Source organism: Eretmochelys imbricata, chromosome 5 (genome assembly GCF_965152235.1).
Source record: "Eretmochelys imbricata isolate rEreImb1 chromosome 5, rEreImb1.hap1, whole genome shotgun sequence".
Classification (NCBI taxonomy): Eukaryota; Metazoa; Chordata; order Testudines; family Cheloniidae; genus Eretmochelys; species Eretmochelys imbricata.
Window position 1 is genome coordinate 120,696,112 of NC_135576.1, and position 129,417 is coordinate 120,825,528.

Here is a 129,417-nt window from a genome sequence, read left to right on the forward strand (position 1 = left end):
GAGATAGACTATTTCAACTGTTTCAAATTTCAAAGATACAGGCCAATATTTTCAAAAGCGATGAGTTATTTTGGATGTCCCAACCGGAGACAACTTAAAAAGGAGCCTGATTTGCATAGATCAGATGCTTGGGCCTTTCTGCAAATCAGGCCCCCTTAAAGTGTCAGGTTGGACACCCAAAAACGGAGGCACCCAAAATCACACGTCACTTTCTAAAATCATAGACATTAGACATATGGCTAAGCAAATCCTAATCTTCCTGGATATAGAGCCTTCAACTGATATAGAAAGGTGTACTTTGGATCCGATTAAATACATTTCCCAAGAGAAACTAGAAGCAGTTATTCAATAGCAAGCCTAGTTATATGGCTAAGACGTTGGGAGTAAGTGAAAGAATCTTTATGCAGAATCTGTAGTAGCAAAAACTGGCCTGGGTGGAAAGGTTTTCACTACCGTGCTAATTTAGTATCGACTGGGACTCATTTCTAGATCTGTGCTGTGGTGTGCTGGCTTTTAGGGGATTAAGATTAAAATTGCATTACTCCTAGAGTTAGAATGGGATTGTCACTTGTTGAGGGAATCTACCAAATATTATTTTTGTGTGAAGTGGTTGTGTGTATACAGAATATTGCCTATTTTCAAACTATGGAATAGACTTTTTAAATCAATAAAATCTCATGCAAATGGAACATTTCAGCTACAGTGTGAATTTAGGACTTGTCTACACAGGGACACCCAGGAAAATTAATCCAAATTAACTAAAAGGTGTGAATATCAAGTGGATTAGTTAAACTGCATTAAACTCCTGTTGCAGTAATGCTTCCAGTACAAGAATGCCTCATTATTACATTAGATATTTGTCATGCTTCACCACTGATGTTTTGGTTTTCCATTGCAAAATACCCAAAGCCTGTAACTAATAAGCAAAAGTGTGTTTAAATATTTCAGACTGTTTGACTCATTCATATTGCAACAATTATTGGCAAAGATGCGGTATGAAGAAATCCTTCATTCCTGCACAGTATTCCCAAAAGACCCAGCAGAAAGCACAATAGATCTGATCTGACGTGGGGGTTGCAAATCAAATGCAACATGAGATACCCCGTTTGGTCTTTTAGTAACACTGCTGGGTTTACTATGGAGTGCGTCTTTAAGGGGAGGTGGGAGCAGAAACTGCATCTTCTGGCGGCAACCAGATGCATCACAGATACCCATTAGAAAACAGTGTTCCTTTGATTACTAAACTACAACATGGCAGAGTGGACTGATCACACAACTGGAGGACAGGAATCCTCTCAAATTCTAATTGTGGCTCTTCATTTTGCTGTGTGTTCTTGGGCAAGTCACCTAGGCTGGGATTCAAAGGAGCCCAAGGAAATACGGTGCCTTTATTTTCCACATCTGCAAAGTGCAGCTGATATTACTAATCTACCTCACACTGGTTTTGTGAAAGCTAATTAACGTTTGCACAGACCTTCATATTTTCAAAGAACTACACAAGCATTAAGGGCCAAATTCTACTCTTATGTATCCCTCTAATTCTCATATACTTCACTATTATAATTAGATACCACGGTGAAATAGGAACATCTGGAACATCACAGGTAAAAAGAAACCTTCAACCTTCAGAAATCTGAACTTGGGGAACTACTATTACAGAGCGGTTCTCACTGAATTCTCAAACCTATTTCAGTAGCCAGCAAACCTATTTCAGTAGCCAGCAGCAGCTTCCTAAACAAGACACAGAACAACCTCTGCTAACAAAGGCTCCCCCTTGCCTGAAAGGTTACGTCTCCTAATGTCCATCAATGACATGAGAACTCCCTCCAATATTGCTTAACGTTATCAGAACTGATTTTAGGTCCATCCAAAACTACAACATATAGGTAAATAATGGCAGAATTAATGAATTCCGTGCATAAGTATTGGGAAATATTCATAACATTAACTTTTTTAGTGCTGTTGTGTTTAATGTCTCAGTACAAGTGCATGATGTGTCCTGTCTCTCTCAGGGTATTTGTCTTAAGTAAAAATATAATGGTTGATTTTCATCTGGTGTAAGTTAGCAACATTCTGTTGACTTAAATGGAATAATACTGATTTTACACTGAGAATCTGGCCCAGAATTGTAAGAAAAACTTTTCTAAAGACACAAAGATACGGAGCAGAGGCTTATATTATACAGCACTGAAATCCTGCATTTACAGCAAAGTTACTTGAAATCCTGGGACAAGTTTGCCTACATTTAGTACCAATTTTGTTACAATTAAAAAAAACTCTTGCAAAGTAAATAGCATGTAACCAGGATGGTAGTAAAATATTGATGTGGTGTTAAATGCAATCTGATCATATCCAGACCTTCTAAATGCAGTTTATGTTCTCTGTTGTTTTAATCACATAAAAGGATTGTCTCTGTGGCATCTGGTGTACTGGGAAAGTATTGAAATATTGCTGAAGCATAATTTTGCCGTCCATTGGCAGATTTTCTTAACTGCCATTCATTTGCATCACAGACAGGGTTGGTTCAGGTTTTATTTATGTTTGTGTGTGTGTTTCAGGCAATTGAAAAGGAATTGTAAATTTCACATCTGGCATTAAAATGCCTACGATGACTTAGTATTGGTGGCACATTAGAACCACACTGCAGAATGGAATTTCATAATGTTTGTTGATTGGCTATAAACTTGTTTAAAAGGCAAATCAGAGAATTTGATAAACTATAGCCTGACCTTTGGATTTTGGGAAAGGTTTATAAGATTGATTGATGCTGATTTATGCCCCCATGTCTGGTCCCCCAGGCCACTCTTCTCATTCAGGTTTCTCCTTGGGGCTCATCTCCTCCATAGTGCCCACAACAGGAAAATCATCTCTGATATAAACCATCATAAAAATCAAAACATCCTGGAGTAAGTTACAAGGAGATGTTCAAAGGCATGAAGTGAAATCCAGTGAAGTCAGGTGTCCAAAGCCCATTTGTGCCTTTGAAAATCTCCCCCGGAATCACCACGTGCTCGCCCCCCAACCCAAATGACCATGATCTTGTTGCTTTACCCTTCCTTACCCAATCCCATCTGCACTTGTCATTTCCATGTCTAACATTAGATGGTCCCTGCCCCAAGGGGTTTACAGCCTCTCTGTGCTGTGTGTTGCCTAGCACACCTTTGGGCACCTGTACAATAATAAGATGGGGATAACAGCACAATGTATTTCAGATTTGTGTTTTTCCCCCAAAGTTAAATCACCAGGGGATATAAAGTATGAACAACTGCAGCTGAAATGTTTAGACTATGCTGCCTTGGACTTAGAAAGTCCCAGTAAAAAGTCCCCTTTGCTTGCTCAGTTTAGAACCTGCATGAAACATTTACTGAAAACAAGTAACATGAATTTGGAAAGTAGGTCTGGCCCAGAGAGTGACTGTTTGTTCATGATGGTGCAAGGTGTCAAATTTCATAACCCTAAAAAGGGAACCCCTTGGCCTATCTCCAGATGGGTACTGTATGAGAGGTGTTAGCACAAGCTTCCTCCTCACACTCCACCAACCCGGTTCTGGAAGGACCATCAGAGCAAAGTGGCTATTTCCATTTCCGTGTTGTTCCGAGCATCACAGCTCACGTTGCCAAGAAGGGTGTCAATGGTGTAGGTGGTTTTTGTGATGCAGACACCTGCTCCTGTCCAGTAGGAAGAACAGTGAAGTCACCAACTAATTTCATGGAGTCTATTTAGATGCCTTCCAAAGATGACGTTGCCTTTGAAAACTGTCTGAGCATCATACCACATTTAGGTTAATCATAAATGGTATGGCACAGAGATTTTATAATTTCCCAGCAATGCCGTGACCAGGAATACAGTAGAACCTCAGAGTTACGAACACCTTGGGAATGGAGGTTTGTAATTCTGAACAAAATGTTACAGTTGTTCTTTCAAAAGTTCACAGCTTTGAAACTTTACTATGCAGAAGAAAAATGCTGCCTTTAGCCATCTTCATTTAAATGAAACAAGCACAGAAACAGTTTCCTTACTTTGTCAAATCTTTTTTTAAAATTTCTCCTTATTTTTTAGTAGTTAATGTTTAACACAGCACTATACTGTATTTACTTTTTGTTTGTTTGTTTCTGGTGCTGCCTGATTGCGTACTTCCAGTTCCAAATGAGGCTTGTGGTTGACCAGTCAGTTCGTAACTCTGGTGTTCTTAACTCTGACATTCTACTGTAGAAAGATTTTTAGCTAGGGCAGAGTTCATAATCCCAGAATTATCTGTACCTCTGTGCCTGACCTGCTTCCCCGCCAGCCACAAAAGGCTCTCTTCTAATCTGGAAATCTATTACAGTGACATAGGAAAGACCACAATCCCTGATTGCTAAATGTCATTGTGACCATTGTGCGCTTGGAGGGGTCACACTGAGATTGCTCTATCAGGGAAACCTGCAAAGAATGGTGCAGATGATCACCCAAACTGGTGGTTATTCTAGTAATTAGATTCACCAAGCCCAGCCACCAAACAGTTTCTATAATATCTCACTGGTTATCCAGAAGCCAACAACACAGTTCCCTTAAAGCAACCCAGCCTTGAGCTCCCATCCAGACAGCCAAGTCAAATAAGGTGAGGATTACTGAAAGTCTTGTTCATCATGTGTAAAGTTCTACCAATCCCAAGGGATCGGACACATTGCCCACCAGGTCAAGGAATATTTCAGATCTTACCCACATACATGCTTTGCAGCCAATTCTTATTAACTAAACTAAGTTTTATTAAAAAGAAAAGAGAGAGCACTGTGATTAAAAAATCATTAGACATAGTAATATAAATAAAGTTTGTAGGTCAGTTTCATAGTAGAGACAGTGAGCTGCCAAGTTGCAAAAAGTTCTTTCCAAAATCAGTTCTTCAGGTTATAGTCCAAATAGGCAGTCCATATAAATTATTCCATGAGAAACAGCAGGGTAATCCAGACTGGCACTGGCGACCTCAGTCATGTGACTCAAGCATCCCCCGTCCACACTTAAGCAGATCTGAGATGTAGGATTGGGGCCCTAGAGTTCTTTTACAGATCTCTGGCAGGCTACTACAGCATCTTGACAGTACTCAACACAGCAGACATTTCTTGAATGAAGAAGAGGTAAATCACATCGTTGCTTTGGAGTAAAAATCCCTGTTTTCTGTGTATACACAGGTAAACTAAACTATCCGTTCAAACTATCAAGGTATTTCAATAGGGCACAGATAATTTAAGCTGAAGGTAATGTAAGTAATATTATTTTCTGCAAGATCTTACATCTTTGACCTTAAGGTTGACTGACCCATCCACAAGCATACTATAAGGTAATTAAGACATGAAAGTGAATGAGCATCCACAAGCTAATGTGGTTGCATGGTTAACATCTAATGAGATTCAAGTAAGCACATATGAATGCAATTAGTTCTAATTCTCTAACACAGGTTTGCATTTCAAAGCTTTAAGTCTGTCTAGCATGGCGTTGTTAGCTATTTATAAGGAATGGCCCTAATGACCATTTATCTACTTTTCTAATATGGCTTTAAAAGTTGAATTTGGGTCATTTAGCCTGCTAGTTGTTTGCCCCTTTCTGCTCAGTGTCACAGGCAGCAAATTACACTGAAACTTATGGAAACTGTACCCTGGCATCTGTTATGGTGGGGTGTTGGGTGTTACTGCAGTAGTCTAGATTTGGGGGATATTGATGTAACTCATAAGACTTTATACCATTTTTTACTATCTCCACTAATTCTAGTCGCCAAGATAATGCCTCACTTGAATTTAGAGACAGGGCTGAATTAATCCTCCAGTGCACAAATTTGAGGGGAGTTTGAACTCTGAAATTGGATTTGAATTTTGGTGGCTGTCTCTGGAACAAAGTAATGCTAAACCTCTGCAGCTGCTTGTGGGATACCTGCGGGTGAAATCTGCCAGGCATGCTGTCACACACCAGGGCTTCTCAAACTTCCTTGGTTTTTAATAAAAAAAAAAAAAAACAGGTGACCCACTGTATCACACTGTTCTTTGCTGTTGCACGGCATTATGGGATTTTGATCATGGCAAGAAACAAGGGGTGTGTTTTGGGTGCTGGGGCTTGTGGATGCCAGTGGAGGATGGTGAGGGGAGTAAGCCTAGCCTGAGGTGTTGGAGAGAGCATGCTGGCTGCTTACATGACATGTGGATGAGGAATTAATGGTTGTGGGATAGAGGGGCTGTCTGGCTGCTGGAATTGGGGAGAGTTGTTGGTTGCTATGTGGAGGGCTACTGGCATAGGGGTCAGGAACTTTTGCTGGAGCTCAGCTAAAGTCCACTCTATACATTATGGCCCAAGGTGAGAATGGAAGCCAGGAAATCTCAAGATCTGGTACAGAGACAAACAATGTCTCTTGGATAATGCTTCCAGCTCTCCACTTGTGTAAAGCAGAGGTTAGCTGAAAACCCATGCTTCCCAAGACATCATAGAACGTACTTACTTCCACAACTTTCCACCGATGTCAACCTCCTTTTCCTCAGAGTGCAGTATCTTTAACCGGCAAAGCTGTATTTAGTAGTAGCACCCCAAGTATAGCTGAGACCTTCCAGACTTTTCTATGTCTCTGAATTGTTGGCTCTGTGACACCTATAATAAAGAAACCCAACTCACAGGCATGCCAGTGAGCTATGGCAGAAAGTATTAAACTTGAATCACTGAGTTATGATCTGACATTTAGTCACAATAGCTCACATCAATGCTAAAGTTTTACAACAGCCCACACGAGATGCCTCTCACATAGAGAGGATAGAAATAAGGTAACAGGGTAACTACAAACCATTTGTTATTTGCAGCTTATGACGAAGAGGCAATACCTTATTTAAAATACTCTTGCAGTGATGCAAGCATATGCACTGCAGCTATACCAAGCATCTTCTTAAAACACGGTAATGGAGTTTTAGAAAGGAGTGTTGTAATCAGGGTGATCTCAATGGGCTTTAATCTAATTGGGATCCAAGATTATAGCACATGGCCTTAATGAATAGGAGAGTGGAGCTCATATCCTGAGTATCAGATCAAGAGATTAATTTAAAAAGATGTGGCAAAAAAAACCATTAAGCATTAATCATTGGCAAAAGATAGTGAAGAACCGATGGGCACCACGGCACTGTGGCATATGGAATTATTTCAGGGCTATTTTTGGGGCTATCATTTCCTTTTTTAAAAATACCAAATATTCAGCTAAAACTACTTAATTGGAAGGTTAAAGATCAAATTTCTGATTAAATATTTGTCAGTGTAAGAGCACAAACCCACTTAATGGAAGCCTAATTGAGCTAACCTTCAGCTATCATTAGCACCTTACCCAGATCAGACTTGCTTCACTCAGCGTGGCTATTTTTACAACACACAGAAGAGTAAATATGTTGACTCCAGATTCACATGACTGTATCTGGCAGACAATGGTCCTTCTCAGTGGACCTTTTTCAAACTTATTTTTAGTATGTATCTCATCATTTATTTTATATTTTGGCTAAGCAGAATTAAATATAATTTTTCAGGTTTAAAAGGTTAAGAAAACTTCAGAGCAATTTAAAAATGTTCATGAAAGAAAGGCTCCAAAATCAGAAGGGATTTATGAATGTATGGAAAACTGTCCGACAAGGACAAGGGCTAAATTTTGATCTTATTTATCTGCCCCCCTCCCCCGCCCCTCCAAGTTTAGGTGAAGTTTCAGTAGAACAGAAGTGAGAAGCATTTACAGGAATGAAGAACCGTTGCTCTATCCACCAAAGGAGCTTTATAAAATTCTTGCCAGCTCCAAGTAATTTCTTTTTGGCATACAAGTAAAACAACATTTGTTTTCTCATTATCTAGCCTCATGGTAAAAGACAGATGAGCAGATTTTGTACTTGGTCTAGGAAATGGTCATGCCAGTTATGCAAAGCTGAATTAAAGAGCACATTGCTTCCATCTGATAGATGTTTTAACCTTTGCTATAGTGACTGAAAATTATTTTAGTGTGTCTGGTTGATTTTACCCCTCATACTCATACTTCTACAAAAGGGTAATGTGTGGCTATTCCCTTTGAGATTCGCCACCAGATGCATGGACAGGTGCCAGTCAATAAACCTGTCTCCCCTTGGGAAGCCCCAATGCCACCCAAGGGCAGGGTAGCGGAACCCACTAGGTGAAGGAAATGTCCCCAGAGTAGTGGATGAGCCACACTACTGGGACCACATCCATCTTGAAAAGGCGCAATTGTGCACATGATAAGGTGGGTGCTTCCTTCAACTTGAAGTGGGGTTCTGGCTAGAAGCTGCAGCAGGCCTGTTCGAATGGTCTTGACGTTTGTCTTGCAGTTGGAGTTCTGTAGTCCCTGCTGAGAGAAAACGTGGAGGGCCTATGGCAACCCCTTCCTTCTTTGTTTTGCCTCAGCGTACATGTGGAAGGTCTGTGCTGGATGATCACTCGTCCTGGTGGGGAAGGACCCAGGTGTTCGGTAGCAGCTCAGATGTCCAAGCAGCCCTATTTAGGGATGGCCTGTTTACCCCAATTCCGGGAAGGCTGTAGAAAAGGTGGCTAAAAAGCTCCCTTCCAACTTCTTCATCTTACCTCACGTGTCTGGAACAAGCAGCTGCTAACCCTGAACACAAAGGTGTCTGTTTATGAGGCTTGTCTCCTAAGTACCCTCCTTTCCTGCTGTGAAACTCCAAGCAGGAGTGGAGACTGAACAGCTTCCACCTTTGCTATCTCAGAAAAATCCTTGAAGTCACTTGGGACCAATGGATCACTAACAACAAGATCCTTGAGAGAACTGGCCTGCAGACTATGCAGGCTACGCTGGATACTCCCAGGCTTCGCTGGCAGGGACACATGGAGCATATGCCTCAAGATCCTCCGCCGAAGGCTGTGCTTTATGGCCAACCCAAGGACTGCCGGCAATGCAGACGAAGGACAAAACTCCGATACAAGGTCAAGCAAGGTCTCAGGAAATTCAGCATTCCCACTGACAACTGGGAGAGCTCTGCCCACAACTCGTCAGTCTGGAGAAGCTGGGTGAAGGCTGGTGCAGTTATCACGGAGAGTCGTCAGAGAGCCCAGGCTGAGGCCCGCAGACGAGCCAGGAAGTAGTGTGTGCTCCAATCTCCATCTGGCAAGTGGACCTGTAGCCACTGTGGGAAGGTCTGCCACTCGCGCATTAGGCTCTTCTCTCACACTACTGTCAAGCACCATTGATTGACTGACTTTGTCGTATTTCCTTTCATCTGTCACAATGTTGGATGGCTATACATACAAAAGGGCAAAAACCATGAGATTTTTCCTTCTTTCAACAGATATTCTATGGATGGAACATGCTTCCAGCCTTGTTGCACTCTGGTTATTCGCAGGAGTAACAGGCCCCAATCCTGTGAATTGCTATGTTCCCACTTCTCCAGTAGAAGTCATGATGATTTCAGGCTGTGCGGCACCTTACATGACCAAGCCTATAGAAACTGGTTTATTCCTTGATTATAAATATTTATCATTTGCATGACAGTAGTGCCTCATCAACAGATCAGGGCCCCATTGTGCTATGTACTGTTCAAACACAACGTGAGAGACAGTCCCTGCCTTGAACTGTTTAAACTTTAAATAGACAGAGAGAGGTGACATGACTTGTCCAAAGTCACATGGGAGGCTAGTGGCAGGTCTCCTGATTCCCAGTCCAGTGCCCTATCCACTGGACCATACCGCCTCTATGTTCCTGATTCTGCACCAATGAAGTCAATGTTAATTTATCTGTTGACTTCAACAGAAGGATGCACGGTTTCTTTCACAGTGCACTCTGGGTCTTTTGGGAGCCTAATATGTGACAGGCTGTTCCGTGAACTCCCACTGACTTCACTATGAGTTATGGATGCTCCAGCACCTCCCACAGGATTGGGACCATGGTGAAACAAAGCAGAATTTATACACATACTTTATGTAGTATATATTTTCATTCATTTTGTTCTTAATTATCTTCAGTAATGGAAAAGATCTCTAGGGTTTGAGTTAAATTTAAACAAAATGCAAAATGAAGTAACAATAATGCAACAAGAATAATTAAGCTCTTCTGTTCTTAATTAGTGAAGGAACAAATTACCAGCTCCTAATCTGTGGCACAGTAAAGGAGTTCTTATTGAGCTGCTGATGGTTGGAGACTTGTTACTATAAGGGCAGATTTTGAAATGTTTAGAGATCTTCAGTTAAAAAGGTGCTACCAAAGTATTGCTATTGCAGGTGTGAACTGATCTGAAAATGTTTACTGCTGGGGGAATTCTGCACCACTGCGCATGCACGGAATTTATGTCACCCGCAGATTTCTTTGCTTCCCCACAGAAAAATGACTTTCTGACGGGGAAGCAAAGGGAAGCCACAAGAGCCGTCATGCGACCCTCCCCAGCAATATGTTTTGGGGGCCCAGGGCAGCCAGCAGAGAAGTAAATCACTGTGGGACAGGGGGTGGGACTGGGGAAGACCTGGCTGGTGGCTCCTACCCTGCCCTGGGCTCAGTTGTTAGTCGTGGCTGGGCTGGGGAGGACTGGACTTCCTCTTCCCCTGCACAGCATCCGGGGCCAGGTCAGACCCACCCCCAGATTTCTCCCCCAGCTGCAGGATACTCTGCAAACTCCCTCTCCCTACACCCATCACTCCTTAGCTGCAAGGGGAGGGATCCCTGTACAGGGAACTACTCCCCCATCCGTCCAGCCCCCGTGCATCTAGACCCCCTCATGCCCAGATCCTCCCACAGAGCCTCATCCCACATGCACTTAGAACCCACTCCCATGAGCCCCATTTCCTCTGCGCCTGGACCCCCCACTGAACCCCCCATACCCAGACCCCTGCCAAGCTTTATCCCCCCATACCCAGACATTCCCCCCGCTGAGCCCCAACCACTTTCACATTGATCCCCCTGCAGAGTCCCATTACCATTGCACCCAGAACCCCCCCAACAAGCCTCTGCACATCCAGATCTCCCCCACACCCGGATCCTCCACTGAGCTGCCCGCACCCAGCTTGCCCCACACAGAACCCTCTCAACCCACACCTGAATCCCCCCACACTAAACCCCTCCACACTAGGATCCTGTCTTGCTGAGCCTGCCTGCTCACACCTGGTGCATGTGGCATGGAGGGGCAGGGCCCTGGGGTGTTTCTGGGGCAGGCCTGATCTTTGTGCTGTATCAGGATTGGGTGCTGAGTCCATGTCCTGGGGTCGGGAGCTGCATAGTGATCTCCCATCTTTGTGCAGCCATTGGCCTGTGCTCCCAAATGCCATGCTGGAGCCTCCACATTTATTTGACAAATAAAATTTGCAGAATTTTAAAATATTTTGCCCAGAATTTTTAATTTTTTGGCGCAGAATGCCCGCAGGAGTAGAAAATGCACCACTATCCACAAGCTGAGAATAAAAAGGTTCCCATGTCATTTTCAATTGCAGTTTGCCTCAGCCAGTAGCAACAGACTCCTGAAGTCTGTAATACTTTACATTTTAAAATAACCTCTTTTAGTGCTAAAAAACAGCACAACCGAAATTGGAGATAGTGTGACTAAACATAAAACAACCTGCAAAGAATGGCCAGAAACATATGAAAACAAACAAAAAGATTAATGTACACCCTGATACAGAGTACAGAAGCAAACATCAACCAAAACCAGTCATAACTTGGAAAAACAAGACAACACAGGGCTAAAAACCAAGATCTTTTTATTTCACTAGTTAGCATGATTTTGCTATCATTCTGGAGTGACTACTGAACAGGAACTGAAGTAAAATCAAAAGTCCTTGAAACTTTCTTATACAGGAAAAATTCACTAATCCTGAACGCATCACAGCAAATTGGCTAATTTTATCCATATCAGGTTACATTAACCAGATGTTACATTAAACAACATGTGATCTTCATGATTCTCCACAGCTGTAAATTATGACAGAAGTATAGACATGAAATAAATTATAGCTGAAGCTCCTTATTTAAAAAAAACCCACAAACCATTAATGTTGCCCAGTTGATTAGCACACTGCACTTATGTCAATGTTTTATAGGGGCATGTAGTATTCTGTAGGTTATTTGCAGTCATCCATAATACCTCCTGAACACATCTGTTTGGTAACACACATTTAAGTGCAGTTATTCAACTCTAGAACACTTTAAAACTTTTTACTGAAGCTAAACTTACTTTTAATTGATTGAGCTTTCTATTTGGTCATGCAACAGCTGCTTTTTGGTTTTATCTTGTGGGGGATGGGGCTAGTGTTCTCTCACATTCTAAAACAGATTATGGACCTAATTCATTTTCAAATACCAATTTGCTCCTTGAGTAATCCCATTGAAATCAATGGGACCATTCATGGAGTAAAGTTTACTCATTGGAAGGGTATCAGAACACTGTCTGGCCTTAAAAGAATTTTGTTCTTTCATTTGAACTATATATTACTAACTTCAACAACATGCTCCAAGACAGCTGTTATACCAGGTACCCACATTTCTAGGAGGGTTAAAAGCCTTTGGCCTGTACCTAGAGGCTTGGAAATGTCCTTGTGTGTTTTTTCTGACATACACACCTTGGTGAAAGTCCTAAACTGCGCTAAAAGTAATGAAAAAAATCAAGGAATGTCTGAGCGTCTCACTTTCCAACTGTTCATGTAGTCGTTGGTGTAGGGTGTGCAGATACAGTAAATGGCAGTGCAGTATTGATGTAACAAACAGATTCTAGATTCTCTCTCCTTCTGTCTTCCAGGCAAATGGGGGATGAACGCATTACAGAAGAGAGACACTTTCAATCTCTAGGAAAGATGATGCAATCCCCACTCCTGCAGCATCCATGGTAGTCTCATAGGATACTCCTTTGGCCAGTGCAGCTGGAGGTACATGAACTGTGCTGTGGAGATAAGAACTGGTGAGGGAGAAAGGAAAAAAAAATCTAGGTAAACAAATATACAAATAAGAATTCAAGCACAGAACTTACAGGAGAACTAGTTTCTATTTAGAAGATAAACAGGCAAGAAGGTTTCTATACAGCTCTGAAGATGGGAGGCACTATACAAATGCTAAACTTTCCTACTATTGTATAGTATTAGAAGGAGCGTACTCTAAGCGTGGAAATGTCCTGTAAAGAGCACGGCCCTAGTTTAGCCTTGGCACCGACAGAGCTCAGGTACAAACCCAGCTTACAGGAGTGCTGCAGTCTTGCCACTGAACGTCTATGTCCTTATGAGAAGCCCAATGTCAGGAGTGAGTAACAGATGGAGGTGAGGGAAGTACAGGAAATTCTATTAAGCAAATTTGGGCGAATGCATATTTTAAAGTTATTTTTGAAAAAATAAGGTATATATTCTCTATGGCTGTAAAACACCTCAGCGTTCAAGCTCTCTTCCTGAGCCAGATTTGGAAAGCATTTACTGCCAGGGGTGAGAAGTTATTCAGATGAACAGCCCCAGTGAAGTCAATAAGCAGCTTTCAATATGAATTCAAAACCTGGTCCGCTGTCATTCGGTCATTCAGACACCCAAGCCACTCAGCACTTACATGATTATGCTGGCCTACATTAAAAGGGAGCTTTCTCTGGTGTTAGAAGCCACAGAAATAATAACCCAACTGGTGGGATTCCCTCTGACACCATTTCCAGAACCCCTTGTCCAGTTCTGGGAGAACACTTCAGTTCCACTCTGGATTTAGTCACTCAGGTTCCTTTACTTGGCATACAGCAAAGCTATGCTGAGTTGATCAGACTCAAGCATAGGAGATAGGTATACGGGGTACCACACATCCAAATTTACACAAACTCTTCCTTTATGTATATTTACACATCAAATTGCATTTGCAATTCTTTACACCACACACATTTTTGGCTTGGCTTGGTTACTTGCAGCCTGTACAGCATGCTCTGTCCATGTGCTGTTCACATGTTATATTCTGTGTTTATCTTGCCAACAGTCCCTAACATCCAGGTGTTGCTGCTTATTTTAGCTAGCACAGACATCCTCACTCCAACATATTGTTTGTCAAGCCCCTGTTTACAACTTAACCTTCCTACAAATAACCTTCTCAATTACACCCACTAAGAAATGACGCAAGTTACTTATGTCAAGCCAGGCCTACACCAACATCAAATGAAGGCTAGCGACAGAAAAAAAAAATCACACAAAACGCTCATTTGCTATATGAAATTAGCCAGCCCTGGTATGCTTTCACTGCTTCTATTGCTGCACGGACAGCAAAATACAAGGGTTACAGCTGTGGCAGACTCTCTCTGCCTCAAGCTGACCTGCTCCGTCTTAGCAGAGAGGAAGGACCAAGCATTCGACGGCAATTGTTGAAAAAACGATTACCTGCCTTTCGTAACTGTTGTTCTTCGAGATGTGTTGCTCGTGTCCATTCCATTCTAGGTGTCTGCGCGGCCGTCGGAGATTTTTCCCTTAGTGGTCCCCGTAGGGCCAGCTGTGGTGCCCTCTAGCCTGCTGCATTCACACCGCGGTTTATCAGGCACCGCCGACCCACGCCCTCTCAGTTCCTTCTTGCCGACAACCCCAAGAGAGGGGCAGGAGGGTGGGTAATGGAATGGAGATGAGCCACACATCGTGAAGAACAGTTACGAAAGGTAGGTAACCATTTTTCCTTCTTCGAGTGCTTGCTCATGTCGATTCCATTCGAGGTGGTTCGCCAGCCACATCAACGGAGGCGGCCTCGGAGTTCACCGTCACACAGCTTGCAGCACAGCTCTGCCGAAGCCAGCGTCGTCTCCCGCCCACTGGGTCAGCGCGTAGGGCGACGCGAACGTATGGACCGAGGACTAGGTGGCGGCCTCTGGTGCAATGAGCCATCATGATCACTGGCGGGGGCACTGTTGCCAGCTCGTAGCAATGGCAGATGCACGCCGGGAGTCAAGATGAAATTCTCTGGGCAGACACCGCGCAGACCTTCATCCTGTCCACGACAGCAACGAACGATTGCGTTGACTTACGGAACGGCCATATTCTATCGACGCAGAAGGCCAGCGCCCGTCTGACGTCCAGCATATGCAGCCCGCACTCCTCATCTGATGCGTGAGGCTTCGGACAGAGGACCAGTAAGTAAATGTCCTGGTCCGTGTGGAACTGGGAAACAACCTTGGGCAGAAAAGCCGGATGTGGGTGCATCTGGACCTTGTCCTTGTAGAAGACCATATAAGGTGGCTCTGACGTGAGTGCCCTGATCTCGGACACCTGCCGGGCCGACGTTATAGCGACTGAGGAGGACACCTTCCAGGAAAGGAGCAGGAGGGAGCAGGAAGCTAGGGGTTCAAAAGGAGGGCCCATGAGCTTTGACAGCACCAGATTCAGGCCCTACAGGGGAACTGGGTCTCGGGTCGAGGCACTCTAGCCTGTTCAGGAACCACACTGTCCTGGGATGGGCAAAGACTGACTTGCCATGAAACGGAGGGTGGAACACAGAAATGGCAGCCAGGTGTACCTTGACTGAAGACAGCGACAAGCCCTGGAGCTTCAGATGCAGCAAATAGTCCAGGATGTCCTGCAGCGAGGCCTCCTCAGGAAGAACGCTTTTGTCCAAGGTCCAACATGCGAAGCGTTTCCACTTTGCCACCTAGGTGGCCCTGGTGGAAAACTTCCTGCAGCCCAGCAGGACCTGTTGGACTGCCGCGGAGCACTCCCGCTCCGTCCGTGCTTAGCCACGGAGCACCCACGCCGTCAGGTGCAGCAGATTGCTGTGGTTCTGGGATAGCAGATCCAGTGAGAGAGGTAACTGCAGTGGGTTGGCCACTGAAAGACTCAGCAGCATGCCGAACCAGAGCTGGCAAGGCCGCACCGGGGCTATGAAAATGACCAATGCTTTGTCTTGCTTCACCATTAGCAGGACTCTGTGGATAAGCGGCACCGGCGGGAAGGCGAACAGCAGCGTTCCTGACCACAGGATCAGGAAGTCGTCTGACAGGGAACCCTTGTCCCTGCTGTATGGGGAACAGAACATGCCTTGATGCAAACAGGTCCACCTGGGAGGTCCCCCACCGTTGGAAGATCAGGCTGCCCACCTCTGGATGGAGGGACCACTCGTGGTGAGAGGAGAAGGCCCTACTGAGGCGATCTGCCAGGACGTTTCTGGCTCCAGGTAGGTGAGCGGCCACCAGGTGGATGGCGTTCTGCACACAAAGGTCCCAGAGGCTGAGTGCCTCTTGACACAGGGCTGAGGACCTGGTGCCGCCCTGCCTGTTGATATAATACATCGTGGCTGTGTTGTCTGTGAGGATCTGCTCCACCTTGCCTTTCAGGTGGGGGCAAAAACGCCTGGCAGGCCAGGCGCATCACCTTGAGCTCTCTGACATTGATCTGAAAAGTTATGTCTTGCTGCATTCAGTGACCTGGGGGGCTAAGCTCGCCCAGGTGGGCTCCCCAGCCCAGATCGGACATGTCCGAGACCAGGGTGAGCAACAGTGATGGGGACACAAAGGGAACTCCCCGCAGCACTGACTTGGGCTCTAGCCACCAGTTCAAGGATGAGAGGACGCGGTCCGGCACCGTGACCGTTCGGTCCAGGGGGTGCCTGCTGGGAAGGTAGACCGTTGCCAGCAACGTTTGCAGGGGTCATAGATGAAGCCAGGCATGCCTGACCATGTATGTGCATGCTGCCATGTGGCCCATCAGGCGCAGGCAAGTGTGGGCTGTGGTGATCGGATGTCTCTTCATGTGAGCTCACATGGAATCAAGAACCACACCGATAAACTCTATGCACTAGACCGGCGTTAACGTGGACTTTTCTGTGTCTATTAACAGGCCCAGATCATGCAGGTGCAGCGTACCAGATTGAGACCTCTCTGCACCTGTCCCAGAGACCTGCCCTTGATGAGCCAGTCGTCGAGATATGGAAAGATCTGGACCCCCGCGACATCTGAGATAAGCAGCTACCAGTGCCACACATTCCGTGAACATCCTGGGGGCCGAGGACAGGCCAAAAGGTAGCGCCGTGAACTGGAAGTGGTGCCCTGCCACGATGAAACACAGGAACCGTCTGTGTCCTGGGAATATGTATACATGGAAGTAAGCATCCTTTAAGTCGAGAACCGCGTACCAGTCCCCCGGATCCAGAGAGGGGATAATGGAGGCCGGGGAGGTCATTCAGAACTTCAACTTCTTGAGAGACCTGTTGAGGCCATGCAGGTCCAGGATGGATCTGAGACCCCCCTTGGCCTTGGGGATTAGGAAGTATTGGGAGTAGAATCCTCTGCCTTTCATGTCCCGAGGAACTGCCTCTACAGCCCCCAACTGCAGGAGTTTGTCGACCTCCTGGACCAGGAGTTGCTCGTGAGAAGGGTCCCTGAAAAGGGACGGGGAAGCAGGGGGGCGGGAATGAGGGGTACCCAAAAACTGCAGTGTTTCGCCCCAAGCTACTATGTCCAGGACCCAGCGGTCCGAGGTAAGCCGCGACCAGACTGAGCGGTACAGAGGAAAGGCGGTTCAGGAAAGGATGGGCAGGATCTGTCCGGATGACTGGGGCGTCGCTCTCGAACGCACCCTCAAAACGATCGCTTTTAGCCCCCAAGGTTCTTAGCAGGTCCGGGCTGGGCTGGCGAGTGAGAGGAGGTAGGGCGGCGATGGCTAAACCCAGCCGTGTCCCTTCTCCTTGCAGATCCCCGCTGGGCTTGCCAAGGCCGCGATGGGGGCGGAGGCCAGAATGGTTTTCTGGCAGACTGCAGGGTGTGCATACCCAACCAGTGAAGGGTAGCCTGAATGTGCATCTCCTGGGAGAGGCCTGCTGCTTGGAGCCAAGAGCTGCGTCACATAACCACTGCCGATGCGACCACCCTTGCTGCCGAGTCTGCCACATCCCATGCCATTTGCAGGGAGCATCTGGCTACAGCTGTACCTTCCTCTACCAGAGTGCCAAACCCCTGAGCCTGACCCTGAGGAAGGGAGTCCTGGACCTTCTGGAGGCTCTCCCAGAGGTTAAAATTATAGCAGCCCAGCAGGGACTGATGGTTCGCCACCCGGAATTGTAAACTGGCTGTTGAATACATTTTTCTGCCAAATATATCAAGTTTTTTGGCTTCTTTGTTCTTGGGGCAGAGGCGGTGGGGACCCGCTTGTCCTAATCGTTGGCTGCCAACACCACCAGCAAGCCTGGGGGAGAGTGGGTATACAGGTACTCAAAACCTCTGGCCGGCACAAAGTACTTTTTCTCAGCCCATTTCAGGGTGGGCGGGATGGTGGATGGGATCTGCCACAGATCCTTAGCAATCTTAAGGACCCCGTCATGTACAGGTAGGGCAATCTGGGCAGGTGTGGAAGCAGAGACGACATTGAAAAGGATGACCTCCTGCTTCGCCATCTCCTGTACTTCCAGGCCCAAGTTCTCAGCCACCCGCCTGAGAAGGGCTTGATGTTCCTTAAAGTTACCCAGGGGGCTGGCCCTGGAAGGTCCTGCAACCGACTCGTCCAGGGAAGAGGCCGTGGCTGCTGGTGGAGGTGCTGAGGGCTTGGCAGCCGTTGGAGAGGGAGGTTTGGGTGTGGGCACTGGATCCTCCACCCTGACCTCAGAGCGAGCTTCCAGTACTGGGTCCGTGGGGCCGTCAATCTCTGCTCCAAAGTGGCTACTGAAGCGTGCTGCAAAGGGGGCATTGCCATCACCAGAATGCCCCATGCTCCCCAATACAGCCTCTGTGTTGGCCACTGGCCTTGCTGCCACTGCGGTACTGTGGACGGCAGAGAAGTTTCTGGTGCCCAATCCCGTTGTGGAGACTGAGGCGATGGGCTGAACTGGGCCTCCATGCCAGAGGAACCACCCTCCAGCAACCAGGCAGGAGCCGTCAATGCCTGGGTTTGCTTGCTGGTCATGGCTACTGGCGAGCGCCAGGACGTAAGTGGCCAGGAGTACGTGACCAGTGGCTATACTGAGGAGAATGGTCCCAGTGCTGGGGAGATCGGTGTCGGGGGGAATGATGCCACGGAGACCGGTAACACAAGGGGGAGGAGTCCCACAGCGCCGGCAACCCAGACCGACACCTAGAAGCAGATCGGGAAGAGGGAGAACGATGTCAGTCATAATATGGGAAGCGTCAACCCCGCACTGGGGAATAACATCTCAGTGGCCGGGGAGAGAGTTTGGGCAACTGATGACATGGTTGTGACCTGCCACAGGATTGCTTATCCAGCGACTGATGGCTCTCCCCGCCCCTGCAGGGATCTTAACGGCTGGCTTGCCCTCTCGGGGAGCCTTAGCCTGGTCCTGTGCACCGGAGACATCACTGGAGCAGGTGGAGACCTGTGCTCTCTCTGCGTCTGGGCTTGGGATGACGACAGTGTAGGCAGGATCGTGGGTCCCATACCACCCACCAGAGCCAGTGACAGACCTTTAAGAGGGCTAATAGCCCCAGTCGCAGAGGCACGCTCGCGCTGCTCCAGAGAAAGCTGACAGGCAGGCCCGGGTCCTCTACCAGATGACCCCTGGGCCTTCTTGCTCAGTGCCAGCGAGCGCTTCTTCACCTCCGGAGACAGGCTGCGCACGGAGGCCGAAGTACTTGGTGTGGCCTGCGTAGAGGGCTCGGAAGCCGGGCACAGAGTGGACTACAACAGGAGGACCCTGAGGCGAACGTCCGTCTCCTTCTGGGCGCGAGGCCGAAAGTTCTTACAGATCCGGCAATGCGCCTTGATGTGTGACTCGCTCAAGCACTTAAGGCAGCTGTCGTGGGGGTCACTCACAGGCATAGGCCTGCCACAGACAGAGCAGGGCTTAAACCTGGGAGCTCGGGGCATGCCTCATTTGTGGCAAAGTCCTTGCTGGGACCTTAGCTATCGGTCAACTAGCATTTAACAACTACTTAACACTAACAACAATCAAACAGAGGCCCGAAGGCCCGAAGTCCAATGGAAGAAACCGCTAGCTCTTGCCAAGCAAGAGAGGCACTCTGATGATCACCACGGGGGTAAGAAGGAACTGAGAGGGCATGTGCCGGCGGCATCTGATATACCCTGGCATGAGCACGGCAGGCTGGAGGGCACCACAACTGGCCCTACGGGTACCTCTAAGGCAAAAATCTCTGACAGCGCGCCCACCTAGAATGGAATCAACATGAGCAAGCACTCAAAGTAGAAACCTCGTTACTGTGCCCAATCCTAGTGTTTGATTTTCTCCCAGGAGATAGACAATGTAGTAGACAGATACTTACAAAAAGTAGGGATATTTGGTACCCATGAACATGGGGACTGTTATACCCAGAGGTGGGGAGGGTATCCAGGACAGAAGGGATATGGGGTTTCCACTCTCTGTCCCTCTCAGACATTCCTTTGGGAAAGGGCCAGCCTCAACCTCTGCCAGGGGCCTCACGAAAACAGGCTGCTCAGGGAACGTCAGGGGATTCTCCAGCTCCCTTGACCTACTCTGGTCCACTGCCCCGGTGGAGAGACACCTGCTGACTCCTCGTTCTGCCACAACACCGCTTGGGTTGACTCTCTGCTGCAAGTGGCCCTGCTGTCAGAAGGCAGCACAGATCCTGGAAATGATTCTAGCCCAGTTTACCTGGAAGATTGGTTTAGGCCCAACACCCTTTTCCAAAAACATTAAAAAACCTGCAGTGAAGTTCATCATAATGCTTTGCTGCCAAGGGAACGTAGCTATCGCTTTCCTCCTGAAATACTGCCAAGAGCACAGCCAGGCTTTGGAACCTTTGCTGTGGAATTTAGATCACAAGAATCTAATTAAAACGTAGCCAACCCCAAATAATCCCTCTCCCTTCTGCTCCCCATCTCTTTATGAAATGAAACTCTCTCTCATGCCATTCTATTTCTGAATGCCAAATAAGCAGCTTAATTGATCAGAGCGCTGTATCTCACCACACAGAAATCGCCAGCAACTGGCCTCTCATGTGATACATAAGTGAGAAGAATGGCAAATTCCAGAGAGAAAAAGGGTTGGGCAAAGATATATTTAGAGCTACAATTAAATTTTTATTAAGGAGCATTTTATCCATAAACCTCCCCCTGCCCCACAGGATTACAGAACAAAATAATGTGTTTTGCCTTGGAAGAAGGGCAGTTTTAACGCTACTGTATTTGCATGAAAGCCCATCTCCAGCCCATGTTCCAAGCAACCACTTTAACAATCTCCCAAGATTTTACCATAATTTTTGTTCAACCTTTCATTAAAGGCCCACCTCTAATAAGCAACTGAGTTTTACTATTCCTTTGGATGGTTCCTTACAACAAAATCAGGATGTTTTTAATGGTGACGGCTGTAGGTGTACCAATAGGCCATAGGTATGGAAGGGGCAGCAGTGTTTCCATGAAGCATGGCTACTTCATTCTCAGAACAGCACCATTTATCTATCCGCCATTCAGCTGACACCGCTCTGATCTTAATCTTTGATGAGAACTGCTTTCCCATTCCCTCTTCTAGTTAGATGAACCCCCATTTTTGCTGATGCTCCCCGCAAAACTTTGAGGATAAACGGGCTTGGGCTTGTACTTTATCAGCTAGTCCGTTCAATGAAAGGATCTCTCACAGCACAGGGAAGGTGGGGAACTCCTCATGTAGCTTCTTACCCCCTGATAAGCCCTAAACAAAGGAGGCTGGTTGAGAAAGACTGGTTGATAAACAAAATATGTAACCCCTCCCCGCCAAAAGAGCTACAAATTTAAGTTAATAGTTAATGTAACATACCGTGCTGCCAAGAAGGACAAGAACAGTATAAGGCAGATAGCAGTGACTGACCCTAATCCAGTAAGAGTCATATGTTGCAGAGTGGGTGATAAATCTGAAAAGAAAACATCAAACAGTTCAAGACAACAAATACCAAAAATGTCACCATGGTTCAGCAGTGTCTTGTGATTCACTACCTAAATCAAAGTTAAACTCTTACTCTGGATTTATTGCTCCATCAAGCAGTAATTGAGCTGAACATCCAATGGCCAGCAGCCAGCTGAAGAAATTAGATTAATGGTATATTTCTCAAAAGAGATTACATTTTCCTGTCTATTACTTTCCTGCTCTCCACCTCCCCTTTTTTTTAAAGCTTTTGATAGTCAAAGTAAATCAAGATCCTTTTCCTCTAACATCATCATCTGTTTCAGTCAAAGTCATAAGACTAGGGTGGCTCCGGTGCTAATAACCAATCCGTCATCAAATGGCTCAACTCCTCTCTTCCAAATTCTTGCAATCTGGGTACTATTTCCTTTTTTAGGATGGTAACTACAGCAATATGAACACCTCGGAATCACACCTGGGGAGAACAGACTGCTGCAGCATATGAAGAAATCCCTCAAATATTTGTGTTCCTGAGAACTGGGAGAGGAGGGTAAACTAAAAATGGCATGTGTCTGAGGAGAAGAGGAATGAATAATCTGCATATAAATACATAAATGACTGGCCTGTAAAGTTTTCAGTCAGGATAAGAGTAAGCCATTTCCCCATCATGGTATTTCAGAAGAAAGAAGTGTGAAGGAGCGGTCATTTGTTACCAAACTTTTCAGGAGTCAGCTCTGTCCAAATGATGCAAATAACTCTTTGCTCTGACTGCATGAGCCACTTCTTATTTTCTAGACATGCACAAGAAACAACAATATGCACCTCATGAATTATGGCCCTGGTGCTGAAAATACTTAGGTGTAGGAGTAATTTTATGCACATGCGCAGTTCCATTTACTCACATGTGTGACTGCAAGGTCAGGGTCTGCAGTCATAGTGTTTACTTGTAGTCATGGAAAATAACTACCAGTGATAATTTCAGAATCAGGGTTTTAAGATCTTATGTGCAGTATTTGATCAGCCTCCATACATGTTCAATTTTGGTCAGAACTTAAGAAAATACATAAACCTTTACTTCATCACAAACCAGTTTTCATATATAAAAATCAAAAATCCATGGAACAGACTAACACGACAAAAAAAAAATCTTTTCACCCCTGTGTATTATTATATTTTAGTTAAAATCACTACATTCTGATTTGATTCAGACCACTTTTAATTATAAGGCTGGAAGCCTATTTCCATCATTGCTCTAGCACTCTTTATTACAGCAATTTATCGGATGATAATCAAAGCCTCACTAGAAGGCCTCTGCCAGAGAGAAATCTGGTCTAAATAGCCGTGGTTTTATTGAATGTCTAGATCTTCCTCTGTTTTGCAAATGGAATGAAGAAGCACTCCTTAAAGAACTCAGCTTCTCAAAAATTCTCACAGCCTTTCAAGTTGTACAAGATCCAGGAAGGCCATGGAAGACTGACCTATCTAGGGGGAAGTGGAGTCAGAGTGGAAGTACAAGCTCCATTCCCACACCCATCTTCCAATTCTTCTTTGCCCCCTCCCAAAGAGAAAAATCCAGCTGCACGCCAGAGGGTTGTAGCAGTATTCTAGGAGTGGACAGAAGACAGAGATATGAGAAAGGGGTAGTTTTCTGTGGTTGCATAGGTATTTTTAGTATTTAGCAGGAACCAGATTTCCATGTCATGGGAAATTCCACAATTTCAAAAAACTGTCCCCATTGTGAAATAGTAGAAAAAGAAGCCATTCTGAAATTTCCCATGAAACAAAATTTAAAAAAAAAAAAAAAAAGTTTTGGTAGCAGCATTTTGTTTTGATCTTAATCTTTTAAAAATTAATATTTTAATGTAAAAATCTATTAATTTAATTTCAAAAAGTTTGTTTAGAAACAAACAAATAGAAACATTCCAGTCAAAAACGGGACGTTTCAATGTTGCTGAAACACTTCATTTTAGGTTTTTTCCCCTAAACAAAATGTTATCAAAACCAGACAGGTTTTTCTACACATTTTGATTAACACAGAATTTTTCATCAAAAAACCTTTCTGGTGCAAAAGCTTCTGCTACCTCTAGTTATTTTGCAGCTCTTACCAACAGGAAAAATACTCTTTCGAAAAACAGGCAGCCGCCACAGCTGCCATATCCCTGAAGCTGGCTGAGTTTCTGAGAGCCAGAGCTGCAGAGGCTATTGCTGGCCTGCAGAGGATCTTAAGTGTGGCAAGAAAGAATTCCTTCAAGAAGAGAAGGGAGAAAAGGTAAAAGTGTCCAAGACAAAAACAAACAAACAAACATATGATGCCCCTGAAAATACAGTATTTTTAGAAATAGAATAATTGTGAAGGGGCCTGACTAAAAGGAAGAAAATGGAAATTTTATCCTGTCTAAAAATTGGGTTTTAGCAGTGTCACTCCAGCAATGAGAGAAGAGCTCTGTGTAAGCTCAAAAGCTTGTCTCTCTCACCAGCAGAAGTCCAATAAAAGATATTACCTCACCCACTTTGTCTCTCTAATATCCGGGGACCAACATGGCTACAACTCTGCATTCTCCAGCAATAATTCTGTCTTACTAGGTACTGACAGACCAAAACCACCAGTCAGAATTTTTGGGATATTTCTGCCTCTTAGATTCTACTCTACACCAGGCATAAAAGCTTTCATACTTCACAAAATATAGCTTTCCCTGGACAAAGTACACCAGAGAAGAATGAGAATTCCAGAGCTTTAGCGACTCATTTAGTTAAATAATTTGTCTGCATTAAAATTCCCTGATTAATCTTCTACCAAGAAGGCAAGTGAGGAACTCAAATCCTCCTCCCTCAATTTCAGAGCGAGAGAAGGAAGAAACAAGTTTGCTTTGCTTTTCTGAATTCCTTTTACCCAAAGAGATTTCTCGTTTGGAGAATCCAGAGACAAGTAAGTATTCTTTTATTTTCTTTGCTTTTCTCCTTATCAGCACTGGCTGCTTGAGACGCAACAGACAAGAAACAGCCATATCATCAAGTAGCTGGAGGAGGAGGCCTGAATCTCCTCAGGGGAGAGACTGCTTTTACAGGCACTCAAATAACAGGTGATGCCAGTCACCATCTCTCCGTAGCACTTGCTACTAGCCTGCCCTTTCATTCCTGGGAGATAGGACTATGAGGATAATTTCCTTGTTTCATCCTTTAACATAAACTGGAGAAACAGGCCAGTTCGCCAGTAACTGTACTGGAGAAACAGTAATTGAAGGGTTCAGACATTTTGAAGAGCAGAAAATACACTATTTTATGTTTCTTGTTTGGTGTTTTCATTTTCACCCGTTTGTTCAATGCACTAATGTTGTCCAACATAGCCCACCCGTATAGCTGCTGAGAATTCCAGCAATGTTCTCCCCATCTATTGGCCTGAGTAGGAGGTCAGCAGATTGGAGGAGTACAGCAGCTGGAGCAGGCCCATTTGTAAAATGTTTATGGCCTGTCGCGACCCAGTAAATAGTCTGAGGGTGAAGGTCCTGGGGTGGTTTTGGTTGGGCCCTGCCCCCCTCCCCCCAAGCTGGCTGGGCTTAGCTCTCTGCTTCAGGCGATGGAGCCTCCGGGTTGCAGTGCCACGCAGATTTGGCCCCGCCCCCCTGACTGGACCAAATTTGTGTGAGTGGAGTTGTGACCTGGCTCATGGGGTTGCATTGCCACTCACTCAAATTTGGCCTACCTGGACTCCCATCATCATCATGATGGCTGGGCCAAACCTGAGTGGCGCTAGGACCCCAGAGTTTGCAGTGCCTGGAGAAGGGAGGTGAGCCCAGCCAGCCCTGTGGGACAGCAGCTACCACACGACCCTTTGAAACATTCTGGCGACCCAATTTTGGGTCCTAACCCAGAAGTTGAGAAACCCTGATCTAACCTTTGTAATGCTCCACTGGACTTCATTGCTAGCAGGGAATTAAACAAAAGCCACAGAAATTGTTAGTTTTATGCCAAGATATAGCCAGGCAATGCAACGACAACTTCTGTTTTCTCATTAGATGAAAAACTGCCTTACCTTCAATTTGTGCCCAAACTGCACAAGATTGTGTCCTCACCTGGAAGGGAAAACATAACCAGTGTCACTATTTTCCCAGGAGATGTATTTTATCAACAAGCCTACACCATCAGCAAAGGCATTCAGACAAGAAACATTTAAATGTATTACAGTGGGAATGGATTCCTATGGTTTTGCTAGATCACCAAGCTTTCCTGAGAAGGCTCCAGGCTATAAAGATAAGATTAAAGAGAAAGGTTTGAGGAAAGTCTAGCTCTCATCTTTTGGACAGAAAAGAATGGATACCTAAAAACCCTACAGGGCGAGGGCTATAAAGTTGCATGGTTAAGCTTTCAAAAAGTTGGGAAATACCAAAGTTAGCGTTGCATTTGCAGCCTTAACTCTGCCCCCTATTTGCATATACAGATTCCTATACAGTGTTTAATTACATGGTCACTCACTGTGTCTCGAATAATATAGTACACAGTGTTTTCTCCACCCTTGAATACACATTTAGCACCTTAAAATTTTTAAAGAAACTTTAATACAGTACTTACACTAGTTTAATTTTCACAATGATCCAAACTATCATTATGGACAGACTTTTTATAAATTCTTGTTTAATCAGTTTTCCTCTTTTTTGATGTGTTCTCGTTTCTGTTTTCTTTTTCTGCATCTCACACCCTCAAACATACATATACATTTTAAGTATAGTACTGCTCTATGGTGTATACTTAATATGAAGTATGTTATATTGGCATGGTTTAACATGTACTTTACATATAAATGACTTACATGGACTCTGGTATTTACACATATTTTATTGAAGGTTTTAGACAAAAAAGTATACTATTGCAGTGGATAAATGGTATGTTATCATGTAATTAAAGACTAAGTCATGATGCATCTGCACAAAGGGACAATCTTCGTTTGGGGCTTTATTTTGAGCTTCTATACAACCTCAATGATACTTAATATAGTCTTTGCTATGGGATTTTCTAGCTGTTTAAAAGGATAAAAGATAGGGTAAAGAATGAACAAAAACAGACCTACAGGACTTCACTCTGTATGAGGCAACCTCCCCTAATATCATGCACCTAACAAGGTCCCCTGGGATTGAGCCAAGAGATCCCAATGGAGTCCTTGCTTCAGCCTACATACTGCCCTTTTCACTCTGTAGATAAGTTAGTCATGCACACATAGACAGTATAGCCTTCCACAGCTGTGCACTTTCCATGTTTAGGAGAGAAAACACGAGCAATGTACTGCGCATGTGTGCACACCATGAGTTTTTCAAGACCAGTTGTCAGAACAGTTAAAGGCATTTTCCCCTCAATTAGGGTTCCTTATATTCCAAATTTCAACGTTCTACCCCTAGCCATTTTGATGCCTGTGCTACATACTACAAAACACTCTAACTGGAATACCAAATTTACCTCCCTCCCTCGCAGACTTACTGTGGCTTTATTACATATCCACTCCACAAATGCTGAATGATGAAACTGGGGTTGTAGAAGGCTTTATTTATGCTAAAGAAATGAATCCCACATCATTTTAAGCTCCAAGCACTATTATTTTCGAAGTATCTTTCATTTTGGGCCTTGGCAGGTTGAGAGGTATGGAATCCATAAAGCAATCAGTGGAGACTGAAACAGGCACCAGATGGGTTGGAGCTAATTAAATAACACCACTCTCTCACTGAGGAGACATCCAGGGATGGACAATTTGTTCTGCTTAATGGAGGTTTTCATGATAGTGCCAGGCAATCTGTAGCTATTTCCCAAGCCCCCTCTCTCTCCAGAATTCCCACTTCTCACCTGCCAAATTTATCATTAGGAAAAATGGTACTCATCCATTATCTCAGCTTTCCTAGTTCCTTCCCTGATGCTCTCCCAGCATTCCCTGTTGCGGATCAGGCGGCATGACATTTGGCTAGTGTAAGTGGATGTCCCTCACAGTTCCCTCAGTCTTTCGCATTTCACTCAGCTTGTACAGGTGCATACGTTGCAATTTTATTAAAAGCCATTTTCATTTTTTGGTTCTCATTTGTACAATGCTATGGGGCTTGGGTTTCCAAAACTGTAGGAGAATATTTAAAGGTGACCTGCAAAAGGAAAAGAATGGGATTGTACCCTTTTTGGTTACTTTATGATGTATAAAGAAGACGTGAAAGTTCTGTTTTGTGAAACTTCAGGTCATGTATTACCCGGAATACTCTATGGCCTGGTCTACATTAAAAAAATTACCCATTGCTGACATCCGTTGTCAGGAACAAGTAATTTGTCTAGTGTAGACCAGGTGTATGATGCTGAAATGATGACTCCACAAGAACAATAATGTGGAAGTTGAGCAATTTAGGAATTTAGTCACATTATTTAAAATTCTTTGGTCTGGTGTTTGCTTATAACTATTTAATATAAAGTGAGCGCTGTACTCTTTGTACTCTGTGTTGTAATTGAAATCAATATATTTGAAAATGTAGAAAAACATCGACAAATATTCATAATAAATGTCAATTCGTATTTTATTAACAACACTGCGATTAAAACTGCGATTAATCACAAATAATTTTTTTAATCTTGTGATTAATTTTTTAAATCGCTTGACAGCCCTATTTAACTACAATGACTAATAAATAAAGGCTTCCTTCTCCTCAAATGTTGAAAATTCAACAATCCTGCCCCTTCAATAAAGGTATGAGTGTCAATATACACCCTCTCAATAAGTCTTCCCGCAAAACCAGGGGTGCCCAGAGTTGACATCCCCTGTTATTTATAAGGCTAAAATGCAAATAAAACAAAAAACTCCATTAAAGAAGGTCTGGTTATCTTGTAGTGTCACTTGGAAGAACAGAATACCTTAGAGTAAAAGCACTTGACTCAAAAGAAAGAATCATATGTTGATGTTGAGTGACTTTCAGATACTAACACTCCCTATGGCTAAACTATGGCCTCTGTAAATTATAGGCACCTGTAATTACCTACGAATCAGTGGGGTTTGTGCACCCATCCCTTAAGGCAGAAGTTGGCACTAAATCCCTAATCCTTTCCTTTGTTTATATTTCAGCATCCAGAATCGCTTCTGCATTACAATTACTGCAAGCAATTAAAATGTCTACTTCAGGACCTTTCAATTTAAGTTTTATATCATCAACTTCTTGTCTCTGACAATATCATCAGAACAGAACAAAAAGCTAAAAATGTTCCCTGGTTTTCCAATCAAAACTTCTTTCATTCAACAAAGACTCAGAGAAAAGGTTTTTTTTTTTAAAAAATACCCATTACCTTATTCCATTGGCTTATAATTCTCAGTACCACACAGTAATCTTTCCCCTGCTTTAAGGGAGCATTATAGAATGCCCCATAGTAATGTCGGTCTCCAAGAGAGATCAGCATGTTGTCAGCAACATCCTTGGCCAGGAATTCAGCTGCCACATAACCCTCAGTGGCATTGCTAAAGAAAGTCACAGCAGCCAGGGAATCACAAGTAAATGTGCTTTGCAAGGCCAAGGGAAGCACAATCACTTGATAAAAACTAGAATGAAACAGAAAAGCAACCATCAGCATTCATTTGCATGCACTAAACACCAGAGATAAATCATATTTGCATTTAGTTCTTTATATATTTTGGCCCTTTGTTTAATAGTTTTCAAATCACTAACATCCCAGGTGAACTCTTTCCATGTGTGGGTGAAATAGTTCCCTTTATATATGTGCTATTTATTGCCTTTGTATAAAACAGACTATACATGCCTATTATAAGGCTGATTTTCCAAATTGCACACACACAGATTTAACATGATTGCGCATGCTAATTTAGTATTTTCATATGAGAATTGCCAACTATGAATCTCTACAAACTGCCTGTTTGCTCAATTCATCCAACGCACAACTTTCTCCTTGAAGCCAAAGTGGAGCTGAAAGATATTATCAACCTATGAAAAACTATTTGTTCCTGATTTCCCAGAAAGATGCTGTTTCCAGTATCAAGAAAGTGATGAGAGCTCCCATCTATTGGACTTTAATTGGAAACTTGTCCCTTGAGTTCACTAAAAGTTCAGAGTGTGATGTCCTCCCATAAAAAAGAGCAACTCTCAGAGTACATGTACTGTACTGTTGCTACACTATCCTTTGGCTCCTGCACTAGGTTTTCGCTTCCAAATATTTCCTGCTTTACTGTAACGTGAGTTCCAGTAACTCGTCTCTCTCATTTCCCAGGCACTTACCACCAGACGTCAGCAGAGTTAAAACTCACTACTCCAAAGAGTATTTATCATTTTTGGTACCCATAAATTAATATGGTGTTGCTGTTTATCAGGATTGGAGAAAAGACCTTTTTCAACTTCCTCTTGGTTTTCTCTAGTAACCAACTCTAGTAACTGGTTTTCTCTAGTAACTAGAGAATTTCCTGCTAGCTGCATAATGTGGTCTGCACATAAAAATTATAAACTGCTCTTAGTTACACCAGTGAATATCTGGGGTAGCTCCACTGAGCCAATGAAGTTACACCAGCATAAATTCAGAGTAACTGAGGACAGAATTGTGGTCCAAAGAGGAGAGATTAAACTGAAGCAAAACTCCAGATCTGAACAATCACAAACTACAGTGAAGATGGGACCTGGATTCAAACATTCTGGTTTGGTCCCAACTCTAATAAAATTATCTAATTGAATACAGTCTAAAATAAACAAACATCTAAATGATCAGTACTTTAAAAATATATTTTGAGAGAATCAGGAGCATGTAAGGAAGGAAAGAAAAAAAAAACCACAGACCTGATAGGTCCATTTCTATCTTCTGCTTTCCGTAGGCTGAGCGCTGGCATAGGACCGTGTACTGTTACAAACTCTATTTCTGGGAATGGAGGATCTAAAAAGCAAACAGTATCAGTACTTTAGAAAAGTTTGAGGAATAATCCAAGTCTGAGGGTAGTAAGCGTTTTCTCACACAGCACAGTAACTAAAATGCTAACCCTAAAAGCTAGAGCTGTGCTTTAGATTCAAATCTGAACACAAGATACCTTAAAATGTACAGACGACGTTTTTGGTTAACAAATATTGGAGATGGTTTTTATTTCGATCGAACTGCATATCAGCAGGCTCAACCTGAGAAAGCCAATATGTGCGATCTGAACCTTACTTTTTGTAGACCTTGAATGCCTCCGTCAAATATTTTAAAGCTGTCATCGGAGACTTTCAGCAAGTGCTTCCCTGAACTTTCAAGAGCCCCCTCAACTCCTGGAGAACTCAGAGGGAAGAAAATAAATGCTGTTGCAGTGGCTTTCTTTGATTCCTATTTTGTACCCTCACCTTCCTCTGACATTCAGCACAGTCAAGAGAAGCTTTAATTCAGTTTTCTGCCTGGAGAAAATATTAAGGATTTTTATATTTTTTTAATCCTAGTCAGAATGCACAAGGCCTAAAATGTCTAACCAATCTGAGCTTTGTATTAAATTTCAGATGGGCAGTGTAAAGGGAAAAACAGCTTTAGGGCACTTACCAGTACCTGCCAGGCCTAGCATGTGGTTTGACGAGTTGCAAAGCTGCAAGCCACAAGTGCCTTTAAAGTTGGGGTCTTTGCCACATTCGGCAACTGGTCAGACTGCCCTAATAAGATGTAAAGCCGCAACAATCCAAAATTTAAAATTAGTTTCATTCTCACCCCAGGAAACAGGAGGACTTTATGTTGAAGTTCTTCCATATGCAGTATTTGGCAGCCAGGACATTAAGAAAAATGCACGTTGCCAGAACGTTAATGCGTGCCAAAAATAAGTCAACTACCATGCCTGCAGATCATCAAAATTTAACAATCCCTGTGGGAAAAATAAAGCCTTCAGACCACCTTCATAAAGTCGGCAACAATAGCAGCACCTAATGCAGGGCAGCCATTGTGTGTGGGAAAATTCCTGATCAAGAGTGAAAAGCTGCCACCCCAAATTCAGCGGTTTGCCATTAACATCTATCCCTCTTGGTCTTCAGGTAAATTACTATAAAAACAAACATTCTCCCAGGATTACAGGCCACCAGTTTGAAGCAGTATCCTTCAAACTTCACAGTAACACAAACCTAAAAGTTCCAGTATCTACCCCTGTCTTCAACTAAACCCCGCTCCAAATACCCCTCGCAGAATCAGTGCTGGGTAGGCCAGGAATTTGGCACTTTACCATGGGTTTCATTTTTATGGCAAGAATATTTGAGCTGGGTCACAGTGTTAGCTGAAAGCCAAAATATAGCAGACAGAACATGTAATAGCATTGCAAGTGAAATAGGAAAACAGCACAGATCTTGAGGCTATACCTCCTGGAAATGACAAGATGGGACACTTGTCCACATCACGTTCAATGGTTTTGGAAGACTCCGCATTCGCACTGTGGCAAATCCTTGATTCCCCATTTGTGCATCAGGTGCACACATCTTCCGTGTAATGTCCTAATATGGTTGATGGTCATCCACTGTCTTCGGCAGAGCAAGAAACCAGGTCGTTCAACGGTGCGATCATCTACAAGGTGCTTGTTGTTTATGTCAGAGCCTGCCCATTGTATCCGCCAGGGGTTTTCTGAGTTGAAGCTGGGTGACAGAAAAGCTTCTCCAAGCACCCAGAATGGCCAGCAGGATTTAAGGCAAGCGCAAGATTGGTGAACAAAGCTATCATGGAGTGGGAGTTTTGGATTAGCAAGAACTGTCTTGTACTAGTGCAACACAGCCATCTCTCACCAGATAGTTGGAGAAAGTATGTTTGCGAGGACTGGAATCCAAGGCAGCGGTGTGGCCTTCAGGGTGCCACTTACAAGTCTCAGAGCCACATTTAGTTGGATGTCGTTGAGGTCTGTGTGCGAGCTTCTTCCCCAAACCGGTGCATAGCACTCGGCCATGGAATAAACTAAAGCCAGTGTTGCTGTCCATACCATTTGAGCACCACAGCCCCAGCTCAAACTTGCTAGCTTTTGGATGATATTGATGCGACTCACCTGTTTGTTCTCAAGTAGATATTTCACACAGGAATGGCCTGATTTTTTAAAAAACATTAAGATTCCTAATTTACTTGTCCCTCGTTTAAATCTCAGAGACCTCTGACTTTTTACAGACACAGTTTACAACTGAAGCCTTAGGACTGCACAGACTAATCACTACACGTGTGATGAACAGTGTCACTTTCAGTAGGAATCCTTAAGGTCTTTCTGATTAGTTGATCTTTTGCACTCCATCAATACTATATGACTAGGACAGCAGTGTAATTTACTTTACTATACATACTACAGTCATAATGACTCCATTTAAAAAGATATTATTTTCTTTGTGTCTCTTTTTAAATATGCCTCTATTTAAAATGAACATATGCGTATGGCCAGTCAATCATTTAGCTTACCACCCTTTTAGAAATCCTTCATTTGGTGCACTAGAGCAGCCCTGTTTGAGTTTCTCTGCTTTTCTAGAAGCCATTCTCTGCTGATGATAATGCTTTAAAAATAGTGATGCCCCTGAGCAACAAGGTTTGCATCCAGATGGTATCTTTCCTCAAGTTCAGGGAAGTCAAATCAAGGGTTCTAGTTCAGACAATTCTCTGCTGAAATAATGCCATTTTCCTAACTGACATTTCTTGAAAACACATTGTTTGCAAATGTTTATCACAGAATCATAGAATATTAGGGTTGGAAGAGACCTCAGAATGTTAACTAGTCCAACCCCCTGCTCAAAGCAAGACCAACACCAACTAAATTATCCCAGCCAGGGCTTTGTCAAGCAGGCCTTAAAAACCTCTAAGGATAGAGATTCCACCACCTCCCTAGGTAACCCATTCCAGTGTTTCACCACCCTCCTAGGGAAATAGTGTTTCCTAATATCCAACGTAGACCTCCCTCATTGCAACTTGAGACCATTGCTTCTCGAGACCATTGCCACCACTGAGAACAGCAGAGCTCCATCCTCTTTGGAAGCCCCCTTCAGGAGTTGAAGGCTGCTATCAAATCCCCCCTCACTCTTCTCTTCTGCAGACTAAACAAGCCAAGTTCCCTCAGCCTTTCCTCATAAGTCACATGCCCCAGCCCCCTAATCGTTTTTGCTGCCCTCCTCTGGACTCTCTCCAGTTTGTCCACAGCCGTTCTGTACTTGGGGGACCAAAACTGCACACAATAGTCCAGGTGTGGCCTCACCAGTGCTGAAGAGAGGGGAATAATCACTTCCCTCGATCTGCTGGCAACATTCCTACTAATAGAGCCCAATATGCCATTGGCCTTCTTGGCAACAAGGTCACACTGCTGACTCATATCCAGCTTCTTGTTCACTGTAATCCCCAGGTCCATTTCTGCAGAACTGCTGCTTAGCCAGTCAGTCCCCAGCCTGTAGCGGTGCATGGGATTCTTCCTTCCTAAGTGCAGGACTCTGCACTTGTCCTTGTTGAACCTCATCAGATTTCTTTTGGCCCAATCTTCCTATTTGTTTAGTCACTCTGGACCCTATCCCTACACTCCAGCGTATCTACCTCTCCCCGCATCTTAGTGTCATCCGCAAACTTGCTGAGGGTGCAATCCATCCCGTCATCCAGATCATTAATAAAGATGTTGTACAAAACCAGCCCCAGGACTGATCCCTGGGGTACTCCGCTTGATACCAGCTGCCAACTAGACATCGAGATGTTGAGCCCTACCTGTTGAGCCCGACAATCTAGCCAGCTTTCTATCCACCTTATAGTCCATTCAACCAATCCATACTTCTTTAACTTGCTAGCAAGGATACCGTGGGAGACTTTATCAACAGCTTTGCTAAAGTCAAGAAATATCACAACCACCGCTTTTCCCATATCCACAGAGCCAATTATCTCATCACAGAAGACAATCAGGTTGGTCAGACGTGACTTGTCCTTGGTGAATCCATGTTGACTGTTCCTGATCACCTTCCTCTCCTCCAAGTGTTTCAAAATGGAGAGCTTCTCCCACAAGTGAGGGGAAAAATCACAGAGGTTTGTTGCAAATTTTTTTTAAAATTGAAAATCAAGACCGGAAAATCATTTGCATAACAAATGCAGGGGTCCCATGTGTGAAACGCTGGGTAAGGCGGGGTTAGGCTGTGGAGGCCTTAAAAGTGAAGACAAGTAGTTTGTGTCTGATGCAGACAAGAAGATGAAGCCGGTGGAAAGGTGCAAAGAGGGAAGAGATGTAATCAAAGTCACAAGTCAGGAAAATGCTCCAGGCAGCAGAATTTGTCAAGGCCAGAGAGGAGACCATTGAAGCAGTTGAGACATGAAAGTTTTTGATTCCAATGACATCTCTGGTGACCAGATGAGAGTTTTAGTTGTGCGGACAGAGAGGAAAGGTCATATCTTAAGAGATGTTATGCAGGAAGAAATGCAAAGATTTAGGTGTGGCCTGGAAGTGGAGATCTAGAGAGAGCCAAGTCAAAGAAAATGCCCAGGCTATGGGCCCAGGCAAAAGGGAGGATGGTGATGGTGTCCTGGAGGACTGGAGAGAATGATTAAGAGTTCTGCTTTGGCCAGGTTGTGTTTAAGATGAAGGTTGGACATCCATGGGGAGATGTCAGAAAAATAAACTGAGATTTTGGTTCGGCCAGGGGGAGACAGGTCAGGCATGCAGAAGTAAATCTTCAAGTTATCAGCATAATGGTGGCAGCTGGAGTTGTATTTGTGAATGTGACTGCCCAGAGACAGGATATAAAAGGAGAAATGGAAGGGGCCAAAACAGAGACCTGTAGAAACCCCAAAATTCACTGGAAGGAGATTAAGTTTATATATAGAGGAAGGATTTCACATACAACCTCTCATAGACAATTGCATTGGGCGAGTTTATGGCACCGATCCTGTCAACAGTTACCCTTGTGCCTAAATTTTATTCATGCAAGCAGTCCCATTATCTTCAATAGGGCTACTCACATATATAAAGTTAAATACATCACACATAAATATTTGCAAGATTGGAGACTAAATTCCTGTCACATAAAAACATACATTTATATTACTGGTTGTCATCAATCCCCCTGCCTGCTTCACTGAAACAGAAAATCATTTCTCTGTAATTCTTGTTGTAACTCATCACCCCCTGGAGGTCTGTCAGGATAGCAGAAATATCAGGGAATATCCACAGTAAATCCACATGTCTCCTACAGTCCCTTCCTCCCTCAGTGGAAGGCGGAAATTTTTAACATTTGAAAAAAGAAAAAGAAATGAAAGATCCCCCAACCCCGAGGGGAGTTAGGTGAGTTAGCCTAACTTTATTCCTACTTGCACATGAACGGAACAATGGTAAGCTGTTTTATTTTCACCTAAGGTTATGGAATTCCATTTGGGATGCAATGTGTGACAAAAACCCAGAATGAGAGGGGCACCACAAAACTATTCACGGAGGAAACATAATGCTGTGGAATTCATTCCCTTAGGGCAAATAACTCTTTCTAGACCTTCAGTTCCATGATTATTCATTTCTGATGTAAATAATTTTTAATAAGAAGAGTGAGGGGTCACTACCTTTGTGCGCCTCGGTCTTCACAGACAAGGTCAGCTCCCAGACTGCTGCGCTGGGCAGCACAATATGGGGGGAGGCGAGAAGCCCTCAGTGGTGAAAGAACAGGTTAAGGACTATTTAGAAAAGCTGGACATGCGCAAGTCCATGGGGCCAGATGCAATGCATCCTAGGGTGCTAAGGGAGTTGGCTGATGTGATTGCAGAGCCATTGGGCTTATTTAGTCTGCAGAAGAGAAGAGTGAGGGGGGGATTTGATAGCAGCCTTCAATTATCTTAAGGGGGGTTCCAAAGAGGATGGAACTCGGCTGTTCTCAGTGGTGGCAGATGACAGAACAAGGAGCAGTGGTCTCAAGTTGCAATGGGGGAGATCTCGGTTGGATATTAGGAAAAACTATTTCCCTAGGAGGGTGGTGAAGCACTGGAATGGGTTACCTAGGGAGCTGGTGGAATCTCCATCATTAGAGGTTTTTAAGGCCCGTTTTGACAAAGCCTGGGATGATTTAGTTGGAGTTAGTTCTGCTTTGAGCCGGGGGTTGGACTAGATGACCTCCTGAGGTCTCTTCCAACCCTAATCTTCTATGATGCATATCCTTGCTGTGGCTTATTCATTTAAGACCAGTATTTCTTAAATTCTTCCTAGCCATTTCTCAAATGCCAGTGAGTGTTTATTAAAAAAAAAAGAAAAGACATTTCTTCAATTCAGAAATAGTCAGCGACAATGTTTTACCTAGGATATCTTCTTCACGAATGATCTATAAAAGAGAAGAACACATTTGGGACTACACACAATCAGTAACTCTGACAGAGAAATAAGAGACAGTACAACCTTTATAGCCCTTTTTGGGGAGGGGTAATGGAGGGGAGCAGGAGAAACAGTCACAAACTGTCCTTCTTGCCAAAACACAGAAAGCTCACATCACCAATCTTTTAATATTGATTGGGCAATGACTGCTCAACCATTTCTCATGACTCAAGCTCCTATCTTATGTGAGCACATGGTAAGAACTCTTATGCAAGCCGGGAAGGCAGAAAAGGCAGCCTAAGGAGGACACTGCTGGGAATATGAAAGGAACAGAATTTCAATGCTCTATGAACCACTCAATAGAACATCTTTACTGGCCAGGAGACAAGAACAATCACATGCTCATCACAGAATTATTTAAAAAGGAATCTGCTTGCCAGGCTGACTGTGGTAAGGAAAGTAGCAAGCTGCTGAATTCCAATTTTTGTGTAAACACACATCCCATTATGGGCATAATGAATCATCTCATTCAGGATATCTGAAGCCAGGGTAGGTTTCCTGACAGACATTCATCAACGCTGTAGATTCTCTCTCTTTTTTCTGTCTGAGCACAAAGCAACCTTTCATTAATAGGGAACTATACGGCACAGGTTCACACTAAATACGCTCTCTACCCTTATTAATTTCCTCCATAGAGGAACATGGTCACCATGGAATGATGTGCCTCTGTAAGAGGGCATCTAGCATTACAGAATCTATGGGCCGGGTCCTCAACTGCAGTAAACTGGAGTAGCTCTATTGAAGTTAATGAGGTATGGGAATTTATACCAGCTGAAGTTGTGATCCTATGTTCTGAAATGTAAATCCATGACTCACCAGGAACATTTGTTAACTGTGGGTAAATTGAGGGCCATAGCTTCTTAGCCCTGGTCTACACTAGGACTTTAGGTCGAATTTAGCAGCGTTAAATCTATGTAAACCTGCACCCGTCCACACGATGAAGCCCTTTATTTCGATTTAAAGGACTCTTAAAATCGATTTCCTTACTCCACCCCTGACAAGTGGATTAGCGCTTAAATCGGCCTTGCCAGGTTGAATCTGGGGTACTGTGGACACAATTTGACGGTATTGGCCTCCGGGAGCTATCCCAGAGTGCTCCATTGTGACCGCTCTGGACAGCACTCTCAACTCAGATGCACTGGCCAGGTAGACAGGAAAAGAACTGCGAACTTTTGAATCTCATTTCCTGTTTGGCCAGCGTGGCTAGTTGCAGGTGACCATGCAGAGCTCATCAGCAGAGGTGACCATGATGGAGTCCCAGAATCGCAAAAGAGCTCCAGCATGGACTGAACGGGAGGTACGGGATCTGATCGCTGTATGGGGAGAGGAATCCGTGCTATCAGAACTCCGTTCCAGTTTTCGAAATGCCAAAACCTTTGTCAAAATCTCTCAGGGCATGAAGGACAGAGGCCATAACAGGGACCCGAACCAGTGCCGCGTGAAACTTAAGGAGCTGAGGCAAGCCTACCAGAAAACCAGAGAGGCGAATGGCCGCTCCGGGTCAGAGCCCCAAACATGCCGCTTCTCTGATGAGCTGCATGCCATTTTAGGGGGTTCAGCCACCACTACCCCAGCCGTGTTGTTTGACGCCTTCAATGGAGATGGAGGCAACACAGAAGCAGGTTTTGGGGACAAAGAAGATGATGATGATGGTTGTAGATAGCTCACAGCAAGCAAGCAGAGAAACCGCTTTTCCCGACCTCCGGTGAGTGTACCTTTTAAAATACTATACATGGTTTAAAGCAAGCATGTGAAAGGATTACTTTGCCCTGGCATTCGCGGCTCTCCTGGATGTACTCCCAAAGCCTTTGCAAAAGGTTTCTGGGGAGGGCAGCCTTATTGTGTCCTTCGTGGTAGGACACTTTACCACTCCAGGCCAGTAATACATACTCGGGAATCATTGTACAACAAAGCATTGCAGTGTATGTTTGCTGGCGTTCAAACAACATCCATTCTTTATCTCTCTGTGTTATCCTCAGGAGAGTGAGATATCATTCATGGTCACCTGATTGAAATAGGGTGCTTTTCTTCAGGGGAGACTCAGAGGAGCCTGTTCCTGGTGGGCTGTTTGCCTGTGGCTGAACAGAAATGTTCCCCGCTGTTAGCCACAGGGAGGGGGTAGGGTTGAGGGGGTAGCCATGCGGTGGGGGGAGGCAAAATGCGACATTGTAATGAAAGCACATGTGCTATGTATGGAATGTTAACAGCAAGGTTTACCCTGAAAGAGTGTAGCCACTGTTTTATAAAATGTGTCTTTTTAAATACCACTGTCCCTTTTTTTTTCTCCACCAGCTGCATGTGTTTCAATGATCACAGGATCTTCTCCTTCCCAGAGGCTAGTGAAGATTAGAAAGAAAATAAAAAACGCACTCGTGATGAAATGTTCTCTGAGCTCATGCTGTCCTCCCACACTGACAGAGCACAGACGAATGCGTGCAGGCAAATAATGTCAGAGTGCAGGAAAGCACAAAACGACCGGGAGGAGAGGTGGCGGGCTGAAGAGAGTAAGTGGCGGGCTGAAGACAGGGCTGAAGCTCAAATGTGGCGGCAGCGTGATGAGAGGAGGCAGGATTCAATGCTGAGGCTGCTGGCGGACCAAACCAGTATGCTCCAGTGTATGGTTGAGCTGCAGCAAAGGCAGCTGGAGCACAGACTGCCACTACAGCCCCTGTGTAACCAACCGCCCTCCTCCCCAAGTTCCATAGCCTCCACACCCAGACGCCCAAGAACGCAGTGGGGGGGCCACCGGCCAACCAGCCATTCCGCCACAGAGGATTGCCCAAAAAAAAGAAGGCTGGCATTCAATAAATTTTAAAGTTGTAAACTTTTAAAGTGCTGTGTGGCATTTTCCTTCCCTCCTCCACCACCCCTCCTGGGCTACCTTGGTAGTCATCCCCCTATTTGTGTGATGAATGAATAAAGAATGCATGAATGTGAAGCAACAATGACTTTATTGCCTCTGCAAGCGGTGATCGAAGGGAGGAGGGGAGGGTGGTTAGCTTACAGGGAAGTAGAGTGAACCAAGGGGCAGGGGGTTTCATCAAGGAGAAACAAACAGAACTTTCACACCGTAGCCTGGCCAGTCATGAAACTGGTTTTCAAAGCTTCTCTGATGCGTACCGCGCCCTCCTGTGATCTTCTAACCGCCCTGGTGTCTGGCTGCGCGTAACCAGCAGCCAGGCGATTTGCCTCAACCTCCCACCCCGCCATAAACGTCTCCCTCTTACTCTCACAGATATTGTGGAGCACACAGCAAGCAGTAATAACAGTGGGAATATTGGTTTCGCTGAGGTCTAAGCGAGTCAGTAAGCTGCGTCAGCGCGCCTTTAAACGTCCAAATGCACATTCTACCACCATTCTGCACTTGCTCAGCCTGTAGTTGAACAGCTCCTGACTACTGTCCAGGCTGCCTATGTACGGCTTCATGAGCCATGGCATTAAGGGGTAGGCTGGGTCCCCAAGGATACATATAGGCATTTCAACGTCCCCAACAGTTATTTTCTGGTCTGGGAATAAAGTCCCTTCCTGCAGCTTTTGAAACAGACCAGAGTTCCTGAAGATGCGAACATCATGTACCTTTCCTGGCCATCCCACGTTGATGTTGGTGAAATGTCCCTTGTGATCCACCAGAGCTTGCAGCACTATTGAAAAGTACCCCTTGCGGTTTATGTACTCGCCGGCTTGGTGCTCCGGTGCCAAGATAGGGATATGGATTCCGTCTATGGCCCCACCACAGTTAGGGAATCCCATTGCAGCAAAGCCATCCACTATGACCTGCACGTTTCCCAGGGTCACTACCCTTGATATCAGCAGATCTTTGATTGCGTGGGCTACTTGCATCGCAGCAGCCCCCACAGTAGATTTGCCCACTCCAAATTGATTCCCAACTGACCGATAGCTGTCTGGCGTTGCAAGCTTCCACAGGGCTATCGCTACTCGCTTCTCAACTGTGAGGGCTGCTCTCATTTTGGTATTCATGCGCTTCAGGGCAGGGGAAAGCAAGTCACAAAGTTCCATGAAAGTGCCCTTACGCATGTGAAAGTTTCGCAGCCACTGGGAATCGTCCCAGACCTGCAACACTATGCGGTCCCACCAGCCTGTGCTTGTTTCCCGAGCCCAGAATCGGCATTCCACAGCATGAACCTGCCCCATTAGCACCATGATGCAAGCATTGGCAGGGCCCATGCTTTGAGAGAAATCTGTGTCCATGTCCTGATCACTCACGTGACCGCGCTGACGTCGCCTCCTCGCCCGGTATTGCTCTGCCAGGTTCTGGTGCTGCATATACTGCTGGATAATGCGTGTGGTGTTTAATGTGCTCCTAATTGCCAAAGTGAGCTGAGCGGCCTCCATGCTTGCCTTGGTATGGCGTCCGCACAGAAAAAAGGCGCGGAACGATTGTCTGCTGTTGCTCTGACAGAGGGAGGGGCGACTGACGACACGGCTTACAGGTTTGGCTTCAGGGAGCTAAAATCAACAAAGGGGGTGGCTTTACATCAAGGAGTATTTCAGGCAGGACTTCACGAAGGGTTCCAATAAGAAATGGTGCACCTAAGTTATTGTTCTTATTGGAACAAGGAGGTTAGTCTAGCCTCTGATTGATACATGGCTAGATTTACCTCGCTGCACCTTCTCTGTGAGTGACTGCAGTGTGACCTAGAGGAATGAGTCCCCTAGACCGGGGAGGGAGGGGAAGCAAATGAGTACAAAACAAATCTGGTCTATTTCTTGTTTTGATCCACTCCATCTATCTTCTACATCTTTGGCTGGCAGCAGACGGTGCAGAAGGACTGCATGCCATCCACACCTCATGGCTGCCCGGCAGAAGATGATGCAATAGGACTGCTAGCAATCCATATCGCCTGCCTGCTCACCATAAGACAGTTCAATAGGACTGACTGCAGGACTAAAGAGAATGACCTGGTCAAGTCATTCCAAATTTAGTCCCTGCGCCCATGTCTGCCCAGTTGCTCCTGGCCGATGTGGCCAGGAGCACCTCGGACATGATGATGACGGCTACCAGTCGTACTGTACCGTCTGCTGCCACAAGGCAAGTGATTGATGCTGCTGTGTAGCAATGCAGTACCATGTCTGCCAGCACCCAGGAGACATAGGGTGACGGTTACCTGAGCGGGCTCCATGCTTGCCGTGGTATGGCGTCTGCACAGGTAACTCAGGAAAAAAGGCGCGAAACGATTGTCTGCCCTTGCTTTCACGGAGGGGGGGAGGGAACGGGAGCCTGATGATATGTACCCAGAACCACCCGCGACACTGTTTTAGCCCCATCAGGCATTGGGATCTCAACCCAGAATTCCAATGGGCAGCGGAGACTGCGGGAACTGTGGGATAGCTACCCACAGTGCAACGCTCCGGAAGTCGACTCTTGCCTCGGTACTGTGGAAGCACTCCGCCGAGTTAATGCACTTAATGCACTTAGAGCATTTTCTGTGGGGACACACACACTCGAATATATAAAACCGATTTCTAAAAAACCGACTTCTATAAATTCGACCTAATTCCGTAGTGTAGACATACTCTTACACTTCCCCCAAAGAGATCAGCACGCAACCTCAAGCAGCTATATCACCCGATAACAAAGGTTAGGCCAGTTACAGTACATCCGCAGTAAAACATTTGTTTCAGTCTTTCAGCTTCCTTAGAGCATTTGATCTTCTGAAGTATCTTACATTTATATAGGACTTTTGATCCCAAAGGGCCACAAAGCACTTTAACAAGCTTAAAGTGGCATACAAATTAGGATAACTCCACCACCACCAAAGTATAGCCATCTGAGGGCTTGTCTACACTACTGGCCAGATTGATGGGCAGCAATCAATCCAGTAGGGGTCAATTTATCATGTCTAGTACAGTTTTATTAATCCTAAATTGTGTAATTTTATAAAATTTAAATGTGGGAGGTAAATCGAAAGTGACTCAAACCCCATTACTCTTATAAAAAAGTGAAATGGGCCTTTTAATGAGATCTTGCTTGATAAGCAGACATGACCAAATTTTTATGCCTCTCCACCAAATACCTACAGCCCTGTGTGGATACAAATTTATATCTGTAACCACGGATATCCATTTGTATCCACACAGGGCTCTACAGATACCTCACCCAGGACTATGCTGGCGCATTTATTCAGTACTAACTCAGCTCAAAGAGAAGCATGCCAGGTACCAAATCATCAACACCACCTCATGCAGCACCTGCTAGAAAGTATTCCGTACAGGTCTTCTGAACAAGTAATGAACTGCTCCACTCTTGCATAGCTTGTGAACTCTTACAGGGTGACAATGTAAAGTGGAATGCCTACAGGTTATAACTGTGGGTATTCAAAAGCATCTCAAGCAATCAAATTCCAGGATATGCTTTGTTTTAACAAGACACATGAACAGATACAACAATTCACTACTTCTGAATGACAGCTAGGCAATTTCCAAGCAAAAAATCGTCCAATAATTGCTGTACTTCGCTAAAGTGATCCAGAACACTGTGTGCCTTACACAAGAACTTTCGCACTCAAGGAATAGATTTTTTCCCCCCTTCTATGACATCTTAAAAGCTAAGATTTACTATTAATAAAGTACTGAAGTATTCATGATTTGGAAAATACCACATAAACAACTCCCTAGTTCTTCATTGGGCATCCAGCAGATAAACAGCTGCACCTAGTGGCTGAACATAGTTACAAAATTCAAAGAGCTTGCTAGGTTTCATCTGTCTCATCTGTCTGCTGCCAACACCAAAGCTAGTGTTTCACCGTGTTGTTGGTTTTTTTAAATCTAACCCAGAAGCTTTTCAGCATAGGAACAGTACAAAAATGTCCTAATTTAAACCAGTTTAACTGGAATCAAAATGAGCTCAAAGGCTGAAGATTTTTATTAGTGCAGTTTTCTTTATGGAACAAAAATTCTGGAAGCAAATGACAATTAAAATAAAAGCATAACATGCTCTTTCTCCTCCTCCACCAACCATGCCATTTTTCTGGAATACCTTTTAATGTCACCATTGGTAGCACTAACTGTCTGTGGTACTCATAGGGCACCTGTTACCATAGTATGAGTACCTCACAATCTTTCAACCCCTGTGAGGCAGGGCAGTGCCATTATCCCCATTGTACAGATAGGGAAGTGAGGCACACAGAGACTAAGTGACTTGCCCAAGGTCATACAGGAAGTCTATGGCAGAGCAGGGGATTTAACTAGGTCTCCAGAGTTCCAGGCTAGAGTCCCAATCACTGGCCCATCCTTCCTCTCCGGTTACCCTGTGATGCTGAAGTGACATTTAAAAACACATGACAGCCATTGTCCCGATGCTTTGGGATTTGCTGACTCAACAAGAAACAGCATGAAATCTGTAACAATTAGATTACAGTTTCTGAGCACAAGGCAGGAGTTTTTCAACAATCTACACTGAGACACTAAGTTCAAATCAGTTGTCAATATTGCCATTTAGGCAAAGCACTCACACTCAAGTGGTCATCTTGTTAAAAAAAAACAAAACAGCAGGACGTACCAATAATTGGAGTTGTCATGGAAACTAACACAGAAAGATCCAAAGCTGCCGTGGAAATATTCACAGTGTAATTGGTGCCTGGGTGCAAATCAAGACACACCTCTGGAGTCTGTCCGTAAATGGTGAGGTTAAAGGCCCTTTCATGAAAGAATTCCTTCTGATACCAACGTCGACCTTGTATGTGAAACTGTAATGAAACAATCACAGTGCTGAAAATGGAAGGCTTTGACACTTCGTATGGGTTCAATTTGTGAGATACTCTAACTAAACCATTTATCATAAACTTTATGAAGTAGTAATTGACCATATCCTTGTTGAAAATCTACATGTGCATACAAACATACTGTATTAAATTTGTTGAGCATTACTATAATCAAAACATTTCCAGGTTTTATGAAGACACATCATGCTTGTGGCTAAACTTTAACAACGCTATAACAAAGCTAGTTCTTGCACTTCGTTTCTCTCCCCCCTCGTCCTCTTTTTTTTTTTTTTTTTTTTTGGTAAAGGAAGCCCAGCCCCAAACCGGTTGTTTGCCAGCTAACAGAAACCAGCAGCCTGCTCATGTATCTTCATTGCAGAAACAGTACATTTACAAAAGCGAACCCACGTGCATGCTGTGCAGTTATCACTTGATCCTGAAAGGTGTTCATTTCTATCAAATCCTACTGAAGTCAACATAAGAACAGCCGTACTGGGTCAGACCAATGGTCCATCTAGCCCACTACCCTGTCTTCTGACAGTGGCCACTGCCAGGTGCTTCAGAGGGAATGAACAGAACAGGGCAATCATTGCATGATCCATCCCATCATCCCCTCCCAGCTTCTGACAGTCAGAGGCTAGGGACACTCAGATCATGTGGTTGCACCGCTGACCACCTTGGCTAATAGCCAATGATTGACCTACCCTTGAAGAACTAATCTAATTTTCTTTTGAACTCTGTGCCTTCACAACATCCCCTGGCAACAAGTTCCACAGGGTGACTGTGCATTGCGAGAAGAAGTATTTCCTTTTGTTTGTTTTAAACCTGTTGCCTGTTAGTTTCATTGGACGACCCCTGATTCTTGTGTTATGAGAAGGAGTAAATAACACTTCCTTATTCACTTTCTCCATACCAGTCAAGATTTTATAGATCGCTATGATATCCTAAGTGGAAAAGTCCCCCAGTCTTTTTAATCCCTCCTCATACGGAAGCTGTTCCATACCCTTAATCATTTTTCAGAGTAGCAGCCGTGTTAGTCTGTATTCGCAAAAAGAAAAGGAGTCCTTGTGGCACCTTAGAGACTAACCAATTTATCTGAGCATAAGCTTTCGTGAGCTACAGCTCACTTTATCGAATGCATAAAGTGGAATGTGTGTATATATAAAATCCGCTCACTGTACTTTCCACTTTATGCATCCGATGAAGTGAGCTGTAGCTCACGAAAGCTTATGCTTAAATAAATTGGTTAGTCTCTAAGGTGCCACAAGTACTCCTTTTCTTTTCTAATCATTTTTGTTGCTCTTCTCTGTGCTTTTTGCAGTTCTAATATATCCTTTTTTAGATGGGGTGATCAGAACTGCATGCAGTATTCAAGGTATGGGCGTACCTGGATTTAAATAGAAGCATTATGACATTTTCTGTTTTATTATCTATCCCTTTCCTAATGGTTCCTAAAATGGTTAGCTTTTTTGACTGCTGGTGCACATTGAGAGGATTTTTTCAAAGAACTATCCACGATTGCAAGATCTCTTTCCTGAGTGGTAATAGCCAATTTGAACCCTCTTTTTTTGGATGCGTAGTTGGGATTATGTTTTCTAATTGGCACAACTTGGCATTTATCAACATTGAATTTCATCTGCATTTTTATTGCCCAGTCACCCAGTTTTGCGAGATCCCTTTGTAATTCTTCGCAGTCTGCTTTGGACTGAACTATATTGAGTAATTTTGTATCGTCTGCAAATTTTGCCACTTCTCTCTCCTTCCAGATCATTTATGAATATGTTGAACAGCACTGGTCCCAGTACAGAACCCTGGGGGGACATCACTATTTACCTCTCTCTCCCCTGAAAATTGGCCATTTATTCCTACCCTTTGTTTTAACCAGTTACTGATCCATGAGAGGATCTTCCCCTTTTCCTTTGCGTGCTTAGTTTGCTTAAGAGCCATTGGTGAGGGACCTTGCCAAAGGCTCTCTGAAAGTCCAAGTATGCTACATCCACATGAAATGAGAATGCCCAGTCCCTCACAGAACCAAGTTATAGACAGCTGGGCTTGTACGTATGCTTGTAGTCATGCGTATTTTCCACTGCTCTGGTCTCAAATAGTCGTAATGTTAATAACGCCAAAGAAACAATTTCACACCTATCAATTCTCAGTTATTTGAGTAACAAAAAAACAGACTGCATGCTCTGTTTAATTCTCACAGGCCGTCCCTCAGCTAGAGGGATGCAATAAACTCTGGATAATCTCTAACTGCGGGAAACTTTAGATAAAAGCAGCCAGTCCCGGGCCCACCACAGACAGCTTCAGTGGAGGTTCCACAGTGGAGGATACACAAAATATGTATCACTTACTGAATAGATTTCTTTCCTATCAGCACTCCTTATGCTTCGCCTCCATGTCAAGCAGGTGTCGTTAAGTATCCGCATATTACTGAAGGCTTCCTTTACTGCAGAGAGAGTGAGACAGGGGGAAGCCTCATAATTAAGAACATTTTAAAAAATCTTCCTGTAACATTATTGATCATGACTGGCTTTAAATTATAAGGTCTGAGTCTGTTTTTACTTTAGAGGATCCAGTGTTATTAGGAGGGAGTGGAACCTCATTCCTTTTAGAGTGCCCAAATATTGTAAATCAGGTATAAAATTTTTAAATGAAATTACAGTTATAAAAAAACCAAACATAGTACTAAAGGGAATTTTAAAGCCTCCCCACAAATTAAGGTAAACTTCAGATGCCTAAGGTCCAGGGGAGGATGCACTTTTAGAAGGGCAACTTGGCTCTCTCCTTTTACAATCAAAATAATAGCGGTAAGCAACAGCTTTGGGGAAACAGCGTTTTCCACTCATCAAATATTTCTGTTTTAAAACCTGCTCCCTGCTACGTACAGGCCAAAAAGACACAGACAATAGGAGCAGTTCTCATCAAACCAATAGGAGGGAAGGATGGGCACCTGGCTTCTTGTCAAATTACACCAGGGCTTTTGTGGCACTTCCAAAAGGAATCGCTATTGACAGTGGTAAATTCTATGTGTGTTACTGCAGAGCTGAAAGTGCCAATTGGCTGTTGCTGTGGTACAAGTGCATTGGTTGCTGGAGATACCTTCCCAGAGGAGCAATGCGGTAGGTACTGGAGTGCAATGGGTATTTTGCTTTCAGCTCATCTCAACTCTTTGCACCACTAATGCAGATGACAAACATTATGAGCCAGATTTTCAAGACTGCTCATCACTCACAAGTGGGGTCATATTTTCAAAAGTGCTCAGTACCCAACTATGCCTAGTATTCCCACATCTTAAAAACCTGGCCACTTGTGCAAGTGCCTAAGTGAGAGCTGATGGGTGATAAGCAATTTTGAAAATCTGGCTTTACATTTTCATAAAATGTGGAGTTGGGGGGCAGAGATTCCTCAAACTACTTATATTCCAAAAAAGCCTCTTCCTTTCCGTGAATAAACAAAATATTAAACATCAAATGTTTCAGGCTTTGATGAGCCAAAAACAACATACACAAGCTTTGTTTAGGAACTAAGACCTACCTTTCCACTGAAAGAACAGTACTATTCATATAGGTTACATTCCTCAAAAACAGTATCTCAAAAACACTTAGCACATGGAGTATCAGCTTATCAGGAAGGTATTTTAAAATATTCATTACTTCACAGTCACACTCAAAAACACTTAGATTTCTGAGGGTACCATTTGGACAAACAAGGGCAAAGAAATTCCGATACAGTATCCTTAGTATATACAGTTATGCTTAGCCATTGCAGCACATCCACAATGAAAAAAAATGGTGCACCATTGCAATTCTTAAGCATAAAGATGTGCGTGAAGGGAACAACGCCAGTCGCAGTAGAACCTCAGAGTTACGAACACCTCAGGAATGGAGGTGGTTTGTAACTCTGAACAAAACGTTATGGGGGTTCCTTCAAAAGTTTACAACTGAACATTGACTTAATACAGCTTTGAAATTTTACTATTGTGACAGGGTCGGGCCGGATGGCTACAGGAGAGTGATAGAAGGCTGATATATTAGCCCCAGGTTAAGTAGGTCCCTGTTCCCTGGGTAAGGTAACAGGGAAGGTGGTTTTTTTTTTTTTTTGAAACAGAAAAGAATTTTATTTGTAACACTTACAAAGAATTACCAAAGAAACAAAACAAACTATGCAACAAAACAACGCGAACGGAAGGTATAACACAGCAGCTTTCAGGAGGGAGAAGTGTTCAGGCTAGCCTGGGCCCAGAGCGGGGGGGCTTCCTCGACACTCGTGGTCTTCCACCCCCTCGAGTTACCTAGTGCCGCGCCCATTGTCACCAATTATCCCTCTTCTGAGAGTGCCCGGCAAGATGGGCACAGCTGCGGGGTGGGCGGTTTACGGGTGGGGGGGGTAGACACCCATGTATTATAGGACCCCTCCTAGATGACAGTAATGATGGTCTCCACAGCGGCAACGGCTGGGGCTGGCGTCTCTCGCTTTTCCCCTCAATCAAAGGGTCAGACAGAGGGAACCGGACGGGGTCACCGAGCAGAGAACCCCGGACAGCGCCCACCGCTCCTCGAAGGCATCAAGGGAGTCGGTGGACGCCGCCCAGAGGAACTCCGCCCGGATACGTGAATGTACAAAGGATCGGAAAAAGGCCCTACAATCGCAGGACGCTTCATGGGCCAACCTCCCCTCTCTGGTTTTATAGATGGCTATTTTAGCCAAGGCTAGGGGGAGGTTAACCAGGAGGTCTCGTGATTTTGTGGGGCCACGGATGGGGAGTGTATAGATAAAAAGGTGAGGGGAGAAATGAAGCCAAAAGCGCAATAGAATATTTGTGAGGAGCCGGAAAAGGGGCTGCAATCTGGCACACTCTAGATATATGTGCGCCAGGGTTTCCCTCACATTACAAAAAGGGCAAGTATCCAGGATGGGGGTAAACCGTGTCAGAAACACGCCCGTGCTCACAGCTGCGTGAAGGAGCCGCCAACTGATGTCCCCGATGGGCCTCGGGACCAAGGTGGAATACAGGCTGGCCCACCGAGGTTGCTCACCCTCCAAGGGTGGCAGGAGGTCCCACCACTTTGTATCAGGGCGGGACACCAGGGTGTGGGCGTGAAGGGTGTGAAGCGTGAGTGTGTATAAATAATTCCGTGGTGCGATTTGAAAACTGACCATCTGCCGTTCATGCAGCCGGCTTGCAGTGAAAGGGTGAGGGGTTTGTTGGGATCGGCAGGGTAGGGGCCCAATGGAAAGGTCCAGCGGGCCTGGGGTAGAGGATGGGAGCGGTGCGCCCTCGCGCAAGGCTCGGTTGACATAAGCCCGAGCAGCGGGAGTCAAGGCGGCCTTCACCTCCTGAAGTACGCGCCGGGGGGTACGAGGGCTGGAGAGCCCCATGCGCCGAGCGAGCATCAGGGGATCCAGCCAGTCTCTCCGATCGTAGTCCAGGAGGTCTCCGACCCTCGTGACTTCCGCCAGGACCAAACTCTGGCGCACCGAGCGGGACTCCGCCACCTGCGCACGGAGTTGGGGATTGTGTAGCAGGGGCTCCGTGAGGAGATCGGCTCCCACGGTGGCCACCACGGACCTGGTCGTTAGAAACAGTTTCCAGGTCCGGAGGAGGTCCTGGTAGAAGACCGGCAGCCCGGAGAGGTCTCGCGGAAAACCTCTCAGACAAAGATAAAAGAGCTGTCGGTCGTATCGGAGCCCTTGGAAGCGGTGCAGGAAGGACCTGCACTATAAAGGAGCCTCTGAGGGCCTGGAGGCGGAAAACGCGGACTTGAGTGTACAGACACTTCAGGCCCTGCCCTCCTTCCTTCAGGGGTAGATGAAGAACCCCAACAGGGGCCCAGTGCATTCCTGACCAGAAGAACTCTAGAATCAATCTCCAGAGGTGGGTCAGGAAACCTGGGGCCGGGGCCAGGGTGTTGAGCCGGTACCAGAGCATGGACAGGACTAGTTGGTTAAGCACCAGTGCCTTCCCTCGGAGGGAGAGACATCGGAGTAGCCTCGTCCATTTCCGGATCCGCTCTATCACCCCGCCCTCTAAATTTTGCCAGTTCTCCGGCGGGGAAGGGTGCGTGGCGGAAAGGTAAATGCCGAGATAGAGCAGTGGACCCGCACTCCACCGGATGGTCTGAAGCGCGGGTGGGAGGGAGCTTACCTGCCGCCAGTCCCCCACCGCCAAGCCAGAGCTCTTGACCCAGTTGACTCGGGTGGAGGAGGCTGCCAAATAGATGGCCTTGCATGCCTCCACTCGCACCAAGTCGCCCAGGTCCTGGACCACGAGGAGTACGTCATCGGCGTACGCCAACAGGACCAGCCACAGCTCCGGCTCCCGCAGCACCAACCCTGTCAACCTCCTGCAGAGGAGACAGAGGAAAGGCTCGATCGCCAGAGCGTACAGCTGGCCCAAGAGGGGGCACCCCTGCCGCACTTCTCGCCCGAAGCTGACCGGTTCGGTCAGGGTCCAGTTGAGCCTAACCAAACACTCCGCGGAGGCGTACAGCACCCGGAGAAAACTCACAAACTGAGGTCCGAATCCAAACGCCTGCAGAGTGCTCAGGAGGTACCCATGGTCTACTCTATCGAACACCTTCTCCTGATCAAGAGACAGGAGGGCAAACGACAGACTATCTCTCCGCCCGAGTTCCAAAAGGTCTCGGACTAGAAATAGGTTGTCAAAAATGCTGCGACCCGGGACAGTATAGGTCTGGTCTGGGTGGATCACGTCCGCCATCACAGACCCTAGCCGCAGCGAGATTGCTTTCGCTATGATTTTGTAATCCGTGCTAAGGAGTGAGACGGGACGCCAGTTTTGTAAATCGCGGAGGTCCCCCTTCTTTGGCAACAAGGCGAGCACTGCTCGCCTGCATGACAGAGGGAGGACCCCGCTCTGCAAGGACCCAGCCCAGACAGTGACTAGGTCTGGGCCGAGGATGTCCCAGAACGCGCGGTAAAACTCCACGGTCAGCCCGTCCATGCCCGGAGATTTATTGGTGGGCATGCGACGGAGGGCTTCCGAGAACTCGGCCAGGGTGAGAGGGAGCTCTAGCCGGTCTCGGTCGTCCACGCTGACTGTGGGGAGTTCCTCCCAGAGCACCCCACAAGCTCCAGGATCGGTCGGATCCGGGGAGAAAAGGCTTGTGTGTAGAAGTCACGGGCCTGCCACACATCTCCTCTGGATCCGTGAGGGGGGTGCCGTCTTCCGCAAGAAGGCAGGTGACATGTTTCTTGGCCCCCCCTCGTGTTCTCCAGGGCATAGAAGAAGCGGGAGCCGCGGTCCATCTCCCGAAGGAGGCGGATGCAGGACCGAACAAAGGCACCTCGGGCCCAGTGGTCCTCGAGGGCCCAGAGCTCCTCCCGCTTCTCCCGGCATGCTCCGCAGAGGGATGGGTCCTCGGGGTTGGCGGCCAGGCGCCTCTCCATCTCTAAGACCTCCCGTTCCAACTGCTCTATCGCTGCATTTCTCCATCGGCTGGTGCCCCGAGTGTAGTCACGGCAGAAGAGCTTGGCGCGCACCTTCCCTAGATCCCACCATCGCTGCACCGAGGGAAAGGCATGCCACTGCTCTCGCCAGGCCAGCCAAAACTCCCGGAAGGACGTCACGAAGCTCTCGTCCTCCAACAGGCTGTTGTTAAAGTGCCAATAGGCCGGCCCCGGTCTCTCTGCATGGAGGGAGACCGTTATGGTGGCTAAATGATGGTCGGAGAATGGGGCCGGCCGAACGGTGGAGGAGTGGGCCTGTGAAAGATGGAAACGGGATAAATAAATACGGTCCAACCGAGAGTGGTGTGACCGATGGGCCTCCACCCGGACAAAGGTGAACGTGGAAGTGTCATCTGGGTGATGGTCACGTCAGACGTCCACTAGGGAGTGATGTTTGACTATTCCTCGGAGAACGTTCGCGGTGGCTGGACTTGGCTCGGCCCCTGAGCGGTCCCGTTCCTCGAGGGTGGTGTTAAAGTCTCCTCCCAGGACCAGGCACTCGTGCGAATCTAGGGTGCTGAGGAAGTCGGACACCCGCTGATAGAATTGTGGCCGCTTTGGGCTCGTTTGCGGGGCATAAATGTTAACAAGGTTGACCACGAGCCCCTCCATACGGACTCGAAGGTGCAGCAGGTGGCCCGGCACAGCCTCAGTGACCCCTAGCACCTCGGGCCATAGGGTGGGGGAGAACAGGGTCACCATTCCAGCTTGCCAAGTCGTGAAGTGGCTAAAGTATACTCCGTCCCCCACTCCAGCCGCCACCTGTCCTCGACAGTCGGGTCCGTATGGGTCTCCTGCAGGAAAGCTACAGAGTACCCCCCTTCCCGAAGGTAAGAGAGCACCTAGGACCTGCGGAGAGCCATTCTACAGCCCCTGGTGTTCAAGGTTGCAATAATAAGAGGCGTCATGCGGAGGGCTGGGGGTTTCTTACTGGTGGGGGTGTTCGTGGCCCCCGGCGGGTTGCGCAGCAACCCGTGACCCATCCTGTGGATGAGTAGATCTTTTTGGAAGCTGCGGGCCCGCTCGTAGGCCGCAGCACCACGCTTTCCTTGCCCCCTGCCCTCCTTTATAAGGGCCCTCGTGGCCTGAAGAATTTGATCAAAGTCCCCCCATAGCTGAAGAGTCAGCTGTACCATATTGCGGGCGCCATGGGTGTGTTCTAGGAACTTCCGTAGTGCATGCCGCAGTTCATGGGGGGGTGGAGTTATGATTTCCGGGGTGTTCCCTGGTGGGGCTCTTAATGCAGCCTCATGGTCCGCTAAGGTGGGTAGGCAGGGTGCGGACCACCGACGGGGCGTCTGACAGGCTGGGGTTATTAAATCCATTTCACGCCTTGGAGTGGAAGGGGATGGCGGGGGAAAATTTGCAACTCCTAATGGGTCGCGACTAGAAAGTGCAAAGACTGCTCCCTGGGGGGAATCTGCAAAAGGCGGGAAAGAAATAACCCCAGGGGTGGCAATAGCATTGCAGGAGGAGGTGGATTGGGCAGGGACGGGGGTGGGGGCGGGGGCAGAGGCAAGGCTCTGGGCTGCAGGAGGCGAGCAGCTAAAAGAAGGTGCTTCCTGAGCAGAGTCGAGGGTTAAGGGGTAAGGGAGGGGGGCTCCCAGTGACGCTAGGCGCTGGCTCCGTGGTGGTCTTGGCGGCCATGGCATCAGGTGGTGGACCACCTTCTGCGGGGCGCTCGCCCGGGAAGGCAATTAGGGGGAGGGAGCATAGGGAAAGGGGGGCTGGGGTGAGGTTGTCCAGATCGAGGCCAGCCGGCAGTAGATCATCCTCTCCCTGGGTGACCGGGGTCAAATCTAGGGCCTCAATCTCCGCATACACGGAGGAGAGGCCAACTCATGCTACCCCGGGGGCCTCTCCTCTAGGGCCCGCCTCAACTGTCGCCTCGGGGTTTGCGGGGGGTTCGGGTGGTATCCGGGCAGAAGGAGCTTCCTCAGGGGTCTCGGAGGGGAGGGGCTCTCGTGGAGGGGGGATTCTGCCCTCCAATGCCAGTCTGTCTTCCCCTCCCGACACCAGCGGATGGATCTCACTCGTGGCCGTAGCGGAAGGCTCAATATCAGTGCTTCCCTTCCTGGTCTTCCGGGGGGCTTCCGCGTCGGGTGGATGCAGCGGAGCTCGAGCCTTCCGCTTGCCTCGCTTCCCCTGGACGAGGGTCCAGCCCTCCATAGCGTCGTCTGGGGGTTGGTTAGCAGGGGTCGTGTCGGGGGGCGGAGGCGATGGTTCAGGGGTTCGGGGGGGGGGACGGTGAGGCAGCATGAGGGGCGGGGGGTTCTCCTTGGGGGGGCCCTCTCCTATACCCGGTAATATCTTTGCCACACCCTCCTCCATAGGCTCTGCCGAGTTGGTAATAGCAAGGGTGGGACTCCCTTGCTTGCCTGGGAGTTGTAGGAAAGGTGTGTCTTGGGCCCAGATGGGAGCAGCGGCGGGTCGAGTAGGAGGAGGGTTGGTTTCAGGTGCCGGGAGGCTAGGGGCGTCGGCAACGACGGGGCCGATGTCCTGCCGGGTCTCAGGTGCCCCTCCCCCCCGGGCCAAAGGGCAGTCTCTGTGGACATGCCCCGCTGAGCGGCAGAGGTAGCACCGGGCCTCTCCCGTGGAGTAAAAGACCCGATAGCGGGCTCCCTGGTAGGGGACTAGGAAGGACCCCTCGAGCGCCTCTCCGTCACGCGCCGCCGCCGGCGGTGGTAGAAGCTGCACTTGCCGGCGGAACGAAAGGACGTGACGGAGGGTGGGGTCCTTGCAGCCCAACGGGAGAGGGCTGATGACAGAGACAAGTTTCCCCAGGGTGGAGAGAGCGGGTAACAGGGCAGCATTGGGTAAAAAGGGAGGGACGGAGGTGAGGACGAGGCGAACGCCCAGGTCTTCTAGCGGCTCTAGGGGGACAAACACCCCCGCCACCGCCAGGCCCTTCTCCACCGCCTCCTGGGCGGCATCCTCCAAGGCTAAGAAAAAAACGACCTTCCCATACATTTAGGAGGCCGCCACAATAGCCGTGGGTCCTACCACCCTCGCCAACGCCTGCACGTACATCTCCACGTGGGGCGAGGCGGGCACCAGGAGGCAACGGACACCGTGCCTCCTGGTCAAGGTGGGGAAAGGGGCCCTGGTGGTGATAGCGGAGGCAGTGGGTGGGCGAGATGATGAGGCGGCAGGCGGGGGGAGCCTGCCACCGCCTGGGCATACGTCCTGGGGGCCGGGGGTGGGACGTTCGCAGAGCTGGTGAGGGAAACGCAGGGAGGGGCGCCATGGTCGATGATGAGGCCACAGCGGTGGGGGCAGCCCCTGCCATGGAGGGCCTAGTGGTTTTAGCGGGGCCCTTTCCTTTCTTCCCGCCCTGGCCTTTCTGGCCAACTGGAGGGGGGTTCCTAGAGTCTGGGGGGGGGCGGTGGACGTAGCAGTGGCAGTAATCACCCCGGTGCCTCCTGCTGCCGGTGCCCCAGCGGGGGCGGTGGCAGGTGTTTTGACAGTGGGGGGGGGAGGGCTTGGGGGTTGGGCAGGGGGGTAGGTGGGGGAGTGACAACTGATGTTGTTGGAGGGGCCTCGCCCCTCTCATTCCCCGCCCTTGTGAGCGGGGAGAGATGGGGAGATACCAGAAGGAGGAGGGGGGAGGGGGAAATAGATTAACCGCTCCTCCCTGCCGGGCTGCAAGCCGGGAGGGGGGGGTACCAAATGGATTGGACTGGAAGGGAGGAAAAAACAAAAATCGGGGTCCGGTAATAGGGGCAAGCTGTGGAATAAACAATCCGAGGTGGGGGGTTGTGGACCCACGCACGTTTGTCCAAAGAGTCTCGTTTGGTCGGCTGTTATGTCCGGTCCGAAAGGCAAAGTTCAAAGCAAACAGCTGGATTCGAAGGCAGATGGCAGGTTGCCAGCAGGGACGGATGGCGGGGGGCCGTGACAGTTGTAATAATGTTGGGGGGGGCACCGATGGATCGGGGGGCATCTCCGTGCCACACCCCCTGTGCCACCACAAACGCAATTAAACCACAGTCAAACTCCCCCCCACTAGAGTATAATTCAAAAAAATTACTCAGTCTTACGGCCCCCTCCACGATGATTTGTAGCTTCCCTGGGTGATTTCTCTGCTCTCCAGCTTGTTGGCTGTGTACCAAGGCTTCCGGCAGGCCGAGAATGTTGCAGAGATAAGAAGAAGAAATTCCGGGCTGACAGCAAAACGGCTGGGTCCAGGGGCTCCACTCCCCGCTCCAGGTAGCAGGTCGGCAATCTTCCCTCCTTCCTCTGGGGATTTCAGCTAAGGCAAATAACTGCGCCCGAGAGCAGGTGTGTGGGGGGGCGGGTGCTGGCGAAGGACGTAGATGGGAAAAAAAAACAAAGAATCAAGAAAAAACAAAAAAAAGCGTCTGGCCCGGTCGGGGGGGGGACTAAGGCAGGTGCAAAAAGTAAGAAAAATCCGGGCCAGGGGGCTTTAGGAAAGAATAGAAAGCAGATAGCTGAGGAGCAAGCAAAAGACGTTCCGTTTCCCAACAGGGAAGGTTCCAGAACAATCAGGAACTTTCTGGAAACAATTAAGACAGACAGGCTGATTAGAACACCTGCAGCCAATCAAGAAGCCGCTAGAATCAATTAAGGCAGGCTAATCAGGGCACCGGGGTTTAAAAAGGAGCTCACTTCAGTTTGAGGTGCGCGTGTGAGGAACTGGGAGCAAGAGGCTCTAGGAGCCGAGAGTGAGAACGTGGACTGTTGGAGGACTGAGGTGTACAAGCATTATCAGACACCAGGAGGAAGGTCCTATGGTGAGGATAAAGAAGGTGTTGGGAGGAGGCCATGGGGAAGTAGCCCAGGGAGTCGTAGCTGTCACACAGCTGTTCCAAGAGGCACTCTAGACAGCTGCATTCCACAGGGCCCTGGGCTGGATCCCGGAGTAGAGGGCGGGCCCGGGTTCCCTCCAAATCCTCCCAACTCCTGGTCAGACGCAGGAGGAGTCGACCTGGACTGTGAATTCAGAAAAACGGCCAAGCTGACAGCTGCCGTGAATCTCCAAGGCAAGCAAACCCGCCAATAAGTGCAAGACCCACCAAGGTAGAGGAGGAACTTTGTCACACTCTGCAGAAGAAAATAGCTGCTTTTAACCATTTTAATATAAATGAAACAAGCACAGAACCAGTTTTCTTACCTTGTCAAAAAAATTTTAAAACATTCCCTTTATATTTTTGGCAGTCTACGCTTAACACAGTACTGTACTGTATTTGCTTTTTTTCCCCCTTCTGCTGCTGCCTGATTGCAAACTTGCAGTTCCAAATGAGATGTGTGGTTGACTGGTCAGTTCATAACTCTGGTGTTCATAACTCTGAGGTCCTACTGTACTCCCTTTTGATTACTTATGCCAGGCAGCTTAAAAATATGGCAACAATGTGTGGGTGTACACAAATTTATTGATGTTCAAGTACCACACAAGGTATTTTTGGCCATTTCTGCTACACCCTCAGAAGCTTCTGTTACATCTTTCAGCACACAGGTTAGCTGAATGGGACAAAGAACAATCTAATTCCACAGTGTCCCCAACTGCTGATAGAGAGAAGCCATTGCATAACCACCTGTCCCAGACCTGAGAAAATGTGCAGGAGGGAAAACGCATGAGGCTCTTCTCTCCACCCGGCTGCTAAAGATGGCTGAGTGTAACCTCCCTAGAAATAGAGCAGCAGACAAGCTAAATGTTTAATGAGGCCAAAGCATCACAAATTGGTTATCTGGCTTTAGAACACCACTCCCGCTCCACCCCATGACTGATGAACGGCTGCCAGAGAACAGCTCATCCCTCATTAAATATAAGGATATTATCAGCAATGCTCATCTCACTACAGGACTGCATATGGTTGAGCAGCAAAGAGCACTTCCACAAGCAGGCAGATAATCAGTGCAGGGCATGGAAACCAACGAGCTCTCAGCCACAAATTGAAATTATGCCAGTTGGTCTCCCTATACCAGTCCTGCCTAAATCAGAGCCCAAACCTGAGGGGAAGCAGGTTTGCTGAGTCTTTCAGAAAGGCACTGGTACTTGCCACAGCTGTCAGTACACTCCCGAGTCCACCAAGGGCAGGTGAGAGCACAAGAGAACGTGCTCTCAGGAAAAAAGGGTGTCTTTTCTGAGTTCAGTATTACTCGTGGGATGCTATATCTCAGGGGTGGCCAACCTGTGGCTCCGGAGCCACATGTGGCTCTTCAGAAGTTTATATGCGGCTCCTTGTATAGGCACCGACTATACCCTTCCCCTTTCCCGCCCCCCAGAGCCTCCTGCACGCCACAAAACAGCTGATTGGGAGGTGCGGGGAGGGTGGGGGAGGCGCTGATTGGCGGAGCTGCAGGTGGCTGGGAGGCGGTGGGGGTGGGGAGCTGATGGGGGGCTGCTGACGTATTACTGTGGCTCTTTGGCAATGTACATTGGTAAATTCTGGCTCCTTCTCAGGCTCAGGTTGGCCACCCCTGCTGTATCTGATAATTTCAAGGGGAAAGGGTCCTATTCTGACTAATTATTCCAAATAATTAACTCTTCTAGTTCTCTTGGAAATGCTAACAGATTTAACAAAACCAGAAGACAAGTATACATATGTGGGCTTTCTAGGTGATTTCAGGTCTTACAAAAGTTGTAGGAGTTACTTGCAGGCCACATACCTCAAAACCATGGTGCTAAAAAGCTAAAATCCAGTAGGAATTAGTCACTGTTCATTTTGTCAGCTCTCTCCTTTTCCAAACCAACCTCCCTACTAGAAACCATCACCCTAAAAGCCCCAGGGGGAAGGTCAGGTTATACAGTACCTCTCAGACTCAAACAGATAATCAGGAGAGAAAGGACAAAGGACTGAGTAGACATTGATTCTCTATTCCCAGCTTTGCCATTGACTTGAGTCATTTATTTGCTCAGTGCCTCAGTTTCCCCCTCTGAAATTGGAAATAATGCTGCTCACCTTGCAGGCATTGTATTAGTTGGTTAATGTCTGCAAAGCACTTTGAGCTCCTCAGATGGAAGGCGCTATAAAACTATTATCTAACGGATCCTGAATGGTATGAGATGGTTCTGCCGCTCACCTAAAAGTGACAGCAAAGCAGTTTTCTGCCTGCTCCCACTGTATCCCAAGGGATCTGAGATGCTTGGCTTCTCCTTTGAGCCTGTATGGTATTAGGATATGGCCATACTCAAGTTTCACATGTAGCATTTGAAACTTTCAGATTTGTGGGCAGGGTAATGGCTTATGATTAGGCTTTCTGCTGGGGGATGCGTCCCCATAGCTGAGTTCATGCGTCCACACCACCACATTTAGACTGGGGCAGCCTTGACTTTTGGGAACTCATTTTTGTCTCTGTACAACAGGACTTTCACCTTGGCATTTCAGGGCTAACTCTTCCCAGATGCCCAGTTGTACATGGACGATTCTGGAGGCCTAGATTTCAGCACATATTTCATCAGTGTCTGGAACACTCAAGGGATGGCTTATGCTCTGGATTGCACAGGGCTTCATTCAATGTATTATTTTTCTGGAATATTTTTCCCATTCCAGTGTCCATTTAATTATTTTGCCCCTTGAGACTGGAGTGGAGGAAATACCCAGGAGACTAAAAGGACGGTCTTTTAGAGGGCTAGACTCTCATCCATACCATCAACCATGGAACAGCTCCCCCTACAGCATGATAAAGGTTTCATGGTCAAAAAGCCAATTAAGGGCATGTACACCCAGCACTCAGGAATGAACATCACCCTCTGCTTTTCACGCACTAGCCAATATCATGGCTACCTTTTACAAGGTAACAGGGTAATAAACTCTGCCACCAAGGACCTTCTTGGCTGCATGGATTCCTTTGCATCCTGCAGAGTTAGATAACTGTCTGCTGGGCCAACTTCCCACTTGCTTGTTGCCCTTGAAAGACCTCAACCCCTGCCTAATGGTTTCCATTTGCACCTCTGTTTTTCAAAAACATGTCAGTGCATTCTGGGATCCCCTGGCATAAGGTGTCCAGTAACACATCCTGTCCAATTACTACTTTCAAAGATTACCACCCACAGTTCCCCTCAAATGAAGGGTCTCTTGCCTCTCCATGTGGACACAACTCGAGTCACTCAATACCAGCACCTGGCTTTACTGTGCACTTCAGGATTAAATATTTCCATATTGGTGAGCTAAGTCTTCTACTCTTACTAGACTCCTGGATAGCAATCTTCAGGCCTTGAGAAGATGGCAGCTTGCTTACTTTCAGATCCATGTTAAGCTTGAAAGGAAATCCGTGCTCCAATGCCCAATGCAAGCTTGTGTCCCCTCCTTACTGAGTTTTGTTTTAAATGCTCTTGTGTCTGCCTTCATCTCTCTTGTTCTTCCCCAACAATATGGTTCACAGGTATTTCAGTGTCATCTGCACCCTTATATCTGGCTATATGGTTCCGGCACCATAATACTGTGGATACAAATATGCAGTTGGAAAAACCCATGGTTTTCAATTCCAACTACTATGGAACAAGACATGGCTCAACTGATCTAGGCATGAAAGATGATCATCTTATGTTCCTTGCTCACAGGCATTACGGTGCATTTTGATGTAAACATTGTGCACATTGCAATCTGATCAGACACTGCAGCTGGACTGATCTGGTGAAAGGCAACTGGTCTGAATTCAGGCGTTTATTCCTGTCATCAGGCTCATCTGGCCAACAGTGAGGATAAAGTTCAGGGCCATCACACATGGGTTGCTTGGCTTGTTGCATCCCAAAGGTTTGCACCTCTTGGACCTATTGACTGGGCTGGGATCTACTGGGTAGGAAGACCAGTTAAGCACAAAGTTAGTAGTATCTGTAGTGGTTGATCCCGACTGCAGGATGAAGTACTTCCTTCCCATGCCGCTAAAAAGGTTTTTAATCAGTTGGAGAAGCAAGGCTGGGATCTTGTGGGTGTGACCCCATCTCATAGACTTGGCACCAATCCACCGTCCCCATGTTGATAGGGGTCAGCCTATGGGAATCCCCATTTCCTCAGCTACTTTCCTTTGCTTAGCAGCCTGTTGGGAGTGAAGGCCTGATCAGGAGATCCTATATGTGACTGGAAACATTCATTATTGTGAGCACAGAAATTCAGGGGAGGCCAGTAACTGCATTAAAGTATCTCTCCAAAAACAAGACGGGGTGGGGGGAGGCCTGATAACAGTCTTCCAATATGTTAAGGGCTGTTATAAAAAGAACTGTGATCAATTGTTCTCCATGACCACAGAATGTAGGGGAAGAAGTAATGGGCTTATTCTTCAGCAAGGGAGACTTAAAAAGTTTTTCCTAATGTCTAACCTAACTATAAGGGTAGTTAAGCACTGGATAGGTTACTGAGGGAGGCTGTGGAATCCCCATCATTGGAGGTTTTTAGGAACAAGTTGGACAAACATCCATTAGGGGATGGTCTAGGTTTACTTGGTCCTGCCTCAGTGCAGTGGGCTGGATTTGATCACCTCATGGTCTCTTCCAGCCCTACATTTCCAGATTCCATGATTCCCCCACTTTCTTTTCAAGACAGATGCCTTGTACACCTTCCCTTTGGGGATTATTTTATTTCATTAATGAAATTAAGGCCTTTTTCACCAATTTAAACACTAACACTCAAGTCTGTCCTCACGGACATCGGTCTCCAGCAGCAAGACAAAACATGATGTTCAAACAGCTATTTTTTAAAAGGCTTCAGCTCTCTCCAGAGCAGCTTCAAAAGGACTGCTGATGAGGAAAGAGTAAGATGTGAAATTCAGCTTAAAATAACAAAAAATGTTCAACATTTTACCCTGACTTCTTTTTTTGCACTCTGATTGGTATAGTCATATGATGGAAGCCGACATGGCAAACAAGTTTCAAGCTCTGAGCTACAAGCCAGAAAATTTTGGTACATCTGCACAAGGATAAAAGACCCGTGGCACGGCTGCAGCTGGCCCAGGTCAGCTGACTCAGGCTCATGAGCTCAGGCAGTGGGTCTAAAAATTGCTGTGTGGATATTCGGGCTTGGGATGGACCCTAAGCTTTGGGACCCTCCATCCTCACAACCCTAAGTCAGCTGACCCAGGCCAGCCATGGGGTTTTTATTGCATGGCCTTTTGCTGTGTAGGCATGGCCAGTTGGCAGGTTTCAATCTTTCCACCTTATTTTCTCTTTTCTAAAGATCAAGTGGGGGCACAAGGTATGTTTCTTTATGGGCTTGTCTATGTTGTGCATTAGACCACACCAGAGAGGTATAAATTCTTGTATGCACTAGCATATTCTGCACTAACTGGCCTGTGTATTTGTGCACACTAAAAAGTTCCTGAGTGTGCACTGATCTAGTCTGTAGGGAACTCTTAGTGCACACCAGCAGGGTCCACATGGGCCAGTTAGTGTGCAGCACATTGTGTGTGCTAAAATGTACTCTCCTCTGGTGTGGGTTATTGCATCATATAGACAAGCCCCACATCTGCAGAAAGTCTTGGAAGCTTACAAATACTAAAGCCTTCTGAGTTTGCACTGTCCCTCCCCCCACCACACAAATATTTCTCCAAGAGTTAGGTGTGTTAATGCAACAGGCTAAACTTTCCTGTTTCAGTCTCTTGGTGAAAAGGAATGATCCTGTGATTAAAACACAGAGCAAGGAGTAAGGAGATCTCTTCATTATTTTCCAAGTGTTTTGATGCCCCTGATTACACAGTGTTTTATAAGTGCCATGTATGTTCAATAGTAATTATTTACATCAGAAGCACAAGGTTGTAAAGAGTGTGATTTTTGTTCATGGATTTAATCTCATTTAATTTTAAGCTTCCTGGACCATTCACATTTCATTTTAATTTCAGTCTTTGTCCAACATTTGCACCTCACATTTGGGCCTCAAGAGTTTGAGAGGTACAACGTATGAGAAAGCAAGAGAAAATGTTTTCTGATCCACCTAGGGTCCAAAAAATGAAATGAGACTCGCACACTGACTTACTTCTATGAGTTATAAAGGTTCCAAAGCATCATACCTACCTTCTGTCTTAATTGCTATAGTAATAAGGGCTGAGGTCCCCTTAGAGGATGCTGTAGTAATGTTCACCATGTAGTTAGCACCGGAGTTCAGCTCTAAACACACCTCTGGAGTCTCTTCACCTGTTGTGAAGTTAAATATCATTTCACGAGAGAATTCCTTCTGGTACCATCTTCGTCCCAATATACGAAACTGTTGTGGGATTTTTTTTAAAAAATGAGATGATTAAATTAGCAGTGGAATTCCAAAATTTAGAATGCTGGTTCACTAAAGTCATGGCAGCCTACTTATCTCTGCTTTAATGGGACAGAAGTATGTGCTGAAGAGCTTTGCTGAGCAGAGATGGTTGACTCAGAGCCTTAATTTGTTCCCACCTACTGAAACGATTATTAAAATAATTAGCACTTGTCCTAGGCACTACCACAATACAAATCAGAATAAGCCACTCTCCACCAATGCTAACGCTATTATATCTGCTGTTAGTTTTCCTGTACTTTTGCATATTTTTCTCTGCGGTCCACAAAAGCATCAACAGTTGGTGAACAACAGTGAACTGGAAGCTTCCATCTCATCTGACCTGCCTGGTGCAGTGAAATGAATGGCCAGGGTTTAGATTTGAGATTAGGGCATGGATGAGGGTGATCTGATGGAGACTCAACATAGACAAGACTGCAGACCCTGTTACGCTTAACTATGCCTTTGTCACCTCCAGACTAAACTACTAAGAAGTGCTCTAAATGAAGCTGTTTGGAAGCTGAATTTAGTGCAAAATGGAACTGCTCAGTTACGTGCAGGAAGCACATTATCCCAGTGGTCTTTAGTTTGCACTCACTGCCTATTACCTGTTCAGTACAGGTTCAAGGAATTGGTTTGGACCTGTAAAACCCTGATTTCAGGCAAGACTACTTTGTACACTGCCTCTTCCCCACCTCAGTTGTGAGCAACAAATGCACTCAAGCTAATGGTTCTTGTGGTGTACAAGAGAGGAGGATAGTGGCAGGTCATTTTCCAGGAATGGTCCCCAACTTTGGGATTTATTCCCAGTCTGGTCTGCTAGAGCTGGGAATTTTTAACCATCTGAACATGCTGTAAAAGTCAACTTTTTCTCTGGGCTTTTCACTGGGATATCACCATTGCCTGAATGTGGGAATTATCAGCATCGAATTATTAGTTTAAATTATCCAGGCTGGGCAATTCATTTCTATGCCTTTATATTTCACATTTTATTCTTATTTTTGCATATTTAAATATTTACAGAAGTACCTAGAGCTAAAGACAGGCCCTTTCAAAAAGTCACATAAATAAAATGAATCACACTAAAACAAGTTCTTTAGAATTAATCTATTGAACTGGATGAGAGTTTTCAGTATATTCCTTCATTGCTCAAAACAAAAGTTCCCAACATCCGTGTGGGGCAGGAAATATGATCTGGTGCTCAGAGCCATGGACTGGGAATTAGAAGACATGGGTTCTGTTCCTGGCTCTGCCACAAATTTGTTGTGTGACCTTAGACAAGCCACTTTGCCTCTCAGTGACTTCAATGAGACTTAAGCATGTGTCTAAGTGCTCTGCTGAATATGGATAATTTCCTGAACCAGAGCCTTAATTTCTTCCCACTTACTAAAATGATTAAAATTATTGTCATATGTTTGTACAGCTCCTAGCACAATGGGGCCCTGGTCCATGACTGGGTCCCCTAGGCACTTCTGCAACACAAAATATACAACAAACGACTCTCTCCCAACACTGTAGTATCTAACAGTACTATACCTGCTGTTAATTTCCCTGTAGCTTTTCATATTTCAACAGAGGTGTGCTCAAGCATTAGGGCCTCAGTCAAAGTTTGGTGAACCCTTTACCCAACCTGATGACGGGGATGTATTTTTTCCCCTCAGTCATTTACCCAGCCTCACTGAAAGTGCTATATGGTTCTTACTAGAATGAAAGAGCAATTTACCCTTTATTCAACACTATAGCAGACCCAGCTAAACAAATCTTCAAAACTGTTCAGCTGCCCAGATTAGTTCCAAAATTCCCCCTCACATGCACACACAGAAATTGTGTCTCACTTACTGTGTATGTTTCCTTTGTCCCAGCTCTTGCAACTTTTCTCTGCCACTTCACGCAGGTTTCATTAAATATGGACACATTGCTGAGCAATTCCTCTTCTGCATGCAGAAAAAGAAACACTGAAGGGAAATTTCTGCTGTTATCTTTACAATAAGCTCTAAGTACCATTCATCTCACCCTCTCTAATGTGCTCTGTGATGTGCCTCTTACAAGGGATAAAATAGGGCATGCAAAAATAGAAGGGATGTTTTAATTCCACTCTGTAGACTCCTGAAGTTATGAATATGAGATCAAAGTGAAGGAGCAAGTACAGCTCTAGAGATTATTTTGCTGAGTACCAATCTGGCACAGAATGCCATGAATAATGAAAACAAAAACAAAGCTAGTTAGGTTTTGATTTTTAGTGTATGACAGTTTCACTTCCACTGGCTGGAAAGTCCTGAAAAAGGACATGAAAGTCTATTCGTATCACAAGAAGAAGAAGACACTACTTCTATCTAGGCATTTACACCATGCTCATCTAAATGGCATCTTGTTTTAGGATTCTCCATTCACACTTGATCCTTCTTATATTGGTGGCCAACCCAGTATGAACAGGCTTTGGGAAGAAGTCTAGTTCTGCCTTGAGCACTCCGGCTAGTGCAGTATGTATGCCATTTGCATACTATGCTGGAATGAGCAAGTGTTTTTATATTCAGGGTAACGCACTTCACTGATGTGTGGGTGTACATGTAACAACACTGTCCTCTAGAAGCTGGAAAGCAAGAACAAATGTGTCTGATCTATAACTACTGACACCCACCAGAGAGATGCTCTCTGAGCTCAAACTGCAGAGTAACTATTTTTGGATCTCACAAGACTGACTGGTTTATAGATCTTTAAATTGGTGTATGAAGCAGCTCTACAATATGAGGACTGCATCAGTTAACACAAATTATATGGCAATAAAAAGGGAAACTGGATTAGGAAATGGTGCATTCCCAACGAACATTTGCAAAAAGGGAAAAAAGAGGCCTATGAAACTTTAAAGAAAACAACTTTTAAGAAATCACTTTAGGAAGGTTCACAGGATGATGTCTAGACTTGAAACAGTGCTTGCGGTCTGGGTTCATTCATTCTTTCATTCTTGATTGTTTTTTAAAGCATCCTTTTTATCTTTCTTCCCACAAGGCTATATACTTAGTGACGCGTTGTTATTAACAGTCACACTTCTACAGCATTGTAAATTCACAGGATATTTTGCATATCATGTAAAAAGATGTTTTATACCCCAAAGAAAATGCAAATCAAAAAGAACAAATCTTCCAGTACTTTGTCAAGCAAATCTCTCACGACTGTCAATGGGCATTTTGCCAGAATACAGACCGTACGGTATTTATCCCTGATTTAGACAAGACAATTAGATATCCTCTTAATGCCCCTGCACATCTTCCAGTAACTCTGATGGGTTTTGAGAAGGAGCAATAAGAGAGGAACTTACTCCCTTAATGTGAATATTTAAGACTGATTGCCTCGTAGACTTGCTCCTCTACATGTCTTCTTCAAGCCTCAAATGTCTCTCATTGGAACAGTCAGAATTCAAGCCAAGTAAGCCTGTTATTATACACAGTCACTGCTCTAGAAACTTAACCTACTACGCTTATTATTATAATTTATTTGTATGATTACGGCACCTAGGAGCCCCAGGACCAGGACTCCATTGTGATCGGTGCTGCACAAACACAGAACAAAAGTCAGTCTCTGCCCCCGAAGAGTTTACAATTCAAGTAAAAGACAAGAAACACCTGATGCATACCCGACAGACGGAAGAGTACAAGGAAACAGTGAGACAACGTTCGGGAGAACAGCACTTACCAGTTGCTGGGAGCATTATGGGGGTTTGTAACACAAGCGTGGTAGATGCCTCAGTGACAGTCAGAGTGTAGTTTACACCCAGGTGCAGAGACAGGCACACCTCTGGGTTCTCTTCCTCTGTGGTGAAGTTAATCATCATTTCATGGGAGGACTTCAAGAAGTGTCCCCGTTGTTCCTGTATGTGAAACTGTCACAGAAATAAACCAAGCAAACTTTCAATAAGATCTTCAGAAAACCTCAGAGCTTCACACAGCTGTTTAAAAATCAGGTCAAATTACTAACTTTTTTCACAGCAATTTTTTTTTTTTTTTAGGATGATTAAAACTTCCACTAAAATCTTTCAGCCCAAACCTTATTTTTCTTTCCAGCTATTAATAAAAATTACATGTCTCACTCACAAGGTAGGTTTCCTTCACCCCAATTCTTCCAGAACGTCTCCTCCATTTCAAACAGGTATCATTAAATACTGAAACATTGCCGAATCCTTCCTCTTCTACAGAACAGAAGAAAAGAAAAAGTCAGAGGCTCTCAAAAAACATTGCCCCTACACTGAGGTACAATTCCTCCTTATTGCATTTAAAAGCTAAACTGATGTTCTTGTTGTTTATAATTGATTATTTGCAGTAGCAGTTAGAAGCTCCTCTGTGCTATGCATGGTACTAACGAACACACTATACAAGGGCGCTCCTGCACTGAAGAGATGACAATCCAAACAGACAAGACAGATGAAGGGCCGGAGGGGAAAGTGAGGCTCTAAGCAGCAAAGTAACAAGGTCACACAGCAGGTCAATGGCAGGGCTGGGTCCCAGACCTGTGCTCTCTCCAGTGGGTCACCTTGCCTCTATAGTCTGTAAATGTTCCCCTCAGACCTGTATGGTGGATTTCAACTCTGATATTCTGCTCTGGTTTTATGCACTTATGTCTCACTATTAAGAACAGGAGAGCCAAGCACACACAGAGAGAACAATGCTGCACCCAAACTACACCTTGCTATTCTAAGTTATTTTTTTTCCCTTAAATGAATTGCATTTTATCTTGTTTTTTAAAATCTTTTTAAAAATATATGTTTATACCAGAAAATATTTTCCAGTAGTATCATCTTCTGCATTCGTATTTGCATTCAATGTGCAGTTACCAATACAAAAACACGGCAAGTTTCATTTAAGCAATAAAACACACCACAGACAATGTATTTCTGTACACCTCGGATGATGCCCAACAGTGGAAAACTGAAGTTCTGACCTTATACCTCTTGGTCCCTCCCACACAGCTTCCCTCCAGCAACTAACTGGCCTGACCATATCTCATGGTCCTTCCTTTCAAGGCCTACTTGGCCTGACCATACTTTATGGTCCTTCTCTCCAGCAACCATGTCATCTAGATTCCTCTAGAGCTTTGAATCCAGTAAATGCGTTACTCCCCACATTGGCAATCCCTCACCCACTTGACTACAGCCAGAATGAATCAGCCACATGAGCATATTTACTTTGAGCTGCCTTCCCTTAACGCTAACAGCTAGGTATATCAAGCAACATGCCACTAACCAACTGTCTTGATTGTTACAGTGACTGGTCTTGAGGGCTCAGGAGACACTACAGTGATGTTCACGGTGTAGTTCATGCCTGCCTGTAGGTCTAGACACAGCTCTGGAGTCTCTTCCTCTGCTGTGAAGTTAAACACTGCTTCATGAAAAAATGCCTCCTGATGCCATCTTCGCCCTTGTATGTGAAACTTTTGAAGGAAAAGAAAGCCAAAATTTCAGTTCTATAGCACTTGCTGTGTATTTTATGAATGAGAGTATTGCAATCAGCATGTGTGTTTTCTGTAACGCCATGCAACCACCAGCATATTCTCTCATTTTATCATCTCTCGCCATCCTATCACCTTACCCTACGCAATGCAAATCTCTACTCCACCAACAAGCCCCTACTCTACTCATGGGTTCGATTCTGTATTTGCAACTATATTCGTCTTGGCGTATTGATTGCTTTTTTACTATGTTAATCCATTTGTTCCTTATATTCTGTTGCATTAACCATTGTGCAACCCTGTTAACAGATTCTCTGCTATTTTCATTAAGTTTCAGAGTAACAGCCGTGTTAGTCTGTATTCGCAAAAAGAAAAGGAGTACTTGTGGCACCTTAGAGACTAACCAATTTATCTGAGCATGAGCTTTCGTGAGCTGTAGCTCACGAAAGCTCATGCGCAAATAAATTGGTTAGTCTCTAAGGTGCCACAAGTACTCCTTTTCTTTTTTCATTAAGTTGTTGCTCTATTCTCTATCATTTTCACACTGACATGAACCTGCTGGCCTGTTACCAGACACTGCGTGGACACGCAAGGCAACATTCAGCCAGCAGGACTCTGGAGAAAGGGAGCCGGAGTCCATCTGGGAGCAAGAGCTAGAGGCAACAGCCTGGAGCTGACCGTGGAGAGAAGGCCAAGCAGTTTAGGGACTGGCGGGTTGACAGCTGATCTCAGAAGCAGCCTATCACTGGTAAGGGGGCCACCAGTGGTAGCAGTGGATGGTGGATAACCAGGAGTGGGCTGTGGGGATGGACCTGAGCAAGATTACAGGAGCTGGATAAAAGGACTGAACTCTGGCTGGGGGGGATATGCAGGCTAGTGCATGATTATCTCTGGCAGAGGGGCGACCTGGGGGGAGATTTCCTGAACTAGGCTTGAGGAGCACCAACTTGATGCTCCTGTACTGCACTGCCCTTAGGGGCTTGACTGGGACCTGTTGTGTGTTACAAATAAAAAATGACAAATGTATCTTAAAGCCAGGAGTAACTGCACTGTTATCTATGGCAAAAAATAATAATAATAATAATAATAAAAAGCACATATAAGGCAAAAAATAAAGTCTGCAAGTGTTTACTGAAACCCACCAAAGGCTAATACCTGAAGCACTTGGCGCACCTATGGCTCTTGCACTGAGTATGTGGTATACTCAGAACACTACCAAACACCTCAGGGACTGGGTGTCGCAGCACTCAAAATGACTCCCTATGTTGGGGTCCATTACACTATGTTTGTTGCCATATTAATTCATTGGCTTCTGCTTCACAGGAGTCCTCCTGCTGCAAACGTTTCAGTGACTTCACCAAATAATTACTGCCAGAACTCCCATCAAATAATTACGGACTTTGAAGGCCACACTTTCAAGGGGCCCTCTAACATTGGAGCCACTTGTTCTCTGCCTGTGGAGTTTCCGCCCATCTGATCTCCTTTCATCACTGCACTCAAATGAGCACAAAAAGGACACTTTTTGGAAGGAGGAAATAGCGCAAACTGGGGACTACGTGGGAGGAAGTCAACAGAATGCAGTGTGGAAAATACCATTTTCAGCCAAACTGCCAATGTACCAAGGGATAGTCCTGTAATGGAGAAACCCCGATCATCCTGTCTTGCTTACCAAATACACCATCTTCAAGTTGGTTTCTCTAGTGCTCCTTCTCCACTTCACACAGGTTTGATTAAATATAGACACATTCCCAATGGCTGCCTTCACTGTAGGGGGAAGAGGGAAAATGAAAGTCATGCTAGATAAACTGAAAAGATACAGAAATAACAAATAACCAAAGTTAATATACACTACATCTGGAACCTCACCACATTAATTACCAGTGGTGTGTACTGAGGACATGGGAAACTAGCTCAGAAATACAAGCATTTGGGTAAAGAAAATCTCATCATCACAGGGAAAAAAGGCAGGTTAGAAAAAGATAAGTGAAATCAGTCTATAATAATCTACATAGAGAACCAAGGTATAAAAAGCACCATTAATGCAATTTACATTAAGCAAGACATGTATTTAGGGGTAATATGTTCTCTCATCCCTAGTGATGCATAGCCCTGAAACTGAGAGTTTAGGATGGGACCTTTTTCCTCCCTTAAATTCAGATTAGATCTTTGCATGGGGATGCTGTGAAGGCCAAAACTAGAACTAGGTTTAAAAAAAAAAAAAAGTTCATGGAGGCTAGGTCCATCAATGGCTATTAGTCAAGATAGTCAGGAAAACAACCCCATGCACTGAATGTCCCTAAGCCTCTGACTGCCAGATGCTGGGACTGGATTACGGGGACTGGATCACTCAAATTGCCCTGTTTTGTTCATTCCCTCTGAAACATCTGGAATCAGCCACTGTCGGAAGACAGGTTTCAGAGTAGCAGCCGTGTTAGTCTGTATCCACAAAAAGAAAAGGAGGACTTGTGGCACCTTAGAGACTAACAAATAAATCTGTTAGTCTCTAAGGTGCCACAAGTCCTCCTTTTCTTTTTGTCGGAAGATAGGATACTGAGCTAGACAGACCACTGGTCTGACCCAGTATGGTCATTCTTATGTTATGTTATCATTGAGCCACACTTCGCTTAGATCATCCAGCATTGAGTTCCACAGGTTAGTTATTCCTTTTAATTGTTTGCTGCCATTTCACAAAGAATAATTAATTATTCTATTTAAAAAAATGAAATTCCCTGTATTTTAAAGATGCTGGGATGACAGCCCAGGAAATAGTAGTCCTCTCTTTAAGCCACAGACTGGCCTGAGCATAGGACAGCATGAGCAGCAGTAATGCAAGTTTCCCCACCAGTATACTCTTCCCCCCAATAACTCTATAACTAAGGGTATGTCTACACTACAAAATTAGTTCAATTTTATAGAAGTCGATTTTTAGAATTTGATTTTATACAGTTGATTGCGTATGTCCACACTAAGAGCATTAAGTCAGTGGCATGCATTCTCACTACTGTGGCTAGCATCGACTTACGGAGCGGTGCACTGTGGGTAGCTATCCCACAGTTCCCGCAGTCTCCGCTGCCCATTGGAATTCTGAGTTAAGCTCCCAATGCCTGATGGGGAAAAAACCTTGTCACGGGTGGTTTTGGGTACATGTCATCAGTCACCCCTCCCTCCATGAAAGCAACGGCAAACAATCATTTCGTGCCTTTTTTCCTGGGTTACCCATGCAGACGCCATACCATGGCAAGCATGGAGCCCGCTCAGCTCACCGTCACCACTGCTGTTGCAGCAGACAGTGCAATAGGACTGGTAGCCATCCTCGTCGGACATGTAGCTTGGCCATCTTCTCTGCCCAGCTCCTAGCAACTTCCAGGGCATGGTATACGGCTCCACTGCTTCTGCTGCAACTCTGCTCTCCTGTGAGCTGGAGGCTTCTGCCTCAGGCTGCTCTCCCAGCCAGCAGCACCGCGCGATCGCGCCTACCCCTTGCTCCCATGGCTCATGAAGCCTGGACTTTAGTAAGGAGCAGTACAACTATAAGCTGAGCAAGTGCAGAATGGTGGTAGAATGTGCATTTGGACATTTAAAAGCGCGCTGGCGCTGTTAGTCAGACCTCAGTGCAACCAACATTCCCATTGTTATTGCTGCTTGCTGTGTGCTCCATAATATCTGTGAGAGTAAGGGGAAGAACGTTTATGGTGGGAGGTTGAGGCAAATTGCCTGGCATCCGATTTTGAGCAGCCAGACACCAGGGCAATTAGAAGAGCACAGCAAGGCGCGCTGCGCATCAGAGAGACTTTGAAAACCAGTTTCATGACTGGCCAGGCTTCGGTGTGACAGTTGTTTGTATTTCTCCTTGATGCAAACCCGCCCCCTTTGTTGATTTTAATTCCCTGTAAGTCAACCACCCTCCCCCCTTCGAAATAAAGTAACTATTGTTTTGAACCCATGCATTCTTTCTTTATTAATTAAAAAAAATGAGATAACTGACAAGGTAGCCCCGGTGGGGTGGGGGAGGAGGGAAGGACAAGGCCACATTGCTTATTGTAGCCATACTAAAAATCAAACTGTTCGAGTGACAGCCTTCTGCTGCTTGGGGCCATCCTCTGGAGTGGAGTGGCTGGGTGCCCGGAGCCTCCCCCCCGCCGCGTTCTTGGGCGTCTGGGTGAGGAGGCTATGGAACATGGGGAGGAGGGTTGGCAGTTATACAGGGGTCTGTGCTCTTGTTGGCTTTCCTGCAGCTCCAACAGACCCTTCATCATGTCCATTTGCTCCCCCAACAGACACTTCATCATGTCCGTTTGCTACCCATTAGCCTCAGCATCACGTCCTGCCTCTGCTCTTCGTGCTCACTTAATTATTTCCTGGCCTCTGCCACTGAATGCCTCCATGCATTAAGCTGTGCCATATCAGTGCGAGAGGACTGCATGAGCTCAGAAAACATGTCATCGCGAGTGCGTTTTTTTCGCCTTCTAATCTGCGATAACCTCAGGGACGGAGATGATAGGGGGAGCGCAGAAACATTCTACGCGCTACGATTCTGGGGGGACTGCATGGTCCACCTGTGCTGCTGAGTTTGCCACGCTGACCAAACAGGAAATTAAATACGAAAGTTCCCGGGGCTTTTCCTGTGTACCTGGCTAGTGCATCGGAGTTCAAAGTGCTGTCCAGAGCAGTCACAATGGAGCACTCTGGGATAGCTTCCGCAGGCCAATACCGTCGATTTGCATCCACACTACCCCAGATTCGACCCAGCAAGGTCAATTTTAGTGCTATTCCGCTCGTTGGGCAGGAGTACAGAAGTCAATTTTAAGAGCCCTTTAAGTCGACAGAATGGGGTTGGTTCAGTGGACGCAGTCATTTTTAAATCTACCTAACGTGGCTAAATTTGACCTAACCCTGTAGTGTAGACCAGGGCTAAGATGGAACAGCAATTTAGTCTCCATGCCTATTCAAGCTTTGGCCTCTTTGCTAAATTGGAGACAAATTTGTCATTCCATGCATTGCAAGGAGGATATCAATCCAAGCAGCAAATCTTGGTCACTACCAACCTCAGCCAGGCTCAAACCAGTGATTTAGAGCTGAAAGGTTCTGCATCTCATTACTACAGATGGTCCAGAATTGGACCCACTTATCTGAACGTCCGTTGCCCAACTCCTAGCCCCAGATTTAGAGGTTCAGATAGACGGGTACTGAGATCCTAAGTCCATACCTGGTTTTTGTTTTGACGAAGTAGTTCCCTGAGCCGTGCAGTCCCCTCAATACATTCTTTTATAATTTTGTACATCCCCTTGTTTCTCTCTTATGCAAGAGCTTAAACACAAGTGTCTGAATAGCTTTTATTATACCAATTTGTTATTTTTATATTCCTCTACTAAATCTCCTCATCCATTTCTTCTTTTCAGATTAAATAATCCCTTCTTTTAAAATCTCTCCTTGTATAGAAGTTACTGCTTTTGTCTGCTCTGAAAACACCCAACCCATTAGCCACGGTCATTTCCCTTTATTGAGCGTTTTCTATTTGTGATGTCTTTTTTAGATAAGGTGACTGAAATTCTCTGAAAAACTAACCAAACATTAGGCAGGAAACCTTTTTATGCAGCTGTATTCAAGTATAATTTTATCCAAAAGATCATAACAAGCCATAGAAAATCCAACCCCTATTCTAATTCAGCAATAAATAACCAAATTGTATAGGCTTTCAAAAGACAGTATTTTTCATCTCTTTCTCTTGTATACTGCAGGTGCTCTCTTAATGGCCATCTTGTTTCTGTGCAACTATACAAGAACTGATGTTTAATCAGTGTAAGAAATATACTATCCAGTACCATGCGATACGAAGGCATCTACTCTCTTGTCTAATGTACACTAGGTATGTACTGTGATTAATAAACATAGCAGGCTGTAGCATGTAAGTAAGGACTGAACATGCTTAATATCCACTTCAACTCAAGACTCCCATATGAAATAGGAGAAGTTGAAAGGAATTATTTCCTTTAGTTTAAGAAAAGGAACTTGAACTTGTCCTTAATGTAGAAGGCCACTGGATGACACTGTTGTTCCATAAAATTCAAGTTCAAAAGCAAAGCTGGTACTGTAAACCTCTTAATATCTACTGCATCCAGCCCAACATCCACCTCAAGTGGAAGATTTCGGAAAACAGGAGGTAAAGGGATGGGGACCAGGGCAAGGGCATGGAGGGAAGTGCTGGAGGAGTCAGCGGTCATGAGAGAATGCAGGAAGAGGGAAAAGAGGGGAAGTGTCACAAAGGCTGGTAAAAGTCAGGGAAGGGAGCTGGTGGGAAGAGATAAGAGGGAGAAAAACAAAAGGAAAGAGAAAAATGACCTGAAGATGAAATTGGGAGCTGGAAGAAAAGAAATGGGGTGAGAACAAGAGAAACAAAGAAGGAAATGACTCTAAGGCTAGGATCTTATCTATTCATTTTCCAGCACTTATTAAATTCTCTGGCAGAAAGCAGAGAGCTCACTTTAAACCAGCGCACAGGGAGGAACTTTCATACCGAATATGGTCAACCCAGGCATAGGTGCTGGAACTAGGAGTGCTGCCACACCCATGGGCGGTGGGTGGAGCTTCCAGCTCCGCCCCTTTCACCCATGCCCTCCTCATGGCTGGAGCCATGAGACCGCCTGCCTCCCCTCCCACGGCCAGACCCCAAGCCTCCTGCCCCCGCCGCCCAGAGGAGCCCCAGGCTGGACCAGCCGAAGCCCGAGCCGCCCCTGCCCGGAGAAGCCCGGGGCTGGCTGCAGCCGTGCCATGCCTCCCCTCCCTGGACCCAACCCACCCACTGCCCAGGGGAAAAGCATCTGTAGAAGACGTTTTGATATGCCCCAGGCAGGTTCTGGGGTGGCTGAGGAGGCGGCATGTGCTACTCAGCCATCCCGGAACTTGCATGGGGCATAATAAAGCAAAAACTTCGCCGCCAAACCCCACAACTGGACCCAAACCCCGCTGAGCCTCCTCTGGCCTATTATACCTGCCACCCATGGCCGCATCCTCTGGCTTGAAGTGGTTTCCATCATACACAGGGTTTACAGTTTGGTTCAATGGCTCTCAGCACCCCCACTATACGAACTGTTCCAGCACCCCTGAACGCAGTGGAAAGGCTGAGTCTTCAGACAGATAAACGTCCACCCTGGGCACATCAGCATTCTCTCCACTCGCCTACTTTCAACTCAAACACTGCCCGCACCTACAGGGCAAGTATAGTGCCAGTGTAACCACCTCAGCTGCCATGCTCCAAGACAGGGGTTCTCAAACGGTGCGTCGGGACCCCAAAGTGGGTTGCAACCCCACCAGGGCTGGTGTTAGCTCTGGGCCCCAGCAAGTCTGAAGCCCATGCCCAAACCGTACCACCCATGGCTCTGGCCCCACAGCCTGGGGTGGCAGGGCTCAGGGGGGCTCAGTCTTCAGTCCCCCCTCCTGGAGTTGTGTAGTAATTTTTGTTGTCAGAAGGGGGTCATGGTGCAATGAAGTTTGAGAACCACTGCTCTAAGGGGACCACTTTTATAGCTGAGGGTAGTTCAGTTTCCCTGATCAATGCAATCCTTGAGTTCTCTGCCTGCTAAGACCATCAATGACACTGCCAACTGGTGCCATTCGTAGTGACTGATGGTTTTGTGATGCAGAGAATAGTCTACCAGGAACATACCTAAGACCACCAGCTCCTTTCATGTGTGTCACCAACCAGCCCTCAGATGGTAGCGACTTAGGGCCATGACTGACCTGAGCCAGATCAGAATCTGTGGCTTAGCGGTAAAAGATTCTGTAGCCCATTGCAGTCAGAAACACCTGCACAAAACAAACTCCACTTCCATTACATTCCCTTCTAAAAAATAGCTAAAAGAACATCCATACACTCAATTCACACATAAAGACAGCTTTCCCTCAGCCACTTCCACACATTCACAGGATTTAGGACAGAGAGGAAAAACAAATACTTTCTTCTCCTTTTCTTCTCTTTTGCTTTTTTCATTGCAGCAACATATGCAAATGATACACAACAGATGCTATCTGCTACTACCTTGTAGAACACACGTTCAGGGAAGATAATCAGAATTATAGAAAACAGTGTTTCAGTGATAGCATCTATCCAAGATTTTCTAATGCACCTATTACCATAGAACCTAGACACTTTCTTCTCCTTAGTTCTCTCCTCTTTTATGGAGCGGGCGGTGTTTATGGACAGTATTTATTTGACAAGGATACAGCCTATATATTCTCCATAACTTTTTATAGTATATTATGGGAAGTGTTTATGAGCATTTTCATGTTTAATTAATTATTGCTTATAAAGTTTCAACAGAACCCTAACTATGAAGCTGCAAGGGGACTTCCACAATTCAGCTTAACTTCTCCCTCCACAAACTAAATGTGCAGATAGCTCACAGACAAATTGCAAAGTTATAGGCAGTCATGTAGGAAGGAACAGAGGGAGAGCTAATGATTTACTACTTCCTTCAGTCTAAAAACGTTACCAGGATACAACAGGGGCAAAGTAATTCATAGGTTGGAGCAAAGTGACCAAAAACAGGAGTAGGAGATGCAATTGTGATCATGTTCACAATGGAAAGATATATTAATTATACAAAAAGTAATGGCGTCAGAATGGACTGGATTAGGTGGGCTGGAACTGCATGGCCTACCATGCCTGGCCTCCCTCCACCTGAAAGAGATTTCTGAATTAAGAATTGATATCTGCAATCAGAAATTCTGTAATTATTAACTTGGTTTCAAACATAAAAAGCTAAAGTAGCCTGCTGAACAAAAAGATAAGACTGTTTTGTTTTTTGTTATAGCTGGATCCTACCTCTTTGATCTAAGAAACAATGGCTCCTATAAACGCAGATTCCACCTGTGATTTTCCAGGCAACTAAAGGAGTTATCAGATTATCAACTGTCTGGATTTAATGTTTCACATTAGCCCTTTATGAGAACTTGGACCAATCAGATCCTTTTAATCTCTCACCATTATTATTCTAAGTGTTTGACGGGGGTCGGACTCCCAGAAAGCTGGGGGTGTCGAATCAGTGCCCTCAGGTCTGAGCGACACCTTTTCTAATTAGATTCCGTACTGATGAGGATGAATTATTTATACACAGCTGGGACTAAAAATTCGGTGTGCAGCAAGAGGCTCACAGAAGCATCTGAATAGGAATATGGAAAACTAACCCCTTCGTTGTGGGTTAGAAACCGCTGACAACAGCCTTGCGAAATTGTCATGAAAATAGACCACATTTACACACCAGCCCTTTGCTATAATGATAGAGGCAAACATACAATTAGTGATATTTTACTCAGTCTTTAAAATGTAATTCACCCTGTGACCAGGAATAGACATAGCAGATATTTAAGGGTTCCAGCAGTCAGGCAAACCCGCAGGTGAGAATGGTGAGAGTAGCTGGGCTGTTAGGGTGCAGCGGGGAGGCCGGGGGAGAGAACACCTACCTGCAGTTTAAGAGGGTGTAGGCTTACAGCTAGGAACAAAGACTTTGCCTGGCTACCAGGGAGCATGTGAGGCCATCAAAAGTGGGTACACAGGAGGAAACTGTGAGGGAAGGAAAGCCTGGTTCAGGGATCAAAGAAGATTCTGATGGTGTCCTATTGCGGGAAGTGACACAGTTAGTGAAGCTGTCTCTGTTGGAAGGGAAAATCCAAGGTAAAATGCTGATTATGTTTGACAGATTCCAAAATGGAGGACTCAAAGGTGATACACAGGCATGGCCACACCAACAGGACAACGCGCTTTTGTCAAATCATAGCAGCCCCTTGCTCTGGCAGGGACAAATGTTTTTATTTAAGAAACAACCCGTACAAATGAAATGCTTTGTCTCTCTGTTTGAATTCTCACTATTGATAACGCCGGTTAAAGTTTTCCCATTAAAAAAGAGGGTTTAGTAAAAATGTTCACAGGGAAACGTGATTTTTGTCAACATGTTTCAACTTCACATTGTGAAATTTCATAACAAAACAAAAATTTCTGTTCACTTTGAAATTTTTGTTTTAGTTTTCAAAAACTAAAACATTTTTGAAATTTCAAACATTTGTTTTTCCCTTTCTCCCCCTTTTTTGCCACTGAATAGACTAGAAGGAATTATGTCTAGGATTGATTTTTATATGAATCTTTTCCTTTTATATCCTTTTCCCTTTTCTTACTTCGTAACTTTTCTAAACTTCCTCAAATCTGATCATGCTTTCTGCCCTCTACGTGGATACGAGCGTTTTTTCCCCGTGGCAATGTGTCCGTTCCCTTCCAGCACAGTGTTTTATCCTACGTACAATACAGATAGCATGAAGTATTTTTCCCTGAAAGGATCCATCAGACAACTACATTCTCTCCTGCAAATCCTTCAAAACAAATTTTTGTTTCAATGCCTACAAGAAATGGCATTATGATGTGGCATTTGGTTGCAGCTCATATTTATTTATGTAATAAAACATTTTAAAAAAGAAAAAATATATTTGTTCATAATAATCCCTATATTCTGAGAAATATGCCCTTCTACTCCTCCCTTTGTATGTTGGCTTAGATTGCAAGTTCTCTGTGGCAAGGCCCAATTTCATCTCTGTGTTTGTGCAGTGCCTTGCACAACAGACCTGAGGCAGGAGTCTATGGTTGATATACCAATATATATTTATCTCTCGTGTATCTGTTTTACTCCCATTCCTGTAATATCTGAGCTTCTCATAAGCTTTAGTGTATTCATCATCACTGCTTCCCCGTAAGGTAAGGAAGTGCTATGATCCCATTTTATAGATTGGAAACTGAGGCACAGAGAGGCTAAGTAATATGTCCAAGATCACAAAGGGAGTCTCTGGCCAAGCAAGGAACTGACCTCAGGTCTCTAAAGTTCCAGGCTAACACCCTAACCACTGGGCCATCCTTTCTTTCAACATTCCAGACACAAAGGGCCTGTGCCCCGCTTACTGTCCCACGAGACTATGCCACTATTTTGAAAAGTTTTGTCACAAAGTTGCAGTGAAACAATCTGAGGTGCACCTTAAAAGAGACCATTAAAAGGACAGTCAGCTCAAAACTCACATCACTATTATTACCATCAACATCCTAGAGCTCTAAAAATCACAAGAGCAAAGAACAAACTGTATTTCCTCTAGTTTTTCAGTTCACTGTCTGCGCTCCGCAGCGCTTTGCATATGGCGATTTTCTCCTCTGTGTTACTAGTCAGATTTACTTCCTAGTAGCAGGACCTCAGCTTTTTTATGCACTGCTCTGGGAGCCCACATGCACACTTTCCCCTGTACAGGAACAATGAATGTAACAGTGCAGCCAAGGATTCATAGATTTTCATAGATTCTGTCTCAGAGGTTGCTTGCTTTACTGCCAACCAATTACTTCTCATTTTATATACAACTGTTTAATTTATGAATTTCTAAGTAATATAATATTAATCATTGTCAAATGAAATGTCTAGCGTTTTGAGACCTACTGATGAACAGCACCTATGTAAGGGCTAACTATCAATCATCGTTATTATTAAAATTCTGATAAGATCTTATTTTTAGTGGACACTTCACTTAGATTTTGTTTTCTCTGGATAAAGACAAGTAAATTGATTAAGATGGGAGGAATCCATAATTTTTGGATTTATACAAATATCAAATAGTAATGATCAGTACCAGTCTAAGTCCCCCCTAAGCTGCACCGCCGCAAAGCACAGTATCAAGGGCCACACAGGCAGGGAGAGGCGTCCCTCCCACGGCCCAGCCCAGCCCAAACTGCCACAGCCAGGCAGAGGCACCCCTCCCTCGGCCCGGCACAGCCCACCCTGCCGCAGCTGTGGAGAGGCGGCCCTCCCCCAAGCTGCTGCGGCGAGAGAGAGCTGGAGGGAATCCACTCTCCCCACAGCAATGCTGGGGCAGCCTGCACCCCAAACCCCTCATCCCCAACCCCACCCCAGAGCCCCCACCCCCAGCTGGACCACTCACCCCCACACACTTTAACCCTCTTCCCAAACCCTGATCCCCCTCCCACACCCCAAACCCGTCATCACCGGTCCCACCCCAGAGCCTTCACCCCCAGCCAGAACCATCACCCCCCCCGCACCCCAACCCTCTGTCCCAGCCCTGAGCCCCCTCCTACACTCCAATCCCCTCACCTCCATATTGGTGCACATAAACAAAATACACATGCATGTAAAAAATTAGAGGGAACACTGGTACCAGCAGATGCCAAATATGGTCTCTGGATACTCATAACAGCTATCTAGGAGAGAGATGCAGGAGTTCTCTGGGACCAGGGTGAAGGGAGACGGCCAGACCAGAAGGCGTTATGGGGGCGTGTCTTGGTATTGTGACCAGGGTTGCAGAAAGGATATGGTAGCATACCAGGTCTCTGGTGAGCAAGTGACAGGAAGCAATGTAATGGAAAGTCTCTGGGGCTGGGACCGGGGTAGCAGGAGGGAACGAAGGAGTGGTATGAAACAGAATGGCAGGAGGGGGGATTCTGAGAACAAGATCATGAGTAGGGCCCTACCAAATTCACGGCCATGAAAAATGTATCAGGGACTGTGAAATCTGGTCTTTTTTGTGCTTTTTACCCTATATTATACAGATTTCATGGGGCACACCAGCATTTCTCAGACTGGAGGTCCTGACCCAAAAGGGAGTTGCAGGAGGGTCACAATGTTATTTTGGGGCGGGGGGGTCACAGTATTGCCACCCTTACTTCTGTGCTGCCTTCAGAGCTGGGCTGACGGAGTGCAGCAGCTGTTGGCCGGGCGCCCAGCTCTGAAGGCAGCACCCCGCCAGCAGCAGTGCAGAAGTGAGGGTGTCAACACTATACCATGTCACCCTTACTTCTGCGCTGCTGCTGGTGACAGCTCTGCCTTCAGAGCTGGGATCCCGGCAGCAGCCGCCGCTCTCCAGTTGCCCAGCTCTGAAGGCAGCAGCACTGAAGTAAGAGTAGCAGTACCTCAACCCCCCACCCCTACAATAACCTCCTTTTTGGGTCAGGAGCCCCACAATTACAACACCGTGAAATTTTAGATTTAAATAGCTGAAATCATGAAATTTATGATTTTTAAAATCTTATGACCGTGAAATTGACCAAAATAGACTGTGAACTTGGCAGGGCCCTAATCATGAGTGAACTCAGCAGCTGATGGTAAGTCACTGGGTGCATGGGCAGGGGGGCAGGACTCCCCTCCCTCCAACCACTCCCTCCCAATTCTTCCCCAAGTCCGGAAAAGAACAATAGGAACAGAAGGGACACCTCTTCACAACACACGCACACACACCCTCTCCTCTCCACAAAATGCGTGTGCACGCACACCCCTCCACAAACCCTTTTACAGAGATTGGAAACAAATACTAATTTTAAAAAGGAGTAACGGAGCAGTTCCATTCTCACTTCGCTTGCAAACTGGGATGACGTTTAACTTCGGCTGCTTGTAACAAATTCAGCGGGTTAAAAATATCCCATTTTTGATTGTCCAAAAAAGCAAAAGGTGAAAGCAGCACTGTGAAGCCCAGCTGAAAGTCGGAGCCATGCAAAGAAGAGGGTGACTGTGCATCCGGAGAGGATGTCCAGGGAGACTGGAAACAAAATATGCTGGGTGACTTAAACATGGTGGTACATTTCTAACACACATACACACTGTGAATGAAAATGCTTTCTACTCTGTTCCTTCTTGCCCTTTTACTTTTTAAATATTGGTCATCAATCAATGAAAGAGAAAAACAAAGCATTTTAAGTTTTAGTTTAAAATATCCAATGGGTCCTTTCCCCACCCTTCACAAAAGATACATTTTTAGGGCCCTTTGTTTTCAGTTTTTATTTGATGTAATTTTTCCCGGGAATGTATCAGTGTTTATTACCACAATAACAAAAACAGTGCAAAACACTATTAATAATTTTTCTGGCTAAATATTGGGGTTTATTTTGGTGGACAGAAAGATAGGAGAAAAAAGCATCCAGTAAATTAATGCTCTGAATTCCGTTCATCAATGTGGTTTGCTGCGGAACTAAAACCAAACTCAAAACACAACGCCACCTCTGAGTTTAAGAAAACAATAGATCTTTAATCTCCAAATAATACTTTTCATTTGAACAAACAGTTTACTGTTGGAGACTTAGAACTATTAGCCTATAAATATTTACATTTAATAATTGGGCCACACCATTTGCAGCGCATACCCTCAACTTCATCCTTTTCTCCTGTTTATGTTTTTTTAAAACTTTCGAATACTTCCTCGTGTTCTGAAACGTATTCTGACGCAGATTTTCATTTTCTTTCTATTTGAGTGTGTCAAATCTTTAAATCATTATCTGCTAACAGTTTGAAATGTGTATGTGGTGGGGGTGAGATTCATCAGTACGTTCAGATGCACGCGCACTTCAGTGCTTGTGTGCGGACCTGTTTGTTTATTGTGTCTGTCTTCTAGACTAATACACAGCCTTACTTCAAAGGCAGCTTTGCGTATACACAGACTAATGTATTACTGTCATACATGTATCTCATGTAACATATTGTATTTTCCTAATAAAACAAGTTATATTTTTATATATTTGAATGATACCAAAATAGAGTGAAAATCAGAAAAAACAATAATATTTTTTGTAAAACCCGGGAATTTTTTGGTAAAAACTGTTTAAACTGAAAACAAAGGGGCTTATACATTTCATAGTGTCAATAACACTACTTGACATGCATTATTATACTGTACCATTTTCTTGTATGGTTTAAAGTAATGCATCTGAGATATGCAAGTATGGATCAATACACTTTCTGTCCTACCTTATAGCAGCTAGAGTGCAACAAAAGAATCTGTGGAACCCTCTCAACAAGAAGGAAACAGATTGGTGAGGGTGTTATTTCACTCTTTTCCACCTTATTAAAAATAAACCTTTCTAAGTCTTTCCAAACTACTGTGTGTCATATTCTGGGCCCACAAACAATAATTTAGATCTGATGAAGGGTGGAAGAGAGATTTTCACAGAATAAAGCTCAGGTTTGATACTTTCTTCTCCTTATTCTGCTACTAAATAAAAATAAAGTTTTGGTTCTTAGAGTAGCTCACACTCTACCTGTGCACGTTAAAGTGCTTTTTACCCAAACACCTTCTTCTGTGCAAACTGAAATATTGTTTCCACCAGCATATTCAAATCCCTTCTGACATGAATACTGCACCACACTCCCAGGACTCGAACTGGGATTCGACATTAGCTCAGCATGTTGTATTGGTGGAGGAATGCCACAGTCTACTTCTGCAATGAAAAACAACAGGAAGTTAACATATTCATATTCCTTGGGAAAGAACACATTTTCAAATAAGTCACTCTACACTAACTTGTGACAAATTTACATTTAATTAAGGGTGATGCTCTCTTCAAAAAGGAGACATAAGGTCCAAGCGCAACTGTATGCCTATATTTGCATATGTAGCGTGACATAATGCACATGCAAATGGCTGATTTGTCATCTGCTCTCTGTCAGTGGATTTGTGCATGTAGATAGAAGGACCAGAATGGGATGACTACACCCAGTGAAAAAGGAGACGGGCCAAAGGATCACACCTTTAGAGTCAATGTAAAGCCAGCTATCGGCAGAAGCTTATCGCTCTGGCCTAATCCTGAGAGATGCTCAGCACCAATGGCTCCCAATAATGTCAATTATAATTATTTTAACAGAGTTTTTGTATTTAATTACCTCTCTCATTCAATTTAAAAAAATTTGGTAACAGGGATTTCAACAGACTGACAATGCAAATAAAGGGAGCGTCACTGCAATTGCAACAAGAAAAATGGGGGAAAGTGGTTATTTATTAAAGAGCACAGTCTCAAAGGGTATTTCTTAACCTCCCTCTCAGTTCTAATTAGGTTATTCATTCCATGAAGTCCACTTCTCCTTAAGGCAGTTGAAAATGGAAAGAAATAATAGAAATTTTGTAGCTGTGCATGGATTTTTCCTCATTTTAATGGGAATTATTAATTACATGGAACCTTAAGATCATATTCATCTGAAAGGCATCATTACTGAAACAGACATTTCATTTCCTCTGAAAGTCATCAGTAACCTCAAATGAGTGTTAAAACGCGTTAGTGAAATATCTTTAAGCTTTGCATTGTTTCTTTTTTTCTAGCTCAGCCAATGCTATCAGAGCTGTTTCTTTAAAAATTCCCCATTATTCTAATTATCCTTGTGCATTCCAGAGAAAGGCTTTTTTATTTTAAATTCTCTGGAACAACTACTAGGGTTAAATTCTGCCCTTTTGCCTCCCATTGAAAACTCCCACTGGCCAGCTTGCCTGAGGGTGGACTACAGATTCAGGTCCCTTCGCTGTGGATGATCACAGGTAAGATCTTGATCCTGCAAAGATGTATACACCTCATTAACTTTACACACCGTGAGTAGTCGTACTGACGTCAGTGCAACTATCCAAAGCGTGTGAAATTAAGCAAGTATGTACCTCTCTGCAGGATGGAGGCCTGTGAAGCTGTAGCAGTTCCAGTCTTTAGGGAAACCATGCTGACATTATAAGGTAGAAGAACATTGTCATCTGCAACAGACAGCAAATAATGGTGCACAATCTTAGAGATGCTTTGTGACACCTCTTTCCCAATGGCACAAAAGAGTGCGATGTTCAATACAAAAGCTGAAGTCTAAAACGTCTGTTAATCTTGCTTTATATTACTACAAAGGTAGTCTTTCAATCTAGATGATGATGCTGATTATAAGCATCTCTTTTTGAGGCAATTCTTTGATAGAGAAAATCCCTCCAGGCTGGCACAAAGGGTCTAGAAGTCTGTTGTGGCTTTTAGTTACAAGTGTACAACACAGGTTGTGATTCTACTGTCCTTATTCTTCTGGGAGTAAAGGTGGCAGGATCAGGCCCATTCAAAAGGTTTCTTTCTGATCTTCTATATGCTAAAAAAAATTCCTTGGTTTTTAAAATTAAATTTTGCAGGTCATAAATTCATTGGGCAGACTCGGTGGTTTTGCCAATTTCTTTTTAAAATGAAAAATGAAACTAACACGAAGGTAAAAGAAGAATGTGGCCAAGACACCTTGCTGCAAGTTAGCCTGGTGCTTTACATTTTTTAGAACTGCCGTGTGTGCATCATGTAAGCCTGACATTCCAACCTGTGGTGGATTAACACCTACAAAGTAAACTAAAACAGGCTTTTTTTGGCCTTCTACCTATCCTAGTTTCAGGACACAAGTTTTACTCCTGAGGGCATTCTGCACCAAAAAAAAATTAAAATTCAGTGCACAATATTTTTAAATTCTGCAGCAAATTTTATTGGTCAAATAAATGTGGAGGCTCCAGCATGGCATTGGGGAGCACAGGCCACTGGCTACACAGAGGAGGGAGATCACTATGCAGCTCCCGTCCCCCCGCACCACAAGGCACGGATTCAGTGGTGAGGCTGAACCCAACCCTGACACAGTACAAGGACCGTGCCTGCCCCCAAAACACCCCAGAGCCATGCCATTCCATACTAGATGCACCAGGTATGGGCAGGCAGGCTCAGCAAGGCAGGATCCAAGTGTAGAGGGGATCCAGGTGTGGGTTACTTCTCTGTCGGCTGCCCTGGGCACCTGAAATATACTGCTGGGGGGAAGTCACATGACCGCTCTTGTGGCTTCCCTTTGCTTCCCGGTCAGAAAGTCATTTTTCTGTAGGGAAGCAAAGAAATCTGCGGGGTACATAAATTCTGCGCAGGCATAGTGGTGAAGAATTCCCCCAGGAGTAAAGTTTGAAGCTGAATTTAAAACACATCTACAAATAAAAGGCAGAGGTTTTCATTACACTCCTACCTTTACATATTATAGCTGGAATTTCCCAGGATCCATTATAAATACAACGTGACGTATTCCTCCCATTTATGCTGCGGAATCCCTTCTTACATTGGTAGTGCACTGAACTCCCCAGCTGGGAAATGTTGTTCCAAATCATGTCTGTGTTGGGGATTGAAGGAGGTCTGCCACAGTCCGTTACTGAAAAAGATCAAAAACAATTTTCATGAAAAAATGTTTGCTAGTCAGTGTTAAGAAATTAGTTAATGTAGTCACTGAAAGTGAACCCTTAGGAGAATGTGAAATATAAAATCCATTAGGAAAGACAAAACTGTACTGTAAAAATGACATTATGGGATTCTTCTCAATGACTCCTTTTAACCAAAAAACATCTTTTTACTTCTAAACCAAGCAACTGCTAGCCTTGCACATTCAATGTTGGATCTGAAAGTCAACCTGGGTTCTTTCCTTCTAGTTCATAACCACAAACAGTACAGATTCTGCACGTCGCCTTCTGCCTTTGCAACAGGACCCTGCCATTGAAACCACATGAACAAGTCTGTTGATATGTGAGCCAAAAAAGAATCCAGTTTCTTGTCCCACAGCTGTTTAGGTTCTGAAGTCATACCCAGAGCAAAAAGCAGTAAAACACAATCTTATTTTAGCTGTAATGTCAACAGATACGGACTTGAGGATATTCAGGAGAAAGATCTATTTCGGAATAAAATTCAATTATTAGTAGGGTTGGAAGGATTAGATTTGTACTGGTAAATGTCAGTAAACGTCAATTTCACTGTACACCCACAAACCAAAGAAAAATATTTCCATCAATAATAATTGACATTCAAAGATAGAAAAAGTAAGAAAAATGCCACTTGAGAACTTAGTAGAGTCAAAATCCAGGGATTCAGACTTTTGAATTAGGTTTGTTACAAACAGACTAGAGCAGTGACTCTCAACCTCTCCAGACTACTGTACCCCCTTCAGGAGTCTAATCTGTCTTGTGTACCCCAAGTTTCACCTCACTTAAAAACTACTTGCTTACAAAATCAGATATAGAAATACAAAAGTGTTCACAGCACACTATTACTGAAAAATTCCTTACTTTCTCATTTTTATCATGTGAATTACAAAATAAATCAACTGGAATGTAAATATTGCACTTATTAGATCAGTACAAAGAAGTCACTGTCTGTATGAAATTTTAGTTTATACTGACTTTGCTAGTGCTTTTTATGTAGCTTGTTGTAAAACTAGGCAAATATCTAGATGAGTTGATGTACCCCTGGAAGACCTCTGCGTACCCCCAGGGATACATGCACCACTGATTGAGAACCATTGGACTAGAGAATGAATAGTAAAAACAGGTATGATTTGTTGATTTGAGGATATTTACTTTGTATACTTTGACATGTGATATTAATAATTTGTGTTTTAACAGTGTACAAATCTTTAACTTTTTGAATCTCAACATCTGTCATTAAATAATTGTCTGGCCCTCCCATAACTTCCCAGAGTCATGAACATTTAAATCAATAAAAATCTAAAAAAACCCCAAAAACACTTAAAAAAAAAAATCAACGTTGACATTATTGTCAAGATTAACTGAATTCTGCCAAGCCTAATTATTAGTCACTTTTCAGAATAAAATCATACTTGAAGAAACTCTTGTTTGAATTTGAGATGAAGGGTCTTTAAATCTGATGGAAAAGAACATAAACCTGCACCGAAACATATTTACCTTCACATGCACCAGTGATATTTTCCCATTTCTGAATTATTGTGCATTGTGAAAAATTCTTCTCTCCACTAAAATGAAACCCTTCACTACATTTATAGTACACCATGCTTCCTAGAGTTGTGGAGTTGTCCCAGATCATTTCTGCGTGTGGAATCCACAAAGGTCTGCCACAGTCTATTTCTGAGGGAAAAAAATAGAGAAGTAAAATTGACAATGGAAACAAGCCAAGACTAGTCACAGGGTTTAAAGAAGAGATACTTATTGTTATCATTATTATTAGGGCTATTGATTAATCGCAGTTAACTCATGCGATCAACTCAAAATAATTAATCACACTTAATCACACTTTTAAACAATAGCTGAAACTTATTAAATATTTTTGGATGTTTTTCTAAATTTTCAAATATATTGATTTCTTTTATAACACAGAATACAAAGTGTACAGTGCTCACTTTATATTATTATTATTACAAATATTTGCACTGTAAAAATGATAAACAAAAGAAATACCTTATACAAGTACTGTAGTGCAATCTATTTAGATTTTTTTTTTGGTTACATAACTGCACTCAAAAACAAACCAATGTAAAACTTTAGAGCCTACAAGTCCATTCAGTCCTACTTCTTGTTCAGCCAATCACTAAGACAAACAAGTTTGTTTACATTTATGAGAGATAATGCTGCCTGCTTCTTATTTACAACGTCACCTGAAAGTGAGAAGAGACATTCGCATGGCACTTTTGAAGCCAGCGTTGCAAGATATTTACGTACCAGATATGCTAAACATTCATATGCCCTTTCATGCTTTGGCCACCATTCCACAGGACATGCTTCCATGCTGATGATGTTCGTTAAAAAAAGAACGTGTTAATTAAATTTGTGACTGAACTCCTTGGGAGAGAATTGTATGTCCCCTGCTCTGTTTTACCTGCATTTCATGTTATAGCAGTCGCAGATGATGACCCAGCACATGTTCGTTTTAAGAACATTTTCACAACAGATTTGACAAAACGCAAAGAAGGTACCGATGTGAGATTACTAAAAATAGCTACAGCATTCAACCCAAGGTTTAAGAATCTGCAGTGTCGTCCAAAATCCGAGAGGGATGAGGTGTGGAGCATGCTTTCAGAAGTCTTAAAAGAGCAACACTCAGATGCAAAAACTACAGAACCCAAACCACCAAAAAAGAAAATCAACCTTCTGCTCAGTGGTTTGAGCATTGGCCTGCTAAACCCAGGGTTGTGAATTCAATCCCTGAGGGGGCCATTTAGGAATCTAGGGCAAAAATTGGGGATTGGTCCTGCTTTGAGCAGGGGTTGGACTAGATGACCTTCTGAGGTCCCTTCCAACTCTGATATTCTATATTCTATGATTCTGCTGATGACATCTGACTCAGATAATGAAAATGAACATGCGTCGGTCCGCACTGCTTTGGATCGTTATTGAGCAGAACCAGTCATTGACATGAATGCATGTCCTTTGGAATGGTGTCTGAAGCATGAAGGGACATATGAATCTTTAGCGCATCTGGCACGTAAATATCTTGCGACGGCGGCTACAACAATGCCATGTGAATGTCTGTTCTCGCTTTCAGGTGACATTGTAAACAAGAAGCGGGGAGCATTATCTCCTGCAAATTGTAACCAAAATTGTTTGTCTGAGTGACTGGCTGAACAAGAAGTAGGAATGAGTGGACTTGTAGGCTCTAGAGTTTTCCATTGTTTTATTTTTGCATGAAGTTATTTTTTGTACATAATTCTACATTTATATGTTCATCTTTCATGATAAAGAGATTATACTACAGTACTTGTATGAGGTGAACTAAAAATACTATTTCTTTTGTTTTTTACAGTGCAAATATTTGTAATAAAAATAAATATAAAATGGACACTGTACACTTTGTATACTGTGTTGCAATTGAAATCAATATATTTGAAAATGTAGAAAACATCCAAAACATTTAAATAAATGGTATTCTATTTTTGTTTAACAGCGCAATTAACAGCAATTAATATTTTTAATCACTTGACAGCCCTAATTATCATTATTTCTTTGTATTACCACAGTGCTTAAGAGCCCCAGGACCAGGACCTCTCTGTGCTTGGTGCTGTATAGATACAGACAAACAACAGCATCAGCATTTGGGATGCAGGAATGTAGTTTGTACAGTTCCTAGCACACTGGGCCCTAAGCCTCGATTAGGGCTCCTAGGTGCTATTGCAATACACATAATAAGTAGCAATACAGTATTCCACAGTGGACTAGAAATGACAGGACATAGGTGTTGTAATGATGCTCATTTTGTAAAATAACACCTGGTTAAAGAGAGAGAGCTGATGACTCTATTCCTGTATAATGTCTCTCTAAAGAAAAGCTCACTGTTGTAATGATGATTGTTTTGTTTCTGATATTTACCAAGGATTTGTAAACCTGTTGATTACTCTCTATTTATTTAGGAGGTAAGAAAAAAAACCTATCCCATGATGGAATAACAGGGGAAGGTAAGTAGAACTGCTTTAGACCAGGACAAGAAGAAATCACGTAGGAAAATTTCTATGGGTTATTCAAGCCTCTATGGAGATGATTAGAAAATAAATGTGGTAATAACTTGAAATTGGTTCACTTACTCAGCAATTTTGTGGAGTTTCTAATAAAATTATGGAATTAAAATAATAAAAGAGAAAAGATCAAGTTAATGGAAGAATATAATTTGAAGCTAAAGTACAATGTGAAATCCAGAGTGAATCCAACACTACTATTCAGGATTATGCCTTACTTTGTTAAAAAATGAACGATGCGACGCTATATTAAGAATTAAACCATATTTTTCCTAGGGCTCACAGATGGAGGCAAGGAGAAAGCTTGAATTATTAGTTGAAAAGTGGGCTTAAAGTAATTTTGAAGTTGTAGCCAGAAACAGATAAACAGAAAAATTTGACAAAGTTGAACAACTTACAGTATAAAACCTTTAAGTGAAAATTTTAAAAGAAATATGTAGCAATGGAAAACAACCCCACTAGGATAGTTATCTTTCTGCCTCTACCTTGGAAAGCATGTATATGCTGTGAAACGTTAGAATAAGCTTCTCTTCCAGAACTACTGAATTATAAGCAAATATTCAACCTCAGAGCCTTCAGTTTGAGACTACCTTATTGAAGCAGAGTGATACGTGACACGGATTTTTTTTTAGAAGACTAAGTGAGGATTTGGACAGGAGGAACTATAAGCAAGCCTTGCCTCAAGCCATCCCCTCCCACTGTTATCCGCCATCCCCAGCAAGATTGAAATGTAGAAGTGAGAGAGTGGTGTTTTCTGTCTATGTAATCAATCAAATGCTTTTTAGGCATCTGAACCCTGAATTAAAACAAAGATATTGGGGCAGATTCCAAAAATAGAGGCACTTTTAGACAGTAAGGCTGAAATACTGGCTAAGCACATTCTATTTAGGCATAGACTAAACTTGATACCAAAGAACAGAAGAATTAGCCATGCAGAATCAGTTCCATGAGACATTAATCATGCAACTGTGCCAAGTTAAAGATGGAGTAAAGATGATAATTAAGCATAAGGGAATATTAGTTAATAATAAGAATTAATAAAGACCCTCTGAGTGGCTCTATACTGGAATTCTGTCAGATAACTTCTTTTTTGTTTACTCTTGTTTTTCACCTTAATATGAAGTTGACAGGCCACATCCCTCCATTCATAAAAAACAAAGGGCTTTATGGTTTATGTCAAATAATGAATAATAAAATGCTCAAGTAGTTAGTGTTAGCAGCTGACAACAGTCTAGACCTGTGACTTTTAAAAGGATCATAAGTGATAGTAATGCTTAAATTTCTAAACAGTATCAGCATCAGTGTCAGACTGGGCCAGAAGAGTGAGCAATAACCCCAGACTGGAGCTGCAACGCCTTCCAGGTGGCAGCCTACTTAAGAGGGCTGCTGTTGGTCAATCTTAGAGCCTCGAAGGATGTGTCTACGCAGCAATTAAACACCCACAGCTGGCCAGGATCAGCTGACTTGGGCTCCCTGGCCACAGGGCTGTAAAACTGCTGCATATACATGAGAGGAGGGCCCCGGAGCCCAGACTCTGGCCCGAGCCTGTACGTCTACATAGCAATTTTTAGCCTTTTATTCCAGTGCAGATGTACCCTAAGGCTACATCTTAAAAGGCAAAGAGGTGTATTCTTACATTGAAGGACTCGTCTCAATGTAAAATTCTAGTGGTGACAAAGCAGAGTTTTATCTTGATGCAGCTACTCAAGTTCATGACCTCAATTAGCTACATCAAGGTAAAACTATGTGCCTTGTCTACCTCCAGTAGGGTTTGACATTGAGATAGCTACTGGAAGGGTGGAGGAAGAGGAGTTAACAGTGAAGACATAGCGGAAGAGGTGCCAGGATTGGCTAGAGGGAGGCAGGGCGCTTCCCATTAACAGAGTGATGGGTGGAGGTGATAGGATATCAAAGCAATTCCCGGTTTACAACCAGATCTTGCAAACGCTGAGGCATGAGCATAGCTTCACTCACATTGACAAACCTATGTAAGTCAATGGGACTACTCACGTGAGTAACTTTACTCACATACATAAGCTGTTACAAGATCTGGCTCTAAGCCACATCAGACCCTTAGTTTGTATTAAACCAGAGAAATATTTTCCTGCATCTTCCATTAAAACAGCATTTATTTTAAATATTTAACTTTAGCAAATCCAAACAAAAACAACAATGTTTAAGTGCCAAAGAATCAAAAAGTGAAATAGAAGCCTAGTTTCATTACCAAGCCAAACAAAATACAAAAAAAGGAAACAAAAAACAGCAGCAAAAGCAGATTCAGGCCCAGATTTTAATGGTATTTAGGCACTGCTGTGCTCAGCTTTGCAAAACTTAACTCATTTTGGAGCCTATATCTCATTTTCAAAAAGGACCTAGGCACTTAGGAGTCTAAATTCCATTGATAGTAGGATTTAGACCCTTAAGTACCTAAATCCTTTTGATAATGAAATGTAGGCTCCTAATTCCATTAGCAGTTGTGACACTGAGCACAGCAACACCTAAATAACTTTAAAAAAAACTGGGCCACAGTGCCAGATCCTAAAAAGGTGTAAATCAGTGTAGATTTCTGGAGCTACAGAGATTTACACCCGTTGAGAAATTGACACTTAGTTTTTAAAGTCGTTTAGTTTTTATATTTTATGGTCTTATAAACAACACACACAAGAAAACTAATTTATGTCTTTTATGTTGTGAGTGTCCTGTAAATGCTGCTAGAGTCTACAGGTGGAATTCTCAACCAGGCAATGGGGAATTCTCATTGATCGTCTCTAAGGTTATGTCTTCACTACCTGCCGGATCGGGCGGGCAGCGATCGATCCAGCGGGGATCGATTTATCGCATCTAGTCTAGACGCAATAAATCGATCCCCGAGCGCTCTCCCGTCGACTCCTGTATTCCAGCTCTGCGAGAGGTGCAGGCGGAGTCGACAAGGGAGCGGCAACAGTCAACTCCCCGCGGTGAAGACACCACGGTAAATCAATCTAAGTATGTCGACTTCAGCTTTGTTATTCACACAGCTGAAGTTGCGTAACTCAGATCGATCCCACCACTAGTGTAGACCAAGGCTTAGGTGGTGACCGCTACTGCTGGTTATTTCTGAAATAATTTCTATCATCCAGAAATCTGTATGTATATTTTCTTTACCTTTGCACACCAGATCAGCACCTTCCCATTGTCCTTTGGCATTACAAACTGCAGTCTGGTTACCACTTTCCATAACATAACCATGTAGGCAAATATAAGCAACTTCACTTCCATAGGTGGTCCTCCTTAGAGGAGCTGAATGTGCATTCAAGACAGAAGGTGGGACCCCACAATCCACAGCTACAAGCAAAGATGGAAGGGGGGGGAAGAAAAACCACATGAGGTCATTAGAAATGCGAGAACATAAGAGGTTCATGGCTACAGCATGAGGACTTTCCATTTAAAACAAGAATCTAAATGAGTTCACATTTATAGAAACATGCTCTGCTACACATTGTTTGAAGTGTAAAACAACTCCATTGTACTGAATCTGCATTACACAAAGGCATAAAATACAGCAGAAGATGGCACAAAAGAGTCCATCTCTTTGATCCAATGCCCAGCACTTATTTGTTTTTAGCGTAAGCCTTAAAAAAAAAAAAAAAGGAGGGGAGGGAAGGAGACCACCATATTTAGGTTTCCATCTGTTAGAGAGTCCTCATTTCTTCCTAGACGCTCCCACCATGCACAAAAATGCCCCCTACCCTCACAGAACTATGCTGTAATTTGAAATCAATCCTGATCATTAACTCCAAAAGGAAGTTACAGGCTTCCAAGACAAATTACATCCTCATCCACATGTTTAAATCAGAAAAGAACAAAGGACCTGTGCCATTTAAAATATCCTGATGTGAAACTTGGTTCTGTGTTTGTACAGCACCTTGCACAATGGAGTACTGGTCTATTACTAGGGCTCCTAGACATTACGGTGATACAAATAATTAGTAATAAAATAATAGCAGTAGCAGCAGCATGAGATCACAGCCTGGTGTGAGATCTGGCGAAGTTGAACTAACACGCACTGTAAAGTCATCATATGAAAATACCAGTACTTTGAAATCTAGTTTTGGAATAAAATGTGTGTATTCTTGGTCTTCCTGAGCAGGAACAGACTGCAAACAGTTGGGGAAATATTTCATACCTGAGATGGTAAGAGAGTCACCTGTGGAGTTGTAAGGGCCTAAAGAATATTTTAAATGGCTCCATTACTAATAAGGAAGAAGCCAGGGCTGCTATTCACAGACTTGCTGATTTGTCTAACAAAAAATTCTTCCTGGCAGTTCAGGAAGGGACAATTGCAATAAAAAAGGTGAAATAGTTCATCTTTTCAGATTTTGAACAGTTATGTCAGGAGAAGGCAGCTCTTGCTAGTGAAACTAGCTTTTATCAAGAAATGGACACCACACATTTGTATTCCATGGATAGACTAAATGGAAAACAATTTATTTTGGGGAGGGCAGGAGACATGTCAGAAACGTACTGGATAAAATCATCTTCTGAGGAAGCGGGAAGGAGCTCAGCTGGCATATGTTAATAGGAGTAATAAGTACATTTTGCACAGAGTTACATGCCATTTATTGCTTTAGGCTCCAACCTGGCAATGAGCACTTTGTGGGTGGCAGGAGAACACCAGCACAGAGTTTCACTGCAGAATCAGGGCCTTAAAATGTATCCTGAAGATATTCAACTTTCTCTCTTATTCAGGTTCTCAGTGATTAGCTCTCAGTTGTTGTAGTGCTAATCTTATTTCAATTGATCCTTAGGCATTAACCCCACCCTGAGCTGGTATTCTGCTAGACTCAAGTAACTGACAAAAAAAAGACTTGAGACTGAAAGCAAGATACAAGATGGGTCAAAAACGCAGTTCAAAGGTGTTAAAAAAGCCAAATGCACTGGCATTTCACTAGAGCTGCCTCCACAAATGGGGATTTCTTTGAGTAGATTGTAATACAGGACCAGCGAATGCCATTTTCTTCTTTTTTGTTGAAGCTCACTCTTTACTTTGCTTTGAAAAAAATTCTGACCGTGATTAAAGATTTCCCATGTGATACCATTGCCTCACTTTTTGTTACTTATAACAATCAAGACCAATTTTATCTTCAATTTCCTGTAGTTCTTTTTCTATCCTATGAATTACCTTCGGTGTTTATACCTAACCTTTTCCATGTCATTACTGTTAGCATCTTTATTCTTAAGATGCCAACAAGTTGCCCCAGAAAACAAAACGCAGATCAGAAATTGAAACCTGCTGTTTTGAGGTAAAAATCTCACCTACATTAACTGACTTCTTAGGAACTGAGCCTTCTGCTTCCTCCTAGCCGCTGCCAATGAGCACTTCAAGTTTTACATACTCAATGAAAGGATGCCCAAGTTATCCCAGGAAATACAGAATTCTGCATTAGTAAGTAATGATATTTTAGTGTGAAATCTGATGGAGCTGGTTATTCTGTCACCAATGCCAAGTGGAAAAGTTACTGAATTACATGAGATGCCATTTGTTAGCAGGATCTGATGACAGCCCAGTCCCAACAGAAATCTTTTGTAGGAGGTTGCTCATAGTCTTTTTCCATCCTGGAGATAGTGGAGCTATTGGGGGAGATCACAGATGGCTTGACACTCTATTAAGAGCTGCAGGGATGCTGAGAAGAAGCCCCCACATAGCTTAAGAAAAACTGATGGCTTCCCATTAAGTCAATGACACCTTCTCATTTGATAGGCTTTTCCACAGACAAGAACATTTGTGATGCATGTGTGCAAAATGCCACAGAAATCTTGAATACTTTCTGAGCTATAGACCACAGAAGCAGTTATATAGTCAATTAATTTATTTGAGTTATTCAGACAGGGTGCCAGTGAAGTCAACGAGATATGCAGGTGATCAGCACCTCTGAAAATTAGGTGACTTATTGAGGTGCCTAACTTGAAAAACTCAAGTAGGAAATTTTAGCCTAACTCAATACACTACAAGTGTACGCTTAACTGCCGAAGTGTTGCAATACTATGTAAATGAGAGAACTATGTAGTGGCAAGTTAGTTCTGTAATCACTAGCTGTTCACTTCACCTTGGATACATGTGTGTATGACAGTTATATTGAGGACTGCTAGTGTTGTGTGTGTCTGTCTCAGATATGGAGCTGCAATTTTAATTGATACTGGAGAAAAGAAGAAGAGGGAAGACAAAGTAGTATTTATTTCAAGTTCAGATTAATTTCTGTTTATGGCCAAAAAAACCCAAATAAACCCAGAGTAGTTTATTCTTGCATACAGCACAGTATGTTATCAAATGGCTAATTTATTATTTTATTCCTCTTTCCTAGGCTTATTTTATTCACTTGATCTTATTCACCAGCTATTAATCCCACTCTTCCTTTCCCCTTGAGGCAATCTGACTATGCAAATAGGATGTGGCAAATTTCTTCTTTACTCAGAAACGAACTAGATCACGTTCCTGGCATTTCACTTCACTGACCTTGCACACTCAGCCCACTGCTGAGAGCCTATAGTGATCTATAGCCACTGTCAACCTTATCATCCAAGCATCAATGAGACATGTTGAATTTGCAAAAACAAAAAGAAACACCTAGAGAGGGCTACAACCCAGGAAACTCAGAACTGTAGGTCAGTGCAGGTACCATGATATGGTGATAGATTTGATTGTATCTGTTAGCATGAATAACATCCATAGGCTCTCACCTTTGCACGAAACAGTGTTCCCAGCTGGATGAAAAAATTCTGTTCCATTTTCTGGTCTATATCCTTCCATACAGTAGCAGCTGTAGCTTCCGATAGTGTTCACACATCGTCCCCCGACACCACACAGACCTGACACCTGGCACTCATCTATATCTAGAAACCCAGATCAAACATTACAATCTTTTTAAGTGCTTTTATTTTTAGGGCCCAATCCTGCAATGTACCAAGTGTATCCTAGAAGATGTAAAATGCCCTCAACTCCTGCTAGCCTCACTGGGAGATGCAGGGGCTCATCAACTTCCAGGATGTGCTCAGCACCATAGAAGACTGGGCCCTTATGCACAACAATCTATAACTTTACTATCAGTTTTAGTTACTAAATGGCAAACAGACATTATCGTCTCCAGTCTATTTCATACTACTGACCAGGAAATACCCAGCAGTATCTGTATTTTTGATCAATTAAAACTGAACGGTCAGTGTGCCATGGAAGTCCACACTTCAGCTGAAGGAGAATATTCCACAGTAAACAAAAAAATAATAAACTGACACGCAAGGAAAAATAGGGAAATGGAAAGAAGGAATATCATCCTATTGTCTTAATTTCTGGTTTCATTTTGCCAGCAAGGCTTTTGTACAAACTGAGCTTTATATCAATAATTCATTTTAACAGAACAAGAATGAGTGTAAGACAGCAGACCACGTAATGGGACTAACTTGCACTAATGAGAGCAAGATATGGTTGCAAGTGTTTGCAAGTTTGGGATGTACATTAGGTGCAGGTGTCCAATAACTACTTTTATGTACTTTCAAAAATAAAAGCTTAATGTGATTGCAAAGAAACAGCCATGTTTGTCACAGAAAATAGATTATGAAGCCCCAGATCCCTAGCATGTGAGCCTAGTTGTTGTATTTACCTGTACAATATGTGCCATCATTGGGAATAAATATCTTGTTGTTGTTAGAGGGATGGTATCCTTCAAGACAAATGCAGTAAAAACTTCCATGTGTATTGTGACATGATGTATGCTCGCCACAGATCTTGCTAGCTCCAATCTGGCATTCATCTTTATCTGTAGGTATATTCAAAACACGTCAGAGATTAAAAATCAAATCAAACCTGTCATTGTCAAGCAGTCAGACTTCTCCTTACGAGGTTTTTTTCTAATTTGTTAGCTCTGTAAATAATCACCCGTCAGCTACAGTACTTTGTAACTGTTGTTCTAATACAGGGTATTGTCATGGTCACTGGACTTCACCGGTTCACTTACTGCTCCATCCACGTGTGATACACAATATTAAAAGGGAGCCAACGTGGGCGAGGTAATATCTTTTATTGGCCCAACTTCTGTTGTGGAGAGAGACAAGCTTTCCAGCGGCACAGAGCTCTTCTTCAGGTCTGTACAGCTCAAAAGCTTGTCTCCTTCACCAACAGAAGTTGGTCTGATAAAAGATAGTATCCTACCAACCTTGTCTCTCTAATATCCAGGGACCAACACGGCTACAACAACCCTGCAAGTATTAAAGAGACTGTGCCAACTCAATAATTATATATTGGAAACAAACAACATATGTTATGAACACTATCTATGAATATGAGAACTGGAAGAATTTTAAAAATCATCATCCAAGATGAGAGAACTGGAAAAATCAGTAAAATCCATCTCAATTTTGTTTATAGTCAGTTTCATTTTCTGGTTCTCAGTAATGATTGGGATGCTAATGCTGAATGGGAGTATTTGTTTTTAAATTTCCACTGGAATTATTTTTTTAAAAACAATCACGTAAACATTTATAATGTTTAAGGTTTTGTGGGGAAAAAAAATTTTTTTTTCAAAACAGATTTTGGATCAAGTTTAAGTGGACTGTCTCTGAGTCAAACGTCTTAGAATTTGAAAAAAACAAAAGGTAAACGCACTATCACCAGTATTTGTTTGGATAGTTTACCAGCTACAAATCATTACTTATTTTAAATGCAATTGATGAAATCCAGCCCAACATTCCCCACCCCTGCCACTGTTAACAGTTTTGAAAAAAGCATCTGTCGGCATTCTTGGTTTTGGAGTGACTGTCAGGTATGAACATAGGTCTCAGACTAAGAACTTGGTGCCATTATCCAGGACCAAATATTTTGATAAGGGCTTGTCTACACTGTTTGTTCACGTTTGGCAACCCAGAGTTTAAACCTACAGCACTTTAGCCTCTGCACATTCCCTGGCCTTGTCGACCATGCTGCCACACCCAGAAAGTTCCCCAGGGCACTCTGACTGCAGTGCCAAAATGCACTGCAGAACATTTAGTGCCTTGTAGCAGAGTCCACCCAGGCACTCGGTGGGGGGCCGGCCAGAGCGTTGTAGATTCATACATCTGGCTTGCTGCGCAGCAACAGACCATATAGACAAGCCCTAAGATTGTTAGCAATTGCACACATTCACAAATCATAGCCTACCTTGACAATGAGTCCTCCCATTACCCACAAATCCATAGTTACAGATGCAGACGTTTTTGCCTTCTTTTTGCTGACACGTGGCGTTAGCATGGCAAGTGGCACAGACATCTGGGACCGAACTATTTGTTGCAGCTTAAAGAAAATAAAGATAGTTTCAAAAAAATGCCAAAAATTTAGTTTGTGGATCAGCTCAGTGCACAGGGAAGGCAGCATTTAGAGTTTAATAAATAGATGAAACTTTAGATTGAATCCTTTGAATTGAAATCAAGTCCCATATCATACCCTGGTTTGAAGCAAAACTTTAGCCCATTATAAACAGCCCAGACTAAGGAAACTGGGAGAAACGAAAATGAACTGAACATCACAGCACAAGGAACATGGCATTATGTAGTCATTGCTAAATGAGACTAGTTAGCACAATCCAGTTAATAATGTTTATGAGTTTCAAATTTAAACCAAGTTGTGCAAACCAGTCGTGTTACACAATTAATCCACAGAGTTGTATTACTTTTTGTTTCAGAAGGTGGAAAAGTTAACCAGGGGCACGGTCATTTTAGACTTGATTCTGACTAACAAGGAAGGATTGGTTACCAATCTGAAGACTGACGGCAATTTGGGTGAAAGTGATAATAAAACGACAGATTTCATGAACTAAGGAAAGAAAGGAGTGAGAGCAGCAAAATAAGAACAAAGGACTTCAAAAAAACTGACTTTAACAAACTCAGAGAACTGGTAGGTAAGGTAGACGTTGAAGAGAGCTGGCAGATCTCAGAGACAATATTAAAGGCAAACTATCCCGATGGGAAGGAAAGATAGTAAGAGGGCAATATGGATTCACCGGCAGCTCTTTAATAACCTGAAAAATCAAAAAGAAATCTTAAAAAAAAGTGGAAACACAGAAATAGCTAAGGAGTGCAAAAAAATATTACAAGCATATAGGAACAAAATCAGAAAAGATAAGGTACAAAATGAGTTACGCCTAGTTGGGAACATAAAAGGCAATGAGAAGAGGTTTTATAAACAGATTAGGAGAAAGAGAAAGACAAAGGAAAATACAAGTCGGTCTTTTACTTAGTGGGGAAGGAGAACTAGTAACGGATGAACCCAAAGGCTAAGTTGTTTAACACCTATTTTACTTCCATCTTCACTAAAAAAGTAAATTGTGACCAGATACTTAATACAATATTAACAATAAGGGGGAAGAAATATACGCCAAAATAGGGAAAGAGCAGGTTAAAGAATATTTAAGTAAATTAGATGTATACAAGTCAGTAGGGTCTGATGAAATTTACCACAGGATACGTAAGAAAATAGCTGAAGCAATCTCGGAACGATTACATACCACCCACCATACTGGGTCAGACCAAAGGTACTTCTAGCCCAGTATCCTGTCTTCCGACAGTGGCCACTGACAGGTGCCCCAGGGGGAACGAACAGAACAGGTAACCACCGAGTGATCTATCCCCCGTCGCCCATTCCCAGCTTCTGGCAAACAGAGACTAGGGACACCATCCCTGCCCTTCCTGGCTAATAGCCATTGATGGACCTGTCCTCTATGAATTTATCTAGTTCTTTTTTGAACACTGTTATAGCCTTGGCCTTCACAACATCCCTTGGCAATAAGTTCCACAGGTTGACTGTACATTGTGTGAAGAAATACTTCCTTTTGTTTGTTTTAAACCTGCTGCCTACTAATTTCATTTGGTGACCCCTAGTTCTTGTAGGCCATGCGGTAAATAACACTTCCTTATTTATTTTCTCCACACCAGTCATCATTTTATAGACCGCAATCACACCCCCCTTAGTCGTCTCTTTTCCAAGCTGAAAAGTCCCAGTCTTATTAATCTCTCCTCATATAGAAGCTGTTCCACACCCCTAATCATTTTTGTTTCCCTTTACTGAACCTTTTCCAATTCCAATAAATCTTTTTTGAGATGGGGCGACCACAGTGCACGCAATAGTCAAGATGTGGACGCACCATGGATTTATAGAGAGGCAATATGATATTTTCTGTCTTATTATCTATCCCTTTCATAATGATTCCCAACATTCTGTTCGCTTTTTCGACTGCCGCTGCATACTGAGTGGATGTTTTCAGAGAACTATTCACAATTACTCCAAGATCTCTCTCTGTTGAGTGGTAACAGCTAATTTAGACCCCATCATTTTATATGTATAGTTGGGATTACATTTTCCAATATGCATTACTTTGCATTTATCAACACTGAATTTCATCTGCCATTTAGTTGTCCGGTCACCTAGCTTGAGAGTTCCCTTTGTAGCTCTTCACAGTCTGATTTGGACTTCACTAACCTTTAACAGCTATTATCTTTGAGGATTCATGGAGGATGGGTGAGGTCCCAGAGAACTGGAGGAGGGCAAAAAAGGGAACAAAGCGGTCCTGGGGAATTACAGACCAGTCAGCCTAATTTCAATATCTGGAAAAAGGAGGTTACTTACCTGCACTGTAACTGATGTTCTTTGAGATGTGTACTCTCTATACATATTCCACAGTGCACATGCGAGAGAGAATTTTCTAGTCAGCTGTATTCCTCAGGGTGGCCCATTTGTCTCTTCCTCCCTCGCGTAACCATGGAACCGCCCTGACGCACCTAGTTCCTTCAGTACCACTTGTGACATCCAGACTCCGAAGTGGCAGGGATGGTGGGTGGATCTGACAGAAGCAGAGCCTTTCGGGCAGGGTAACAGAAGCAAATGCTGCCATGATACGCAGAGTGCTGAAGAGAGTCCTGAAGGGCAACACCTGGCATCAGTAGCGGCTGTGGTCTAACAGAATCCTCCAAAAGTGCCTGTGTACCAGGTGAATCACAGTGTGGAAGTACATATCCTTGAGGTCAAGAGCAGCATACCAGGCTTTCTGATCCAAGGAGGGAAATGATGGACCCAAGGGAAACCGACTTGAACTTGAGCTTCTTGACAGACGTTCAGTCCTCAGAGGGGTCCAGTACTGGTCAAAGCCTCCTCCCGCACCCTCAAGCCAGTTTACTTAGGGCTAAGAAAGTAATGTGAATAGAACACTCTTCACCTCTATGGAGAGGGAATGTTCCCTATAGCACTGAAAGTGAGGATGGTCTGCACCTCCTGTCAAAGCAAATTCTTGGGAAAAGTCCCTGAAGGGGATGTGGAGGAGGGATAGTTAGGGGGAAGGAAGAGAAACACAATGGTGTAAACTCTCTGGGCCACCTCCAGGGCCCAATGGTCTGAGGTGAAACTAGACCAGGCCTGTTGGAAGGCGCCAGATGGTTGCTAAATAGAGGGGAGGTCTGAAATCGCAGGCACAGTGGTGTGCTGTCCACAGACACGATGTCAGCTGCCCGGTCAGCACCAATGCAGAGTGGTGCGACTGGGAAGTAGATCCTGTGGCGGGATTCCTCCCTGAGGATCTCTGCCTGCAGCTGCATGGCTCAGGCTGTGTGAAATGTGAGAACGGCCGTTGGTGCTGCTGCTAAGAGTGGAACGTGAAGTGCCTCCTTTGGGAGCCTGTGGCAAACATCCCCAATGATCTGAGGGTGGATGAAGAGTCTTGTAGGGACTTCATTACCTCACATCTCCTCTCGTGAAAGAGTGAGCAGCCCTCAACGGATAAGTCTTCAGTTGTTGCCTGCAGCTCTCTAGTGATGGCTGCTTGGTGATTGCTGCTGCCATTGCCCCGGAAGCCCATATCTGTGGCATCCAGTGCTGCTGGTAGCACTGTTCTAGCTACCACGTGCCTCTCCACAAGAATCATCTGGAACTGGAACTTGCCCCTGCAGTCCTGTGGTATCTTGTCAATAAATTATTACAACACCTTTCAGTTGATGTAATCATAGTTTACTAGGACTGCCTGATAACTGGAGAGCCTCATCTGAAGGCTTACCGTAGAGTATGCCTTTTCGCTGAGCAAGACAAGGCATTTAATCTCCTTGCCCTTTGAAGTCAACTTCTGGTGGCCCTGGCGAGTTCTCTTGTTAGCCTCCACCACCACCAGGGATCCCAGTGCTGGGTGGGACTAGAACTGTTCAGATCCAATCACTGGGATCTGGTCCCTCCTATCTGCTCATTTCAGTGTTGTTGCCACTGACGCTGAAGCCTGCTAGAGGACCCTTTTAGATTCCAAAAGGCCCTCACTGATTGAGATTGCAACATGCCCTGAAACTGACAAGCGTAAAGTGTCCAGGCATGTTTCGCAGCCCCTCTGTGGATATCTCCAAGGCTCCTGCCACCCACCTCATGAGGTCACGGAAAATCTTATAGTCCTTGGGTGTAGTGGTCGACCGGTCCGATGCCAAACTATTGGCCAGGACTTTGTCATCTCCAGACAGGATCACACTCTGGTCATCCTGAGCCAGCACAGTGGCTGCTGTCTCCTGGCTGCACGCACAAATCCACAGCAGAGATGAATCCAGTGCTTGGTGCAGTGGCGACATTCTGCGCCTTGTGGGCTGGGCCAGGATAAAATTGCAGCCCCCACAGGGGCCACGTGCGCCACATGCTACAATCACAGGGTGCAAGGGTCCATAGCAGTGGGAATCACTGGTATCAGCACTGGGTCAAACCTGTGCCATCCTGTATCCTCGGTCATGGGTAGGTACTCCAAGCCCCCTTTGGAGACCCTGAGAATGCCGAGTCCTGGGACCTGCCTGGGAAAGACTGACTGCTGCCCTGGAAAACGGATGATGAGAAGGCAGAGTTTTCTGATGGGGTGGTTCTCACTCCGTAAGTGTACGGGGGGCTTGATCAGAGAGCAGGAAGGAAGCCTCAGAGTGACCATGGCTCTCACAGCTGAAAGATTGCCAGTACTATGATCCAAAGAGGGGGAGCACATACCAGGTGATGCCACAGGGACTGTCCGGGCACTGGAGTCGGAGGTAATCAGGCAGCCAGTCCTGGAGTGAGGCTCCTACTGGTACCACCTCAGACAGTGACTGCTCCCTGCCTCAATACCAAAAGGCTAACATGGACACTGCTGTGATGTATGTGACCTCCCTTACGGTGGGGTCTGCTAGCCTGGTACCGGCTTCAGTACTCAGGGAGCTTCTCTGAAGCTTTGGGGGCACCTTTAACATTCAACAGCCTGGTAGTCCTCTGAAGCCTTGCAGCCAGGTCCCAGGAGGGCGAGCTTCACCTCTTCTCTTTGGAGGCGTTGCACTCAGAGTCCAACTTGTCCTTATGCTTCCCAGAAGAGGAAGCTACTGGCATAAATGACCGCTTAGCCACTGCAGACGCCAGGGCTGACCTCGATTGCTAGTAGTCTCCCAAGGGCCCTCACTCTTGGAACGTGGGGTCAGAGTCCAGCCTCATGCCTGCTCCACCAGGAGTTCCAATAGTTCATGGGTTAGGGACCCAATCTTATGGGGGTCCAGGGGCTTCTGTATAGATTATTTAGGTTAATCTTTCTATCTACCCAACGGGACTCAGTGCTCAGTCTAGAAGGTACCATCAGAGATGCTTAGTTTTGCAGTTCTCAAACTGTGGATTTGTGTCTCCAGAGATAACATTCTTGTTAGCAGAAAAAAATGTTTTAAAATAAATAATAAATATATAGAGGTGAGAAATAACAGACCTCAACCCTATTGTCCCTCTGCAAATTTGTGTGCACAGAGAGCCAATTCCTTACCTCTCTCTAAAAGTGCAAAGTTTCAAAAAGTTCAGTGAATAGAAGATTGTTGGGGGCGGAATAGATCTGGCCAAGGAGAAGAAGTCTGGAGATAAATGTAATGTTTAAGAAAAGTTTTGTAAATGTCTGCCACTGGATGTTCACTAAACCTGTCGTGTCACTATAGCAAGCTTCTCATGTCCACTAGCTCCTAGCTAGCGGAGTTCATTTGCTTGAACATACAGACACTTCTTTGACCATAAATAGGGAAAAATATGAACTCAGAAAAATACTCCAAATAGTCCCTCTTAGCCCTCTCTAGCTGCATGGTGGCTTAAGCTTCTTCTGAAGATCCAGAGTGTTTTATTCATCTGTTATGTGTTGTGTGTATTACAGAAGCACCTCATAATATTACTGTTTAGTGGCTCGTATTCGAAAATTCTACTGGGCTACTTGCTCAGGACAAGTCATTTTCTTTTGACAGGTCAATAAACTGTTTTCCCCCCACTATCATCGGGGTACAGAACAGAGGTTAGTCAATTTCTGTTTCAGTTTTGCAAGAGTGAGCTAAATCATGGCATTTGTATTCTGTGTGAGGTTGTGAACAATACCATAATGAAGACTTTTATACAGCTTCAGCATGAGTTTGACTTGCCTGAACATCAGACTGACAAAAGCTCCTTTACTACAGTAAAATAAAAATGTAAAACAGCTCCTGAAGATCATCCAGTCTGTTCTATACTAAATCAATTAGGCAAGATTCTTCATGAGACCTCTAATACCTCTATGGCATCACACAACCCTCAACACAGAACGCAACACAAGCCTGAAGGATCTTTCTGACAGTGATTCAGTATGACTATATCATATGCAGATGGGTAATTTTAAAAATATATTTTCTATGATATCTTGATGGACCTTCATTCCAGGGCACGGAAATTTAATAGTATCCACCATATACACTGGGATCTGACTGAGTCTCCTGTACATGCTGTCATGAAAACCTACTCCACAGAATTAGCAGGGAAGCTCAAAGGAATTATATTTGCTCACATCTGTGACAAACCCCTTTGAATTCTAGTTGTGTTCTAATCTAGGCAATACCGCCCAACTTTCTGGGCTTCCCATTACAGCCCTTCGATGGTCACTTAGTTCTATTCTGACAGGCAACAGACTATACTGACTACATGAAAGTCCTAGATCATATCAAGTACTGATTCCCTTATAGAGTTAGCAACACTTGCAAAATATACCTGTGACGGGTTTGGTCACAGAGACCCCCTTGGGACTGTGACCTGATGTGCTGAAATTACCTCGGAGCCTGTTTTCCCTGCCAGCTTAGGACTCCAGAACCCTGCCTTGTTGAGCCAGACACGCCAGCCTGCTGCAACACAGACTCAGGGTCTGGGTAATACAAGTTTGTATTTTATTCTCCTAACTCCAGACATAGAAATAATACATGCAAACAAAAAGGATGAACACACTCAGTAGATTATAAGCTTTGTAATGATACCTTACAAGAAACCTTTTGCATAAAGCATATTCCAGTAAAACCTTTTGCATAAAGCATATTCTACATTTATAAGCATATTTTCATAAAGCATATGGAGTGCAATGTCACAATACCTTTTTGAGAGCCAGTAAACTGCAGGTCTAAGTATAGATCTAATAGCCCATATATGCAGACCAAAAGCAGAAAACTTTCCACATGGTTAACCATCACCTTTACACTGAATAGGTTATACCAGCCATTAGTACGTAAGCAGCTCCCATACGAACCTACAGTACTTTGTGTTGCTGACCAACTCTGAATGGACTATACATTAGCTCTATCTCATAGTATTTCCTTTTTGTGATTATTTTCTTACCTCCTTTCCTACATTCTGCCTATTTATTTTTTGTTTCTCAGGCATGCCTATACATACCTTCAAAAGGGTGTTCTAACAACATAACATATACGTTGTAATATTCTTAAATCTTCATTTGAATGTAGATGGCCGGAATGTTTGTTAAACTATATATATATTTCTGTATACTGAATATGTAAATATTTATTATAAATGTTGTTCATAAAAATAACTTTAAGAATACTGCCCTTAGGAAAATGGCTTGTAATAAAACCATTCCAGAAATGTGGTCATAACTTCTGAATCATCTAGATGGCTCAGAGGTACAGGACATATACTATTTATCATAATTCAATATGAACTTTATATATATATATATTAGAACCTAGAATTGTGTAATTCGTTCCCATACCTTTTCTTTTATTCATAACAATTTTGCTTTGTGTTTCTCTTTTTTGCATGACTTGTTCAATATATTTTGCATGACTTGTTCAAAATTGAATTGGTTTTCTATTTGATTAAAATCATAACAAACAGGTTGTACAGACACATATAGTTCATGTATACACACGTTTAACATTTTTAAAATAACTCCTGAGGAGTGTAGAAGTTGACATTTTCTCAAGATACTGTTAATACACTGAAAGCTTAATTATATTTACTTATTAGATACATGAGATTAACTTTGCTGTTAGGGATGGTATAGTTCTTATGAAAGGATGAACTGAATGTGTAGTTAAGTAATTTCAAACATCTCTTATTAAGTTTTCTGTGTATTTCTGAGTACAGTTTCTAAACATATAAAGATAGCTACAAGGGGAAGGCAGATGGAAAAATGTAACCATTTTTTCAAGTGTTTTCTACACTGCAATATCATGACATACAAAAAGTGCCTCTTAGTTGCAGTGTTTTGTTTTTTTTACCCAGTGCATTTCAAGAACATTTTAAATTCTTTTGAAATACCACAAAATTCCTACTTCTAAGATGCTGCCTTTATTTAAAAAAAAAAACGTAACTAAATAATTTAACTAAATGAGCATGGGAAGCAAAAACATATTAATGTGCATTAGAAAACTAAATTAAGATAGAAACAGCTATAGCAAAACCTAACCCATAACATCTCAATCTGCTGATAAGAAACAGGGAGTTTTTTCCTCTGTTTGCTGTCACAGTAGATAAAACTGCTTATTTTCTCATTCTCTGTATCAAATAATAAAGTTTTATCACTTGCTCACCCCTTACAATGTCCATATACACTCTCAGAAAAAAAAAAATCACCTTTCCACTTCAATCTAGTCAATGACCTCCATTGAAAGCCGCTAGATACAGAACTTAATCCAGTCCCCACTGAAGTCAATAAGAAGATTCCCATTGGCTTCAGCGGGAGCTAGATCAGGACCATAAAGATCTGGAACACAATCATATCAACAAAATATACTTGAACATCATTAGGAGACCACCTCCCATGAACATATACAATTAGCTGTCCTAAGGTGAAACACATACAGTTCACTATATATATTTAAAAAAAAAAAATCAAGGAAGTACTGCTATGAAACACATTACAAACTAAAACACATGTCTATTGATGTTCATTTATTGCCCATCTCTGAAAAGAGGTGTACTTCACCACATGGAATGAAGAACCTCACAAGGACTGGGAACATGGTTTTAAAGTAACACAGCTCTCTTCACACTTTAAAAACTACGGAGGCTTTTCAATGGTCTGTACTGAAACCCCGGAGTCCAGGCTGTTCAAAAGTCATAGATCAGGCAAACTGAAAAACTGGAACAGCCACTACACCCAGAAAAATGTAAAGATGGGCCAAGTATAGACCAGGTGTAAGGACATGCCCTTGATGGAATTAGGACTATTTACACCAGGCCTGATTTTGGCCCTGTGTTGTAATACATAATTACACATAGCAGATGGCCTCTATATGCATTTTCATTGTTTTGAAATAAATCCTTTATTGTCAATGTCCCAAGTCCTCCAATTCAAATATCCATCCCTAGGTTAATTTATCTAAGACCACTTTCTTCTGGAAGGGGAAATCTGGCCACCCCACGTCACCTTTCTCAACTGTCTGTATCACGTGAACAGCATAGTACAAGTTGTTTTATCTTCAGTAGAACTATCATTCCATTAAAAGCTTTGTATTAGCATTGCAGTCAATGCTGAGAAATTTCTCATGTAAATATCATAACATTTGAGTTTTAGCTGCAGGAATCCTAGTAACCTCAGCTGTCCTCCATGCAGGAGTAAGTTCCGAAAGGAACTGTGGTTACCAAAAACATCCTTGATACAAATGGAAACATTTCAATGCCGAAAAATGTTAGCACAAAGCTATTATTATTTTTCTTCTAAAACAAAGAAAAAGACAATGGAATCAGAAGTATGTAGAGCCAGCACAACCAATTCAAAATTATAACTGTGACATCAGAAAGTAACACACATGCTTTCATGGCTGAGAGTGAAAGTCCTACTAAAGGAGCCAACAGAAAGACAATGAGTTGGAAACAATGAGTGAAGGAGAAAAATTAGGTCTCTTTCCCCTAAATAAATATTGTAACTTAGTTTTAAAAAACAACATCCTTTTACTTGTAGTGAAACCACCTGAAAACTGTTGCCTGCAGCGTTTTGTGGAAGTGGGGAGAGAATATTAATAGGTCCTGCCATACTAGATCAAAGCAGTGGTCCATCTCATCTAGCATCCCGTCTCCAGCAGTGCTCAGTACCAGATGCTTCAGCAAAAGATGTAAGAAACCCTAAAGTAAGCAATTACAGAATTCTTTCGGGTGGGGCGGGGGGGGGAGGGGAGGAATTTCTTCTTAACTTCCTTGGCTAGAAGGGGTCTTCGGCCATGAAGCGTGAAGGTTTATATCCCTGTCAAACTTTGGGGGTTATTTATTTTGATAACCCTATTTAACATATATGCAGAGGTGCTCATTACCCATATAAGTATACAGGGTTTTTGTTTTTTTTTAATATTGCTAAGCTATTTCAGAAGATTCCTTCATCCCCCTCTCTCTCCCAAAAAGTAATTAAAAGGGAGTTACGGGGTTTTTTTAAATATGCAACTGAAATGAAGATTTGCCTGACACTGAAAAAATATTTTCGTACAAAAACAGAATTTACACTTATCTTGATTATGACTGTTGTCTATTACCCAAGTAAGGGGCTAAGTGCATTAAGATCTATGGTTGAAGAAAGCAGCTGAGCATTGTTATTACAATACCACCAGCCTGTGTCTTCACTAGCTTGGTGGGGATTCTATTATTTGACCTCATCCTCTCCACCACATAAACTCTCACAAACAACCACGGCAAGCTGAACAAGCAATGTACATGTTAGAAATGCTCTGGGGGCAGAGGAATAATTATAGTTAAGAGTTTCAGAGTAGAAGCCGTGTTAGTCTGTATTCGCAAAAAGGAGTACTTGTGGCACCTTAGAGACTAACCAATTTATTTGAGCAAAAGCTTTTGTGAGCTGTAGTTAAGAGTTGTGATCGAAAGTTTGGAAGTAGTTTCATTTCTTATGACCACAACTTTGTGTATGAATGCCTGACAAATACAGGAGGGAGAGTCTCTTTTTATACTTAACTTATACAAACGTTAGTAATCACGACCATATAGAGTATTAGGCAAATTAAATTGAGTCGTGCGGTGTGTATACCAGTGTATAGTTGTTATGAAGAGCATGAATAACAAGCATATATATCTGGAGCATGTATACCATGACCTACGCAGTGCGTACGAAGATTGGGGGTGGGGGGACGACTGAATAGAGATGTGTATGAGGTTGTATATCAAGGGAGGTGGTGTATCAATGAGGTTTCTACAGGGTTGAGTAGGGGCTATGTATAGGGTGTGTGGAAGGATTTTCATTGAGGGGAAAGGGTCTATGGTTGAGCCGGCGGTATATATCAGAGGGGCTGGAAGAGTGTGTATATTGAGGGAAGAATCTATAGGGGAGGTATGAAATGGATCCCAAAAGGGCAGGGAAAGAGAGAGGTGGGTGTGCATTGGAGAGTTCAGAGGGGCCCAGAGGACATGGGTAACAGCAGGGGTAGGTGTGCACCGGGGAGCCCCGTAGGGGGCGGGCCCAGGACGGGGGGCGCGCGCGGGGGAGCCCCGTAGGGGGCGGGCCCAGGACGGGGGGCGCGCGCGCGCGCGGGGGAGCCCACAGCCCCCTCCCCGGCTCCCCGCCCCACTTACCCCGCTGCCCCTGCGCAGGGCGGGCGGCGTGCAGCCAGAGCAGCAGGAGCAGCCGCCGCAGGGCGAGGCGGAGGCGCCGCGGCCGCCGGGCTGCGAGGCCGGTGCCCGGCGGGCTCATGTCCCTCCCGGCCGCTCCCCGCACGGCCCGCGGGCGGCGGGAATCTTGCTGCGCCCGGCCGCGCTCTCCCGGCCGTGCGCTACACCGGCCCATATAAGGCGGCCCCGCCCGGGGCCCGCCCACACCCCGACCCGCCTGCCCCACCTCAGCCGGCCCCGCAGCCCACCGCCCGGCCCCACAGCTTCAGTGCCCGACCCCCAGCCCTCACCTCGCCTCCCACCTCAGCGGGCTCCTCGGCCCCCCCAGCCCTCACCCCCCACCGCCCTACGGCTCCTCTGCCTCCCCCTCTCTGCCCCCCAGCCCTCACATCTGCACCTCGAGGGCTGCTGTGCCATCCCCCCTCAGCCCTCACCCCCCACTACCCCATGGCTCCTCGGCTTGCCCGCCCCCCCGTCGCCCCATGGCTCCTCTGCCTGCCCACCCCAGCCCTCACAGCTGCACCTCTAGGGCTGCTGTGCCATCCCCCCCACCCCAGCCCTCACCACCCCATGGCTCCTCTGCCTCCCCACCACAGCCCTCACATCTGCCCGCCCAGGGCTGCTCTGCCCACCCCATCCCTCACAGCCCCAGCTCTAGGACTCCTCTGCCCCCCAACACACTTCTCCTTTCCACCTCCTCTCCAGCCCCCCATAGGTCTCTTTCCTCCCTGACCCCGCCCGCCCCAGCACCCAAATACAGCAACTCCCACAACGCTCACCGTCCTGGCTTCCCTCCACCCCTTTCCCTGCTGCATGGCCTGTGTCCCACTGTGGCACAAATGGCCCAGCTGATAAGGGCTATATTTGGACTGACTGGTGTAGTTTCAAAGGGATTATTTGTTACTGGCACAGGCAGGGGGGTTGAGAATAATGCTTGTTTTATGTACAATTGTAGACAGCAGGTCATTGCACCAGTTAGACTGTCTGGCTTTGGCTTCTGTCACCCCTTCCGCAGATGATGCTGGAAACCGCATACATCGTCATTGACACAGCGGAGCTACATAATGCAAAAGGCCCCAGAACGTTCCAGAGAGAGGGCTAGCACAGAATGACTGTTACGGGAATGGCAGGTCTCATATTTTAGGCCCCAATTCAGCAAAGCACTGAAGCCTATGCTTAGTGTTTTGAGACTTATGTGCATGCTACTTCAGTTGAGCTTAAGCACACACTTAACTCCAGGCATTTGCCTTGGTGAAATGGGGTCTTACTTTGTAAAACATTCAGTGTCAGTCAGTCTTATTAAGTGGATCACTCACAATTTATTACTTTAAAAATACTTACAATAAACTTATTTTTCTGGGTTCTTTCAGCTCAAAACAACCTCTGTATTAAATTAGCTAGTACCCACAAAATTCACTGATTGATGGAATTGTCAGAGACAAAAGTCACACTTCCTCCTTCTCAAGCTCCTTTAGACCCTCTTGTTCAGCATGAATCCATAGGTCTTAAGGACACTTTCTAAAAATTTCCCACTGATGCTAATATAATTGTGGGAATTTTTTAGTACCCTTCCCTGTTTTATAGTCCTTTGGCCTAAAACATACCTAAAACTTGTTTTGCACCTCTACAAGATACTGGCTTTCCAATGCTACCTACCATCAGCAATGCTGAAGAAAGGGCAGCCTGAGTTGGGAAGTTATATAACAGATGTAGGAACTCTGCTTTTGTCCACTAACTTTCTTAAAGGAGTTGCTCAAATTCTAAACACTTTACTGTTAAAGCATCTGAACAAAGCCAATGTCACCAAATCTACCATTACTTTTCAGTTCAAGTGACATAACCTAGCTCCAGTCTCCGCTCTGCTCTCACAACCAAATATTTTTGTAATAGTGAAGACTGCATTTCAATTGAACCCAAATATTTCGAAGAAAATCCAGTTTTCCAAAACAAACAGGCTGTTTATTGGTTTGATTTACTGCTGAATGTCTGTAAATATAGAAAGAAAGAAATAAAAGAAAAGGAGGACTTGTGGCATCTTAGAGACTAACAAATTTATTTGAGCATCAGCTTTCATGAGCTAATATAGTAGTAATACAAAATTGTGTAACATGTTGACTTAATTATTGAAACGGTCAATAAGCTGTTGATATTCCATTGTATAGGATCACATTCTGCTGCCCTTACTCACCTTGAATAGTACCTTACCTCCCCGGGACTAGTTGCAGAATAAGGTGCTACTCAAGTTGTGAGTCTGACAATCAGGCCCATCATTATGTTTTAACATAAGCTCCCTGAGAGGTGACAATGTTTTCTGCATTTTGTACAGTGCTGAGCAATATATCTGCATAATAAATACTGAAAACCATTGAAAACATTCACAAAAAGAAAAGGAGTACTTGTGGCACCTTAGAGACTAACCAATTTATTTGAGCATAAGCTTTCCTGAGCTACAGCTCACTTCATCAGATGCATACTGTATGCATCCGATGAAATGAGCTGTAGCTCACGAAAGCTTATGCTCAAATAAATTGGTTAGTCTCTAAGGTGCCACAAGTACTCCTTTTTGCGAATACAGACTAACACGGCTGTTACATTGAAAACATTATTAAAAACTAAAGATGATGTAGTATTTTAACAGAAAGAAAAGGAGTACTTGTGGCACCTTAGAGACTAACCAATTTATTTGAGCATAAGCTTTCATGAGCTACAGCCTACTTCATCGGATGCATACTGTGGAAAATACAGAAGATGTTTGTTTTTATACACACAAATCATGAAAAAATGGGTGTTTATCACTACAAAAGGTTTTCTCTCCTCCCACCCCACTCTCCTGCTGGTAATAGCTATGTAAAGTGATCACTCTCCTTACAATGTGTATGATAATCAAGGTGGGCCATTTCCAGCACAAATCCAGGTTTTCTCCACCCCCCCCCCCCACACACACACAAACCCACTCTCCTGTTGGTAATAGCTTATCTAAAGTGATCACTCTCCTTACAATGTGTATGATAATCAAGGTGGGCCATTTCCAGCATTTTAACAGAACTGTTCTGCCTAATTAGATTAAAGTGTTAGTTGCAAGTTGTCCCCCCCACCCCTTGTATTTATGCAGGATGCAAGCGTATCTCTTGCACCAATAACAGTCTCCACCTTTTCCTTCTTAAAAATGGCTAGATCTATTGAGAGAGTGAAATTAGAAACAGTCTAGCAAACAGGGGAAAATATTGTTCGCCAGGAAATCAGCAAAACTATAAACCTGTTTGTTGTCATCACACATTTTCCTCTTTACTTTCTGCGAATAGTCTCCAAAGAAATTCAATGAAACATTATTTTAGTAAACAGCCAAGCCAGGAATAACGCTCAGTGGGGATTGAATAGGTGGTAGGATGTAATTTGCTTCAGGATAGTGAAACTATGTGGGGGGCACCTACTTTAGATTAGATCTGTGATCCAACCATGGGCAAACTCTAAGCAGAAATGCACAGGTAATTCATACAGACTGGGCTTACTTGGTCCTGGCTCAGAGGGCTGGACTAGATGGCTTCTCAAAGTCCCTTCCAGCCTTACATTTCTGTGTTCTTTGTCTCAGGACTCTTACCTTGCTCCCACTCCTAGCTGGGGGAACCTCAAAGTTCAGGTTGATTCAGATCCTGTATAGCTTAAAATCCATCTCTACAGCTCTTGAACAACAGTTCAGAAAAACATCTGCATGGATTTTCTGATCTGGAAAGGATAAGGATTTTATTTTTTCACTATCATATTTAAAAGGATCCAATTTGTAAAATACATTTCCGTTTATTCCTAATAGCATTAAATCCCACTACACAGAAGGCATCTGCACCTGTGTAGATCAGAAAACAGTCATGATGGTCAGAGTAATTAAGTTCATTCTGAGACACTCTTGGAACTTCTTCGTTCAGCCTCCTTGCAGCTTTCCGAATGGAGTCTAAGTGAAACGCAAAAAGGCACGCAGGAGTAAACACATCCTAAGCAGTTTATGTTCACTTTTCATTTCCTTCCCAGAGAGAAATTGTCACTTAATGTATAAATCAGATTTTTTCTGTAAGAATGCCTTGCAGTGATTATTCTATCTATTTTGACATTTGAAGACCTAAAATATTAAATGGATTCTGATGTTTGCAGCAAATTTTTTGTAATCCATGGCAAATATTTGAACAAATGTAATTCACCTTTGAGAATGGATCATTCACCCATTCATGATGCCTTTTATACTTCCTGCTATCAAATCATTGCTTTCCGAGTGGCTGAGAAGAACTATAACCCGATGGCTGGCACGCTGCACATCTGACATGGAGACCAAGTGGTGCCTTTCTGCTCTATTCAAAATCAGCTTAATTAAGAATTGCCTTCTGGCTCACCCTTCAGTTACCAGGGTAAGCAATAACGCTTGTTGAACCAAAGTAACAACTCAAAAACGGTTGGCCCCCTTCAGCGTCTAATCAAAATGCTTCAGTGATTATTGTGAAGTGGAAAGTGGTTTTCTTGTGTCATAACTTTCACTCCAGAGGAAATATCACCACTTACGTTTGCCGTGTTTCTGTTCCATGCTCTGAGATGCAATCTTCTGTAGTTGTCTGCATTCCCCCTGCCTGTCAGCTACTGACAAATGAAGTCATGATGGAAAAAAATGAAACACCTCTGCAGAGAGAGTAGGAGTGAATTAGAAATTTATAAATCTGATTAACCCCCTTCGCTTCTCAATGCTTGTGCAACATATTCCTACAGATAAAGAGGACATTAGAATATGCCTGGAACATACATCCTACCCTATAAGCATTCTGGGTGATCATGCTTGGTAACGGTTGCTGTTAACCAGAGGGAAATGTTCCACAAAGCAGGAAAGAACTGCTATCTACTGGTTGTAACACAGGATGAGGTGGCTGAACGCCTGCTCTGCCAATGATCCACTGCAACCTTAGATAAGATAACCTATCTGTGCCTCAGTTTACCCATTTGTGAAATGAGGATCATTTATAGTTCTCATATGGGTGTTTTCATGCCTCATGTTTGCAGAATAATGCAGCATGACCAAAACAAAATATTTTAAATAAGGTTCAAGTGTCAGTGTAAAAATGCGACTTAGGGAAGTCCCTTTCTTAAACAGTGTAAGTGAAGGGCATAAGTCTTGACATCAATTGTTTCTGTGTGGGCAGCACCCAGAAATGGTCAGGTCTGAGCATAGTTTAAGAGAACAGCTTCAACACTGTCACTTTTGACTGTTTCTTTTGGTTATTCCCAATTTATGTAAAATATTCTTAATGCTACACTGCTGTCTCATCACACGGTGCTGTTAGGGCCATTGCACGTCTATAACAAGGACAAAAAATGAGCGTGCTGGACCTTTGCAAACTCTGACCGTGACTGCCATGCCAGAGTCCTACTTTCCTGAACACCGGCCTTCATGCCAGTCCATAAGGCCACTAACCGCTTCTCCCCAAGCCTGGCTATACCATGATGCCCACAAAAAATTGCCAACTAATAGCAGCCAGGACAAGGGCCAGTTGGTGATAATTTGATACCTATGGAGTTGGAGGGAACATCCATTGCATCTCTTATCCCTCTCCTACTTTTTTATTCTCGTTTTCTTTAGGAGTTACTCATAGACATTAAGGTCAGAAGGGACCGTTATGATCAACTAGTCCGACCTCCTGCACAACGCAGGCCACCGAATCTCACCCACCCACTCCTGCAATAAACCTCTCACCTATGTCTCAGCTATTGAAGTCCTCAAATTGTGATTTAAAGACTTCAAGATGCAGAGAATCCTCCAGCAAGTAACCCGTGCCCCATGCTGCAGAGGAAGGCAAAAAAACCCCAGGGCCTCTTCCAATCTGCCCTGGAAGAAAATTCCTTTCTGACCCCAAATATGGCGATCAGCTGAACCCTGAGCATGTGGGCAAGATTCACCAGCCAGATACCCAGGAAAGAATTCTCTGTAGTAACTCAGATCCCACCCCATCTAATATCCCATCACAGGCCATTGGGCCTATTTACCATGAATAGTTAAAGATCAATTAATTGCCAAAATCATGTTATCCCACCATACCAGTTCTTTGGGGTGGGGCCTTTACTGATGTGTGCAGAGCCCTGGCACATCTAGGCACCCCTTGGCAGGTGATAAAATCATTAAAAAGAGAGGAAGGCGGTATTCCTGTGTCATGGGAGCGGATCCATAGCTGCACAGACAATTAAAAGCAAAATCATCAATATCAAGACTGAACAGCTTTTACCTGTATCTTGGGCTGTTTAGCTAATGAAGAGCCCTTTCCCCATCCTGTTCCCTTCCCTACGGGACAGTGAGGTTGTCATCACTGGGGTAACTCATATTTGCTTTACATTTTAAAAAAAACAACAAAACTGTGATAGAATCCCAATCTCTAGTTCCTATTCAGTTCTGAAACACAACATAAAGAAAAGTAACAGTGGTTATGAGAGGAAAAGGGAACCAGCAGAGGACTTGAGTGTCCTGGACTCATTTCCCTGCTCTGCCACAAACTTCCTGTGTGATCTTGGTCAAGTCACTTAGCTTCTTTGTGGCTCAGTTCCCTGTGTGGAACATGGGGTTAATAGCAATTTCCTATCTCACAGGGATGTTGTGAAGATAAATACATTAAAAGATTGTGGACTCCTTTGAGATCTACTGAAGAAAAGCACTGTATAGGCAATGGGTATTATTATTAGGGGAGGAACCCCCCCCCCCCGACTTTCTGGGAAAGGGGGAGAAGAGAAAACAGACAGACAAGGGAGGGAGGGAAAGTATTTTACATTAACTCTGAAATACTCATATCCTGAAATGATAAAACTCTGACCTTTGGTGGCAGAGTTTATGTGCTGCATAAACAGCTCAGCCTTCACCCTCAGTTTATTCAGCCCAGGATACAGTTATTACCTCTCAAAGAGAAAAGCACCCCTCTACTTGTTATTCTGTTAGACTGATTCTGCACATAGTGTTAGCCAGAAGGCTGAGCAGAGGGCTCAGCTTCCTAAGATCACACATTTATTTTTTGTAGCGAGACAGCTGCCTTTGTTTGGCTGGATGATTACAAATAAAGCACAAGCTCTGTGGAGTGTGCGCTTTGGTCTTTTCAAATTCAATTACATATAACTATATTATTTATACATTTACTGGTAATCAGAAGAGGAGATTGTGGGTGATGACATTCATACCCAATAAGGAGTTACAAGACACAAGACTGATGTTTCCAGCTAAAGAAAAGGTCACCCGGTCTTCTTTTGATATTAATTGCAATGCTGACAACACTGCTTATCTTCAAATAGTTTACAGCATTCCCACAAGACTCTTCACTTCTGTCAACAGTGGGTCTATCTATAATGGCAGGAAGAGAAAAAGTAGAGTGGTAATGTGAGAGAGTTTTCCACACTCATTAGAAACTGAAAGGTTTTCTAGTATTGAACAATTGCTTTCTCGCTGAGCAGATGCATAGAATCATAGAAGATTAGGGTTGGAAGAGACCTCAGGAGGTCATCTAGCCCAACCCCAACTAAATCATCCCAGCCAGGGTTTTGTCAAGACAAGCCTTAAAAACCTCTAATAATGGAGATTCCACCACCTCCCTAGGGAACCCATTCCAGTGCTTCAGCACCCTCCTAGGGAAAGAGTTTTTCCTAATATCCAACCGAGACCTCCCCCATTGCAACTTGAGACCATTGCTCCTTGTTCTGTCATCTGCCACCACTGAGAACAGCCGAGTTCCATCCTCTTTGGAACCTCCCTTCAGGTAGTTGAAGGCTGCTATCAAATCCCCCCTCACTCTTCTCTTCTACAGACTAAATAAGCCCAGTTCCCTCAGCCTCTCCTCTTAAGTCATTTGCCCCACCCCCTAACCGTTTTCACTGCCCTCCGCTGGATTCTGTCCAGTTTGTCCACATCCATTCTGTAGTGGGGGGCGCAAAACTGGATGCAATACTCCAGAAGTGGCCTCACTAGTGCTGAATAGAGGGGAATAATGACTTCCCTTGATCTGCTGGCAATGCTCCTACTAATACAGCCCAATATGCCATTAGCCTTCTTGGTAACAAGGGCACACTGTTGACTCATATCCAGCTTCTCGTCCACTAATCCCCAGCTCCTTTTCTGCAGAACTGCTGCTTAGCCAGTCGGTCCCCAGCCTGTAGCAGTGCACGGGATTCTTCGTTCCTCAGTGCAGGACTCTGCATTTGTCCTTGTTGAACCTCATTAGATTTCTTTTGGCCCAATCCTCCAATTTGTCAAGGTCACTCTGGACCCTATCCCTATCCTCCAGCATATCTGACTCTCCCCCCATCTTAGTGTCATCCGCAAACTTGCTGAGGGTGCAATCCATCCCATCATCCAGATCATTAATGAAGATGTTGAACAAAATTGGCCCCAAGACCGACCCCTGGGGCATTCTGCTTGATACCGGCTGCCAATTAGACATCGAGCCATTGATCACCACCCATTGAGCCTGACGATCTAGGCAGCTTTCTATCCACCTTATGGTCCATTCATCCAATCCATACTACTTTAACTTGCTGGCAAGAATACTGTGGGAGACTGTATCAAAAGCTTTGCTAAAGTCAAGATATACCACATCCACTGCTTTCCCCATATCCACAGAGCCAGTTATCTCAGCATATAAGTAATCAGGCTGGTCAGGCATGACTTGCCCTTGGTGAATCCATGTTGACTGTTCCTGATCACATTCCTCTGCTCCAAGTGCTTAAAAATGGATTCTTTGAGGACTTGCTCCATGATTTTTCCAGGAACGGAGGTGAGGCTGATTGGTCTGTAGTTCCCCGGATTCTCCTTCTTTCCTTTTTTAAAGATGGGCACTATATTTGCCTTTTGCCAATAATCCGGGACCTCCCCCAATCACCTCGAGTTTTCAAAGATAACAGCCAATGGCTCTGCAATCACATCAGCCAACTCCTTCAGCACCCTTGGATGCGTTGCCTCCAGCTCCATGGGCTTGTGCATGTCCAACTCTTCTAAATAGTCCTTAACCTGTTCTTTCACCACTGAGGGCTGCTTACCTTCTCCCCTTACTGTGCTTCCCAGCGCAGCAGTCTGGGAGCTGACCTTGTCTGTGAAGATCGAGGCAAAAAAAGCATTGAGTACTTCAGCATTTTCCACATCATCTGTCACTAGTTTGCCTCCCCCATTCAGTAAGGGTCCCACACTTTCCGCGACTACCTTCTTGTTGCTAACGTACCTGTAGAAACCCTTCTCGTTACCCTTCCTTGTTAGCTGCAACTCCAGTTGTGCTTTGGCCTTCCTGATTACACCCCTGCATGCGAACAATATTTTTATATTCCTCCCTAGTCATCTGTCCAAGTTTGCATTTCTGTAAGCTTCCTTTTTGGGTTTAAACTCACTGAAGATTTCTCTGTTAAGCCAAGCTGGTCGCCTGCCATATTTGCTGTTTTCTGCACATCAGGATGGTTTGTTCTCGTGCCCTCAATAAAGCTTCTTTAAAATACACAATTGTTTAATGGCAGAATCATTGGCCTTTGCAGATTCACATATATAAATATTTTTCCAGTACTTGCCTCCTCCCACCAGGTGAATATGGTCTAGGCTGAAAGGTAGGGACCAAACAAAATGGTCCCAGGAGAGGGCCAAAAGGGAAAGCTATCAATATTAATGGGCAAAATGTGTAGTGCTTTGCTCAAAAACATGGGGCTCATTTGACATTTGAGGTCTAGATCAGCCAATTCAGGCTGAACTCACTATTTTCCCCATGTTCAGAATGAATGCAAAATAGATTAATTTATAATACATATTAATTTAGAATTTATTAGATTTATAATACATATGATCAGACATTTCAATGTAGAAATATATACAAATATATCCATTATACATAGATCATGGCATACTTTGCAACACATGTATGGTGTATCCTTGTAAAAATGGTTAGTTTTTTTGTATCTGTGCACCTAGGGGCTCTGATATTTGCAGTAAGATGTTTTAGAGAATGGTTTAAAATATGAAATATTAAAGAAAAAGACTTTGGAAATATTTTAAAGTTTTCCAGCCTAACTTTGATTTGCGACTGTACAGGCAGAAAAGTTACACTCTGTGTTTTTTATTTGTTTCCATAATAGGCATCAAGAGGAAGCTTCTCTTTTATTATATGCAGTGTTGGTGTAACCGCGCTGGTCCTAGGATATTAGGAAGACAAGATGGGTGAGGTAATATCTTTTAATGGACCAACTTCTGTTGGTGAGAGACAAGCATTCGAGCTTACACGGAGCTCTTCAAGAGTTTCCCAGATCTGAAGGAGAGCTCCATATAAGCTCAAAAGCGTGTCTCTCTCACCAATAGAAGTTGGTCCAATAAAAGATATCATCTCACCCACCTTGTCTCTCTTTTATTAGGCATGTTCTATACATAGGTTCAGTTATAGACACAGCCACAAAAGTGGGACCCTCCCTCCAATTGTGGAATTTCACTTGTCAAGGTAAATTTCTATTTGGTTCTGAAAAAGTTGAAGAACCACCAGCAGAAACCCTGGAAAAGTTTCACCTTCCAACAAGATGAACATTCTAGAAAATATGCTAAAGACAGTCTCATAGCACTGCTCATTCCTTATGGGCCCTGCCTTTGGGGAAAGGTGCTACCACGCTCCCAGGGCGGGTGATGTGGTTGGGTGCAAGAAGGAAGAATGATGTGAAAATGATTTTGCTGTGACTGACAGTCCATAGCGAAACAACTGATTCAGAGACAAACGTTGTGGGGGAGAAAAAAAGTTTAGAGTTGGCTAACTACTAGATGTATGGAAGGTTTTCCAGCCAATATTAACTTCATCATATGATCAAGGAGAATTACATATGTTCTTGGATGCATAAGAGATGGAGCTGAGGCATTGATTCCTACCCTCCTTGCGCAACTACTTGATGAATGCCATTCTTTAAAAACATACATTTTCAGAGAGAGGGACAAAAATAGGACAGATTAGTTTTGCTTTTTCTGAAGATCTTTGAATTACACATTGACTTGAACCAAAACTATGGATCAGAATCTCTCCCAAACTTCAAGGCTTGGAAGCTCAGGCCTACTGTTACTTACATGGGCCTGGTTCTCATTTGTACGAACACTGTTTTACTGACCACCCTCACATCACTATACAAACATGAATGAATCCTCAAAACTCCGGAAAAGGTATTAGAAGGAGACATTGAGAGATTAAGCACCTTGTGCAAGAAAATAGGCTTTAGGCCAGAAAAAAGGCCAGGCTAATTAAGAAAAGTAGAGACCCATCTTGGTGAGGTAGGGCCAGCCAGGTAGCTAAATTTGTGAAGGTCAATGGATCAAATGATGGATAAGTGAAGCCTAGATGCTTTAACTTGTCATTAATCAAAGATGTAACTAGATCGAGCAATGCAAGCCATGGTAGTACTAGACAGCAGCAGCAAACAATAAGCATCTACTATCCAACCCTTTACGTCTTTGAGCTGCCTCATTAAGAAGACCTGTATCTAAGCCGTGCACAATCACTCTGCATTGCTGCCAAATGGACATGTACTATTTGATAACCTTGTGATCTTCTTGAAACAAGGACAGCAGTCCTCACTTTCATTATGCCAACTCATGCTTTCATGGTTTCCTTCTGCTTTTGTCACCTTTCAAAAAAGATTCGCTTTGTATAGGCCAGATCCACTGCTGGTGTAAATGGGTTTAAATCCATTGAGCCAATGGATCTGCTCCCACTTTCACCAATGGTGGATCTGGGATACCTCTTCACTCCTTGCTAAATCCTGCTGCATGTCATATTGTCACAATGGCGGTTTCTTTTTGATAATATATTTTAAGTGGTACTTCAGTCACAGTTAAGACTCTTTTAAAGTGATGAGCTTTTTGCAATCTGATGTGGCTGTACAATATATATTAGATAACACACCCAATTTCTTTTTAAGGAGAAACTAGAAAAATCTCTAAAGCAAAATTAGGCTAAAGGGAAACATGCCGGGTGCTGGACATGGAGTCATTTAAACAGGGATCTAGGTACATTTAGGTTTAGCAATACAGTTATCCAGACTGGGGGCCCAGATCCTGCAAGGTGCTCCCATCTAGCTCAATGGAAGTCAACATTATTCAGAACCAGGCCCATTACTTCTAGAGTATTCAACAAATTTCATACAAACCTATTAGCTATTTTTCAGTTTGTCTATAAAGGAAGTTAAGTGGTTGAAATATCCCAGGGCAAAACAGGATGTTCATTGCTAAATACCTGATGCTGGTGCCAAACTTTTCAGAAATAATTTACTGTGTAGTCATTGTTGCATCATATTGAAAACATAGGTGGAGGGCCTTTCACACGGTTTGTTTTGTTCTCTCTCTCTAATTCTACCACTATCAGAGTTGTATTTAATAATTGTGCAAGAAACATTAACAATTAATAAAGGTGAGAAGGTATAATCCTGGTTGATACTTAAAAAAATAGAATAATTGCATAAAGGAGCTTTTGTTTGTATATGTTTTCTCCCTAATGCTTTTACCCCAAGAATAAATATTTTGTGAAGGCTGGTTGCACCCCTGGAGGAAGATTAACCAGAGGTGTTGAACCTTGGTCAGACCTGGTGGGGAAATCACAGGTGCAGAGGGACAACAAGTCTAAACCCTGGTCTGGAGGGAAACACACACAGGTCTCTCCCATGAGAGTGCTGATGACTGGGAGCCTGAAATCTTAAGTGGATGCCCTTGAGGAAGACAATGGGTAGGGGTCAAAAGAGTAGTTAATCCTGAAACTGAGACAATGTGCAAAGTTGCTGGCTGCATTTTGTTTGCTAAACGAGAAATGAAGTGCAGCAGCTTCTCCTTCCTAGAATTTCTCCCTTTGTCTATTTTTATCCTTTTAGACTGATCTGAGAGGTGGGCACTGAACACTCAAGACAGACAGGAGCTTGGGTGAATTTGCAGGAACTGGGAGATAAGTCAGAGCAGCTCTGGACATGGAAGGGAAGATTTCTGATGCACAAATGGGAATTAGGTGCCCAGCTGCTCTTCGTTCTTTTTACAGTCTTTCAGGGGGTTGGGCGGGAACCCAAGACTTCAATGCAAATGGACTGTCACAGAAGATGCATTAAAACCACCTACTCACATTGAGAAAATGCAAATAGAGGGAACATTTCCCCTCAGATGCATAATGCCACCAGGCTTTGACCACAAGGATGCCAATTTCCATTACTTCCTTAATATTCCTGCCTTAACACATCAGTAAGATAACTGGCATACTGGGATAAGAACTTCAAGGGAGAGTATTTTAGAATCCGCTGCACACAAACAGCAGAGCTACTTTCATGGTTTACAAGTTAAATTAGGAACCTTAATTGCATCATTTAGAAAGTGTTTCGAAAGGAGACGATTACAGGGGAAGCAGTTGTGTACAACTTTGCATAGATGGGATGACATTTTGCTAGAGATTCGGTTGTGGCCTCCGATACGCAAACTCCTGTTAAGGGCTTGACCGTAGACAGGAGTTTGCTGATAAAAGGAAAGCTAGTTAGAAATGCTGAGAACCAGCAAGTGATGTAAATATGGGTTCTTTGATAAGTTCCTATCTTCCCCACTTAGGGCTTGTGGTTACCATTTCCCCCTACACACCCTAAACTGATCCTTAAGTAAAAAATGTTTTACCAAAAGGCTCCCAGTGACCATGCTTAAGGTGGCTAAAAAGAAAGGTTTAGGGAGATTCTTATCTACAAGCTAACTGTGGAGTAATGTGCTCTACAGAGGTGTGATTTCGAAAGCGCACACCTGTGTTGCACATTGTTGTGTGTAGATCCTACCGGTGTGCACTAAAGGTTCCCAAGTGTGCTTTAACACAGTGCTTTTTTAAAAAGTTACACCGACCAATTAATGTACAGAACATTAGTGCACTTTAGAAATACCCACCCCCATAGAGCACATTACCCCACTGTTTAGACAAGCCTCACATTAGATGCTGTAGCATTGCTTTTCGCATATCTTGCAGGTGGTATTTACAGCTCTTGCTAGAGGGAAATGTTAAAAAAAAACAACTACTCTAGGTTAGTTCCAAGACAACTCTAAGAAATTACATTTTACTGTGGCCAGAGAATTCCTATTTAAAAATAAATCTCCATTCCTCTAACTTTAAAAAGGGGACAGTAATACTTGTCTACTAAACTAGTGTTTGTGAAGTGCTATAAACGCAGTATGCTAAGACTGACAATAGCAAGGCACTCAAGAATGCCTGGCTCCAAGATCTGGGTGCTTAATCCACTAAATCATGTTTTAAAGGGCACCACCACCAAGTAGTCCTCTTCTTTCAAAATTTATAAGCATGAATCTGAGTAAAAATGGCTTTTGGGGGTGATGTGATTACCGAGATAGTGAAAAATATTTCACAGGAGATCTCAGAAAAAAAAGTTTTAAAACTGTTCCTGTGTCATGGAAGTTTTGTGCACACCCACGAAGATAAATGTACTTACCCATAAGTGGAGTTCTCCAAATATTTTGCTTCTACGGAGACACACTGTAGAAGAGAGGCACCTTGCTTTCTGAGCTGTATCACTTTTTGAATAGCAAATTCATTGGGGAACACCACACATGCTACTCTCACTAGAAGTTGGAATATAAGACTTGTCTAAATGTTCCTCAGTTCCTCTTCCTCACAAGTGAGGTAAGATGAGCAGAAGATAAAAATAGCAGTTGGGAGGCTTAGTTTGGAACTGTAGACAACATATTTGGAAAATTATTTTTTACTTTGAAATGACCTCTGCAGATCCCTAGTAACAAGCAGGGTCTATCCTCAACAGGGGAGCAGAGGAAGACTAATTCAAGAGACTGAAGCACTGTTCTCGTGTTCAGAGGCCTTTCAGAATTAAGAGATTAATACTTCATAAAAGTGTGAATTGAATTCCAAGTGGTAGGTTTTCAGATTTCAGCCAGAAACACGATGAAGGCAGGTCATGCACTGAAGCTGCAATTCACCCTTCTGGTACTGAAACCCTGGCTAAATCCCGTTAGTCTGCTGAAATGGCATTCTATTCTCTCAGAGCTACCTGGGAACATATTGGTTCCATTATCCTCAGATGATGGACCATGAAAAGGGAGGTTCTTCCCATTAGCTAACTCTTCTACTGTCTAGACACCAGACGAATCTATTCTGTACCACAGCAAGCCCAAGCCCAATATACATAGAATATAATCAGCTTAGGCATGCTTTACCACAAAGTGCAGACCTAGAGAGGTTACCATCATAAGGCTTAGGGAGCTTTGAACCTGTGGAACCCTAATAGATAAGGCGTTACTCATCAAGCATGTCTACATTTTCAAATAAAAAAACCACATACATTTGACCAGAACTGGCTTCATCAGACTAAACTCTTTGTGGTATAGCTACACTGCAAACGAAGCGGTGATTGTAGCATAGGTAGGTGAACCCATACTAGTTTTAATTGACCTAGCACGGCTAACAGTAGCAGTGAAGTCATGGTGGCACAAGCTAGCAACCAGAGTACAAGCCTGCTGAGATTCCTGGGTGCACACTCAGTTTGTTAGCCTGTGCTGAAGCCCATGCCACCATGTCTACACTAGCATCGCCACATGTGCTAGCCACATTAAAGCTAGCACAAATACGCCTGTGTGCGCTAGCTAGACTAAAGGTAGTCTTGGAAGGATTAGATTTTTATTGGTAAATGTTGGTAAACGTCCATTTCACTATACACGCACAAAACAGATTAAAAAATATTTCCATCAAGGACGACAGAAATTTAGACAGGCAAAGAAAAACGCGGCTTGAAAACGTACAAGTTGATTTAAGGATATTGACTGTGTATATCTTGACACGGGACGTTGACAATTTGTATTTTAATGGTGATAAAGCTTTAACTTTCTGAATCTCAACATTTCACGGTAATTAAATAATTGACACTCCCATAATTTTACCCAGTTGTGAAATTTAAACAGATAAAATACAAAACATGCTTCAAAGCAAACACTGATCGCTGTCAAAATTATTTTAAAAAAATCATCAAATTCTGCCAAGCCTAACTAAACCAGCTCGGGTTTGCCTACTCCTGCTATCATCACACCTTCACTTGCAGCGCAGAAACGCTCCTAAGGGCAGGGATTTTTTGTGCGTGCACGCAGGCGCAGTGAAGCCTCAATCTTGATTGGGGCCTGTGGATGTTGCATTATGTATCATAAAGTACTTCCAATCTTTACTTCCCCAGTTCTTGTAGATAATTCAGGGTTTAATGAGAAACAGAAGCTATTTTACAATTCATTTTCACCATCAGACTCAATTCAGTGGCTCTAATAAACGTACACATACAACAATGGAGCAGGGTATTGTCTCAGACGCTGGTTTTTAACTTGTCTGATCACAGAACAGGTCAGAAGCAAAGAAGGGCACATTCATTACCACACATGCCTTACAAACCAGTAACAATGGGGAAAGAAATACAGAAAGCCATTGCCCAATTATGACAGTGCCCACGGAAGACAGATCTCCCTCCTAGGATGGGGTGGGTCCCTTAGTATTCTAATTTCCTTTTAGAAACCCTTACTTTACATTTACTGCCCTCCTTGGCCCAATTCAGCCAGTGCTGCCTTTCACCAATGAAAGCTTTGTAATAGAAGGAAACCATTACAATACTAAGAGAAACAAGGATTTATTTATTTGGTCCCACAGCAGCTATATAAGCAGGGCCTGTACCCATGAATTTAACACTGACTATTAAATCCTTAAACCAACTGCCCCACCAAATATTCTGCTGCATGGGCAATACCCCTCCCCACTCTATGTCCTGTCCCAATTCCAACTCAGGTAAATTACAAATCTGCTGATCTAAATTCCTCCCTCAATTTCAGCGGGATATAGTATTCAATTCCTGTCCTCTGTCCCGACCAGGTCCATAACATTGCTCTGCACTGTTAAATTGGCCTGGTGCAGCTGTGGTGGACGAGTGCTTTAAGCTGGGGCTGGGGAATGTAACAATTGTTTCGTAGGATGTTGAAGAGGCTGGCTCTTATGCGAAGCTCTCAAATACTAACAGAATAAACCACAAATTAGTCTAATGATTAGGAGCTGACATAGGGGCTGTGAAAGTCTTGCTAATGTGGTGCAGGCTACACTGTCCTCATTGGAAGATCTTGATTTGATTGGGAAGAATGGACTTCAGCAAGTTTACCCACCCCACTGCATTGTACTGCACACTCTCAAAACTCCATCCACTGCAGTAGCTCCTACAGCATATAGTTATCTGAAACATTCCAATAAATAACTCTGATAAAGGTCTTCAGCGATGAGGCACTCGGGGCTTGAAGGCACATCAGGAGAAGAACGGTCCAAAAGCTCTAGCTACAACTAATGAATTTGTATGCAAAAGATCCTTCCAACACTTGAGTAGCTGCAAATGTTCACAATAGTTTAATAGTCATACACTATTTATGTTTGAAAGTAAAGATGAGTTACATGTTATAATAAGAAGAGTTTCATGAGATTAGTTAAGTCTACCTTCTGGTGAAGAAGCATTTCACTCCAGGGAAGTGCAATACACCCCTAGAAACTTCTAGGTGAAAATCTGGACATTTCTCAGAGGGAGTTGCTAGGTAATGGTTTTAACGAGAGCTGGGGAGGTGTACACAGGATGTCTGGCAGCTTGGGGAAGGGACAGAAAAGA

At 44.1% G+C, this 129,417-nt stretch overlaps 1 protein-coding gene across 11 annotated transcripts; it reads right to left on the reverse strand.

The window, feature by feature from the left end:
* Positions 1–11,677: 11,677 nt before the first annotated feature.
* Positions 11,678–111,878, reverse strand: SUSD1 (sushi domain containing 1). Of its 11 annotated transcripts, XR_013346236.1 has the most exons (22): positions 111,727–111,878; positions 100,066–100,197; positions 98,534–98,689; positions 97,617–97,769; positions 94,044–94,223; positions 88,342–88,521; positions 86,622–86,801; positions 83,888–84,067; positions 70,499–70,593; positions 68,625–68,811; positions 67,479–67,573; positions 67,081–67,267; positions 65,230–65,324; positions 63,159–63,348; positions 47,074–47,168; positions 44,518–44,704; positions 30,502–30,595; positions 29,012–29,261; positions 25,749–25,788; positions 22,342–22,509; positions 21,635–21,728; positions 12,859–12,869 (listed from the first exon to the last, which is right to left on the reverse strand). XR_013346236.1 is itself a non-coding variant. In XM_077817782.1 (21 exons), exons 1-21 carry the CDS (start codon positions 111,842–111,844, stop codon positions 12,749–12,751), a joined length of 3,009 nt encoding a protein of 1,002 aa, XP_077673908.1. In that variant the 5' UTR covers positions 111,845–111,878; the 3' UTR covers positions 11,678–12,748. The 11 variants fall into 11 exon arrangements, 8 of the variants coding, with proteins under 8 accessions (XP_077673908.1, XP_077673907.1, XP_077673909.1 ...); XM_077817782.1 differs by lacking the exon at positions 22,342–22,509 and having other exon boundaries at positions 11,678–12,869; XM_077817781.1 differs by lacking the exon at positions 22,342–22,509 and having other exon boundaries at positions 11,678–12,884.
* Between the last annotated feature and the right edge of the window lie 17,539 nt (positions 111,879–129,417).

Excerpts from the sequence above, each read along its gene's own strand:
- SUSD1 (XM_077817781.1), bottom strand. The coding sequence starts at position 111,844 with ATGAGCCCGCCGGGCACCGGCCTCGCAGCCCGGCGGCCGCGGCGCCTC. Across the intron at positions 68,812-70,498 it reads ACTTGAAGATGGTGTATTTG|TTTCACATACAAGGGCGAAG; the intron begins GTAAGCAAGACA and ends TTCCTTCAAAAG. Across the intron at positions 63,349-65,229 it reads GGACAAAGGAAACATACACA|TTTCGTATATTGGGACGAAG; the intron begins GTAAGTGAGACA and ends ATCCCACAACAG.